The following is a 144,179-nucleotide window of genomic DNA, read 5'->3' as shown; positions in this document are numbered from 1 at the left end:
GCTACGGCAAATGTGTGTGGACGAACTGCAGCATTTACCAAACAAAAACTATCAAATGTTCAAAAGTATCACAGAGCCGTTCCCAGCTGGGTTTGCTAATGTCCAGGCATACGTTTAACTGAGTTTATATTTCGTGAAAAAGAGGGTCATGTTAAGTGTTTTGTTTACAAAAGCAGTAGCGTTCCTTGAGTAATCATAATTGTTGCAAGGAATTACTGAAAATTTGTTTTTCTCTGTTTATGCATTTCACGAAGATCGCAGTAGACTCCCCTGTATCGTTGGTCAGGTAAAAAAGGCACCCTGTTTATGTTTATTTATTAGGAGCAGCTTATAGGACTGTTTTTTTACAGCTCACTCAGCCGCCCACCTTACGTCACGCCATCATCTTCAGGCATGTCACAGAGTACAGGCGATCAACTCCAAGTTTTTCATCCTCGAACACCAAACTGTCACATTTCAACCTTCATTTTTTTTCCTAGAGCTGCCAAGGAGTGGAACGACCTACCCTTCAATGTCGCTGCGATCATATGTCATTTACAATTTCTAGGAACGGTTCAAACTTGTACTTCGATGTAACGCCTGCTTTTTCTTGTGTCCACATGTTAACCACCCTTTATGTTATACACCTATTGGCGTCTTTAAGGTAATAAAATGAAAATGAAATGAAATGTGCATATGAAGTTCAAAATGTGTGGCCTATTATACAGACTTTATAGTAAAGTAGTTATAGAAGTGGTGGGGAGCGTTGCATGTGTGTTTTCTGGACAACGCATAATTTACCCCGCTACCCTGGGAGGACTGTGAACGCAGCCGAAATCAAGTTTAGTGAAAATGAGGGAGCGAAAGGGGGGAAGGGTGGTAGACACAGACAACGTTCTAGTGAAGAAAATATTTTCGTGATTGAATTGCTGCCGCTGATAAAGTTTCCTAAGAACATCGATGTAGTGGTATATGCGGCCAACGTTTAAACCAAGCCAGTGATAAATTATATGGCGCAACATTCTGAAGTGTGTGATTTGCTTACAGACAGCTAATATTCTTTTGCCAACACTTCACAAAAACAGTTGCGCTGTAAATTGGGCCGTGATTCAAAAACATCGTAGAAGATTGTTCTATGTATTTTTTTTAGGTTTACGCCAGATATAACTAGTATACATAAAAACATTTATCTGTTACAGTGGCAATCCGCGCGGGCCCATTGAGACCTTGCTCTTAAGGTTCGAGAGTACTTGTGTCGCGGCGATTTGTCTAAAATTTCTTTTTTTTTACACTCGCAACTACACTGTTGAGTAAGTTGCCGCATGTACTGACTATATGGCATACAAGTTTTCTAATGTTTATTCAGTTCGGTACGTTATGGTATTTTTCTAGCATTGCAAGCGTGGGCCTACATGTCGTCTAATTTTGTTAGTTGATCTGTGTTTGCACATTTCTATGTTTTTATTCTGGCCTGTGATAAATCATACACTACATTTTCAGGCAAAGCATAGGGTTCCTCTGTTCATTGATTGATTATTTGTAATCCCTGTCCTGCAATATGGTTTTATGGTGCTGCAGGTTTTACGCAATAAATTGATAACGTATACTCCCAATTCGCCACTGATACTTTTCATCTTCCGTCACATCCACAGTGTCGCACTTTCTTCACCAAAATGACAAGCTAAGCAGAGAAACAATGAAAAGATCGAACTTTCTCCGGAAGAAACTCCGGTTTGCTACCTTGCACAGGGAAAAACGGAGGTTTACTCGTAATGTTGGCGGACGCTTTAACGCTCAACACGAAAGCCACTACGATATATCGTTTGCCCATGAAAGAGCAAAAAAAAATGACATAATGGAGTAAGAAACAGCAGGCAGTAACCGGAGTTCCGCGCGAAATCACAGCAAAGTGAATACCGTTTGTAAGCATGTAATGCTCGCTCCCAGTATCGAACCGGTGGTGCCATCTGGTGAAGCGGGAAAAAGGCAGTTTTCGCTATCACTCGAAAGATGGCAGGACAAGTCCACTCAGCAATGAATGTTCATTTAGCAGGAACTAAAAGCAGTACGAACAGGGTGTGTGGAATGTGTTGTCATTTGTCCTTACAAAATCAGATACCTTGGTTCCTGCTGTGCTGACGAGTCTCATGGTAATTTGTAGACAAACTTCCATTGATTAGCATCGGCCAATGTGGACAGAGCCTTCCGGCTTATTTTGCACGTCTCCTGAACTCTGAACTTTAAATAGCACACATTGTGAAGCATCCACTAGTAACAAATTCAATAGAATTAGTTTTGTAATTGAAGGAAAGAATCAGTAGTTAAAATGCCACGTTGTGGGCTTGCATGGAGCTGGAAACCGAATATTATTATTGTTAGTTAGGCTGAGTGCAGAGAGAAGAAAGAGGGATAACTGAATTTTATGAAATATAAAGGTTCTAAAACAAACTGCTAAAGTTTGAGAAGGCAAGTCTCATAGTCGAAACGTTGCCTTCGGAGTAAGGCTGCCTTCAGGCAATGGTCGTCTATTCCCAAAGTGTATTCATGGAAACAAAGAATTGTTTAAAGCTTTGCTAGCGCACAGTTTTCTTCGCAGTTAGTTTTCTGTATCGCTAATGTTTTCACAAGAGCAAAAAAAAAATTAGTGGGGATGATGACAGACAACTTTTTAAAACGACCGTCAGTATAGGTGAACAATGCATGGGGGGTTGCAGAAGATGCACTGAAATTGCCAAGACAGCTTCTTCGGTTATGTATGTTATGGTAGTAAAAATTTCTTGGAAAAAAAGGTAGAATTAATCGCTTATTATTGACTAAATCCGTGATTACTTTCGTGGAGTAGTAATTGAAAACTGCTCTCAATGAAAATTTTAACGAAGTAATTGTAATGATAATCAGTAGATGTTATTCTGTAATTAGTACAAATCCGATTCCGACACCGTTTGTCAGGTAGACAGCTTAGGAAATATTTATACTGCATAACGGTCCTTGTCGTGCGATGAGCTGCAGTCAGACTAGGTAACGAAAAGGACTGAGCGCGTACTTGGTTGGCATGGATATACCTCTCTATTGGCAGCTCAAGACCTAAAAATGAAAAACAATCAGGCGAACAGTGCCATCACATACTTTCAATGAGGGTGTTGTACATAAAACGACAGCACGTGACAACACGTGCGCATATACCGCACTGAATAAGCGTTGTCACCAGTTTTCCTTGAGCTTTCCCGCCTCTAGGAGGGCCAGTAAGAAGCTAAAATTGAGCGCAACACAGGGACAAGCTGACATTATATGTCCGTGGTGCGAGTGCACTCAGTTTTTCAACGTTAATCACAACTGTTAGACGATATTTTACTACAGAAGCGCTCCATAGTTCTTGGTGCTCCATAAGTTAGTCTGTGAAACGAACATCTACAGCGGTGAATATAAAGAAATGCCTCGTTTTGCACGTTGACAAGATGCACGGCACACCAGATAATGCCGATTTTCTGCAGCTGTCTACCTTTCATATACTTGACATTGCGTTTAGATGAGGAGCTAAATATACGGCCTTGAGTTATATAGTGAATATTCGTCGACATCAGAGCAAGAAAACAACAATTTATTCCTTCCCAGATGACCATTGTCTTCGTGATTTAATAAGGACACAGACATATCGAATTAACAAATCAGCAAAAAGCCTTGAAATATTTGAGACCTGAATATGAAGGTGATATCAGGCGCATGATTGCGCTGATGCATGACAGTGCTGACGCATTTTCTGATGAAGGCATGCGTAATTTTTCTTTCATTTGCTCTAAGAGTTTCCGTGCTTCGCCTTTCCTTTGTGCAAATCTGTTATGCTGTCTTGTATGTTCAAGTTAGCTGTATCTGATAATCGCATTTTTCACTTCCACCCCACCCCCACTCGTGTAAGGCCTCTTCGCGCATTGGGTGCACAATAATAAATATTTTCAAAGGTAAATACAAAAATACCAAAGTAAAATTCAGCCGATAAATATTCCTATTCGCTTCTGCACTAACACCATAACCTCCGAGGCACATCGCTCAAAGGACAACCGAAGCTGGACAGGAAATGGGCTACGAAACGCCACCTGAGATTTCTCGAGAACAAATGTCAGTTGATGCATTTCACATTGTTCCTTCCCAGAATAAAAAGAAAGAACAGACGCAGACCGGTGTGTTAAAGCGGTGCATTGTCGTATTTGAAAAAAAAAATAGCTCCTCCGTAGTTGAACGCACACATTCTGGATTTTATTCTTCGGCTAAAGAAAGCGATTACGGACCTTTATGAGCAAAATCTATTTGGTTTGACTTTAGGATTGCCTTCGCATTGCCTCAACAGGTGAAAACTTCAAACACTACCACTCGAGAAAACTGAAACTCAAGCTAGAGCAGACCTTCGTCAACGCTTCTTCCACGTTGGAGAAGTAACCCGCAAACAGAATTGAATCAAACACAGGTATGACGCATGAACTGGTCGATTTAGCCCCCAAAGTGTAGCCATGTTATGAGCAAAAATTGTATAGGTTCTTTTCTTCTACATGCAATAGGGAGAAGTGTTCTGAATAGATGCACGGAATATTTATGTTAGTAATTACAGGCGCTGCAGCAACATGATTATAGGTGACAATATCTTAATTCTTCTGCATTGAAGAAAACGGCGAATAGTGCTGCCGGCTGGGCTTGAGTCATACGAACAGAAGAGACTCTTGGACTTCGAAGTGACATTTAATTCCGATTTTGAATGTGCCGTTTTTGTGACCTCTTTGCCATTTCGGGGTGCTGGATTCACCTGCCTTCCCGATTACTTAACTTCGGCAACAGGGTATGTGGCACTTGGTAAGTTCTTGAATAGATAACTCGTTGATGGCGGCTTTCTTCACGAGAAGAAGACGTGGCCCGGTTGGTCTGGGCGACTGTGTATGTGCCATCGGTCTTATGCCAGAGAGGATATGTTAGCCCACTGTTTACCTGCAAATGTTTATTAGCCACTACGCATGCGTGTATTCCCGGCTAACTCGCTAAAGTGGGCATGTACGACTCGGACACAAAGGGGACGAAGTCCTAAATATATGTACGTCTGCGTTGTAGTTCTTTGTGCTTTCAGCTCTCACAAATAACCCGTTAAAACAGACGTTTGGGCGAGTTGGTAAGACATATCTGAAACAGAACAGTGCGGTATTCACGGGGATAAGCAGGGAGAAACGACACGGACAACGACACGGACAGCGCTCGTCCGTGTCGTTTCTCCCTGCTTGTCCCCGTGAACACCGTGCTGGTCTGTTTCAAATCAATAACCCTCCATCTGAAGCCGACATACACCTACGTCACCTTTTTCGTCGATAAACGCAACTACAGCTACAGGCGACGTGGCTGTGTTCGCGTCATCCGCTGCTGCTACCTTGCTAATTGCCGTTGGAGTGTGAGATCGATAAGTTTTAAAACGAAGCATTCTTCACTTGCCATCCTTTGGTTTCACCTGTGTCAGTCGGTCACTGGTCTGGTTATTTTCCCTCATGCTCGAAAATGAAAAAAAAAGGAAAGGGAGAGACGTGCGTACGGCGACGCGATTGGAATCTGATGCCGTCAGTGCAGTACCAGCATCCTCCGGGTATTGGGAAGACAAACGCAGGCTACTTTCTTTCGTGACAACACTAAATTTTTCTCATGGTTGCAAAGTGTTAATCATTATGATGTCATAGTATGTCACATATCCAAAACGTGGGATAGGCTAGGAAGTGAGCTGTACATATCATGCAACCAACTAGCTGTTTGAGATGGTCCCTGCATATTGATGGAGATGATTTTGGAGCTCCACCAAGAAGCGTGTCGACGCGTTGAATATGGCGATAATTGTTATACAGTTGAGCATGCTCACAACGGCACATTAACCGAGAAAAGAGCGATAGATTTCGCGCTGCCATCATGTAGGCTTTTTGTGATGAACACCGCATGATGTGGACGATCAGGATTTCCTCCATATTGTGGATACCTCCAATGGGGCATTGGCCAATAGGCATGTGATCATGTAGATAATGATGATGGTAATTTGCAAACAATGGCACATACACAAAATGGGATGAATACTTGGTGCAAGCCCACAACAGCGAATTGATGGCTCGTGCCGACGCCAACTACCCCTTTGAGATGACCGTCACATGTTCATTTTGATTTCGATCCTACGGCACATTCCCACAACGGAGGATTACCCAGGACGCCTGTCAGTGTGTCGATTGTGCCGATTATTTCGCCAACAACGCGGGAAGCGCTTAGAAGGGCGTCCGTGCTTCGGATATGGATATTATTTTCATACTATGGCACATGAAGCAATGAAGCGCGCCCGCATGTTGACTAGGATCACGATTTCCATGCTATGACACCTATCCATAAGGGATAATTAGCCAAGCCGCAGATGTTACATATATTCCTGCTAACTCGCTCTTTGATATGATTACTGCTCGTTGCTGAATATACTTACCGCAGTGTGGCATATGCCTACAATAGATTTTCGCAAATGCACGGTATGCGCGGTTGCTGATAACGATGAATATTGCCACATTATGATGCGTAACTACGATTAGGGATCGGTCCAAAAGAGAACGGTATTGTCGGGCCGCCAACTCGCTCTTTCATATAATTACCTCGTATTAAGTATGATGATGACTGTTATAATGCCACATGCACTCACGCTAGGCCATCGGTTGTGAGGAGGCCGGTACATTTCAAATGAATAAGAAATGGTGAAGCAGTACAAGTGAATATAGCATTTGTATCACTGCGTATCAGGAGTGCGACATTGCACATGATTGCGCAATCTTTCTTTACGCCAATGAGACATGAATAAAACGGGATTATTTATATTACTTATTTGCCCGCTTCAGGAATGCTTCAGTTCAAGTATATTCCAAGATGTGCTTTTGATCGGCGTAATTTTTTCATCTTTCAACTTTTCAACCTTTCAATCTTTCAACAATTTTTCAACTTTAGAAAATGTGTTGTTAGACAGCGTATCCGCCCTGCTGGTACAACTTTTTCCCCATTCACTTCCCCCTTCCTAATGTTCAACGACAACCAATTGACCAAGCGCAAAAGATCCGTTTGTTTAGTAAAAACGATGTTTGGTTTCTTTTGTTTTGTCGTGATGTATTTTTGCGGGTTGAGAAGCTTACAGGTTTCCTTTGCTTCAATTGGAGTGAGACTCTGAAAGCTGTTACAAATGAATAGAGATCACCGAAGTCATGGACATGTTTGCGCTTTAAAATTTTTCATAGGGTATCCATTATAGTTCAGTTGTCTATAGACAAAACACACCTGAGATGTGTTTGTCATTTTTGTTCTTACATTTTCAACAAATACACCTTTCTCCTCCCAGCTATTAGTTGATTAGTGTCTCATGCATAACTTTAGAAAATGTGTTGTTAGACAGCGTATCCGCCCTGCTGGTACAACTTTTTCCCCATTCACTTCCCCCTTCCTAATGTTCAACGACAACCAATTGACCAAGCGCAAAAGATCCGTTTGTTTAGTAAAAACGATGTTTGGTTTCTTTTGTTTTGTCGTGATGTATTTTTGCGGGTTGAGAAGCTTACAGGTTTCCTTTGCTTCAGTTGGAGTGAGACTCTGAAAGCTGTTACAAATGAATAGAGATCACCGAAGTCATGGACATGTTTGCGCTTTAAAATTTTTCATAGGGTATCCGTTATAGTTCAGTTGTCTATAGACAAAACACACCTGAGATGTGTTTGTCATTTTTGTTCTTACATTTTCAACAAATACACCTTTCTCCTCCCAGCTATTAGTTGATTACATTTCCAATTCAAGAGAAGCAAGGAGAATGGTATGGTACTGAGGTAAAACCAGAAATATGTAGATAGTAAAGAAAACACTAGGGCCACAAAATTTTTTCTCGTTTCTGAAAGTACAACCGCCACTATAACATTCATTGTTTAATCTTGTGCACAGTATTTGCAACCTTGAGAAAGAGTATCGGGAAACTTACACAGAAGTGCTCCAATGCATTTAATTAATTATTTTACATGCTACAGGGACCCTAGTTCCGACTTTTAAAAGCTCAAAGTTCAGAATTTAGCACATGCTTGGTGGTATGTGAAGCGGTTATTTATATGATGTATGCGTAAGCATTTTGATGAAATGCTAAATTTCAAGGTAGGTATATAGGCTGAAACGATAAGCTGTAAAATCTTTGCTGTATACCATGTTAGGAAGAAACTCAAGTCATCCTGCCTAAAATTAGGACAGTATGGCAACCTGTTATGTCATGGAAATTAGTAGTTGGTAGTGCTCCAACAGTATGACGTAAAACTCGTGCTCTTAAATACACGGTATTTCAGCGAACATTTAAAAAAAATCTTGAAAGTTGCCTGTGACAGCACAATTCTTGTTCATGAGGTGGCCCACTCGAAGCGGCGAACGCTACTTGTACTCAAAATTGAAATACATAATAAACTAATTACCAACAATTAACCTATTAACATTATAACTAATTACCGTATTGCCCATATGAGAACTTACGAAGTCTAGACTTTGAGTTTGCAAGACGGATCCACTTGGAACGATTCCTGAGGAATAAGCTAGTTTAGAGATATTTATTCCCGAAGTTTGCAGAGAAATCCATAACGTAGTTTTATGCTTCAGTGCATAAAACGACGTTTTCCTAGAAAAGTAAGTGGAGCAGCAGAGCGTTTCTCCGCAATCTTTCGTAATTAATCTAAAAAATGGTGTTGTCTTGAGAATTCGTTCAAAGTGCATCTGCGTTGCGAACTCCACGGCTAGAATTTGTAAATTCGAACATGAGCCATACGGAAATTAGTTGAAAACATCATTAGCAAATGTTGTTATTAGTCAATTAGGCATTTCACTTCTTTTTGCACAAGTAATGTCTGCCTCTTAGAGTAGACCAGTTCATGAACTAGGATTTTGCTATCTGGCAAAGGCAACCTTTAAAAATTTTTCAAAGTGTTTGCTGAAGCGCCCGGTATACTCCCTTGCTTTAATTCACCTTTTTGACTTCAGCGTTACCAGTGGCAGTATGCGAATAAGTGGTTCTCTTGTTCTTTGCAGAAAACAATGCCACGGAATGTATTGTTCTTATGTGTTGTGCTGCTTGGTTTTGTTACAAGTATTACAACTTATCAAAACAGTCAGAGGGGTATGTATTTGCAAAACATCTGCTTATTCTCCTTGCATGTACATGTGTTGGTGATACCTAGAAATGATGTGGATGGTGATATCTCCACATTAACATCTCCTAATTTTGCGGTTTATAGTGCAAGGCATCTGTACAGTTAGTAAGCTTCAGCGGCAAAATTAAAGTGGGGTGGTAACTGAAAATAATCATAAGGTAGAACACTGATCGAGTCCCCACGATTCAAGACTTCTAGGTTTCCAGCTATTATAGGCAAAATAAAAACAGAAATTGTAGGAGAGAATGCGTGAGCCATGTCAAATTACACTACAGCAGAAAAAAGAGAAAGATGTCAAAGGATATGTTTGTTTAGAGCAATACACACAAAGAAAGCAAAATAAATTTAATAAGTATAATCACCTTTGAAATGTACGAATGATGGTTAGGGATGGTTAGGAGCGTAGGGGGCTAGACTGCGCTTTTGTTTAAGCTAGTTGGTCAGACATGGTCGTTTAAAATAAAAGGGTCGATAAAAATGAAGATGACGGGAACTAGATAAACTTGACGAGCACCGAATGTTGAAGCTCGTCTTCTTTATTTGTGTATCTTGGAGTCCATTTTTTGCGCAGTAATAATTATACAATAAGAAACAGTAGCGCGGTGTAATACCACTAATGCAAAGACTGGTTAGGAGAGACCGAAATGATAAAAAATGGGGAATACATTGTATGAAAATGGTTCAGAAAACTGAGACAAGAAAGCAAAGCAGTAGCAGTGGATGCCCCAAAAAATAAGTGTTATGGTTTGCAAGCAATAACGTCGAACATGCGCTTGGGGCGCCAGAAATTGCGCCTTTGAAATTTAATGATCATATTTCTCGCATCTACAGAACCATGGAAAGAATACAGTTTCAGAAGGCATTGTTTCCTATAGTTTCTAGAAATTCTACTTGCCGTGAAACCACTCCAGAGCTTGTAATACGAGCGCACCAATACTGCGGCGTAAAGCTGTTCTCGAGCACTTTAGGAAAATAAATTAGAAATATAAAAATAAGAAATATAAGCAACGTCGAACAATATTTCATTGCCTAATTAACGTGCTGCATAAGAGAGAAAAACCTATTCCGTGACTACAATACTAAACCTTTTGCACAACAAGGTTATAAACAATTAAATGAGCTGGCACACTGTATGACCATATAGACTGATAGGAAAGCCCTTAAGTCTACCTTACAACTAGTTTTAAAGACACATTACAAATAATCACGCTTACTGCTCATATCAAGTGATAAGTGTTTCAGTCTAAGCTAGAGTTTAGAAATTTTATTTTAATTAGTCCATTTACATTTCATATAATTAAAGAGCTAATTAGCTTAATGGGTAACTAGCTAAATTGGATAGGCAATTTATAGCCTAACAGCTAAAGCTATAACAATGGTTCATGTATCACGTGAATGACATCTAATTTCATAGTCCTACCAGGAAGATACAGTTTGGGAGTAAGATGCGTTACAGAAGTGCAAAATTGTTACGAAAAAAATTTTATACAGCGAAAAAAAAGGTAGCGCTACTACTAAAAAACACAAATAAGAACTGATGCTTTCTTCAATAAACATTCATTAAATGTGAACTATCAATTCAATGGTGAAAATCGCACAGAAACTGAATCCAGGCCAAATGACGCATTACGCATAAAATTACTAAAAGATATTGATATTCAGGTAAATCAGTATTGTCAGCTCTATTCTGTCCCCACGCATGACCAAGTATACAGCAGAAGTTGCTATCGATGTCATCAGCATGGAACAGGTTACACAGCTTGTATTCGAATATTACTATCTTCGCACTTCATTCAAACATGTGTAATGCATAGGAATGCATGAGAAGTGACGGACTTCTCTCTCGAAACTAATAACTAGAGCTTTCTGTCATTTGGTCTTACGAAGAGCTTGCATTACTCTTCTCTGCTCGATGATGCTCATCGTACCAGTGCAAAGGACCTATAGGGGGCGATCATGTTTAAGTGTTACGAAATTTCAAAAACTACAATGGCAGATGGGATATTTCTTGTCCTTGATCCGAAAAGTTCAAAAACACGGATATTACTAGCACGATACGTGGAAGCACATACAAACTAAGTAACAAAAATTATCAAATGCATTTGTCTATGTTTACTTTATGTCTCATATTGCAATTTACATATTCTAGCCGGTGGATTCGCATGAAGTTTCCACTATAAATGGAGTTCCAGGATCACACTAGTTTCGAGATATTATGTCCCAAAGTCTGTGGCAAAACAAATCGGCGTTCCAGTTAAAAAGTGTTGCTTCAATGCATAAAAGAGCATTCTGTTGAAAAACTAAGTGGAAAAGTGCATTTTTATGGCGAGTATGATGGCGTATATTTCCCAAATAGCTACTTTTTAGGAAGCAGTTGCAAAAGTTTAAATCGTTGATTCCTCATAACCTTGTTGTTTGCCTTTATATTTTACCAGCTAGAAACCTTTAGTTAGGCTGACATCGCTTTTGACAAAAGGACCATTTCAGGGCTTTTCAATTACGCTTGAATTTCTATATGAACAATCTGTGCAATTTTTTAACGTATTCGTATTTTCCAGGACAGCCTACTTGTCATCCTAGGCCTTGTCGGAGTGCAGCAAAAGATGACATTTGCTGCCTCATACAGCAACATAAATGTGTTTGCGACTGTGGTAGGTGTTTAATAGATAATAAGACCCACTTTTCGAAAAAAATAAGAATTAGGATAAGTATAAAGCACGACGGCACATTGATCCTCAGTTTAGGGACAGTGACTTGACTCAGGAAGCTTGTGCTGAGTCTGTTCGATTGTCGTCCTAAACAAGAATGGCATGATGCCCACTGCTTGTCCTTGAAACACCTTGTGCCCATTGTCACGACTCTCCCAACTGCCATGATTTAAACTTTTTCATCATCGATGCAACAAGTTCTCTTACATACAGAGAAATCCAAACAAAGCCAGGACTCGCATGTGCGCGTGATTACTAAAAATTCCCAGTGTGGTATCATGACATGAATAAATAAAAAGCATTTCAATATCAACCGGAATGCACTCATATGAACTCGCCGCTGTGCAATATGGCTGGCGGTTCATTTCGCCTATAGCGTTTATTCGTCCCCATGCTGTTTGCAGAGATCGGCGCCAAATATTTCATAGAACCTTGTCTAAAGGTGTACAATATGACTTGCATGGCCCTCCTCTATTAGTTCACAATATATGTCTTCAGATTCCCAGCCTTTATATTCGGTGAAGTCTGGGTGGAGCTATTTTCTTTTCAAACTACCATGCAAACTCGCGTGCCAATACAAAGCCACAGCGTGTCAAAGGGTATATACAACTATTTCTGTGATTATGTTATCATAAACGTCTCGACAAAACAAGAATATGCATATTCAACGTGCATATTTGAATATAATCTGAAAGGATGCTTTAGTGAAAAGTTTATTAAAATGCTATGCAAGTAACGGCAATGTGTTCAGTTTTGTTGACTTTCAACCAATGTAAGGAGTGATTTCATGTAATGTTATGTTTGCACAGAGCATTGTTTTGGACCTACACCGCAATGCAAACTCTCATTTAGGCGGATGAATAGTGTGAAATATATACGTGGCTTTGCAAGAAGAATGAGGGCATCATATGGTGCTTGGTGAGGGAAAAAATGGTAGAGACAGGAGCATGCACAGTAATGCACGACACGTATGAAGCAACATTCAGTAAAACTCATGCTTCGGTATCAGACTAGGTAACGTGCATTTGGCAGAATTGACAAAGAACGAAGAAATTGCTGGAGGTATATACAGGAAATGGCTAGATAAATCTTCTAGGTAAATTATTCGGGCAGTATGAGTCATCATTCTATGACCAAACGTGTTTTTGCGTAAATTTGTCTGCCAACAATGAATGTTAAAGTTTTGTGTAGGAATCGTAGTGCAGCATGCCGATTCATGAGGATTGGCCAAGAGGCAGCATCGACCTATGGGCCATACAGAGTGACTAAATCGAAGAAAATAAAAGAAATCCACGAACTGGTTTAAAATATTTATTCAAAGCAGTAAAATATGGTTGTTTTCTAGAAATTTCTTTCAGCCGACAATAAATGTTCAGTATTTTACTGACAAGCCAATATAAAAACAATGTAAATTTTACATACCGACATATACAATCACTGTATGGTAATCAAGATACTTCGTTGAAAGTTACATACCTCCTTCGTATATATGTCAATATATATATCAGACGACAGCTGCGTAGTCGCATCAGCTTTGTAGCATCTCGTGAGCAGTATGTTCTCAGTGTATATAAGCGCACGTAACAGGGAGCCAAAACAGTTTATTAGTGTAGTCTTGTGCGTGCGGGCATTTGCACTTTGAAGAAAGCGTGGCTGTGCAGATTTAAGCGGAAGGCCATAAAGGGCCATGTACCCCTTGCTGTGGCTGCTACGCCTGCACGTGATTCAATATATGAACAGCCAACTTCCATATCTCGTGCAAGATTATTTTCCTCAACATTCGACAACACGCTTTGTGACAATTGGGAATAGTCATGTGATGTTAGATGCAGCTATACTTCTCCGACCGGTGCATTGCATGTCATTTTTTGTGTTTGCGGCACCTTTCTTTGTTAAGCGTCCTTGAATATTCTGTTCGTACATTTGGGAGTTTTATTTCTAGACTACCCCTCGAGCTGTTTTGTGCAACATGGACTATATGTAGTATGTTTCTTTCAAGAAACAGCTTTTCAGAACTATGTTCTCGCGTTGTTGACCATGCGTCTTTCGTAAATTAGTTCTGCCGATTCCGTGCGTTCTGTTAAGTTTATTAGGCTTCTCTTTCCAACCCAGCAGCTGGGCCGCCATGGGAAACGGGAGAAAGCAGTCAAAGAAAGCTTCCTTTAAAAGGAAATTCAAAATACAGCATGCTCCCATGGAAATAATGTGTTATACAATAAATACAGGCAATCTATTCATTCTGCCTTGCCTGGAGTTTATTTTTTCTCTGGATACTGCTACGATTAGGGCAGCCACTTTTCCTCTTATGCTTTCCTTTCCGTAGCTTTGTCTGGTTACTTCCCAAAAGCAATACCTTAAAAGTTTCATAAGCCATGTCACCAAACTGGTAACGGAAATGCCCATGTACGCGTTTGCCAAGCTTGTAGTAAAAATAGCGCTTCGTTTTCTATCAACCGGACCATAAACTGCTCGACCCTACAACGGCTAGCTTTGGAAAATCATTCAGATCCCATTTCTAAACACACGACTTACCATTGTAATACACTCTGCACTTGGGTCTGGTCGGACTAGAAAATATTATTCTGCCCGCTGCAGAATGGCATTGTATTCTTATTTGAATTGATGATTTTAGTTTTGCTCTGTTATAGAAGCACAAAACACCTTTCATCTATACATAGGTTGACTGCAGCTCATTTAAACTTGATGGTGATGACTATCGGTGTATATTGGTGCAAAGGCCAGAGGCCAGATGTAGTCAAAGAGCGCTAAGCGTTCGTACATTTCTAGGTTAGCCAGCCGGCGTATTTTATGGGGACAAAGCAAACTGAACACAATGCGTCGCCATTTAGAAATGTTATTTTTATCGTGATGCACTTCAGAGTCAAAGGCACTGCTCTGTTCAATCAACCCAGCGTTGTGGGCTGGAAGCTGTCGCTGTTTGCGGTCACAGATATGGCGCAACGACGTGCCGATGTGGTAAGTAAAAGTGATTCAAACTATCCGAGAAATTGTAATACATGATCTGCCTGTTGTCACCAGCTCCTTTTTGCGAAAGATATCCCATTGGACTTTTTAACATGAAACGTTTTCATTTACTATACGTTCTCTAAGAAATAAACCCGCAAATCGTTTAGTCGAGCCGCCTAAATGAGCTGGTAACTATTAGCGTAAATTATGCACACTATCTGTTCCTGCGACCCGCAGGACTTATTGCAGCAAGCGAGGGTGCGTGCTTAAACGTTCGTCATATGTAGCCCTAGGATGCCGTTAGAGAATGTGTCATAGAAATGTCTCACCAAAGGGCCATAAGAACAAGTAATGGCCATGTCTCGAGTATTTCTTTAGCTTCTGTCACCTTTGGCAGTCAGAATAACAATTCGAGGCAGTTCATATTTGTTTCTCTAAGTCATTGTAATGTGCAGCAATAGCATACTGTTAGCGCGACGATATGCCTGGTATTTATCTAGTAGTATAGAAGCTACTAGAAGGTAGTATTTATCAGAAATTAACTCAGTCAAAGGAACAATTCGCGTGCCTTTTTGAGTGGTGTGGTAACTTTTTGTAAAAAAGGTTTCTTATGGATGTTCTGCATTCATGAATTAATGCACCAGTGTTCACCAGTGTTCACCAGTGTTCACCAGTGTGCAATACCGGGCACCAGTGTGCCCGTTAATTTATGGGTTTTAGGAGGATTCGTGAGCGCACATTCTTCAGGCACTGAGATGACTAACAAGAATGCAATCATAACGTGCATTCATCAATAGAAAATTCAGGCTCGCAAAATTTCTTCTAATCAAGTGTTCATGCATCAGTTAGTTTCCCAGTTGCTTAATCAATCTGATAAATGCAAAATGTTCAGATACCAGAAATTTCTGAAAGAATGGCGTCTTCGGGATTTAGCGTCGCTGAAGTGCGTGAACTCGCGTCAGCAAGGTTTCATAGTTGAAGGTTTGTTTTGGTCAGTTAGTCGCTTGTAGGGAACAACCACAGGTGACGAAAAATGATTACATCGCGAAAGAAGAAAATAATGAACAGGAACAGGACTTCTGCTGGAAGCCTATGTCACTGGAACAAGAAACAATGCATATGTCAAGGCGAGAAAGAAAGTCAGTTGGTTCTTTTGAGATTAAGACATTGAAAATGTTACCATAATTTGTGAAATGACATTTATGACTTAAAATGGCCTGACAAGAGGAACATATTGGGCATATTGCGGAGAAAGTGCAAATGGACTACTTTATATGAAGAAAACACTCAATTCGAAAGGGCTGTTTGGTTAGTGGTCACGTTTAGAGTATTTGGCAGCTGAACAAAAGCAACCGATCTCTTATTTGACTCTATTCTGCTTCTTCTTCGCGAGATGAGTTGAAGAACAATAATATGCTTTGTATGGAAGTGAATTATTATTTTGGATAAATAATGCACTGTAAATGTTACGCAAGCTTCAAAATTATACATGGTTCGTTCTGTAGAAACACTAAAAGTTTTTTTTAAATATAGTTCATGGCATTTTGCAGACCTCTTTTAACATGGCATTATATAAGTAGGTCAATAGAACTGTCGGTACCGATTCTACTTGTCCGTGTGGATACCCTTTCTCCATTATATTTATTTGGCGCAGGGTCCTTTCTTATACGTATGGGCAACCATTTTCGTTAGGTAAACGTTGAAATGTGATCGAAGGCGCAATCATAAACGACTAATCATCAAACATCATATATATGCCTAATATGAACGATTTTTACCAGATTGGATGTTTAGGCATTTTATTTGCATAAAAATATGGGTTACTAAAATATATGGCAGCCTATGTTCACACAAAAGGTTGAAGTGGAATGCAAATTACGCTATAGCATTGTTCTTCAATAGTGAAAGGTTCTTTTTGCTGCGGTTGCGCCTCCCTGTCACTGATACCTAATAGCTGCAGGTTCACAGGTAGACTTTTTAGCCAGAAAAATGCATCATTTCCTTTGCGAACGCTGTTCTTGCTCAGAAGATGGCTGTAAGGTGCGCTGTGCTTCATTCGTACGGTTGGTATGTAATCACCTTCGAACAGCAATACATTTCTCATAAACTGTTTAGGGCATATGTAACCGACGTGGCTGAATAGCCAGATTATATTAGTACGGCTTGTATGTACAAGTGTGAATTAGCAGAAATTGCACGATCTCTAAAGACGTATCACAGCGCAGAAATATGCATATGGCTGTTGAGGGTGGTAATAAACATTTCTGGCGCACATTACAGGTCCTACTTTGTAATTACTACATTCCTAGCAATGGGTCAGGTAGCAATGTTACCTCTTCGTCAGTGCCTCTCCTGAATTATTTTACAGTCACTCGAAAGCCACAGACACCAATACTTCCTCCCAAGAAGCCAGAAATTCCAGGTAAGACAATGCGAGGATAGGATTTCTCCTTACATATTGCAGGGGCCCTTGGGCGTTCCAATATATTAGGCGGATATGTCTGCGTTCTAACAGGAGCAAAGCAGGTGTGCATTTTACATACATAATTTCTAATGCGTTCATGTCCTAATGACTTATATTGCGAAAAACTGGTTGACTTGAGTTCGGTTGTCCTCGCACATTGTGCAGAACATGTTGAAACACATGTACAAATTTATTAGGTGTGTTGTGTCCCAATCAATCTTCTTTAGTGTAACATCAGATACTAAAATATTGTTGACATTTACGTATTACTTTCATTATTTATATAAACAAAGTAAAAAGCTTATGTGGGATTTATCTGGATAAAACGTACATGCTGAAGTTCTCATCAGATGTTATGTGCGTTTTCATGGGCTCCCAGTTCGCAAGTCACCTATGTCATTCATACAAAATTGTTTGCGTCGTCTCTGTTTTGCCTTTCTGACCTCAGCTTGCGTTTTATCCAATGTAGAAGTATTGGCAATGCCACGTTTTCTGTGTGTGAGAGATAAATTAGCGCAAATGTCAAAAGCTGCACTGACACGTGTAATGAATGTTAACAAACAAGGTTCTCATGTTCTAATTTGTAGATAGATTCCGTTCCAGATGATCGATGTATGCAAGTGTCCTTTCTGGCGTCTTAATTGGGAAACGCGAATGACAATACTGAGCCACATTCTTGGAATGCAGTTTAGCTTATCATATTAATTTAAGATGCGTAGTAATTTGCCTGACATCATATTACAAAACGTTACACAATAGTTTACACGGCGGTAGTATAATTTATCTTCTTCGTAATATTTTTACAATCTTTTGCTCCGCTGTTTAACTAAAACCTTTTTTTTTAGTTTGAAATTGCGAAGTGGTCTACTACTAGTCTTACTTGTCTTTTTCATATACTTGATGAGCCGCGTACAGTCAATACGAAAGTCTTTCGGGCTTATGGTACCGTTTCTCGGAACATTTGACTCCTCCCTGGAACACACGAGCTTTGGTTGAAATTCAGCCTCGTCAATGAATAGAATATCTGTATTCAGCTTCAATTACTTTGGTTGTTCGGTAATTGTTCCAAGGTATTTCGTATAGGAGTTACAGTTGGCCACAGCCAACACTGATAAAACATATACAACTGTGCAGTCTTCCCATAGTGGCTCTGCTTAAAATGAGGTTAACACTACCTAAGGGCGTGTTTTGAAATGATTATTTAGTGTAACTTTACATAATGTTTTAGTTGCCGCAACTCAATTTAGCATATGCTACTTTTTGTTAGCTTAAAGTTATTGCATTCTATATTGGCTGAAAGCGAGAATTTTGTACCGCTTCAGCAGGTGGATTTGTAGGAGAGGCAGAAATCGCCAGCAAGAGAATTTGCAATGTTTATTTACGCTAAAAAACATAGAACAGATACTTTTATAATACATATGAGTTACGCATTCTGCAATTGCCATATGTAATTGAAGTAGAGGGAATTTATCTTTCTTTAGCCCTGAAATCCTAAGAATTTTCCCTCTTTTTAGAAAGTGGTCCCAAATGTCTACTACAAAACACAGCGGTCTTACTGTAATCAGCTTCCGAAAACCTCTTTTAACGAACTTCGGACAATATTGTGGGATCTTCGATGGCATTTTAGTATATTTGAACGGTAAAAGCGATATCTACAGAGATCTGTGATAGTCGGAGAACTGGCTCAACAAGCACCAAGTTTCATTTCGCAATAGCGACATGTGCTATAAATAGGTATTAAATATAAGCTATTTCATTCCTTTAAGTTATCCAGATATGAAAATTTACTAAGCCACTAATGCCGGGATCCTTAGGATCTCCTACTCCAAGAACCTAAATTGCATTGCAATCTCTCATGAACATCCAACAACACTTAAAGAAAGTCTTATGTTCACTGCTTTCGGCTTCTCAATTAACAGTAAAATATAGCGATGTGGTTTGTTTTAACTTTAAAATTTTCATGTCGTCATATACTGAAAATAGTTTTTTTAGTATCGCAGGGTAAATACGTACAACATCCCCAATTTGCTTTATTGCGTAAACACCTTTATCCCCATTCTTGCTTTGAAAGATCTGATTACGATACTTGACTCGCAAGTTTCAGGCATTATATGCAATATATTTTATTCCAGACCATTTGTCTTCTTTTTTCATGTCCCCTATAGTACGCTTACTTTAATCTTGCTGACCTGAGTAATATTATTGCCTTCATGAAGAGGAACTTTTCTCTATAGAAGCATTATTAAGTTGTAACAAGGCTGAGGCTTCCGTTTTGCTACTGTTTATCTACAGAGTGTTGCCTTCTAATAAAAAGCGGTAGTCTCTGTCAACCTAAGTATTTTTGGTATATTTGTTAGCACTTCGTGTCTTGTGTTTTTTTTATTTTCTTTGTCTCACCTTTTATACCCATCTCCTGTAGTAAAACCTAACGAAATAGAGATGTCATGTTGTTAACTCTTCTCTAATTGCTGGGATGCTATGTGTTTTCTTTATCTGTATCGTGTTTGTAACAACTATGACATAATATTTTGCTGTGAAAGTACTAGAAGAAGCAATACTTAAGCATGCTATGCTATTATATTCTATATAGTATATTTCAAGGTGTAACATATATGTATATGTTTATGAACATCGCCATCTTGTGGATGTCATTTCTTCATTTTTAGGCCAGCGTAAGTGTCCTGCAGTGCAGTGTCTGAATGCTCCAAGGGATGAAGTGTGCTGCGTCATCAAACATGATAAATGCCAATGCCACTGTGGTGAGTGTTTTGCGAACAATAACGCTAAGCTTTTGAAGAAACGTAACTCTAATAGTTCACTAAATAATGTCCGCACATATTCTGGGACTAGTAGTTGGGGACACAATCACGCTCGTGAGTTCAGGCGTCGTCGCCGAGTTCAAGCATCGTGTCAGAGTAATGCGAACAGCAGGCGTAGGCCCACTGGTCACCTACTATAATTTTGACTTCAACGCGAGCACTTCCTGCTTTCATCAAAAGCTGACCTAAAGATGTACTAAACAATCGCTGAAAAAAAAAACGCAAACCTAAACTTCGAATTGATATCCCCAGCCGCAGTGCCTGAGGCATCGTCGGTCTGCACAAACAGCCTCGCGTTCTAGTGGGTGCTCTATCCGCGCGTGCTCCTTATGCGGGAGACACATGGTGCGATTTTCCGTGCGATCGGTCGTACGACCATTCGCATCGGCTGCCGCACTCAACGGTTTCCCAACAGAATCCGCCGCATGCGGCGTCGGATCGCACGCCGCGCATGCGACCAACTTGCTGAATATTGTCGTGCGACTGCCGCATCGGTCGGCGACCGCAGCCAATGACAGCGCCGGTAGCGCGAACTTCACGGCCACGTCATAGACCCGACGGGGCGGAGCCGACGAGCGAGCGCCTCGCCGCTCCGATCATGTCTGTTTTTTTTTCTCCCTGGTCGAAACGAAGACCTCTTTCGCCGCTGACGGCGGTACATAAATAAGCTTCAATTTGTTTCTGACATGAAATAACTTATAGAATAAAGTGGCCTCGAAAGAGTGCATGTTATAAAACGTCGTGCGATATAGTAAATCGTTGGCGTGATTTCTAATCGGACGCGGTCAGCGCAGACGCGCCAGCAATCGTTCATACGAAGCGGCTCGCCTGACTGGCGTGTTTACTCATCGCTACTAACGGCACCGAGCAAAATAACCGTATTTTTACTTAGGAGAAACATAAATGTTCAGACATTGATTGTGCTGATGAATTTAGGCGCTTTAATACGAGCTGCGGACGCATCGGCATGGGCCCTCGGCCTCGGATAGACGGCCGCCGAGCTAGGCCTACACCGTCTCCCAGCGATCGCAATCTCGACTGGCATGCTCGTTCGCTTCTGTCGGCGCCAATGAAATGAAATGTGCTGCAATTTAAGCGTGAGATAACTGTGTACATGTTGTGCCGACTAACATAGGCGCTTCGTTATACGAGCTGCAAGCGATCGTGTCGCACGCGCCACCACGGTGTCGGATTCGTTGGCCGAGCGAGCTATGCCTGCCGGCTGCTCCTGTAGCCATCGGCCGCTGTAAGGAGCCGTTACTGCTAACGCGTTCTTGGGGAAACACGTCTACAGTGCTTCCATAGGCGTGTTTATATTGTCATCGTTTGTTTCAAACAAGAGAGCTGTGCAAATACGTTTGCTTTCACTTTCTGTTCGAAGTTATGAAGCATTCCGAACTTCCTCGCAGGGGCGCCGGTTCTGGGCGGAGCTACCCACCGCTCGCTCATTCGTACCATGTGTCCCCAATCGCCGCATGCGGCAAGTCGCACACGACGCGCCGTACGACAGATCGCACGGAAAATCGCACCATGTGTCTCCCGCATTATACTTCGCGCGCGATCCCGGATCGTTTACCGACCACCATAAGTTTTAGAAGAATGCTCACGATGACTCACCACCTTTGGATACCATTTTCCGGTGACCCCTACCACGTAGAAAGTTGACTATAGTTAATTCTCTATGTATCGCCGAACTCTTTATATTAGCGTCTATAATTACCAATTTTATTAGAATTTCGCACAATGAACAAATACGTGTGAATTAGTAACCGTAAGGGTAATATTCTTATCATCCCGTAGTTGAAGACCAAAGGCAGTGCTCAGCCGAATCAACTCAACATTGTGGATTGGCAAATATACCCATTTGCTCCAACAAGTATGGTAATACGACATGCCGTTGTGGTAAGTGAACATTTTCATCAATACGACAAAATTTTAATGCATAGGCCACTTATTCGTCACAAGGTGAACAGCTGTACTTTTTTGCATATTACCACTAAAAGTTTTTTGCATCATTATTTAAAATAAATAGACACCTTGCATTTAATTAGACGCCTCGATAGACTATGCAAGGTATTACCATAATTAAATGGTTCTTTTCAGTAGGCCACGTGACATCTGTAGCGATATTTATTAGTGTGCTGTGATCATCATCAAGGCCATATATTTCATAGGATATGCAAATCCCAAGACGGGAGCGACTATACTAAAGTGGCACTAACGATACGCAGAAAATACGCAGGAACACACCGCAAGAAAAGTAAGAAAATATGATACTGCAAATGTGATACTTTTTGCTTGTGCATCTCAATGTTTTCGATAAATGTGTCTCTACAATAACAAGGTGCAAGATGCATAAGTATATCTACATTCGTAGCCCCAAGCTCGGCATGAGCAAACCAATAATTTGGTGGTTCTGGAAAATACCGCTTCATTGTTCAGCGTTCAGGAAATATTTGATCATGGAACAAAAACAAATTTGACATTATTTCATTTGAAATGCAATCTCAAACAATCACAGGTAGAGGTCACGGCAAATGCAGGACTCCCTTGATAGTAAATAATCTTAGGCGCCAAACAATATACTCATCTTGAATTATAGATTGCTTTTGGCTAAGCTCTCACCGCAGCAGATACTTGAAGCTGAGTCTTAGGACCACAACTCACGCACTTCGGTAACACGCATAAGAGCGATACTTGATCTGCGTGTTATCGGAATTTTAAAGGCGGTTGCAAGAAGTATTACCAGATTTCTGCCTTCTTTTTGTACTGACGCCTCTTAACGTGATAAATGTATTTAGGAATGAGGAGCCGGCTTCTCTAGATATCGGATCGGATCGGAAAACATTTATTGGGCTCTAGAAAAGAGATCTTCGCGGCTTCAGACGGCGTCTTCCATCTTCTGATGGATTCTTCTGTCTGCAATCACAGGGTTGGTGCCCTAGTCCAAGGCTCCACTGAGTATGGCCAACCCGCGAGCTCGCTCTACTAGGCGCTTTTGGCCGTTCAAGCTTACGCTGGAAAGCATACTCTCCCACTGTTCCGCACTCGGGTTTTTAATTCTATAGATAGTTGGGGACTCAATATTTTGACAGGCCCATGATATGTGGTACAGGGGCCCTATAACGTAAAACTATTCCAATATGTTTCTATTCCAATCTCCTGACGTCAAATTTGCGTAGCCACCGACGCAAGCACCGGGCGGTCACCCGCAGGATTGTCTGAACAGACCAATCAAACGCTTTACTCGTTCATAGGAGGTCACTTTTGTTTGCTTGAAAAACGGATAACATTGCCTACACTGAGCGGCTTGTCGTATCTATTTGGCTGACAAGAGGCGAGGAGAACGCTCAAGTCGAGAGGGATTCACTGGGGCAGAGCCAGTGCACTGAAAATCGATAACCGGATGAAGAGGGCGGTGCCGGCGTCTGCGATTGGTCGGCTTTCCCTTACTTAGCTTGTGGTGACTGGTCGAAAATCACGGCGGCATGCAACGCAAGCTTAAGAATGACGCTAAAACTGACCTTCAACAAAGAAGAGTTGGCAGAATGAGGTCGTAAACGTGCCGAAAGGGCTCGGAAACGTTACACGGCCACGCAAGAAGTTTTATAATACGCAAATAAACCCATGCTCTCCGGCAGGTGCGAGTAGCCAGCGTCTCAGCGATCGGCGGCAGCCATCTTTTATTCCTTTCGGAACGGGGCAGCCTGCGGCTATTCCGAAGAAAATTCAGTTTTGTTCGGCATATTAATGCATCTTTATCGCGCACACGTCACTTTGACGCGGTGCGTGTGTGCGGTTTTGTGACGTCGCGTTACAGGCAGGTGAAGTGGGCGCAGCCCGAAAACTTTGTACCAATAGCCGAGGGCTAATTGCGAAAAGGGGTCCAATCAGAAATAAATGTTTTTCTTTTTTTCTGTCAAATCATGCATAATCAGTGTATACACATCATATCAGATGGGGAGGTATCGCGGTTTTCGTGACGTCGCGTGACAGTCAGGTGAAGTGGGCGTGGTCGAAAAAAGTTTTTCACCAATCGTGGAGGGCTGATAGCAGAATTAGGATAGAAAAGTTTGGAATAGTTTTACGTTATAGCGCCCCAGATCTGGTTTCTCTCCGCACCATGGGCACTTAGCCTCATATTGTGTAGGGAAAATTTTATTCAGAAGGTTTAGATTCGGGAAAGTACCCGTCTGCAGTTGTCGCCATGCAACAGCATCCTCTCTGCTTAGATCCTTATCCGGGGGTGGGTACTTCAGTCTGACCCCTTTATAATAATTTAGTATATCTGAGTAGCCCATGGGTACTGACTCGGGTTCCTCAAGGCTGGATGTGTCGGACGCCCGGTTGGTATGCCCTCGAGCTATCCTATCCGCCTCTTGGTTCCCTGTTATGCCAGTGTGCCCTGGTACCCAGATTATGGTATGGTGAACTTTGTTTCCCGGGTCGCATGAGCAGAGTATATGGCGTGCTTTGCGCCCAATTCTGCCGTTTGTATAATTACGGCATGCTGCTTGAGAGTCTGTTATTATTGTTAGGGACCTGCCAGATCGATAGCCCTCCAGTGCTGCCAGAGCCACAGCTGCCTCTTTGGCCTCGACTACCGTGCAGTCCTGTAGTGATACGCTGGTGATCTCCTTGAGGTCCGAATTAACCACCGACGCCACTGCTCTGCTGTTGTGTCTTCCGTCTTTGACGAACGTTGCCGCGTCCGTATACCTTGTGTTGTCCTTGTTCGCCAAGGTTCTCTGCACGTACTCTGCTCTTGCCTCTCTACGCGCCTTGTGCAGGTTCCGGTCCATATTCTTGGGTATCGGTGCGACTCGCAGTGTACTGCGATACTTGTCCGGAATGGCCTCGGTACGTTCGATCTCTTGGATCATGTTGCCGCCGCCATATCTTCGCAGGAGCACCCTTCCCGTGGGGGTCTGCATCAACCTACGTGCCTGAGAGCATAGTAGTGCTTCTCTTAGTTCACTGAAGGTATTGTGCAGTCCCAGGGCCAGCAGTTTCTCGGTTGATGTGCGCTGCGGCAGGTGTGCGGCAGGAAGCCAGTGTTCTGTTAAATCATCACGCGTCCATGGAACGGTGGAAATGTGTGTGAACTCGATCATCGATGAAAAGAAAGCGGGGTGTTCAAATACATTGCTCCACCTAATTGTGCACAATGAACTTTCATAAGAATATGTCCCCTACGCAGGGCTGAAGCAATTGCACAACTTTCTTTCCTCGTGATTTATTTTTTTGTAATTTTATGTAAGTGTAATTTTATGTAAGTTTTATGACGTGAAAAAGAATAGGGTCCGACAAAGTAACAATTCATTAGCTATCAGCTGGTCTGATGATACCTTGCATTAAATTTTATGAATATATCCGAATGGAGCCAACCATAGAAGTTTAATTATTGTACGATGTCAGTCGAAGCAGCATGAGAATGAGGTGCCTTCTCGCATCCTACTGGTTCCGAACTCAGGTTTCGGACTAAATGGCACGTAACTAGTACTGTGAGCTCTGCAGGGTATTTTCGGCACTTGTAGCACAATGCAGTGGGACCGTAGCTAATGAGCTGGATGTAGCCTTTCGTGATGTGTAACCTGAGGGTGCCGTTGGAAGCACGTGAACATCACCGATACGCCGAATGAGGAAGTGATAAAAAGTATTGAAAAAAAAAGCATTAAGGACACCATTGCGTTGCTACCCACCATGGCATCGGTATTCTTATTCGGTGGGCGTCGATTCGCTTTTCTCGAGGTCTTCGTAAATTACAGAGAAAACTAGCCGTTAGAACAACAATATGGTGTTCCGCCGTGGTTCCTCAATGGCTATGGTGCTGGGCCACTGAGCACGAGATCACGGAGTCGGATCCCTGCCACGGCGGCCGCATTTAGATGGGGGCGAAATGCGAAAACACACGTGTACTTAGATTTAGGTGTATGTTAAAGTACTCCAGATGGTCGAAATTTCTGGAGTCCTCCACTACGGCGTGCCTCATAATCATAAAGTGGTTTTGGCACGTAAAACCTCATAATTTATTTTGTTATTATGGTGTTATTTAGAGTAACAACTGGAATCATAAATACTTGGAAATATGTCCTCACACATCAACAACTAGCACGCAGCGCTGAGCAATGCCTGAAACTTCTCTATTTCCCAGAAGTATCTTCATTGTTATTTTTGTTGAAGAATATATCGACAAAGAATATGGGGCGAGTGGCCGTTATTATTCATTATATCAAGACTATATACAGGCGCTTCAATAATTCTTGATAAACGTTTTTCAGCCATGTAAACCACTAATGGAGCAGCCAGGCAATGTGGTAATTGCAATAATATAATAGTTTGAGCCTAGTCACTGTGAAACCAATTGCCGACACACCATGTACTTCATAAGATGTAGCAACACTTTGCTCACTGAAAGCATTGCCCCGCAGGAACCAAAGAAAAAAAAAGAATTCGTTGAGACCTACAACATCAAGATGGCCCCACGTAGCTCATGCGTAAGCGTACCGCCTATATCGCTCAGCAAGAGGAGCTGCTCAGCTTGATCACTTAAAGCAAAAGGCGCTAGCACCCAGAGAAGACCTTCTCTGTGCATGCGAGTGGACTATCTGCATGCATCGTTTTCTGAAAAATTAAACAAATATTAGTTTACGCTTGAGCCTCATGTCTTGTTTCATATATTTGTACTGTCTGACCAACTAACCCTATGCCAAACGTTCCTGAATTAGTCTGCAATGGTTGCCGATACAAAACACCTCACCAGATATGCTGCACGCAGGCTTCAACGCTAATGAGTATCGCTTGGTTAGGGTATTATAAGTGGTTTTTTATCCTATTCGAGGATGATGGCCTTCCAACATTGAAACTACAAAACAAACAGACATCACTGTTAATGCAAAATTTTTCCCTACCTCTGAACAAGAGAGCTGTTATTAAATTTATAGGCACGGTATTCGGCACCATAGAAATGTGGAACAAAATAGTGGCACGCGGAGAAGTGAGCAGAAAAAGCGTAACTTTGCAGATTTTTAAAGCAGGACATTGAAACGGGTATCAGAATATTCAGAAATGAAATATTGTGTCTATACATGCCATGCAACGGCATCTATTGACCATCATTCACAGAACAGTAGAAGGGCAAGAAGTGTAGTCTAGCTTATATAAAAGAACATACCAAATTTGAAACGACCTTCATCCTGACGCACTGATATCGAAAGAAGTGACTAAAATATATCAATCAGTGGCACACTGAACCAATATGTTTCTCTTTGTCGCATAGCGCCTTCATTTTCTTGTGAGAAATCGGTTGATTGATGATATAATTTACACCTTTGAATCGCGTGTTGAAGACCATATATCGAGGCAGTGTCGTCCACTATATTCATGGCCAAAAATCAAAAGTAAGCATATGTAAGCGAGGGCGAATTAGATCACGTGTGCGATATCTAGAGCTGCAAAGACTTGCTGTCTTTCTTCTACGAAAGCCTTCTGCGGTGTCGACTACGTAGCCTCCTCTTTCAATAAGAAGGTCCTCCATATCATGTTAACCGCATATAAAGAGGGGGCAACGGAAGAGAACACAAAAACAACACGGGCGGTATCACCCGTTTTGTTTTTGTGTTTTGTTCCGCTGTCCCCGCCTTTATTTGCGGTCAATATGATATGCAGTGAACGCTAACTAGGCCAAACTGCAGTTCTTCTGAAGAAGGCCCTCACCTTCGCTGGGCTCGAGTTGCAAAATTTATTATATCCGTGATAAGCATTAAGAGTATTTGGCTTGAAAAAAAAATCTATGGCAAATATATGACCGCCTAGCTTACTCAAAGTTGTTCTGTCTTTGGTAGAAGAAAGACTTTTCAAGAATACATATAATTGAGCGTCGCTGAAGTGATATCCCATCACAAAAGCCGATAAAGCATTAGTATCTTTGTTTTTAAAGCTCCTTCATTATTGAAATAAAAATCTGCAACTGTTTTTCATTTGATGTATCTGAATAAGTGAGCGCCGAGCTAAATACAAGGAGGCATTTTTGGGGGGGCAGAAGGACATTTTCGAACCTAAGAGTTTCGGTATGGCGAGTTCCACTGCATGCTCGGACATTCTAGAAGGGAATGACAAGCAATAAGATTCAGGCTATAGCGATGTCGGAATAAATGCAGGCTGCTGGTTGAAACTGCCCCTACTCCTTGTAACTCAATACAAATGGCCATAAATTGTACCAATTTGAACTCAGAAACAATGCTGTTCCCCTTACGACAGACCCTTTTCATGTATGTTGCCGACTTAGCTTAGCTAATGGGGCCATGTCTTCCACACACCTAGCTCAAATCCACCTATCAATAATTGCACGTTTCGGTAGCAGATTGAGAGTTTCCAAGTCGGAATAGACCTGTTCTCCAATCACGCCAAACAGTTCGGAGACCTATATGTGACGCTGGTGACATTTAATTAATAATTATTGTAAATTGCCCCGCCGTGAGTACCACATTGAGATGCAGAAACGGCACTAATTCCGTAGCGTGCTTTAGAGCACAAAGATAGTAGTACCCATCTTGGCGAAGGCAGTTTAGAAAAAGGGCATCATTGGCTAACTTCTATGAAAAATCTCGTAATAATCCTTTTGCTATAGGAGAGCCCCACTCTTCGTTTACATTTTTACCTACATCTCGCGCACGTTATCCTACAGCGACTCGAGGGCAGGGAAAGCCACAACAGTCTCCCGTGAAGCCGCAAACTTCAGGTAAGGAAAGAAATCAAGATTGTTTTTGTGGACATTCTATATGTGCCTTCGCTCGCGGGCAATATTTGGCTGAAGTAATGTTTGCGCTTCGGCAGTACTGTGAAAGAGGGCTACAAGGATAGCGCCTGCGACGAAGCTTAAGAAAGAGGCGAACATTTTCTTGCTTAAATGCATTTTCTGAAGCGTCGAAGTAGCAGAGAGCCACTTCGCGAGAAGGCTAAGTAACTTCTTGCACTCTACTGCGTTAACAACTTGCGCAGCTTGCACAGAACGCCAGCAGAGCTGCACATTTAACTAAATATAGAGTGTCATCCATGACGACTACTGCTTAAGGCTTCTATAGTAGGGAAGTATTTCACATTTGAAAGTATAATCAATATATTTTTTTCGTCATGTAGAAAGAAGAATGGGAACTATACTCCTGTTTTTGTGGCGCATATACTATATAATAAGCACACCAGCTTATTCGTTGCTTGGCCCATGGTCTTTTTTAATGAAGCAACTCAAGTTCACTATAAAAGCCAGGGCTAAGGAAAGCGACCTGCGCATGTTGCACTACTTCACTACAGCTGCCACTGAGTAACTAGAGCAGCGTGGACAAATCGATATACGGGCTAGAGGGTACGTGAGTAATTTCCATGAGTGTCATTGCGACGAAACTGTGTAAAAATTATTCTTCAACAATGTTCCAGGCTTTCGCTTGCGCTTCCAGAAATTTAAGGGCTCAGAAGTTCAATTCATTTGTATCTTATTTTGCGATTCGCCGCAGTGAATTGCGCAGCTCAGAACGAGTAGGCCCATTACTGCGAGAACAATATGGAGCACACGGTATACTTTGGTAATCGCCCAAATGAAGTACGAATTTCAGAATTGTAACTATATCTTCCTTTGCAGCAAGAAAGCTCGGCACGCTGCATGTTTCAGGAAGGCGTTCGTATCGACGACGATGTCACCGCGCCGAGAAAATGAATATTTTCAATATATACGGAATGTCAATTACGAGCGAAAGCTCACGGCATTAAATAAAGGATGCCGGCCTCAAAGCTCTTTAAGGCCCAGTATTATACAAAGGCGAAGCTTTGTTCGTGTACTCATAACAGGTTTGCTGCTGCTATTTTTGCGTAGGACCTGTTACGGGGGTAGATTGTCTGCGTGACCGCGTATATTATTTGAGATTTTTTTTTGTTGCGGTGCCTCATGGGCCTCGATAGTGTAATCCATTACACATTGTGGTTGTTAACTAAAAGACCACGTACTAACAGGTTGCGTCACAAAACAGCACTGGTCGGACGCACTGTCGAAGCAGACACTTCAGCTTTACTTTCTCTGGTACCAATATCTCCTAATTTCAGGGAATTTCTGATGTATTTTATAACATGGGCTGTCGATACTCAAGTGTACCGTGACTATTACCCGGGTACTTAACCGAGGTGTGCAAAATATTATAAACAACACTGAACATTTTTACAGCTACGAGTACCTGTGCGTAAGCTCAGACAAGGAATTTGTTTGAACATTGACCCGGGGTGTTTGGAGCGCATTCTTCTTTTTTTTTCTGCAGGAGCATTGTATTCATGCTGCCAGTCCGAAACCCTCTGACTCCATTTTGTGACTATTCCCTCATCGCGTTTGTACAAGTTTTGTCTGAAGCCTGCGCTGAGTTACGTAATTTTTGCCATACAAATGCGCTAACCATAGCCGTAGCTTATTATACGAAATTTCCAACGCAAATTCTAAAACACTCATTTCACTTCGTCATTTTGAGTCTATTTCCATTCATCCAAGATAACTAATACCGCATGACCAAACAGACTGGGAGCTATGTTACTTAAGTGAATCAGGAGCCCAGAGGCAATGTAATCGGGAAAGCATATTGGAAATAAACCATTACTTCCACTTGACAGTTCTAGAACAATAAAAGAAAAAAACCTGCGGATTCCAAGCACTGTGGCAATAACTGTAAGCGAAGCTTTGTATGTCATTTGTGTTTATTGACAGCAATCAGTGATGATGATGGCAGCGAAAGTGGAATTTATTCAGCGTTTAGCCCAATACGAGAGTGGCGAGTTGCTGGTAAACATTACCACCCGTGCAAAACTGCTCTTTGTCGGCGCAGTCCACACAACATACGGGGAGATTTGGTTGCTTGAGGCGTTGTTTGCGTCGTTGTTTATAATCTATGAGAGGTTTGCACGTTATCATTGCCTCACAAGGGACATCGCCTCGTGGAAGCGGAGGTCTGCCCCACATTTCGCTGCTTAGCGAAGACGCTCCCATTCCGAGCGACGCTCCTTTCCGGCCTGGGGCTCCTCGTGGCTGAGTGCACGATTTCAAGATATTTTGCTGGTGCCTATTTATGCACTTCTTCTGCATACACGACAAGTATGCTGTTGAGACACCACCTCAAAGTGCTCTTTTCAGGCTATGTACGGTTGTAATGTTTTCACTATCACACCCCAGCGCTGAACCTCCTAAGCACAGTACCTGCATTTTGGTCACATAGGAAGGCAAGCAGAAAGCGTGGCATGTGCACCAACTATGAAACGCTGCCGTGAAGGCGACGGCCATTTCGCGGTGTTAAAAAAAAAAAAAACAAGCGGCATGCGTGACCAGGACCACAGCAGCAGCGCCCGGAAATGCGGGACAAGCGTCAAAGAAAGCTTCTATCTAAACAACATACTTTAGACACTTAAACCATAATAACATCACGAGCCATTCCACTCTGGGAAGGTGGATGACCAGCCAGGCTATCTAGCACACGACAAAGAGGTAACACAGAATTGCGAACAAAGGTACGACCACATTCATTGTCTTGATCGGTGTTCATCATGACGAAAGGTACGCATGCACATTTATTTATTTACATCCGCTATCACACATGTTATACGATCGTTATGTACATTCGTGTCTTCATTCCGCGATGCATCGTGGCAAAGAATTTCAGACTGAAATCACCGCACCGACTGGCACTGGGCCAGTGCCAGTCGCAGAGGGAGGGTCAGTATGGGAGCGCTGGCATGATGAACGGCATCGTATCCAGCTGTGGAAGAAGATGACGAACGCGCGACCACTGACACGAGCCACTGCTCATGATGATAGGTTTCGGGCAGACAGATTGGTTGACGGATAGGAAGAATGTATGGAACTTAAGCCGTAAACAGCCTCGCTGTAATATTCCCCTTCATCGCTCATATGTGTTGGTATGCTACTGCCTAATACGCCTTCTTAAAACTCAACGACTCATGCGAGTTAAAAATCAAGCGACTATGGGATTAAAGAGGACCAACGCCATGCCGACAAAATAAATAAAAACTAGAAATATGAACGGCCATAAAATGCTGGTTATATTGTTTTCCTTTCGCTTCAACTGATGCTCCTTAGCCTGATTTTTTCGGGGACATTTGTACTACTGTTATTTAATAGTGCCAGTATTGTAATCTTATACCATATTTCGCTGTAGTTCACCTCTTCGTTTTTAACGGCATGAGCGCAAAAGAGCTTTTGTTATCACACGGTTGCAAATAGTTGCATCAAGTCCATGGATTTAAAAATACGTAACACAATACGTTGATGAGCACGTGCAATTAAGACATTTTTTAAAACAAATTCTTAGTCATGGTACTAAGACTTCAATTACTCTAGCTACAATACTACCTCTTTCTATACGAATAGCACCGCCGGTTCTGGGATATCCACTGCAAAATCTACCACCAAGTACTCCTTCCGGAGGGCCAGCAGGGGCAGCGAATTCACAGGGCAAGTACCACAATTTGTCTTATCCCGTTTTTTGGAGAACAAGTTGTTCAGCTTTGGAGAACAAGTTGTTCAGTTGTCTTAATTGAGGATGACAACTTATTGCGCGGTATTACAAAACGCTATGCGTCATAACCCATTCAGGTAAAAGGCTATGAAGACTTTGTGCCTGGTGATGATCATGTGCTGAAATATTTTGTAGAAGTTTCATTTTCAACTGGACGAACGGCATTAAAGGAAAAATAATTGCTATTTTTGCATATCTGCCCCAATGGCAATTATAGTGGGAACCAGTCGTCCATCATGTTCCTTGCCGCCAGCTCCATGCGACGTCAAGATAAGCAAATTGTGCTGCCTGGTGATGTACCCTGAGTGCCACTGCAAGTGCGGTAGGTGTTTCACGAGTCTTACAAGCCTGAAACTGTGGTTTATTTTGTAAACGCTCTCAACTGAAGCTTCTTGTGTCTGCCAAACAGGCATTGTACCTCGATAACACCATCCTCGCAAGGTAATCAATAACAAGAAAATTTGTAATAACAAAAGCCAAGCGGTAATAATTAGAGCACTTATTTCTAGAAAAATAAAGATCCGTATTTATTCTAAGGCAACTAAACGTTAGGCACTGTCTGCATCTTTCTCTAGCATCTCATAGCGGAGGGGTAATCTCAACTTAGAAAGTTCTTTGCTGGAGAGATCTGCCATATAAAATCCCGTAATTATAGGCTATTTAGATGGAATTAGGTTCTATAACAACTGTGCTCAGGTTAAAGACATTACCACCTTTTGCGCTGCAATATCTACAAGTCAGAACTGCGAAGGGCAAACTTGCGGATAACAGCTTGAAAACGGAAATTCTAAATATAATCTTACAAGCTTGCAATTGAACATCCGCTGTCCCATTTACAGAACTGGGACTTCTACAAATTGACGCTAGGTGCTCCCAATGCAGGAGCATGCACTAGGTGTATGAAAGTGATGCAGGGTTTCTGTAATGCACGCCACTGAAAATGCAAGGACATTTTCGGTCGTAGACCGCTGCCGACAATATGCACTTGGCCGCGAGCACATTGTCGAAGAGTAGACGTGTGCCATACAAGATCTATGACATGCCCCGGTAATTTTTTTTATTAATAGTAAACAAAGTTTTTCACATATATAGAGCTTCAGCTTAACGGAGTGCAAATGGTCACGGCGTCTGGCTATGATGCGCGATGAGTTTTCTTAGCTAAATCAGCCAACCGCGTTGTGCCACTCGAAGACTTTCCGGAATATAGGTCTAAAATTCACCTCAATTCTCAGCACGCGACGCTGCAGAGCAATGTGACAAATCGCCAGCTGACGCTTTGATTCGAGAGGGCGAATTCCTTCCTGGAAAGAGCTAGACCTTCAGATTTTTTTTGTCACACTTATGACAGCGCAAAGAGTGAGGGACAAGTATAAAATAGAGGACAAATCGCTTTTCGAGTGTTCTTTGGTCGCTGTTTAGTACTCATGATTTCTTTCTTTTGAATCCATACCAACTCGCCCAGTTCAGTATTATTTTAACGTCTTGTTTGCTTTACAGTTCCAAATGGTGGAGGACGCTATTACAGGAAATGTGTGCATTTAAGACATTTACATAATTTTACCGCCATATCCTCTAAGCTCTACAGCTTGAAATAATAGGCATAATTGCAAACGTTTTTATTGGGTTAGTAAAAAAATTATATTACAACATTTACCTGGACGAATAAGTGGGCCACTAGATAATGTTTAGCAATCTGACAGGACGCCAGAGCCTCTCTGTAGGCGAGTGCCCATTGTAATGTGCTGCTCAGCTCGACCTTGTCGGTAGGATTCCGGCCCCATCGGTCCCTTTTCGAAAGGCCGAAATGCAAAAGGTTCTTTTATTCATTTTTTAGATCGTCGTTAAAGCACCCATGGTTATCCAAATTATTCGGGAGCCACGTTGGCCCCTTTGCGGGTGGCCTCACACACACACACGCACACAGACACACACACACACACTATATATATATATATATATATATATATATATATATATATATATATATATATATATATATATATATATATATATATATATGACCGCTTTAGTACGTAATACTGGAGGATTTATTTTAATGCGATAGCTTCAATATAAGCCTGGAGACGGAGATGATCATGATGTACCGGTGAATTCAGGGTACGTTGATTATGGAGTTCAATGAGTTTGTGATGGCGAAAGCTTTCCTACATAGAAATATTTCTGGTTTCGCACCTAAGTACGAACCTATGAATTTCATCACAGATATATTCAGTTTTTTTTTATTCTTACAGTGTCTCATGATACAACCTGCTTAGCGTCCTGGGCTGGTAAATGTGCACTACCACGTGTCATCGACTGCGACAAGACAGCTGGGCAGCGAGTGTGCCGCTGTGGTAAGCGTAGTCCCAGCGGAACATATGCTGGCTCATTTTAATGGTAAAGAGACACTAATGAGATATAAGAAAATAGCTTCCATCGATAAAGTACTCCTTCAAAAAAAGATTGTTTTGCCTAGTTTGTCTATAACCGTTGGAATATTTGAAGCGTAAAACGAAGGTCGGAATCCCGTTGATTTGAATTTCGCGCAAAAAAACCTATTTCGCGCCAGTGTGAATTTCGAGATTGCAGTGCACTATGGAATGTTGGGCATTCTGGGGGCGCTAACATTAGCTAAAGCACTTAAACTGCATCTTTGGGTCGCTTACGATACAATGTAGATGGACAAATGGCAATCGACAAATGGTAATTAAACTTTAGCAGCTGCCATCAAAACTCTATAACGTGGTGGCTGGCTAGTGTGAAACCAGCAGAGCGACGTCGACACACTTCTTTTGTTTTGTAGCATTTTCTGGCATATCAAGCATCGCCTCTCAGTAAGATTGGCTCTTTCGGCATTGTAGAACAATGTTTGACTAATGCAGTGGGAATTGCTTTCACTTTAATTTTTCCTCACTAGAAGTAAAAAAAAAGCATTGCCTTTGCCGTCCACCATTAAATCTAATTAAGGGGTTGCATCACAGGAAGAGGTGAATATTACTATTACAAGAAGGATGCATGAGTTATCTTTAAAATATATCAGCAATAAATTCTGAATTATTTTAGTGCGCGCATTGCACTTTAAAAAATGAGCCAAGTGATTTCACCACGCACATCTACATGGATCAAATGATAAAAATAGCAAGTTTTAAAATGGGACGTTGAGATTTCATATGTGATAACTCAAATAAAACAAAGAGACAACAAAGCCTCGAATACCTTATACTTTAGAGGCGTTTCTGGGTGCTCCCTGTGGGGCCGCATATCTCTAAATCAGTGTCATTCTTGCAGTTTGTTTCAGTTGAATATGACGCGAATTGAACAGTTACTTTTCCTAAATAAAAACCATCAATCAAATCAATTTCGATGTTGTATAGAATAATTTGGTAATTACTCGTCTAAATATTATCCTGCGAATACCGTCCACGTTTCAGAGTATCAAGCGAAAGAATAAAATAAATTGACAGGTTGAAAACGCTTTAGATGTAGATTATAGTGTCTAAAACGCAATTTGTCTTACCATGCAATTAGTCATTAAACCTAGCAATAGAAGAAAAAATTGCGAAACCATCCAACTCTGGTGAATTCATGGTCACCTCACTGGCTGCAATCGCAAATACCACTCCTGTGAGATGTTGTATGTATTCTGCTTGCATTTCTACGAGCCAGTATTTCTTGGTCGTGTCACTTTATTCCGACAACAGTTGTAATTTTTCGACCTGGAATAGCAGGCATAGCAAACACGAGTAAGAGAGCTTTGCAGCTTGGAGTACCACGCAGAGGGGTAATAGAGATATCATATTTCTTTCCTATCATATTTCTTTCCAAGATGGTTGGATTTCAGTAACTACTATCAAAACGTTCAGTAACTACTATCAAGACACATGTACACTAACTACAGAAATAGCATAATACAGCTGAATTACAATGCATGAGGAATGCCGAGTACTACAGAGATTGTAATGTAAGCTATTATTATGTAATGTATTTCGATGTAGAAATAAGATCAAAGGAAACGAAGTGTCACGAGCCCGATCCGCCCTAGCATGTGGAGAAACCTATAGGTGATGTGGGACGATTTCCCTCAGTCGAAAAGCTGCACATGCCTTCTCTGCCAGCTCTTACTAGTGAAATGGTTTGTCACTGATACTGCAGATATTGGTGGGCTAGTCATCACTTTTCTGGTTGTTGTGTCGGCTACAATTTTTTTCCTTTCTGTCTTCTCTTTAAACCTTGAAACTATTTTGTAATTTAGCTGCGCCTCCTAGCTAAAGTGCTGTAGTTTGATTGTTATAGCAAGCTAGGCGTGTGCACTGCTGTGTAACTTCGGGCACTGTAATTACTTGCTGACCATGTGATAATGCAGGTTTAGGTGTTATGAACTATGAGTATTTTACAACAGCCGTTCTTGTAAATTTTGTCAAATTTTGTGGTGTTTTTCTCATTAGGCACAATCCACAAATGGAGTCATTGAGATCACAGGAAACCATTTGTCTTTGGTGCTTTCTTCTAATGGTCACTTCTACAGAAGAAACCAATAATGAACGCAAAAGTTTTTGTTAATGTTAATGTTATTGTCGCAGACGATTCGCTTGAAGCCGCGTGATAATATTCCTCGGTTAGTTTTGAAAATTTTGTGAATGAGGGAGTGAGAAAAAGAAAAAGAGGGTTTTCTATGTTGCTTCGTGGTCTATATGAGAGGTTAAAAAATTTGAATTTCATGAACCTTCATCCTTTTGGAGTCTTTCACAGGACTGGTTTGGCAAATTCAGAAGGATACTGATTCAGATTAGCTATACAGATCCAGAGGGAGTAGTCTCCCTGTATATAGAATTGAGGTTTATAGCTGCAAGGACTTGCGATCTTCCTAACCTCTTTTACTTTGCAATGCTACTGCCCTACGAAGGTGTTGGTCTTAGCTTGTATGTCTCAACCAGGACAATTTTTCGAAACGGTAGCGTTAAAGGCCCCGTGTAGCAGAAAATCCACTGTCGGCGATCGGTGTTTGGCGTCGGGTGTCCTGTGAGAGAAAATTGCCGTATATATTGTAGCGTTCCTATTTAAAGGACACAGTAGACGTAAAGCATTGCTGTGGAACTGGCGTCCATCTTGTCTACATTTTTATTCCCACTTCCTTCTTCTCTTCTCCTGTCTCCCGGTTCTCGCGCTTCTTCATCTTCTATTCGAAGGCTCATACCGCTTCACCCTTCCAGGTTTCTTTTGCTAACCCCTCCTGGGGTAATACTTGAAAACGTTTCCAATCGAAGCACATTCAACTGTGCCCCGTTCACCAATGTACCACACAGTCTTCAATATTCCTTTCTGAGTGGCTGTCTTTGTCACAGAGTAAGGACCATAAAATTTGGCACTGGATTCTCTTACTCCTTTCCTAACTAGAATGAGGTCGGTGACTTGAATGTCTGGGATATCTACGCAATGTCTCTTGTCAAAATTTTGTTTCATTCGTTTACGGTACCTCTCCTCCTGCGATTTTTGTTTCCTCTCCTCGACGATCTTGAGATTTTCTAACAGCCCCAATTCACGGTCCGCCTGAAGAATAGGGGTCTCTCCTGAAGACGCGAACTACGGGCTACATCCCAAGCCACTGGTGTAGGAGCGATTGTGATGTCGTACAGCTGCTTCTAAAGAGCATTTCCAACCACCAGGGAAACTATCGTACATCCTGATGTATTGTTTTACATCTCGTATAGCACGCTCTGCAAGCCCATTCGCTGCGGGATGGTATGGCGCACAGAATTTGATTGATATATTATGGTCTCGAGCCCATCTTGCAAGCTTTTCACTCTTGAACGCTGGACCGTTGTCACATACAATCGTCCTGGTTGTCCTAAACATTTCCCGTTCGAGAAGGGCGATGACACTATTCGCATCATCTTTTCCTGCCCGTGCCGCGACCATCCTGGTGCATTCATCTATGGCCAGAAGAAAAGCTTGCGTTTTTCGGACTCCTTCTCGTTTCTTATTCAGCTCGGCAAAATCAAGGTGTATAACTTCAAAAGGCACGTTCGAGTGGCAAGGTATTATCATGGCATCCGTAGGCTGCTTATATTTCACTTTGTTGACCGGACAAAGGTGGCATGAACGAACGTATTGCTTGACGTCTTCTTTCATGTGAGGCCACGTAAATCTCTTGACTAGCTTGTTGTAGGTGCGCCAAAATCCGTCGTGTCCTCCAGATTCTGGGCTATCGTGGTACAAATAAAGAACCTTTGAAATCAGCGTTGGCGGGACTTGATAGCGACCTTCCATAAACATCAATTGTTCAGTGCCTTCCCACAATTTTACTTCATTGATTTCTTCAGATTGTTCGACCTGTATCATCAGTCTAGACAATGCATCTGCATCAGTCAAAAGGGGTCCAGGTCTGTGGGAGATGGTGAAATCAAATTGCTGCAAATAGTTCACCCATCTGGCGATACGTCCCTTAGGTTGAGTCATATTCAAGAGATGAGTGAGGGCCTGGTGATCGGTGAACAAAGTAAACTTCGCACCTTCTAGGTACGTACGGAAGTACTGAATTGCTTTAAGGACTGCAAGCGCTTCCTTTTCAGTAGTGGTGTAGTTGACTTCAGGTGGCTTGAGGGTGTAGCTGTAGTAGCCTACTACGTGTCGCTTTTCTCGGCCGGATGCTTCTGGACATTTCTGGTACAAGACTGCACCTGTTCCATAATGTGAGGCGTCGGTATTCAGTTCAAAGGGTAAGGTGAAATCTGGTATGCGTAGAATAGGGTCAGCAGAGATTCTGTGCACCAGATCACGGTAGACTCTCTCACATTCCTCATCCCACTCAAATGGAACTGCTTTCTGCGTTAGGCGCGTGAGGCATCTTGTTTTTATGGCAAAGTCTTTTATGAAAGGTCTGAAATGTCCTGCTAATCCCAAAAACACACGCAATGAGTGGACGTCATATGGTTTTACCAGTTGGGATATCCTCTCAACGGACTCTTGTTTCGTGCTTTTGGTAGTCACATCAAAGACTCTTCCAAGAAACACAACTTTTCTTTGAAAGAACGCACTTTTCTTAAAATTAACCTTGAGGTGTGCCAAGCTCAAGGCATTTAATACCTGGGACAGGTGTTCCTGATGCTCTGCCTCTGTTTTGGAGAAGACGATAATATCGTCGATGTACACGTTACAAAAGACACCTAGGAAAGGCTTCAGGACTTCGTTCATTATCTTCTGGAACCATGCTGGTGAGTTTTTCCAGCCGAAAGGAAGCCGGTTATACTCGTACAGGTCGAAGGGCGTGATAAAAGCAGTGTACATTTTTGTTTCTTCGGTTAGCGGGATCTGCCAGAAACCTTTGCACAAGTCAATACGTGAAAAACATCGGCAACCACCTGTCTCATCTATAATCGTGTCTATCTTCGGCATGGGAAATGGTATAAGCTCTGTCTGGCGGTTGAGAACCCTGTAATCTGTGCACAGTCTGAAAGTTCCATCTTCTTTCGGCGCAATAGTTATGGGAGAGGCGAAGGGTGACACCGAAGGCCGGATTATATTCGCGTCTAGCATCTCCTGCAATTCCTTCTTCAACCAAATCTTGCGCTCTCTTGACATGTTATAAGGCGATTTTCGGATGACAGTCTTGTCGGTTAGTTCGAAAGGCACCTTGTGTGACGTCATCGCTGGTGGGTAGCTTCCTATGCATACCAGTTCAGGATAGGTCGTTGCAATATCCCTCGCGCACTTGACAACTCGCAGGTTATCTTTTCTATCAGGCTGTGTCTCTTGCCTTGATAGTCCTTCCACTAAAACAGCATCGTCCCAGTAAACGTTGATTTTTAGTTTCTTTATATCTGGTCTGGATAGCAGAAAGTCATACGTCACCCCCTCAATCACCAGTACTTCACTCTCTATTTGATGACCTTGGAACTCGATGTTTACTGAGGCCCATTAATTATGCATTGTCACTTTTCCGTCGTAGCCTTGCACCCGTAGTACTCTTCCACTATGCAGGTGACTTGCATCTACCAGCTTGGCATTAATTATAGACACAGAGGCACCGCTGTCAACCAAAGCCATCATATGTCTGTTTCCCACTTTGACAGGGATGTGAAGTAGGCTAGAGCAAGTTAAATAAACAGTCTCAGTTGTGGTCATCGGGTCGGACTGATCACCCTTGTTTATCAGTTTTGTTGTCGTCGGAGCCTCTTCAGCGTCCGAAAGGAGGGGAACGGGGTCGCTGTCGACGTTATGCACCCGACCTCTGGGAGCGCGCCAACCCAAGTTCTCTGTGCCGCCTGCAAGGCGGCGCGGTTCTCGCTGATTACGGCTTGACCAATCCGCGCCGGACCGTGTGAAGCGACCGCTTGAGCTAGCGTTTATATTTTCTTCTGAAGTAAATGATATGTCGTGAAGGCACTCCAGGAGCCCGTCCATAGTTTTAGGTGACCGTATTTGCACTTGCTTCAGGACTTGCGCGTGCAGTCCGTGCATTATTAGTGCTACTACGGCAGATGGAGGAAGCAGAGGCTCGGCCAGCTTTAAAAGGCGGCATTTGTCAAAGAAATACTCGACGAGGGAGCCTTGCTTGAATTTGAAATTAAGCGCGGCGTCCCACCTTTGCACTGGGTTGCTTCGGAATGTCGTCAAGAATTTTTCTTTCCACTGATTCCAAGAGTTGCCAGCCTCTTCAATAACGTGCAAATCATACCACTTCCGTGCAACACCGCTTAAGTAACTACGCATGTTAGTAATCTTGTCCTCATTAGAGTGCCAGTTGTTCTTCCCAGCAGCATAGTCATAGAATTCAAGCCAACCTTCTGGACTTGATGACATGCCGTCGAATGCATCGGGTTCTACAAATTTAGTCACTGGCTTCTCAGCGTTTAAAGAGCTTATAAGCGATGTCACCAGCTGGTTTTGTTGCGAAATCTGTTCTTGTTGTAGCCGAAGTGCTTTCAAAACGAGGCTCACCTCTTCCGTCGACGACTGTGATCCAGAGTCCTGTCGACGCATCGGTTGAAGAACTAATTCGTCGAAGATCACCAGAGGCAAGTTCACGTTCACAGCACCCTTCCGACGTAGTTCATCAGGGTCCATGGAAGCCTTCTCTAAAACCAGGTTCATGAGTTCTGCCGAGTTGAGTTCGCGAGGTAGTTCCACCGCTGGTTCATCTTCAGCTTGGTATCTCGAAAAGATGATCTTGTCCGCGGAGGTCTCCTCAAGGAAAAATCTCACCCACATGTTGGAGTTCGCTGTCGGCTGCGCCAAAATAATGTAGCGTTCCTATTTAAAGGACACAGTAGACGTAAAGCATTGCTGTGGAACTGGCGTCCATCTTGTCTACATTTTTATTCCCACTTCCTTCTTCTCTTCTCCTGTCTCCCGGTTCTCGCGCTTCTTCATCTTCTATTCGAAGGCTCATACCGCTTCATATATATATATATATATATATATATATATATATATATATATATATATATATATATATATATATATATATATATATATATATATATATATATATATATATGCGGCGAGCTTTCTGGCAGAAACGTAGCCTCTTGCGTGGGTTTAGCGTGAGCTATTGTTTCGCGCTTTAGTCTGAGAACATTAAACATAAAACGTCTGCGCTGTCGGTGTTTCGTTTCATGACATCTGTTTTTTAGTTGTGATCCTCAAGATGCTGAGCAATCACTTCGTAAATAATGTACCACTAGGCATAAGATAAGCAACTTTACTGAGTGAAGAAGAAATTCAGTGTCGTAGATATATATATATATATATATATCACTTCGTAAATAATGTAACACTAGGCATAAGATAAGCAACTTTACTGAGTGAAGAAGAAATTCAGTGTCGTAGATTTATATATATATATATATATATATATATATATATATATATATATATATATATATATATATATATATATATATATGTATATATATATCTACGACACTGAATTTCTTCTTCACTCAGTAAAGTTGCTTATCTTATGCCTAGTGTTCCATTATTTACGAAGTGATTGCTCAGAATCTTGAGGATCACAACTAAAAAACAGATGTGATGAAACAAAACACCGACAGCGCAGACGTTTTATGTTTAATGTTCTCAGACTAAAGCGCGAAACAATAGCTCACGCTAAACCCACGCAAGAGGCTACGTTTCTGCCAGAAAGCTCGCCGTAATGCATTGTGTTCGCCACCAGTAGTTTCCCATAAGACATGGTTGCACCAGCTGTAGTTTCCATGAAGCACGATAAACAGCCAGGGATCTTTAAATGGCATCGCGTTCCACTCCTAAAGGCGAAGTCTAAGGGTCTTTCAAAAATGTTTTTTCAACTGCGATAAAAAACAGGGAGGGAAACATTTGTCGGAACAGTTCTGTCAAGTTTACGATTGGGCTACTTACTAACTACAGGGCTACAGCTTCACGACTACGTTTAATAACACTGAATCATCGAATGTATACAGAAATCACATTGCTAAAACTGCGTTTTGGCAATGTTACTATTATATTCGAGGCTACACCTACGAATGTAACCTTGCCTCACCAATTTATACAGCAGTTCAACGACCACAAGTGGAAGGCTTGCCGCCGACCACTAGTTCCGGAGGACAAACAGGAACAGAGATTGCAGCGGGCAAGTGCCGTTATCTTTTTCCCCAGTGTTTTGTGACAGACAGATTTTCAGTAGTATGTTCTTATACCATCTCATCCTTTGGCTCTTTCTCCCGTTGTCTTTTCTAGTATGCCTCCTGTTTCTCGGCGGCTTAAAGTAGTGGTACCATCTCAGTTTGCTGCACTTTAATTATGGTATATTTTCTAAAATTTTATCGCAAAACACAGAGAGATAATGGAAGGAAGCCTTTTAGGTGTCGACCTAAGTCAACGGGTAAAAATTTTCACTGGTGTTTGTGCCGGCTTGGAGGGTGCAGAGGCAGACAAATTTATTCTTCCTACGCTTCCCTGTTATGCGCACAAAAATAGTGGGGAAGATTATTTGAGATTCTGGCATTTGCACCACCATTTCAACCAGGAGGAATGAGTGGTCATTCGTGTTCCTTGCCATCAACTCCATGCGAAGTCAGGACTACCAAGTTGTGCTGCCTGGTGATGTACCCTGAGTGCCTGTGCAAGTGTGGTAAGCATTTCAGAGCACTTAGGAGGCTCAAGCTGTACATACTTTAGTAAATCTGCGGTATGAAATTGTCTCGTATTAGCAAGTGTAAATCTCGTATCTAAATAGGAGCATTACTAAAAGGGTACCAAGTCATAAATAAATTGTTTTAGAACCACGTTAAGTTGGACACATTTGGAATGCTTGCAATTTTGCCAAATAAAAAACAATAAATAATAATGGCGAGTGTTTGTAAGGGAAAATGCCCTCAAGTACTCTATGACGCTAGAGGTAAGCACTACCATTTATTGCATTGTGTATGTATTCATATACTGGAAATAACTTGAGTCTTCTTCCAATTTGGACACCAGAAATTGTTGCGCTTCAAGTATTGTGGTTCTCCTGGTAAATCGCAGGACACTAGCGTTCCTGGTATGGCGACGCGTATGCGTGGCAGGGGGGTCCTGATACTTTGAGACCTTGAGAAGCCTACGAGACCTTGAAAATTGAAGTTCTCACACGGGCATTCTCAGGAAGTGGCACCCTGGTACCCATGTCTTCTCTATAGAACTAGACAATCTTCCAGACTTCACACTGTGTATTCGCACTCACGCAGCATGTACTAGATTTACCAAATTATCATTCTCATTGCTACGTTTATCTCGGAAATAGAGAATATTGGTATATCAGGTAAAAAAAAATGTGATGATTCTTAAAAAGAGCCGGTACAATGATTGAACAACAATGTAAAGGAAGGTTAAAGCTCTGGCAGTTCGATTTATTTGATTGCAGGAGTGCTCTTATTTCCTGTTGCTAATGATAGGAGCTTACAGAAGGTTGTTTATCGAAACCACCTTTTCTGAAAACATTAGAGAACTTCAGAAAATCATTATGATGACTGGTAAACGTCTACACATCCCAATTTGTTTGGCAGAGTGTTTTTGTTTACTTTCGTACAGTGCCACATCAGACAGGGTGCTCAATGTCGTGGGGAGAGAAGTGCAAAGCGCCACGTATTATGAATTGCGACAAGGATGCTGGACAACGAGTGTGTCGTTGTGGTAAGCATATAACTTTCGGTGCTTGAAGTTGTATAGACAGATTTTCAACGCATCACTAACAGACCAGAACGCAAAATTCTTTAATCTAGAATATTTCATATTCACTGCAACATGTGCGCTTGCAAAAGCTGCTGCAAGATATGCTGCGCGTTTATGATTTATCCATTCGCGATGTATTTCTCCGTTGCTAAGCTCAAAACCCTAATAAATTCTTTATGTTAAATATGACTAAGAGTAAACAGAGACAAACGAACTATGTTGTCTGTTCAAAGAGCCATTGAGAGTGATTATGTTCTTTTTTTGAGGAGACTGGTTCAGGGAAAGCATCCCTCACATTATAGGAAACAATTCTCCAAGATGTTTGCATGCTTGCTATGGAAAACAGTTGGTGGCCTGGCGTAGAAAACTCCCCCTTGTCGAAATGTTGACTCCAGCGACATTTTTTAAAATTAATTTAGCCCTCATAACTTCATATGTGCACTTCTCATATATGTCACTATTGCCAGCCTCAAGGATGATAGTCAGTACTGAAAATACTGACATAACTGATGAGCAGCGGTCGAATGGCGCGCTACAATACGACGCATCACACATTATTCCGCATGCCACCGTTTCCAGAGTGACCCTTCCACGCACTCTACGGCATATTTCACACCCAATTATCCTTCCACTCCGCGAACATTGTGATATACACACATGCATGCTTCATGACAAAGGGGGACGAAAAGTGGTTCCATTCAGTTACTGATACTGATAGTCACATTCACACATATTATGGAAATACACCAGATATATTGCTCCATGAATCTGACATGCGTTTTTTCAGTCTCTGCAGGTTCATCGCCCTCCGGATGACTGACTGGCTGACAGAGAAAGTTCACGCTGCGCACAAGGCTGGTGCTGCACACAATCACTGAAAATACACACCTAAATTGCAAATGAATGGTATTTCTCGTAACTTATTTGCATTTCTACACGATACTAGTGAAACAAGATTTTTGAGTCCCTGTCAATGTAAAATTATGTTGGTGCACAATATATGTGCACCCTCTCTCGAACACTAAAGCTAACTTCGCGCTTGGGCGTCTTCGCGAAAAATTTTGCTAAATGAACTTTTTAGTCAAATGTTTGTATTATTTCATATTTGTTGCTTGGACGGATTGATTATTTGCAATTCTTTTCACTCCATTTTTCTCCACTCCTCCTTAAATGCTCATTTTTAAGGTGGAATGAATCATATATTTATGCAAATTACTCCTTAATAGGGGTGCTTCAATTGCTGTCAGGTCACTAGTGTTGCGTATCAGGCTGACGTAACATTTGAAGTTTTCACAAACTCATTTCGTTTTGCGATTACGTAGACTGTCTGATTAAAATCAGGCTCCTCTGCCTTTCTCTCGAGGGTTTCCATATTATATCCCTGTCACACGGGCACTCGAAAGTTTTTGGACAAAAAGACTTTCCCGAAAATTAGCTTCGCCCGTCGGCACACCACAGGTTGCGATCTCTTTTTGAGAAGCGGTCTTTTCTGGAAACGGAGTTTATCGATCTCCTTTACGGCTGAAAAGGAGAAGCCTCGAAACCAGCGGGTGCCAGGAATTATTAGGTATTAAAAAAAGGCAAATGTGTATTTTTCTGTCGCCTAAGCTGATCGTAAAAAATATTTTATGTCTCGCAAAAGTGGCAGTTAACCCAGTAATGCTCATTTTATTCATTACTCTGGTAAGCAGGTCAAACGGGTCGTCTTGAGCGTCTGAGACGCACTGCCAGAGATGGCCCACGCAAGGTAAGAGTACTGCTAAGGTTAGCTGTGATACGTTCGCTGGAGGATTTGAATTGAAGGAAGCAGACACAAAAGAAGCTTGAAGACAATTTGTATTTCCCGAGATATTTTGCAAGGAATAATGTATATCATCCAAGGACAGCCCTGTCATGGAAGAGCTGCCGGTGCATAAGACCTCAAGTTTAATCAAGAACAATAGGGCGGGACGGTGGGGCTATCTTTTCTATCCCTCGGTGCCTCGCGCCAAACATTTACAGTCGCGTTACTATTGAGTGGTTTTGAGGACGGTCCGCCGTCACACCGATCAGCATACCCGTACAAGGAACGTCGTTTGAGTTACCCACTGGCTATTAAACCATCTAGCTCACTTTCTTCCATAACGGCAGAATGTATGTACTCCTCTTCCTGAATAAACACGTAAAAAATGCGTAAGTACATGTAAAAAAAACTTAGAGTAACCGTATGTTGCGCAAAATGCCATAGGAACGGAGCGCAAAGCTTCGAATCGCCAACGCAGCAGGAGCAATAAAACGCTGACAAGCTAGAAACACTTGTAAACTGAGGCAGCCGGATGAAATAAATTATGTGTCACCCCGTCTCAAGAACGTGCACAGGCAAGACCATCGGATCATCCGCAGGTGCTACGATTGCTAGTCATGCGTCCCCGAATGCTGCTGCCAGTGGAGCCCATTACGTTACGCGTGTATATCGCGTGTCGGAATGGTGAGTAAACCACTTCCTGGCGGACCACATCTCCTCGGCTCCTCTTAGTTCCCAAAGGGGTTCCCCATAGGCCCCACGTTCTGGGGCCGATCGCAACGACACGCTCCCGCAGAACTGATAGTTGGGCTAGTTGTTGTCGACCACACTTGTTGCACAAGCTCAGCGCTGATAGCTGGGGTATATATGTTCTGTATCTTTCCGAAAATAAAATAGTTTTGAGTAGCGCTCGTGTGTCCCCCTTCACTCTGTCCTTGTGAATTGTGCGCACTAATAATTTTACTATGAACACGCTCCCCCCTTCCCCAGCCCGCGCATACACGGCGCAAGCTGGTTCGCAGGCGCCTCTGGCCACCGGTGATGCGTTTGACCCCCTCGATAATTCCTGAATACGTGCCGCTGAAAGGTTTTTGGAACCGTGGGTCGCGGACGACCACGGCGTAAACGCCGTACTTGTTGCGGGCCCCGACTGCCGGTCCTCGTGGCGGGTAGAATCGGCCACTGTCGTCAGCGGTTCGCCTTTATCATCTCGGGTTGGTACTGTACACTGCAGTAGGCACGAGCCAGTGAAAACTGATTATGCAAAGGTATTTCGCTTGTCAAGCAAGGAACCCCGTCAACATGCGGCCAGCCTTCCCTTTACCCTTATTTACAACCATTCCGCTCGCCTGGGCCACACGCTACAGTAGCAGAAATGTACCAATACTCGTTATAAATAAATGCAGCTGTTCATTCTTGCCAATTATTCTAGCACCACCAGTAATAGGGGAATAAAAATTTATCTTTACCTTCCTAACCTTTCTATCAGAAGGAAGCAGGCCCGCCTACGTCTCTTTTATAAAATATTCTTCACGAATTCTGAATTGAAACGCACATTGTTCTCGCCCCTTTGTTACTTTTCATCACGCGTTGACCATAACTTTAAAGTTCAAGTGCCGTTCTCCCTGTCCGGCATGTACTTCCACTACTGCGTGCCGAAGACATCATCCGAAAGCAATTGTCTCCCCACCTCCTTCCCCAGCAACCTTGAGTATGCGTCATTCAAGAATGCCATTTTGAACTTTTAACACCACTTTTCTCTGTAACGCCACAATGGCATTGGGTATAAATAAATAAACAAACAAACAAACAAACAAATAAATAAATAAATAAATAAATCTGAAAGTCCATGTGATTAGCTACTGCACACATCAATGCGCAAATTCCTTCATGCCGAAGACAGCCTCTGACTGCAACCACCTCACAACCTCCAATTCCGACGAACTTCATTCATGTTCACCATTTCCAAGTTTATTGAAGTGCTAACCGCTCCTCTCTATAACGTTCTAGTGGCCCTGAGAGTACTTAAGTAAACAAAATACAATAAATAAAGTGATACAAGTACCAAGGAACGACGCAAGCAATCAAGAACGCAGTGAGCTTCCTTGCTTATTTTAGTGCGGAAGCGCTACTAGCCTATCAACCTGGATTCGGCATCTGTCTGGATGAAGACTCTCCATACATTCCTGCGCAAACGGAAAATAATGTGTGACCCACAGTGGAATCGAACATTGGCCGTCGAGCACAGCAGTCCGGTGCTGTAACAACCACAGGCCATAATTTCGTGCATACTTTTCTCCTTGAAAAGCAAGCAAGCTCTCTGAAATGCTGGGCATGCGCACCCATATCACTTCCTCGTCTTTCTTTGTGACAGCTCGAGCGCGACGTCATGAAACTCACCCGTGCTCCTACAAAATGTCCGTGCGTGCCATGCCGTTTAGTCGCTCCTTCCTTACGCCTCGCATCGCCTTGCTTTGCCTTGCGCTCAACGACGCCCGTAGGCGTATGGCATGAAAAAAAAATTATCACATTAAACAAAAGCAAACAAACAAGATGTCTGACTCGTACTGGCTGACGCGTGACATATAGTGGTGTTTTTGCTGAAGTAGCGCACTGTTACCCGCGCCTCGTTCGCAGCCAGCGTTGAAAACGATGTGCGAAGCCCCGACAAAAGATAATCGTGATCTGATAAGCGCAGCTGACTTGCGACTTTTTTTTTTTTTGCAGCATTAGTCGAACGCGTCCTGAGTAGCGGTGCGGTGCGTAGTCTGACGCCAGTGCAAGGCGCTAGTGGCACGAGTGGCATCTGTGGCCTCGCTTTTGCGCGTCGTTATTAGCAGTTGTGAGGCATATGCAGGAGACATGAGCAGGCCGCCAATGCCGAAAGAAACTCATGCAGCGATACACTGTGAAAACCACCACCGCACAGGCAAACCAACTAGATATGTCGGCTCTGTGAGCGCCAAGACGTAGTGACAAGCAAGTACCGGCCGACGAACCGGCGACACATTTTATATCCTCAGGGGCGATAGAGCAATCTACGCCGCTCAAGTACATGTCCAGAAAAAATGGCGACAGCTGAACGTCACAAGAGGTATCGCATGAGGCCTAGAATAATCACCTATAGCAAGGAAGGGGGTCACATAGAAAGGCAGGCGCACGGCCAGGTGGCGGATCGTTGATTCGCAGATGAACAGTTTTCTGACTCAACAAACAATTCAAGTTCATTCAAACTCGCCATGCAATCCTTTGGCAGGAGCCACAGAATCCACAACGCTGCACGGTTTCACCTTTTGGCAGCTAAAACCTCGGAAACTGATGAAACCTGGGACGAAGCTACCGTTACTCGCCCATGCGAAGCCATCGCAGTATGCAGGTCTACGTGTGCCTCGCAGTGTTCTTCGGCGTGGTGGCATGTTCTCAGGCTCAGGTCGCGCTACTTCCTAGCAAAAAAAAAAGAAAGTTCTTTCGATTGAAGTTTTAATGCTCCATTAGCTAAGCAAATATAGGGTGTGCTTCCTGGCACTTGAAGACAATGACGGTACTCGCCACATCAGTCACACTAAACATAACTCTTTATGATACCCCAAAATAACATTCAATTGTGAAACGGGTACGGAGCCGTTGAAGCCCCTTACAGGACGCGGCAGCGACGGCGTTCGTTCTGCTGCGGTCTCCTAGCATGCTCCTGCAATTTTACGGTCTTTTTACAAGAGCATAGACTTTACTGACAAAGAAATGTCGTTCACTATTGATAGCTGTAATCACCGCCCAGATTGGAACGCGCGGCGGCCCCACTTGGTTGGATACTCGGATTACGCCTGTAATGCACTCGTGCTCCTATACCTACTATAAAATTTTGTTTCGCTGGCCGACGAGCAGTGTTATCTTTTACCACCCCTCTTATTCTATCTCTACTGTGATTACTTTGCATTTGGGTTTCGTGTGTAACACTGCGTGGTTTCTGGTGAATGAAGAGTTCGAAGTTGGCGCCCGTATGTGTCGTTTTTGTCTCGCTTCGTCCTCGTCTGCTTAGCGCCGTAACCGTTGCCTGTAAGCTTTTGTTTTACTATTGTGTTTGTGTAAACTCACTATGTACATGTGTGACATGAGTACAGTGAACTAGAATTAACGCAAGTGCATGTGTGTGACGACAGCAGCAAGATTAGACGGCGATAGTAACGACTATTACAAATAATCAAATTCGTGTGATCGAGCGGCCCGAAGATGCGAGATTGGTAAGAAACTAAGAAGCTAAATGCTGGCTCACAGAACCACGTGGTATCACTTGGAGGACACAAGCGGGTGACATGACAGCAATACTGTAGCACAACTCGAAGCCTGTGTCCTTTTATCGCCAGTAGCGTTGGTGGCGTGGTGGAATCTAGGCTTCACATTCGCAGCCTTCGCCCCCTAGAGTGGCGAGATGTATCCAGGGGAGTATGCGGCCTGTAAGTTGGGCAACACAGCCACAAAGAACGCCAAGAGGAATGTCAGAGAGGCTGAAATAATCTCCTGGATGGCGGCAATGGAAAAGAAACCTTCCATGAGTAACTAATTATGAGTTAAAAACGAAATCAGGAAATAAACAATTTATGATAATTCAAAGGGAAGCTCAGTGCTTTTCGAGGCGAGTTTGGGATGCCTTGGAAGACGCACCTGTAAAGCAAGATATAAGAAGGAAGAAGAAGATTGTGCTTGCTTCGGTAAAGCTAGGGAAACGATGGAGCATGTTTTATTAGAGTGTGAAGACGTCTGCCCAGCAGTCGATTTAGGCATCACTGGCCTCCTTGAAGCCCTTGGCTTCAGAGAGAGCAGTGGATAAGTAAACATGTCCATAATAGAGATTATTAAGAGGTGATTGGGTGATTGGTGGAAGAAAAGTAGGGAAACGACAAAAAGCGGAGACGTACAAAAACAAAGTTCGCAAATAGAGGGTCAGAAAATTTGGTTGTGGCAGTTCGTAGTGTTCTTTTTCTTTCTTTTTTTTCTTTTTAACGTAGGTAGGACATTGTGCAGTATAATAGCAAGAGCTTGGTGGCGCACCCCACCTCCCCGTTCCAAAGGGGACGCTCATAACATCCATCCATTCATATTGGTGGTTCAATCGTACTGACTGGTTCACAGAAGCAGCTGTATTTATGAGGTCAGGTTACACACAGCTTTTGCTTGTTGTAAACAAATATGATACAGCTAGGCAGACCCTGCCCGCTTGTGCCATCGTTTTCCCACACGTGATGCCTGTCGTTACGAGGTGTCCGAAGGGAAGTACCACTTCCATAGCTTCGCACTGGCATGCTTTGGCGCTCCTCGCATTATCTTTAAACGAAGAGTGACGCGATAAAATGAGGTGCGCTGTCACTTCATCCCTATCTCACCCCTAAATCCTTTAGGAAGACTCTTGATTGATCGACTTTATAGGGGGGGGGGGGCGCACACGCCTCCCAACTTTTCAATGCAAGTCATAAGACCTTTCGAAGTGGTCCGGAAAGCCTAGACTCCAGGACTTGTTAAGGCATTTATACGGAAAGGGTTTTCTGTGGTTTCCAACTTTGAGCGTATTAAAATGGCCTAATGGGCTTGTCCCATGGTTCACATCGTCAAGATGTGATCGACGAGGAAGTCTTGAGGTCTTGGAGCCTCATTCATTTATTATCATGAATTTCTTGTTGGTAGGGGGGGGGGGGGGGGCTGGCAGTTTTGCACCTATGCGATAATGTTTCAAGAAGTGCGATACGTCGCGTCCAAGAATTTTTTATTTGGTTTTCAGTATGACTAGACTAGAAAGTCATCTACATACAGCAGGGAGCTGCAATGCAAGTGCTTACGCAAGCACCTCTGATTTTGATAAATACATACCCATTCCATGGGCAGAGGTGTAGAGCAAATAGGAGGAACAGTTTTTGTAGTAAGTTAGCGACAGACACTGACTAAGTGAGTCGATAAAGTCCTGTACTAACCGCAATCTTTCATCATGGGGCAAAAAATAGTCCTATCACTTATGTCTTTGAGTATCTTTCAATGCCTACTTGAAAAAAATTGTAGAAATTATCAATAATTTCCTTAGTTTTTGTAAGTGAAGCGTGTTTATGTCTACCAAAGTTCCTTGTCACGTTTTCGCGTGTTATCTACTGTTACGCACGGGTCACAATAATGCAGACCGAACCTCTCACCACAACCAAAGTCGAATTGATGGGGAGATTGTAAGCCTCACAATTCAGGTCAATATTCACATTAAATACTCATAAATAAATCAAGACAAATTGTCTTGGCGTTAATATAACAAAAATTATGAACATAAGTTACAAATAATGAAAAATATGAAAATAAACATTACGTTATGCAAACGGCTTTGCAGGCGTCACCATTGACTTGTGTGGGAGATGCCGAGAATAAAGGAAAACTGTACGTATTTTTCAGCGGCAAAATAGAAAAATACATAGGTCTAGCTCGACATCTGCTGTCGGTTCCACTAAGGCCCGTGTATCTACCGCGCACTCGTGCAAGCAGTTGTAGCAGGAATAGCGCCCCTGGGCAGATTCAGCCGATTCAGCGGATTATGACGGTGCATCTTCTTGGCTTCGTCGGCTTTGTATACAAACACCAAGTACGTCTGTGGGCGTGCCGTCGAGACCCTTCGCACATAGAATAGCAGAACAGTGCCGAAAATAGCAGAATAGCACGACGGTGCTGACATTGGCACCAGTGGCAATGACACAAATGCGCGTCGAGCATCGTTTTAAATGAAATTAAAGAAAAGCTATATTGGTCACTGGTCCTGATGGTGGTGCTTGGCTTGTGGAAAAATGCCTTAGGTATGCGTAGGTGAGGTAACATCAACTACAATATAGGCACGAACGAAGCAAACACAAAAAACAGAAAAAGCAGGCCGCTGTCACGGAAAGCACTGTCGGTAAGACAAAAGTAATAAGCAAGTCGCAAGCAAACGCAGATCTAGTAGCAGGGTAGTAAAGCTGGCAATGTGCACGGTAACACCGAATCCCCCTACCAAAATCGGTGTGGTTACGTAATAATTGGCCTTTAGGACATGCTTGGGCCCCTCGCGCTATTGTCTGTGTGGAACAAAAGAAGTACAATATATTTGTGTCGTTAACCCATTGCTACCAGCTTTTCTGCGACGACATCCGCTCGTCAAACTCCGCTCTCATCAGTATACGAAGAAAAAAAGGCATCGTACTCAATAGATCCTGAAGAAAAGGGAAGATGGATGTCCAGAAATGTCGAGAACAAAGAAAACATACCCTGAACACCTGAATTTCTGGCAAGGTCACAAAGTGCGTCTGGACAAACACGCGCGATCTTCTGTTCTTGGCTGAAAGCACAATGAACATGTAAACGAGTGTCTTTCTCCTATGACATATTTTAACTGAATTTGAAAGAAAGACCACCTGGCTTGACTGCCTCGAGTACGTGTTTCAGAATTTTAGTTACTCCGACGATATCTGAGGTAAGAATTAGATTTTAGTTGTATAGCCTGCCGATGGTGGTGAATTTGTTGCCGTGACATTTATTGAAAGCGTTTAAGACATATGGGACGGAAAAGTGGATGGCGTTGACATTCCACAAACAGGAAAGAGCCGCGGCCACGTTTCAAGCATATTTAACACGGAAATGTTCAATCTAGTACTGAACAGGCTATAATCACTGAAGAGCAGAACCATGCATGATGAGAAGGCTTGAACTTTTATTATGGACCTGCTCTTTCTAACAGGCACATATGCACTGAGACTCATGCTAAGCATGAAGCCAGATATCTTGCAGCGACCGACATGTGCCACACTATTCTCTAACGTCTTAGTAAAGCAGGAAAGAGAATACCGGATGCGATTTCGAACTTCTCGCCCTCAAAAGAAACAGTTAAAAAATGATTAGTTTTTCATTATTTATACTCATGCTATTTCGGAAATTTACTCGTTTACGCAGAAGCCTAATATTTTGTCAGGTATCTTTAGTTTAGATCGCACAGTATTCATTAAAAGATAACAATGTTCTGGGTCTTTGCGCAGGTACGCAGCAATGACTTTGAGTTACATTTTCATCGTGCTTCTTGGATATTTTGCCGGTACGGCCACGTTTCAGAAACGACACCATGGTAAGCAAGCAATACATTTCTAGTGATGTATAGAAATGGGGTTACAATATATTTATGAGAAAAGATATTTGAGGCAACACAAAATTAAGAAATATTTCCCCGCACTGTATTGTGCAAGTTCAGAGAGAGAATTCGTGAGACATCTTAACGAAAACACAAACGACAAGAGTAACGGGTATGAAAACGATTATCTTTTGTTTAACTAAGCCTGCGCCCTAAAAAATAAAGATAGCGTGACTTCAGCAAATATTTGTTTACATAGTATAAAACATGCCACTGTTCAACGTGATTCTTCAACATCGCATTGGCTATACACGAAAAGTCCCAATCCTCCTGAAAATTTTTGACATATGTATAAGGGGTCGCCAGGAATTTGAGTATGGTTTAAGCTGACGGATGTATTTTCGTGAGTAAAGTCCGTAATACGCTAATCGTTCTGTCAACGCCACGAGGCCGTATAGATCTCAGCCATAGAATATATATAGGGCATTAAATATACATATATTGCCATATATATATATATATATATATATATATATATATATATATATATAGTACCAGATGCTTACACCAAGTTTCGCGCATCCGGTTAGACCGTCAATTGCTTCTAGGCTTTGGTAATAAGAAATTCATATTTCGTATTTTTTAATGTGTTTAGTGTATTTAAACGAGCAAATTTCTTAGATAACATGAACGTAAATAATGAAGAACAAATATTTTTTCGAACTGTCTTTTCCAAGCGCAAGAAGATCGAAAACACTTCCTGTATTTTTGTTTGTTTACAAAATACATGTGTAAGCTAGTAATTTAGCGTAATAAAACTACAGACTCAAAAAAGGTGGGCAAAGCCAAGCGCTTGTCTATGTCCACCTTTCTTGCATCTCTGGTTTTTATAGGGCTAAGTTAGTTTGTTCCATTACGAAAAACCAACTAGCCCAACATTCACCTCTTCTAGAATGTAAAAATAATTCATGCCCCATAGGCATTTACTAATTCTGACTTCTTTGCGCATGGTCAATGCGTATATTCTACAGTGCCAGCCTTTCCTCCTTTCGTGGGCCATCCTCTTCAACATGGCATGCCCACGCACCTTCCAGACTACCCTTTCCACCCTTTATTCCACCACGCCTGTCAATCATCTGAGTGTCCGGTAGGGTACAAGATATGCTGCCTCTTAATCGGGGGCAGTTGCGGGTGCAAATGTGGTAAGTACATCGTAGTTTTTTAAATGTACCTTATTATTGTTTATAACGTTTGACATAAGTAGATTTTGACGCACCAACAGATGTGTTTAAACAATATCAACACTTCAATCTTCATTGAGAGCGAAGTTGTGGGTACAAAACGACGCTCAAATGGGGAACTATTACAGCCAGTTATTGACTCAAGCTTTCTCAGTGGAGGTTTCTATGCTTCCGGCGGTATTGTGTACCAATTTCTTACGTTTGTTATGGTAGGGAAGTGCTAGCTTTTCAAGCAATGGTTGCCTGCTGGCACCATTGTCAAATCTGCAAGTGTGTGGAAGGGAGTGGAAATTCTAGCAACACCTCGTTCATTTCACTCATCAATGACTGTATACGACAAGGAATAATTTAAAAGCTGAAGTCATAGCACAAAAATGTCTGACTAGAAAAGGTGATATTTTATTACTCAGTGCATTTCTTATGAAAAAGAAAATATATATGTGCACTCGTGTTATTCTTTAAGACAACTGGAATTTCCATGCATCGAAAAAGAAATTACATTTAACAGCGCATGCAATATTGTTTAAAAGGACCAGAAAAAATTCACAATAGACACCAACGTGCAGTCACGCCAACGCGGAAGCTGCAAGCGTTAGCCGAGCTACAATTTGTCTGCCCGCATGGCAAGCTATTCTTGGTATCGTCGTCACATATTGGGCACAAAAATTTAGATGCCGGAAACAAGCAATACAAAAATATTTCTCACATGTTACATTCCCAAACGAGAAGTCGCGCACCTTCCCCCCATTGAACTCGCAATGCGCAATATGTCGCGTTGGTAACTTCCAATGGGATATTGTTAGAGGCAGACATCGACCGTGTTGGAAGTATGAAACATCTCTTCGACAATGTGGGAATGTTGGCCAACTTCCAAACACGTTCCGTAAGAATAAGTGAATAATGCTAAGTGGAAGCAGATCAGAACAAAAACCACGCTTGCGCGCCCACGATGCGCTACGTTCAACAAAATATTCTCGCGAAAATTCATATGTGAAGTCACAATAAACTAACATAAAATAAAGCTGAGGAGAGAACTGGAAAATTTACTTGTAATTTTTGAAATGTAGAATTGATAACGAAAAGGAAAATGAAGGACGCTTTATTAATTACTTGGCGCACTGAATATGCATTCCAGTAATGATGTTGATGACAAATATACTTATTAAGGGATGGCTCGACGGCCTGTAATGGGGAATAGGAAGAGCAAGGGGGAGGCGTATTTAGAGCCGTCCTGGAAGCTGGCCGTCCTTGGCGAAAGCCAAGAGCGAGTCGAGAATGACCCTGTCGGAATCCATTGAGCCAGGTGCCGGTCTAATCCACTCCTCGTAGAACGACACTCGCACCGCTCTCAGGTGGTGGTCCCGCTGCTGAGCGTGTCGCTGGCACTCCCAAAACAGATGGGCTCGAATGGCCGCGTGGCCATGTTGCAGTCAGGCCACCTGTGTAGCGCCTGGAGTGCTTCTTGGTGCGCAGAGACTGTGGGAGGGCCGTGTTCCTAAGTAGGGAAGGGAGTTGGGAGAGGTAGATGGAGAGTGTCTTTCTCGGCGTGGCCGGTACTGCCGCCACCGCTTCAGCACATCCGGTGTGAGGACAAAGCCAGAACGGAGCCTGTGCAGCAGCACCTGCCCCGACCTGGGAAGACCCTCGGGAAGTGAGTCTGTGTTTGAGGGCACACCCGCACGGAGTTCCCTCTTGCGTCGGTTGGCTGCTGCTTTCATAGCTCTGTCTGGCTCATAGGGGGCTCCATTTGTCGTGCTGCTTGTTCTGGTTGTGAGGGTTTCTGAAGGATCTCGGGAGACCACGTGGTTGGAAAGAAGGGCGCGGGCCGCCTTGTGGGCTCTCTGATTTCCGTCGATGCCCTGGTGACCAGGGATCCAATGAAGTGTTGCAGTGACCCTGTGGGCCTCGGCACGACTGAAGCCCTGCTTGACTAGAAGTACTTCCGAGGATGCTGTGTGGCGCGACTTGCAGACATGCAGCGCATACTTAGAGTCGGTGTATATATCTATGTGTTTTGCTTGCGTGGTGCTTGAAACTCGATCTAATGCCCAAACTATTATGCGGAGTTCAAGTTCCGTTGGGTCGTGGGCATCAGCAGTTTTAAAGGTAGAATGTGTCTCACAAGAACCCGCTACGTGGTAGGCGACTGCTCCCTCACTGGTGCGTGGGTCGAAAGCTGCGTCAGTGTACACTTGTTCATGGCTTGGCGGTGCGTCTGCCAACCCCTGCACATGACGCGCAGTGAATGCTGCCCGGCGGTGCGCATTTTGGGCGCCCATGTTTCGGCGCGTTCGTGTAGTGTCGACGACAGCAATGCCATCCCACGGTGAGATGTTGGATGGCAGTTGTGGCAAAGTTGATATATCCTTTCCCATGTAGGCCAGTAGAGCCCCGCCTTGTCTGGTGAGCTTCAGGCGTTCCTCGTGTCCTGCCTTCGACGCTTCGACGGCTGCACGGAATGTAGGCAATCTAGGTAGCACTTATCTAGGACCCAATAACATTGATGCCGTCGGTTTACGTAGAAGGCCGGCGTAAAAATCATCCCATTGCCGTCATACGATCGTTTACAACGAGCTTCTGGTCGTGCTGGTGCCGTCACAAACACACATACGCTTGTGACCGACACAAGAAACTACTCAATTCACAGGAACACGTTGACCCACCTGGTTTTGTTTGAAGAACTCCAAACAATGCTGGATGGCCAGGCACTTCCTAAATACTAAGCACAACATAGGTTACAAGGGCGCGAGGAATGTGCACAATGTTTAACGCGATAGCGTTGAGAGCCCCGTGTTGCGGAACATACGGTGCCGGCGTCGGGTGTTGTCCGTTAGAGAAAAATAATCGCGAACCATGGATCTCGAACCAGATAGGCCCTGCTGGTGGCGCAGAGGCGTTACTAAACTAATTAATCTGCTCAAATTAAAATGCGTTAGAAAATTTGTTTAATACGACTTTATGTACATAAATTACAGGCATGATGCTGTCGGTTTGTAATTTAAATATATGAAAGAACATAAATCTTTGACGCGGAAACTCAAACGCAAACCACTTTTCGAGCTGCCGTTCGGGGCCTGTTTTAGCAGGAGTGGCGCCCCTCGCTCGGTTCCTAGTAGTAGAAGAAAGAATCACAAAGCTCGCCTAGGTGCATAGCGTTCACCACCAGCGTCTCAAAGAAAACATTATGTTCACTTAAACTTCAGTTGCCGGGAAGCGTTAGAAGCAGTCTTTGAATAGTATCGCGTTCCACTCGTAAATGCGAAGCTTAGGCGTCCTGCAAGTTTTAGATAACCAAATCTTTATGAATTGTCATAGAGCCCTGATATTCGTCTAGACTTGTGTGACATCGCCTCATTTCATGGTAAACGATGCGCTTGTTTGGCATGGAAATATATCTCCAGTTAGCCTACTCTTAAACCCCTGATGCAAGTAGATGTAAGTAAATTCCCTGGAGTCTTAGATTTATGGAAATGAGCGCAAGTATGTATACACAATGGCGAAATGAAGCCTAAATGCGTTCGTGTAAGGCACAGAGCCTTGACCGTGGTAGGTGAATGGATAACGTCTATGCGATAAAGGTACTGAAGCTGTGATTTCAAGAATGCGGCTTGGAGAATAAAACTCCAAAAATCTAACGTCCACGTTGGCCGCACAGCCTCATTACATTTGTCCTCGTTTCTCCTAACGAGTCAATGCAGCACGGAAGCTTGACCGGCGGAACTTAAACGCCGCAGTCAGCGCTTTGTTTCCTTCGTATACCGAAATGACGGTGCGCAGGCTCAGCAAGCGTGACGTCCAAAAATTTGTTTATTACGCGCAACTTTGTCTTCCATGTCTTAATACGGTAATCATATTTGTACGATGCTTCAGGATGCAAAATAGGAGAGATACATACGCTTCAGTACCAGATATCACACCACGTATTTCAGAAATTTCTACACAGAAGATGTGAGATATTGCCTTGCATAACAGTTATTTTTATTAACTGATGCCATCCTTGTTAACTTGAGGAACCTAACGTTCCTAATGACGCGTTAAGTAATAAAGCATGTCTGTCTTTTTTCAAAGAGTTGTTTGGATACTCAAGCGCCTATGTGATTTCGTTTTTGTTTTTAATTTCAGTGCCAATGCTCCACCACTGCAGCTACGCATGGGAAGATGAATGCCCGTTGCCACATCGCCCTAACTGTGCGCATACAGACGCAGAAGACCTCTGCCACTGCGGTGAGCACACGCTGGATTGTGCAAGATATGAGGGACCTCTTGCGATCACGGAACAGCTTGGTGCGAATACTTGGTGTGTGAGCTGTACAACTTATATGAAGGCGATCTCGGGGCGACAATATATATATGTATGTATATATATATATATATATATATATATATAAACGAGAAGAATGGGGGTTAACCGAGGTGCCCGATATTTATTAGTCATATAATGAGAAGCCAACAAACACTGACACCAAGTACAACATAGGGGAAATTGCATGTGCTTAACAAATGAAATAAAGTAATGATAAATTAATGGAAATTAAAGTGGATGAAAAAACAACTTGCCGCAGGTGGGAACCGAACCCACAACCTTCGCATGTCGCGTGCGATGCTCTACCAATTGAGCTACCGCGGCGGCGTTTCCCCATCCACTTTCTTGGGTTTCCCCATCCACTTTCTTGAACCCTGGGAGCTAACACTCCCAGGGTTCTACTAGTACACATAAATACCCAAGAAAGTGGATGGGGAAACGCCGCCGCGGTAGCTCAATTGGTAGAGCATCGCACGCGACATGCGAAGGTTGTGGGTTCGGTTCCCACCTGCGGCAAGTTGTTTTTTCATCCACTTTAATTTCCATTAATTTATCATTACTTTATTTCATTTATTAAGCACATGCAATTTCCCCTATGTTGTACTTGGTGTCAGTGTTTGTTGGCTTCTCATTATATGACTAATAAATATCGGGCACCTCGGTTAACCCCCATTCTTCTCGTTTATTACATAACGAGGGTCTCGAATCCGGCAACATTGATGCCTTCAGGTAGCATATGTGGGTTTATTGACCAGTTGCCTTCACCCGAAAAGATCACGTTCTCGTGATGCCTGCGGCAAAAAAGACGTTCCACGTCCGCCGCCAAGGTCTATGAGTGGGGGCGCTGGCTAACACTCCCAGGGTTCTACTAGTACACATAAATACCCAAGAAAGTGGATGGGGAAACGCCGCCGCGGTAGCTCAATTGGTAGAGCATCGCACGCGACATGCGAAGGTTGTGGGTTCGGTTCCCACCTGCGGCAAGTTGTTTTTTCATCCACTTTAATTTCCATTAATTTATCATTACTTTATTTCATTTATTAAGCACATGCAATTTCCCCTATGTTGTACTTGGTGTCAGTGTTTGTTGGCTTCTCATTATATGACTAATATATATATATATATATATATATATTGGCGGTTGACGCATCCCGTCTGCCGAAATGCTTTCCCGTTCAGAAATGACAGCGCTGCGCTGTTAGTTCTGACTTTTAGCTTGAAACTACTAGCTTTAAACTACATAGAATTGAGTGAAACTTCTAGCTGAATCTACGTAGAAAACAGCGGATTGCCATATTTCTTATTCTCAGAGATTCTGTGTCACGAGCTACAAGCAGGTCTCGAGTGTGTGTTGCCTCGATTTTCCTGTTGAGGTAATACAGACTACTATTTCCATTTCATGCAGCACGTCTTAGGGAATGTTGCGTATTTTACCAATGTATGCAAAATGCACAAGAACGGTTCTCGTCGTGTGAAGCTTTAGACTTAGGCATCATTCACAGAAGACTACTGAGTAAAATTTTGTCAGACCTTCCATTATGTCTGAGTACGTTGTATGATATTTTGCTTATTCACTGCATATGGTAAGTGTCTTTTGTTTTATTAGGGATACCGGAAAAAACATTCCTTGAACTTTACATGTGCTCAAGCTTCGTGGAATGGCAGGCTGGCTCTCTATAAAAGCCTCAGCGGCCAGGTTGATTCGGTTTTTGAATACCTTTTTGTTGGCTTTTTAAATCGTGTAGCTGTAAGGTGCATGATCACGGCAACCTTACGAACGTTTCCCCACTTCCCGCGTCTTCCCTAAACGTTGGTGATATCTGCGTTAGGACATGCGCAGTGTTCAAAAATATAATCTCTAATTATACTCACGCTCCTTAACTTGGAAGCCTTGCGAAGCATGAGCACTTAATTTATGATAAGGATACAAAAACTGGCAGCTTTATGAGTTATGTGTTCCATCTACCTTACTTTGGCTGCATTGGCTCTTATCTTTGTAACTTTATTACAACTGGAAAACTGCAGTGCACATGATAAAACTGCATAATTATTCAGTAAAGCACTGGGCGGTGTGTGGCAAGCACCTGCACAGCGCGGTCCCAAGAATGTAATTTGCGGCCATAGTTGGTGACCCCTGAGGTACACTATAATAGCGATTACATCATCATGTCGCCTAGAATCGCACATACAAATTATACGCGACAAAACTGTAATGGTATTTAGTGCACTTAACAAGCGGAAAGTCATGTGCACGCATTTTGCCTTTGTATATTTATTTCGTCATTAATGTGCTTTCTTCCCCTTTAAATTTGCAGACTTTGCTGGATTCTATGCAGTGCTGGGCTTATCCAAGTAGAACGACGCGTCTATGCGGTTGAATCAACATGACAACATTCCATTAGGTTTGAATGGATGCACAAAGGCTGATAAAATGCTAAATAAACCTCTGGCTTTTGGCTTTGTCGTGTTTTCTGTAACTCGGTGAAATATTTTTATTTATTTAGGAGTAGCTCGACAATAGCAAAAGTAAAACCTGAAACATTCTTTTTGTTCTCAAAGGGTTGTATCAAACGATATTATATATTCCTGTGGGAATGTTTCGAGCCGTTATTTACACTTGTGTATCAATTTGATAAATCAAAGCAATAGCCCGTTGAACATCTATGTTATCTTTTCAGCGTTGCAATACCCTATGGATTAGCATTCCTATACCTCCATATTGCCGATTGTACTGCAGATTTATGCCCTAGTACGAATATACCAACACATTAATTTCAAAATGCACCAAGAGGCCTTCTTACTGAACCGCAAACAAAAGTGCTTCTTTTATTGTTGCTCTACAAGAACTATAAAAAAATTAATCTGCAACAGATATAACATGAAATATCTTGGGCACACAATTTGTTTAAATCATTTCCCTTTCAGAAAAGCGAGGACAAGGTAAAAGCAGGAGGCAACGCTACGACAAGTCCACTCGCCGAAATGTTGGCTGCCGCCTGTAGCTTGTTTTCGTTTTGCTCATCGTCTTCAATTTAAATCTCTCGCCTTTCCCCTGCTTTCCCTGGATTTCTCTTTGAGACGAGAGACAGCGCGAAACCCTCATTGGCGTAGCAGATTGCGCTGTTTAACCTTTGGCTGACCCGAATAACAATAACAGTTTGCGCATATATAAATATAAAGCGGCCAATACGTATCAACAAAATCATCTAGAAAATCCACCAAATATTTTGATGTAGTTATTCTGCGCAAGTAAAAAAGTCATTAAGGTACAGCGGAAGGGAAAAAAAGGTTCAGGTGGGGTCTCTCGTTCCGCGACGTTTGTTGCTGCTTCCCTGCGTTTTACTTGAATGTATGTACCGGATGTTTCAGCGAACACTTTCAAAAATACTTAAAATTGCCTGTGGCGTTCTAGCCCATGAAATAGTCTACTTGACTAGGCGTACATTAATTGCAGAAGAAGTTCAAATGCATATTTGAATATTTAGCATAATGCATTGTTTTTAACTAATTGCCTTATGTCACTTATTTTAATTTAAAAATTCTAGCCTGGGCATTCATAAGGTGGATCCACTTGGAAATAATTTCCAGAATGAGGTCAAGTTCGAGACATTAATTCTCGTACTTTGCGGAGAAATGCTTTCGCGCTCCATTTACTTTTGCACTCCAATATATAAAGCACCATTTTGCTAAGAAAGTAAGTGGAACGACAGGTGCATTTTTACCGCAAGTTTGACGACACATATCTCCTAAATCCTGTCGTCCACGCAGTTATTTTCAAAAGCATATGCCTTGTATATATGTAATTGGTACATTGCAATATGTGCCATAATGGAATTTGTTACAACTTATTTAGTGAATCTTTGGTAATTAATCGACTACACATTTCCATTTCTTGAGCAATTATTGTCCGCCTCTGCGTGTAGACCAGGTCACAACCTTCAATTGTGCTATCTGCTATAAGCAATATAAAAAAATTCAATGTGTTCCCTGAAATGCCTTTTGTGGTAAGTAAATAGCTTCGCCAAAATTCTCCTATAACAACTTTGTGTAGGCATGGATACTCAAGTTACACGAGTACACAATGAACTCAACAACGGATATCTGGTGAAAATTTTGACGGTGTAGACTGAAAACCCATCGTTCAGCTTGGGTTACCCTAAGACCGGTTATGTTGGCCCAACTCCAAGATTATGGCACTTTTTCAGGCACCATTGCTGGGGCCTTCAAGGACTGGATATTTCAGTAAGAGCAAACTAGCAAGAACAACCCTTATGACAATGCTGTTCGCTGATGTCTTCATTTATCGTGAGAGTATCATGCGTTTCATTTCACATACGTATTTTGCCTCGGGATAGGGTATTGCTTTAGGCGAGTTAGAATACGTATTGTATGTGGCCAACTTCGGAGCACAAAACAGTGGACACGATAGATGACGAAACCTACGCAAGTGCGAACTTGAAAGTGAATTTCATTGCTGGGCAGGGGGGAGTTACACAGACATAAAAAGCCGTAGGCCCGGTTAGTGACATGAAAATATAGATTGCGTGTGTCGGTAAGATTCTCATATTTAAAAAAAAAGCCTTGCCGTGCCCAACATGAATGGCAGAGAGAAGCTAGTATGGCCACGGATCTGGCGATGGATCGACTAACACTTCTTTTGTGAACCCAACTGAGGCAGTACTGATGTAGTTCATCACCAGGCGAAGAAGCTCTGCAGCCTCAAGTATTCCTTTTGTAGCCTGGATGGCGTTCTTGGTCATCGTCGCGCAATCTTAAAAAGCAGGTTTACACACCACAATGCCAGCAATGAATTGCCTTGGGCCGTTCCATTGTCCTATGAATCTCATAACCACGCTGCCGAAGCCTATTTTTTAGATGTCTTTTCCCTGTCTGACGCATGCACCTTTTGCCCCACAATAAGAATTTAAACTTTTATAAAGAGAAAACCAACCCAAATATAGCTAAGTGCTACAAAGGACACCCATGCGGCTTCATCGAAAGAGAAACCTCGTCCAGGACTCGAACCCGGGACCACCGCCTTTGCGGGGCAGCCGCTCTGCCATCTCAGCTACCAGGCGACTATCAGACGGCAGGGTGAAGTCGAATTTATCAACAAGTCGAAGCAAAGGTAAAAGTTTGACGTAGTAGTTCTGCGGAATCCAGCAAGGTGGAGAGAAGTAATCAATAAAGGGAAAATGAGATGTCCACCCAAACGCAGCTAAGTGCTACAAAGGAATCCTATATGGGTTCCTCGAAAGAAAAGCCTCACAGTTGAAAAAAATTTTGTGCTGGTCAAGCACTCAAGCCCGGGACCACCGCCTTTCCGGGGCAGCCGCTCTGCCATCTCAGTAGAACCTGGGCACTTCTTGAAAGAAAAATTGCGCATTCCTTGTATAATAAAGGAAGGGCTAAATTTTGTTGTGTATCTTAAATTATTACATGAAAAAGAAAGACTGCGTTATTTAGAGCAAAAGGTTGTACGATATGGCATGTTTTATGCGAAGCATATTACTAGAGCCAGAGTCCTTCCATGTTTTTCTGGTCACGAAACTCCGCCGTCACGCTATGGGAGAGGTTCATATGCTGCCTAAAGGTGTCGCGACGCGGCGCCACTGTGCCATAGAGGGCATCGTTCGCGTACCGAAATGTGTGCGCAGTGCGAGGTGAGCTGACTTTTCGGGTGCGTTCTGTGCATGTGCTGTGCTATTTTTCGAGTGTTGGGCTGTTTGGTTGAAGTGGTGGGGTGGGACAACGATTCCGAACACGTGTTGCGTGCCTGGGTGCCGTTCCGGCTACAAGGGCACGACCGAAAAGGTGTCGTTGTTCTGTTTACCTAATAACAAGGAGCAGCGCGAGAAATGGAAGCGGGCCATACCGCGGCAGGAAAGTGGCGGTTTTAATTTCGAATCGAAGTATACACGTGTGTGCGCGAAACACTTTGACGCCTCGGACTTCGTCACTGCGTACAATTTCAACATCAACGGCGACGACGTGTCCCTGGAGCGTGAGAAGCCGACGCTGAACACATTTGATTTATGCTTTGTTGCAACCTCAATTTGTGTTATACCAGGATAGAGTAGTTCACAGCAATAGCGCCCTTACCCCGACCATCTATGAAAGGTATAGCATTAGAATTCATTTAAATGCAAGTGTTAAAACAGAATAATATGCATTGTTTTATTTTCATTGTCCTTTAGTCTTGGCTAATGATGGGCTACAATTCTTCAATTGCACGTACTTTTAAGTCTATAAGCTGCTATGAGTACGAAGGTTATTAGCACACTGTTAGCTACATTTGTATTGTGATTTGCTGAGCAAGTTTTGTCTGCATGTTTAAGTAACAGCTGAAGAAGTAGAAAGGTGGTATCTCTAACAAGCCATTTAAAACAAATTGCTGTATTTGTGATGTGGCTACTTGTGTTCGTTTGAGAGTTCTTTAGCCGTGTGTTATGAAATGCTTATGCTTTACACTTTTTTGTTTGTAGAAACAATCGACTATGCATTCTGTACTTATTGCCATTCGTTTGCTGGTGTTTGTTTCCTGCCTCCCAATGCATACCTCTCACGTTTGATCTTATTTCTTTATGCGTATTATATCAGTGTCATGCTTTTAACAAACTTCTTGCATTGTGAATGGTGGACCATTTGTGACCGCACGCCTCCGTGCTATCTGTATTTCGCTCCGCTTATTTTACATGATAAATAAATGATCGTGCTTGTATTTTGTTTTTGCACCGACACGTTTTATTTATTTTCTTAATCGAATTATAAAGTTTCTTTTTTCATTTTTCGACCATGATAAGAATATCAGGACCGGTGATTGCAACATTTTAACATATTGTTGCAGGAAGAAAGCCGTACCACCGTAACCGTAACAATATTCACCGTAACAATATTGTAAATAGTTGCGAATTAAGAACCAAAATACCTAGTCTCGTCGTTTCTGCGTCAAAACCACGAGCAGTGTGAATAAGTTCTGGGCTTACTGACGCTTCTAAACGACTGCTTGCTAAGGCAATTGCCTAATTACAGCTAGTTTAAACTGTGCAAGTCTTAACACTTCAGGTTCGCCTTAATCCGTTGTTAAAAGCCGCACCGAAGGCATTTAGCAGTATGCGTTGTTGGGCAAGTTGGTTCATTGTAATAGGAAACATTGGTTGCGCTTTCTAGACAATCACATGTAAGAAGACAGGACAGGTCTGTCTGTCTGTCCTGTCTTCTTACATGTGATTGTCTAGGAAGACATTTAGTAGCGAAGTTCGTCTTGCATTAATTCTACCTAAATCTTATTCAGAAATGACATCGCTTTGCAAGAAATCTTAAGCGCATGGAGCAGCTCAGTTCCCTTTTCTTTGTCATTAAGTATTCTACGGTAGCAGCCCTTTGCAAAAGCAATTTCATTCTTCTGATCTGGTTATAAGATACTGCCCACAGAGTCCTTCTATGCCACAGTTTAACAGAAACTGAACAGCTGTGCTTGGCGAACAATCTGGTGCTATGCGCAACGGAGAATTGGCGCTTACTCCTCTGGTGATAAGTGGGACCACTGGCGTTTTGTTGCGAATGCGCGGTGCTTAATTTAAGGCAAATATTAAAAGCGGAGCCCACCGAAGCGTTGAGGCGAACGGCGATGACGAAGAAATCCGGACCGGGACCGCCCGGCCGTGTACAGCGGACGCACTTCGACGGGGGCGAAATGCAAAACACCCGTTTATTTAAATTTAGGTGCATTTTAAAGGATCCCAGGTGGTCAAAACTAATCCCGAGTCCCCCACTACGGCGTGCCTCATAATCGTATCGCGGTTCTGGCTCTTAAAATTCCAGATCTTTCTGCTTTTTGGTCTGAGACCGCCGCAAGCTCCATGTTATGACCGGCTTTTTTTTTCGTCCCGTGCGCTCCTATCATCGCAGAAGACACGCTCAGGCAGTAATTTAATTATATTCAATGTTGAAAATAGTTACGTGAAACTAAAGCGATCGTTAAGGAAGTTGAGAAAGCTAGAATACCGAGGCTGCCCCACACACAACCACAGCGGTAGCGGCGTTCGCATGCCCTCTCATGCACGGTTGCGCCTCTAGCGGCGGGCGCTGGCGCTATATGAAACTGAGGCGGCAGTTTCGTGACCAGAAAAAACATGGAAGGACTCTGCTAGAGCTCAACCCAGCTCCTCAGGCGCGGCGGTGTCGCCTCCAATACCACGTGACACCGTGACGTCACGACAGAGGAGAAACGGGGCTCCAACTCACGCCGTCGCTCGCGGCGTCGCCTTTAAGGCTGACCACGTGACACCATGACGTCACGACAGAGGAGAAACGGGGCTCCAACTCGCGCCGTCGCTCGCGGCGTCACGGCGGTATATAAGCAGCTGCGCTTGCCTCTGCTAGACACTCACGAGGTGAGATGCCTCCTGGAGACAGAGCTGCTCGATTGAATGAGAAGCGAAGGTTGCGGCGTGCTACGGAGACTGTTTCTAGGTGGCTTTGCTACGGTGCAGCGACTACGCGCCCCGCATCGGACGCGGTGAGCGTCGAGCAACGCAGCGTTCGGCGCGACAACGAAATGTGCGCCTGAGCAAGCGCCGCACGCCTGAGCCGACGCCGACGACACCGGCTTTTCTGCGACACGAGCTCCTTAACGCTGTCGCGTTAAAATAAAGGCTAGTATGCTTCGCATCCTGGGCTTAACCTTAGCTAAGCCACAGCCAGTTTTTTTTTTCTTCCTTTCAAAAACTCTCAAGAACACACATGCACACAAGCACTGAAATGTGGGAGAGTGACGTGCACAGGTGGAGGTGATTTAGAATTTCCCGTTGACGTTACCTTCACCAATTTGACTGTGCGTTTCGGAGTAAAAGGAGCGAAGATATTACTGGAAAAATACTAGTTGCAGATCCTCATGTAGGTGGAGCGCAAATACATTGTGCGTTTATCATCCCTTACAAGAATGCCCATTAACGCTCTTTAGAACTCCTACCTACTTTCTATTTACATTACTGAGAGTCTATTTACATTTAGATTCTACTAACATTTATTTATACACTTTCAAAGTACTTCTTTCTTACTTTTGTATAAAGAATATTTTCAATACACCGTTAACAGGCTTTCTTCTTACTTTTGTGTAAAGAATGTTTTAAATATACCGTTAAAAGACGTCCTTCTTACTTTTTGCTAAAGCATTCATTAAGTACACCGTTAAAAAACTTTCTTCTCACTTTTGTATAAAGAATATTTTAAATGCACCGTAAAAAGACTTCCTTCTTACTTTTGTGCATACAATATTTTAAAAGGCCCGTTAACATATCTTCTTAGCTTTTGTGTAAAGTACTCTAGAACTCAGTACTAGTACTTAGTGTAAAGTACTTTAGTACTCCGTCAAAATGCTCGTTGCTTTTGTGTGAAGAATACTTTACTATACATCTATATAACCTATGCACAGTGGCGCCGCCTTATCCAAATCGTACTCATCCAAAAAAGCCGTCTCTTTATCTAACAAGTCCACTGAAGGGGCACTAACACACGTGTTACTATTGCGCCAGATAGCCTGAGCCTCAATAATCTCTGAAGTTAGCGCATTTTGGTGTCGTCTCCGTTTCGTCCTTGCTTGCTAGCGCTAAATATGCTTTCAGTTTACCAACACGCCCAACAAATGGCAATGCTGAAGTTTTCATTTATTGGGAAATAAATGTTTTTTCCAGTTCTTCGCAAGCCACTGTGAATAAACGTGCGAGGGTTTGACTATCTCGAGAAATTTTTATACATTGCCGCATTGTAGGTGGGAATTTAGGCGGAAATGTTTGTTCAAATACTAGAATAAAAATCATTTTTACGAAGCTAGAGAGAAAGGATCTGCACAAATTTTTATTTGTGAAGCTCTCACTCCACGAAAGGGGAATGGCTTTAAAAGTACAATATATCGAAGCGGGACAAAGATATTCCGAAAGATTAGGTTTAGCTTATAAGGATTGCTCAGAAAACAATTTATAAGAATGGTGTTTTAGTTGCATAAAAGAACGGTTCCCTAATTTAGTCGATGGAACGCGGAAGCTGAATACTTGCGAAATATTCCTTCCTAAACGATTCGACTGCCTAATAAAGTGCGCCAAAAGCTTCGTCTTTGGAATTCGTAGGTGCAAGTGGTGCCGAATTACAACTAGACTCGATCTTTAGAATGTTTTGTAACAGTTTCCTAGCAGAACTGTCGTTACACCTTCTCTGGCGCTATAAAGCCTAGCGCCCTAAGTATTGCAGCTCTTTGTCTAAAAGGAAAAAATCTAGACACGTTGTTTTCCATTTTAAATGCAGAACAGCTGCTTTATGAGCAACGACAACATCTGCGTTCATTCTTCTCGTTTCATTCGAATGTGATAGCTCCAGAGAGGAGTGTTTCTTTTTCTGCTGTGGTCGTAAGCCCTCTGATGTCTTGCACCAGCGGTTAAACAAAGTTGGTTTATATATATATATATATATATATATATATATATATATATATATATATATATATATATATATATATATATATATATATATATATATATATATATATATATGCTTAATATCGCCTTCGTAGTAAGAAAGAGGCTGTAATTTATTGACTCGCTGCAAACAACTGGACGGCTTTTATAGCAGGATAAATATGTGTCCTCATATGAGGCCCGTATGCATGAGAGGGTTCATATTTACGCGGAGAGGTAACTCAATATGAAAACTACATGTGTGGCTGTGCTTTAGCTCTACCTAAATATTCGTTATTTATTTAATACATTGTTTTTACCATTTTTCAGGTTATCTAGTATTTCAGACTGCTTTATTGACATAAACGAAAAGTGCAGTCACATTCCTCTCAATACCAGAACCACGTGATGAGGCGTTCTAGATATATCAGGTATTTGGCAGGTTTCTGCAAGCATGCTCTTCTTCCCAGAAAAAGGCTAACGTCTGAATAATCTAGTTTTGCGTTCGGATCGTTTAACTAAGCTTTCAGCTTTAAGCCTTGAATAAAAATTGTCCGACATATTCGGCTAAGTGACTTCCCGAAAATACGTATGTCGAAGAGTTATCTGGTATGCGGACATTTGCATTAGTAATGACCGAATATGGTGGGGAGGGTAAATATGTAGTAGTATAACTACACGTGTGCCCAAGAGCTTTCGTTTGCATAAGTATGCACAATCGTAATGTAGCGAATTCAATCCATGACATATTAAAAATTGCTTTTAAATGAAAGCTCAGTTCATTTTAGTTATAGAAGCATTTCACAGGTTGATATGAGAGGAATTCACATTCCTTGCGCCGGTATCCTGTTTGCCTCGCTTTATTGCGTATACGGATCACCGTTTTCAAAATGTATGTATACATTTATTTCTTTGTGATTGTCTATTTGTTTTGTTCGTTTTCGTTCAAATTACATATTATCAAATATCAGGTGCTGCAATTCATAGTTGCCGAGAGTGGAAATTTTTAAAGTGTGTATACCTCCGTTGACGATGTGAAACTGAAAGCACCGTGCATGCAAACACCAGCGTTCCCGCTGAGCTGCTGCGTGTAAACCCTGTTCTGAGTGGGACATGCAGCACACGTCAAGCTTACGTTATGTAGTAATTTATGGGGCGCTCACTAAGGCTGATGGTTTCTGAGAAAGTTTTGACGCATGTTATTTCCCAGCTTAAGGATTGAAATGTCTGTCCCTGATCGTGATAAGGAATAACGAATGTCGGCCACATATAATAGCTCACGCAGTAGTGACCATTGTGACCAAATCTGAAATAGGTTACTCTGCAGCGCGCTTCATTAGGCTCCAGTGAAAGCAGTGAGCATGGCCATTGTGGGAAATTTTTGGCGTTTTTTTTTTATTGATATGATATAAGGAGATGTTGGCGCGCAATTTAAGGCGCCGGCTACTCCTTATCTCTTGGGTGGTTCCGTCATACATCATTCAGGGTTCACGGTTACATATCAAATAATCATTTCACACAAGCACCAGGAATTATAAAGCAACGTTTCCACAGGAAGACTATGGCAAATGTCTCCACACCTATGTAGTCGAAAGTCTCAAAAGTAGAAACGATACTGTCGCCTAATAACACATTTTCTAGTCAGCGGATCAGCGGGTACATACAGTATACATGGCAAATGTCTCCACACTTATGTAGTCGAAAGTATCAAAAGTACAAACGATACTGTTGCCTAATAGCACATTGTCTAGTCAGCGGGTGGTATATACATCGTGTAAACAATCATTCACAGTCACAACAAAGCAGTCAACATAACAAAATTCCCAAACAGATGGATATATAGAGTCACATTGAAATGAACAGAGCAATGAAAGCACTAATAGCGTCCAGCGATGCCGCTGTCTTCAAAGAAAGTCTTTAGTGCTTTTAAAGCGCTCTTCTGCAAGGCCGTTGTTGGCCAAGGGCCCAAAAGTTTCCTTAAACTGAAAGGTCTGCGGTCTAATTTACTTAGCGCTGATTTAAGTCGGCATCTTGGTGTGTCGTGATGTGGGCAATCTAGAAGGAGGTGATATATATCTTCATCTACAAATCCGCAATCACATTCGGGGGTTTCCGCTCGGCCAATTCTGTGTAAGAAATGTTTTGTGTAGGCAGTGCCTAGCCTTAATCGATGAATAAGCGTTTCCATAGTTCTATCTAATGACAATGAAAATTTGAATTCAATAAATGGATCAATATGATATAAGTCAGAGCTCTTAGAATTCTGGTCAAACCAAGTGTTTCTAGACATGTTGAAAGACGTTGTCCTTATAATGCAGCGTAATTCATTCTTTGATATTGGGAGCGGAGCCGTATCATCTTTCAGGTGCGCTTGTCGTGCTGCTTCAACAGCTGCTGTGTTGCCAGGAATGTTGCAATGCCCTGGTATCCACTGGAATGCTATTGCATGTTTTGCTTCGCTTGCCTTTGTGAGGTATTTAAGTGTTTCATATATTACACTGTCGCTGAATGTTTTCCCCTTTGTGCTGCAGAGTGATGTTAGTGCCCCCTGTGAATCGCTGAAAGTTACCCATTTTTGCGCTTCTGCTACTGACAATATAAATTTTACCGCACATAGGATTGCGAACAGTTCAGCCGTTGTGGACGAAGTCGCACGAGATAACTTAAATGATTCTTGTTTGTTGAGGTGCGGTATAATGAATGATGAAGTTGAAGAGGTTGCTGTACTGGAGCCGTCTGTATAGACGTGTGTGTATCCTGAATACCGCATATATATCTGGTATAGTGCTAGTTGTTGAGCAGCTTGAATGAACATGTCTCTTTTGCTGAATATCCCTTCTACTGATAATTCAATTTTTGGAACTGCAGGCAGCCATGGAGGATATTCGATGTCTGAGTTCCAAAATTCATTTTCTGGCAATATGTGAAGATTTTCTTGAATTTCTATATGAACATAACTTCTATCTCGATTCATTATGTCTAAAGCCAATGGGTGGTTTTTATGCTGGGTTTGAAGGCGGAAATAATGCCGGCATGTTTCTGTAGTTCGCATAACTGGAAATGGTGATTGGCGAGCCTCAGCTATTACAAGAGAACTCGAAGTCGCTCGTGGAACTCCTAGACACAGGCGTAGTCCTCTAGCTAAAAGTCTTTGAAGTCTCTCTTCTGACGTGTGGGAAAGTCCGTGTAAGATGGGCGCGGAATATGCAATTTTTTGTCGTATTAATGCATTGTAAACAGTCAGCATGGACGATACTGATCCGCCCCATGATGTGCCTGCAAGTCTGCGAAGTACAGTCACTATGGCATTGACCTCGTTTTCGAGTTTTTTTAAGTGGGGTGCCCAGGATAGCTGCCTATCAAGTATTATGCCAAGAAATCGATGCTGTGTGACAATCGTTAGAGGGTGTCCTTCCAGATTAAGAGTGAAATTTTTTAACACCTTCCGAGTGAAGGGCAATACAGCAGTCTTTGCATGTGATAGTACCATTCCTCTTTCTCTCAAAAATTGGTTGATGATATTTATGCCGTCTTGCAATGCCATCTGGAGTAGTTGAGCTTTAGACCCAGATGTCCAAATACACACATCATCTGCATACAGTGAAAACTTTAACTGTGATGGCAGTCTTCGCGTTAAATCAGCCCTGACGCAGTTAAAAAGGAAGGGGCTGAGTACGCTTCCCTGTGGTACTCCCTATTTGACAATATGTTCAGAACTCTTTCCTTCACCCGTCTGAACAAATATTTTGCGACCTGATAAAAATTCAGAAATCCACCGCAAGGACCGGCCAGACAGACCAAGTTCCAACATGCTTAGCAGAACATGAACGTGACTAACGGTGTCAAATGCCCTCTTGATGTCTAGGAATACTGCTATCGTCATGTTTCCACGTGCACGCTCGTGCTCCACACAGGTTACTATATCTAATATTGCATCCATTGTGCATCTATGTTTTCTAAAACCTACTAAGTAGTTGGACAACACCTTCGTTTCATTACACCACCATTGAAGTCGCGCGTCAATCATTTTCTCCATTACTTTGCATAAACAACTTGTCAAACTAACGGCGCGGAAGGATTCAAGGCACAAGGGCGTCTTACCAGGTTTTAAAATTGGTATGATTCGAGCGACTTTCCAAGAGTCAGGTACAGTTTCCTCTATCCATAAGTTATTATAGATGTCTAAGAGCGCATTTGTACCTGTCGGTCCGAGGTTTCTTAGCATATTGTACGTAATGCCGTCCGGCCCAGCAGCGGACTTTTGGCGACATGATGCAATTGCACATTGGAGCTCGTTTAATGTGAAAGTGTGATCTAACTGAGGATGTTGGGCCCAGTAGCAAGCAGTAATTTTTCGCTTAGCCAACTCTACTGAAATATCAAATTCTGCACATTGTGATGAAAAGGCAGATCTGGAAATTAGCTCACAAAATTCATCTGCAACTAATATTTCACACGTGTCCCTGGCTACAGCGAGAGCACGAAATGGGAAGCTTTGTGTTACAGGTCCGCTTAAAGAACGAATTACTAGAAAAATTCGTGGGACAGCCGTGTGAGGAGACAGCGTGCCGCAGAAATCGCGCCAGCGCCGTTTGCCTAAGCTTTCCATTCGTCTGCGCATTACATTGTGTATTTTCTGAGCGTTTCTGTATGCTTCTAAACTTCCGCTCCGTCGGTAAGCTCTTTCGGATCGGCGTCGGATGGCTCTTAGGTGTTCATATTCTCCGTCAACTGCAGCATAGTCTTTTGGTATTGGGACCTTCTTTGTGCATATGTTCATATTATCCTGCAAAAATTCTGTAAATTTTTCCACTGTTGCATGTTGGTTAATTTGATCCGTTAGGCGGTATCGAAAAGCTTGCCAGTTGGTTAGTCTGCTGTAACGCCTGATATCATAGCGCATGCTAGGGTGGTTAAAAAGAATGGGAAAATGATCACTTCCGCGCGTTTCCATATCTGTTGTCCATCCCACACCATTCACTAGATCATGTGAACACAGGGTAACATCTATGCAGCTTGAGTAATTATATTCACGAAGGAATGTTGGCGACCCATCGTTTAAAACAGTCAAGTTGCATTTATCTATGGCGCATTCAATAACATTACCCCGTGCATCACAGTGATCACTGCCCCAGATGATGTTGTGTGCGTTGAAGTCGCCACATATAAATACATTAGAATGAGCTATTTTGAATATATCCACTAGCGCTTCTACTGAAATCCGGTTTGAAGGTTGTAGATATAGATTAATCACTGTTATACAGAGCTTGCCAAAGGATACTTTACATGCGATGAATTCCGGGAAGTCTGAATCACTGGACTGAATTTGATAAGATGGTAGGTCCTTTCTGACGCACAGGAGCACTCTGCTAACAGCACCTTGACGAGAAGTCTTATATATCACATAATTCGAGAGGCGAAAGTCGTCAGTGGTTCCCGCCTCTTGAATGCAAAGTATTGGGAAGTTGTATTGCACAAGCAGTTTACGAAAGTCAGCGCACTTTCTTCGAAGACTGTTGGCATTCCACTGAAATATGGAGACATTTTTGTAGCGGTTATTCATGTAGTGCCTGCCGCAGTTTCGGCCCGGATTGTTGACACAACAGTGCTTCTAGAGGCAACAAGGCTTTTACTTCTGGTAGGTTGTTTGCTTCCGGCAAAGCAGATAGGATTGCCTTAAGAGCTGCGAAAAGCATTGGCAAAATCAGTTGTGTCACCGATGCTGTAGTATGTTCGCTATTAGCTGGTGTCACTTCTGCAGTGGATGCGTAAGGTCGCTGAGAGAAATGTGTGGGAGTACAGGAGCTTTCTTGTGTATTACTTTCTGCCTGTTGTCCTCTGGGTTTCCGTAGTACTGATGCATAGGACTGGGCTCTTGACTGTGATCCTCTTGATTGGTCGCTTGATTGCACTGTTGGTTGTTCTCTAGAGGAGGGATATCTTGTTGGTGCTCTTGGCTGTGGTGGTTCCGGTGCCCGCTGAGGTGGGTGATCTGGCACTGGATGAACAATCTCGAGGTTTGGTGCGGGTTCATTGCGTCGCGGTTGTCTTCCATGAATTAGTTCATGTCTACGCATTTGCGCCGCTGCTTTGTTCTGTGGGCAGCCTGAGAAGGAGGCGGCATGGTTCCCCGCACAGTTCGCACATTTAGGTTGAAGAAGTGACTTGCACTGCTTGTGGTCATGGTCTTCTGAGCATATTTTGCATCTACGTGTGCTACGGCAGGTTTTCGCCATGTGCCCGAATCTCTGGCAATTATAGCAGCGAAGTGCGGGTCCTAGGTATTCCTCGACAGGGTGGCTGGTGAAACCCAAGTAAATTCTTCCAGGAATAGGGCGGTCGTCTCTGAAAGTCAAGATTACCGTGTGAAGTGGATATGACTTCACTGCTCCATCTTCTTGGCGGGAATACCTTATCTGTCTGCGTGCCGATATAACTCCTGCGTCTTTCAAGAATTCTAGGAGTTGATCGTCTGTGTACTGCAGAGGCACATGTTTTATTTTCCCAACGTTTCGCGTGTACGACTCTGGGATGAATGGCTTGACTTCCAGGCCACCTACACTTGAGAGCATCAAAAGGCGTTTCGCCGATGCTAAGGAAGCAACGCTAACACTGAAACTTCCATCTCTGGTCGTCCTGAAAGACTGTACTTTCTCTTTGGCAGCAGAAACTATTTCGGCAGACACTCGGTTTGGATTTACTTGCCAAAAAGTAGTACCTTCATTTGTTGGGCGAAAGACAACCGGAATGCCTTCGGCTCGCTTTTTCTTATACGTGACCACAGTAAATGGCGCATCTTCACCCATATCTTCATCATCACTTAGCTCATAAGTCGATGTTCTATCATCGTCCTTGCCGTCTTCTAGGCGAGGTTTCTTGGTCTCGGCTTCACCATCAGCCATCATTCCTGAGTTCGCTGAAGTTGATTCTGAGTTGGGGAGAACCAAACGTGCCGGCTTTATGAAGTTTTGTGACGCTTGCAAGGCTCCAGGCTTTTCAATACGGCCCGTAGCGTCATTCATATGGCTTGTTAGGTTTGGACGAGCATAAGGCTCGTGACGATGTTCTCGGCTTCCGACCACCGTAGCGGCGGGGTAATAGACAGGTCTTCAAAAAAGAAATGTCGTACCTGTAAGGCGCCTGGCTCGTCGAATCTTCACCCGAACTTCACCCGATCTTCAATCGTCGTCAAAGGTAACCGTAACTATCCAAAAAACCAGAAAACTCAGAGCACCACATAAAAACAGCGACCGAACAGATACACTTCTTCTTCCTTTTTACTCTTAAAACAAACATTTACTCTTAAAACAAACATTTAAAAAAACAATGGAGGACATATTGCCACGAGAAATAAATCCATGAGGGGCCCTCTCGGATGGTCGGAAACAAGCGGTGCAAATGCAGTTAGCTACAATATCTACTCTGCCTCCCCATCTCCTCTCCAGTGAGGAGGCGACCGTAATTTCTTCGTGTGGCACGATGAAAGCTCCCTTAGTTATAGCAACGCATTTTTCTACCCATTGGTGAGCTAGTCTGCTCTTAGAATGAAACTAATTTGGCGTTAATAACGAATTACAAATATTGTTTTGGTTACAGGAGAGAAGTTTGTAAACACCGGCCTAAAAGAGAAGAGAGCCTTATATTACTACAAACATTTCGAAAGTCTTGCAGTACTGATTTCCAACACTTCGAAAATTTTAGTCAGTATAAAAAAAATTACGTATATCTTAGTTCATGAAATCTCGAGAAAAAATTTGTTTTTCCTTGTTCAATTATGAAATCTGCACAAAATATAGCTTTCTGTGAGAATAAGTGACTTATAAATTCAACTTGGTGTTTCAGTTGCCAACGAGTGCCAACCTATGCATTGCTTACGAGGATATATGGTTTGCTGTTTCCAAAGCCACACACACTGCTCCTGTGGTTGTGGTAAGAGCAAGAGCGCTATGCAAGAACTAAATTTAACAAAAAGTGTAGTTTGCATTGATTTGTCGAACTTCATCGTTCATTAGGCATGGTGCAGTGGTGTCTTTCAGCGTAGCCGTTAGTAGGGCTGAAAGTGCTGGAAAATTTTATATGCGTGTTTGACGGCTTCCTGGCAGAGCAAGGTGATTGATGAAGTTTATAGTTTAACTGTGGGCTATGTTTGGGGCTATGCGCCTGAAACTTCTTAATATTGCTTAAGAAGTGGCTATATAAAAACGCTAAGCCATGCTTTTTATCCGCTTAGAGATGTTACATGAAACTTACAAAAATTTGCCGCGGGTCTTCTGGACGCAAACGCAGCCGCAATTTTTTTTATTGCATAGAACCGTTGCTACGTTACGGGTAACGAGCGCCCAAGGCTAGATGTGTGTAGGGTAAATAAAGTCTTTGCAGAAACACTTACACACGTTCAACAGCTTTGCAAAGTTATTTTACGTATCTAGCGCAAGCTTTGTCCAATGCCCTCAATGAGCAGTACACTCTAGAAAAGTGAAATTTTACAAGGAGAATGGAAATATTACGCGTAATAGGAGTGTGAGAAAATTACAGTTTAGGAAAAATATTCCTCGAAGAGACAATAAAGCAATACACTAAATCAGTTCAGAGGGATAATGCGTTATTTGAAATCGCTGTTTTCTTTTATTTCGAAATAACGGGTTTAATGTTAGATGCTAAATGAAAGTCAACGTTTCACTTTCTGAATTGCGCGTCGAATCCTCAAACCCGGTAAATTACTGTGACGTCACTTATTTTTAAGAATTCGTTTTTCGTATTTCGTATTTTTCGTACTTCGCACTGTCTCGACAAACGTTTCCCAAAGTTCTCGTGTTCAATGTTAGACTCTTTTGTAACGCAGTGCTGACTATGTTTACCGCTAAAGAATTAGCAAGGCCCTAAACGATGCTGTCAAAATCAATCACGTCACAGCAACTAGGCGCGAGAACTTCAAAGAGGCGCCACCACCCGTTTCTTGTTATTGAGCTGTTTTGGCTACGTTATTATTTCATTTATTTTCATTTTAATACCCTAAAGGCTCCAATAAATGGAGCGTTACATAAGGGGTGGCAAGAATAAAAATACATAGTCACAGTAATAGGAAGTTTTTCTACATTTTCGATGAACTTGGATGGTCACATATTGACAGCAACGTCGTTAGGAAGGCCGTTCCAGTCTGCAGTAGTGGGAAGAAAAAAGAATTTGAAAACGTGACAGTGCGTGAGCGTGGACGGGCAACCTGTAGCTGATGGCTGGTGCGGTGAGATATGCGTGTAGGAGGAAGGATATAAGGTGCGATGCGCATAGGGCTATGAAAGAATTTGTGAAATAAAGATAGGCTGGCAATGCGACGACGGAGCGATAACGGGGATAATGCGGATGCAGTTTTTAAGGAGGAAACGCTGATGTCAATAGAATATGACGAATGGATGAAACGAGCGGCGTGATTTTGTACGGATTCAAGATCATTAATTAGGTATGCCTGATGAGGATTCCAAATAGGCGATGCAAATTCTAGTTTTGACCTGACAAATGATTTGTAGGCTAACAATTTTACATGTTGAGGAGCATGATGTAGATGGCGTTTTAGAAATCCTAACATCCTGTTCGCGGATGATATTAGGTTAGTAATATGAGGATTCCAGGAAAGATCGCTCGAAAGTGTTACTCCTAAATACTTGTACGAATGAATTAGTTCTACCGGAATTTCAGATATTACGTAAGGAAATAGGAGACAATTACGGCGACGGTGAATGGACCAATATTTACACTTACACGGGTTAAGTTCCATTAGCCACTCGTTACACCAGTCTTGGACTGCATTAAGATCACTTTGAAGAGAACATTGGTCAGCGGTGGAAGTAATAGCACGATATATCACACAGTCATCCGCGAACATACGTATGCTAGATGTTACGTTTAATGGTAAATCATTTATGTATATTAGGAAAAGTAGCGGGCCGAGCACGGACCCTTGTGGGACGCCTGATGTTACAGAGACTGAATTAGAATTCATATTAAATAATGGTGACGAATTGTGAACGATTAGTCAAGAATTCTTCAATCCACTTCAGTATATTAGGGTGAAAATTTAAGCGGGAAAGCTTGATAAGAAGGCGTTTATGGGGCACTTTGTCAAAGGCTTTAGCAAAATCTAAAAATATTACGTCAGACTGAAGATTACAATCAAGGTTAAAGTGCAGATCATGTAAGAAAGAGGCAAGCTGAGTCTCGCAGGAGTAACCACGGCGAAATCCGTGCTGGGCAGGATTGAAAAAGTTATTCGAGTCGAGAAATGCCATGATGTGAGTATAGATGACGTGTTCCATGATTTTGCAGGGAATACTAGTAATAGAAATTGGACGGTAATTTAGAGGCGAGTTCTTGTTACCTGATTTGTGGACTGGAACGACCTTCCCATGTTTCCATTCTTTGGGCAGTTGGCCTGTGAGGAGTGACTGAGTGAATAACATGCACAACAGAGATGAACATGTATCTTTGGTGTTCTGCAGGATCTTAGCGTTGATGTTGTCAATGCCAGCAGAGGATGAAAGCTTTAAGTTTTTTATTAGGGAAAAAATCCCTTCTGAAGAAAATACAAGTGAATGCATTGTCTCCTGAATAATTGCGGGGGTTTGGAGAAACAACCGGATCGGTTTCATTAGTAAACGCGGATGAAAAAGCTGCGTTAAATATGTTGGCGCATTCGGATTCACAGATAGTTTCACCTGATACATCGGTGAGGGAAATTGTGCGTGTATTCTGGGGATTAATGACTTGCCAGAACCTACGGGGGTTAGTAGACAACATATTTGGCAGGTCATAATGAAAGAAAGAGTGCTTGGCTTCTCGCACATTTTGTAGGTAAATTTTTTCAGCTGCATAATACTTGTCACAAGCGTTCTGACTAGGCCGCAACTTGGCTGAACGAAAAAGACGCTTCTTTTTGTTTTCAAGGCGTTTGAGTGTGTTTGTGAACCAAGGGTTTAGGGGGTTAGTTCTCATAATTATGCTCGGAATAAACCTGTCAACCAAACCTTCAATCTTTGTCCTAAACAAGTACCAGTTATCGTGGATAGTTCTTTGATTAAAGTCAGACTGAAAACGGAGTAAGAATGTGGGAAGTTCATTATTTATGGCAGTATAGTTTCCTTTATCATAAAGCCGGATGGTACGTTTACTAGTTGTCCGTGAAAATGGCTTGAAGTCGGCTTGTATAACGTGGTGATCGCTGACGCCTGGTCGATGCGTGATGGAATGAACGTATTCCGGATTATCCGTTAATATTTGGTTGAGAGTATTAGCGCTGTCCTCAGTTACACGGGTTGGCTTCGATATACTTTGAACAAGATTCATCAAGATCATCATCAACAAGATTCAACATCAAGAAATTCGTTACACCTCGGTTACATGTGGTAGTTAGATTATGCCAATCAATACTCCGGAAATTGAAGTCTCCATATAAAAGAGTACAGGTGTTTGGATGCTTCGTTTTAATTTCATTTATTGCATTATTCAGTTTTGTCAGGAAATCCGGACTGTTAGGAGGCCTGTAGCAAACGCCAATCAAAACGGACTGAGGAGAAGCGTGACATAAGACCCATAACATTTCTGTGTCTGATGAAATATTAATGGTCGTATATGATAGTTCCTGACTGGTTGCAATCAGTACCCCCCCCTCCCCTCCTATCTGGGTGATCCTTGCAGAAGACAAGGAAATTAGGCAAGTCGGCAAGGACTTCACTGTCACAGATGTGGCTGTTTAGCCACGTTTCCGTCAAGATTAGTAGGTTGCTGGCGGAAGATGAGACGATATTTGAAATAATGTCGCGTTTTGAAATGAAGCTGCGCACGTTAGAAAAAATAGCTGACAATGAAAGTGCTTGTTGTTTAACATGCTTAGAATGGCCTGCCGATTGACGGTGAGATGATTGCTATTTCACTTCTTTTATTGTTTGTGAAGCTTCATCGAATGTGTAGCGTTTCGAACCAATGTGCAAAGTTTTGAAGCGCAGGGAGCACTTATCGGATACCGATCTGGCATAGGCTACAAGAATTTTGCGAGTGTTACGGACAGAAGTGGCAAAGTCTTCGTCAAGATAGGCCCGGTACGATTAGGTGAGTGATGCCCGAGACGGTGAGCACGCTCTATTAAATGAGGGTCGATGGCCTAGTTGTTGAGAGCAATTGCGAATGACAGTTTGTTCTGAGTCTGCAAAGGTTTCAGCGGGGTCAGTGTCCGGAACATTGTAAAAAATGAGATTGTTACGACGGGAGCGATTTTCTGGGTCGTCCACTCGTGCTTCCAGTTTGTCGACCTTGCAGGTAAGTTCGGTTGCTAAAGTTTTCAGGGTGCCTATTTCAGAGTGGAGAGCAGCAAGGGCAGTGTAGTTGGATTCCAAAGCGTCCATGCGTTTGTTTAGGTCGACTAATGTTGTGTCAGTAGTTTTCAGCTGTTGTTTAATGTCTTGTAAATCAGACAACAACGCGGTTTGCCCGGCAGTTAATTTCTGGAGCTCAGCAAGTACGGTGTCGAAACGGTCGGGGCCTGGGTTAGTTTCTACGTCACCAGACAATAGCAAGAGAATACAAAAGACATGCGAACATTCGGCAACAACACAGGCACAGCACTGAGTGCTCGGTAGGTGCATCAGGAAAAGGTTACTACTTTTTTCAGCGAACAGAGAAAATTTATTACCAACCTGCATCGTGAAAAGCAGCGGATTAGTAGACTGCACTGTCGTGCAGCTACCGGGCCCGCAGAGCGGTGGCGATGAGCGCGCGGGTTTCTTAGCAGCAGCGGATGATGTTCCTGGCGATGGGGTTGTCCACTGATGATCCAAGATGCGGTAGACTGATGGCAGTGATGGCAGATTGAGCACTCATGACGTTGCGGGTTGATCCGAGATGTGTTGATTGTGGTAGGGCAGGCTCACGGAAGGCACAGATCCACGGGAGGCAGACGGTGGAACGGTTAGAAGTAGGCGGACGGTGAGAGCAAACACCTGCAACATGAAAAGCAGTGGATTAGTAGACTGCACTGTAGCGCAGCTACCGAGCCCACCAGTAGCACCAGTGCTAGAAAGCGTTATATGGTAAATTATCGTCATTATCAGCCTGGTTACGCCCACTACAGGGCAAAGGCCTCTCCCATACTTCTCCAACTTCGCCGCTTATGTACAAATTGTGACCGTGTTGTCCCTGAAAACTTCTGGCAGTCGCATTGGGCGAGTTGGTGTTCCATGGTAAAAATAAAATTCAAGCAGCGCACGACGACAGGACCAGAAAGAGGAGGAGGGCCGTGTTTGTCTCCTCCACTTTCTGGTCCTGTCGTCTAGCGCGGTTTGAATTTTATTCTTAATCTCATCCACCCAGATAACTTTCTGCCGCCCTCTCCTACGCTTTCCTTCCCTTGGAATCCAGTCTGTAACCCTTAATGAACATTGGTTTTCTTCCCTCCTCATTACAAGTCCTGCACCATGCCCTTTTCTTTATCCTGATTTCAACTAGGATGTCATTATCTGGCGTTTGTTCCCTCACCCAATCTGCTCTTTTGTTATCCCTTAACGTTATGCCTATCATTCCTCTTTCCATAGCTCGTTGCGTCGTCCTCAACTTAAGTAGAACCGTTTTCGTAAGCCTCCAGGTTTCTGCCCCGTACGTGAGCACTGGTAAGACACAGCTGTTATACACTTTTCTCTTGAGGGGTAATGGCAACCTGCTGTACCTGATCTGAGAATGCCTGCCAAACGCACCCCAGCCCATTCTTATTCTTCTGATTATTTCAGTCTCATGATCCGGATCTGCGGTCACTACCTGTCCTGAGTAGATCAATTCCCTTAACACTTCCAGTGCCTCGCTACCTATCGTAAACTGCTGTTCTCTTCCCGAGGTTGTAAAGCATTTGTTTTCTGGAGATTAATTTTTAGACCCACCCTTCTGCTTTGCCTCTCCAGGTCAGTGAGCATGCATTGCAGTTGATCCCTTGAGTTACTAAGCAAGACAATATCATCAGCGAATCGCAAGTTACTAAGGTATTCTCCATTAACTCTTATCCCCAGTTCTTCCCAATCCAGGTCTCTGAATACTTTCTGTAAACACGCTGTGAATAGCATTGGAGAGATCGTATCTCCGGGCCTGACGCATTTTTTATTGGGGTTTTGTTGCTTTCCTTATGAAGTACTACGGTGGCTGTGGAGCCACTATATATATATTTCAGGATTTTTAAATACGGCTTGTCTACATCTTAAATCCGTAATGCCTCCACGACTGATGAGGTTTCGACTGAATCAAACCCTTTCTCGTAATCAATGAAAGCTACGTATAAGGGCTGTTTATTCCGCCCATTTTTCTATCACCTGATTGATAGTGTGAATATGGTCTATTGTTGAGCAGCCTTTACGGAATCCTGCCTGGTCCTTTGGTTGACTGAATTCTAAGGTGTTCCTGATTCTATTTGCAATTACCTTCGTAAATACTTTGTAGGCAACAGACAGTAAGCTTATTGGTCTATAATTTTTCAAGTCTTTGGCGTCTCCTTTCTTATGGATTAGGATTATGTTAGCGTTCTTCCAAGATTCCAGTGCGCTCGAAGTCATGAGGCATGGCGTATACAGGGTGGCCAGTTTTTCTAGAACAATCTGCCCACCATCCGTCAAGAAATCTGCTCTTATCTGATCCTCCCCAGCTGCCTTCCCCATTTGCATATCTCTCAAGGCGTACTTTACTTCTTCTGGCCTTACTTGTGGAATTTCAAATTCCTCTAGACTATTCTCTATTCTCTTGAACGATCTCATCCATATTAGTAATGATATTGCCGGCTTTGTCTCTTAACGCATACATCCAATTCTTTCCTGTTCCTCCACTGCTTTTAGTCTTCCTCCGTTTCTGGGAGTGTGTTCAATTCTATCCATATTATACTTCCTTGTGTCAGCTGTCTTACGCTTGTTGATTAACTTCGAGTGTTCCGCCAGTTCTATTCTAACTGTAGGGTTAGAGCCTTTCATACATTGGCGTATCTTGATCAGATCTTTCGTCTCCTGTGATAGCATACAGGCATTCTGTCTAATGGAGTTATCGCCGACTTCTATTGCAGGATCCTTAATGATGCCCATAAGATTGTCGTTCATATCTTCAACACTAAGGTCCTCTTCCTGAGCTAAGGCCGAATACCTGTTCTGTAGCTTGATCCGGAATGCCTCTAGTTTCCCTCTTACCGCTAACTCATCGATTGGCTTCTTATGTAACTGTTTCTTCCGTTGCCTTCTCAAGTCTAGGCTAATTCGAGTTCTCACCAACCTATGGTCACTGCAGCGCACCTTGCCGAGCTCGTCCCCATATTGTATGATGCCAGGGTTAGCGCAGAGTATAAAGTCAATTTCACATCTATTCTCGCCGTTCGGGCTCCTCCACGTCGTTTGTAGTTTGTATTCGGCATCGTGGGAACGTTGTTCGCGGGTGGTCGTTTCGCGCCGGCACCGTTTACATCCCCGTTGCTGTTCCCTCCAGCGCTCCTCGTACGGATGTTGTTCTTCGGGTGTATCAACTTTACGTGTCCGCCCCATCGATAACGCAGCTGTTTTTAGCGCCCATACCTGTCCGGTTTATATACTGTGATAACCTTGGTGTCAAGCTATTGTTCACGGCGAGCGTTCTAATCTGTACTGTATCTTGGCATCTCCGCCGCAGCTATGGGTTTGCTTGAAATCGCTAAGTCTGTTTCTACTACCAGACGCCAAAAAATTACGGAAGGCTAGTCACCTACAGCTTTCGCTGTATGTGACTAGCCTGTGACTATGTGATGTAAGATAAATTTCTTGTACCCAGGAAAGAAATGTAATCAGGGAGAAAGAAGTAATCAGGGCAGAGATGTACAATAGCACAATATTCAGTGCATAGGTCTTTCACACCGGATTCGACGGCTTTAGGACCAGCACATACAAGAGTAAATACGTGGAACAGGATGACACATGTGTCCGTTGCTGAAAAAAATAACGTCTGGAGATAGCCCAGCACATTTTGATGGAAAGCTAAATATTCGCGCAGCCACGACAGAAGGAAACGTCCACCATCAGCTACAATTTGAGATCAATTCAGACAGCAGTGTAAGTGGTCAGCGATCAACAAGAGCAAGAGGGTGCCAATCTCATTATTGGCATATGTAACAATCCAACACAGACATATAAGTTCTAATCAAGAGAAAACCTACTACGCAGCAACTGCTCTGGTAGTTGTCTAAGAACTCGTAAGCATTGCTCCACTTGCTAATCTCCACGCAATCCGGTGTGATCATCAGTGTTTTAAAACTCAATCCAACGAGTACAAACGATGGCGCAGCGGCGACATGAACTGGTGCCAACGGCGGCGCACAGTTAATTGAGGATGAGAGCAAAGTACTGCAGGTGGTGGCGCCATCTGCGCCGATGACGTTGCGAGAATGATAAGCCGTTATCGGTGTATAGCGCCTGACGGATCCGCGTCGTTCACTTGTGAACTGTGATCAACCGCACTCCGGTGGTGGCTGCGTCTGGCGTAACCGCGAGGGCCGCGTCATGAAACCTTAACTGCTGACAGCCTCGTGTACTCTGTGTTCTCGCCACATAGTTCGCGGTGATAGCAGACGTGCCGACCCGCCTCTGGAAAGAGATCTGTGATGGTGGCTCAGTGCGGCGAGTGCTGACAGTTTCGTTGTGCTCTGCGTGCTCGCCGAGTAGCTGGCGTTGAAGCGAGAGCCAGCGCGAAGGTGGATTTACTAGCTGCTGTTGTCGCCGCCTCGAAAGCGATCGTTTTACGGGACGGATGGATGGCGTTTCTCATTGGGCAAGCGTGAGAATGGTGTAGGACACTGTGAAACAATCAACGCAAGAATGGGAGCAGATTTTTAGACAATGCTGCGCCCTCAGGCGAAGCTAACTTGAATCCGATGGTGGGATTTTTTTTAAACACCGCAAGCTTGGTAGTCGTAGGAAGAAGTGGCACTGCTTGAGTTCATCATCTAATTTGGGATAAATGCTTGTGAATGCTAATGCTGTTAGTTGTACTCAAGTGTATTCGACTTTGCGCTAAAGTGTTTGCTTCAAGCATAATATAGCCCGACGATGCGGTAACATACTCTAGCGAATACGGCACTCAAGAGATGAAAATGTGATATGTGATGGCCACGTCTGGCACAGCAGTGAGAACGGGATGACTGTTTCAGAACAGCATGCGCAGTGTCTGTAGCAGCTTACAGCGCATTCCTGAAGAACAGGAGTATATTTTTTTTTCTGATGACCACGCGAGATAAAACTCTTGCAATGCAAAAGTGCTGCTCAATAAACCATTCGACTATGGCTCATTTAGCAAAAAAAATTTGTATGTCAACCTATAACACTTTATGCAAGGCACTACTCGTCAAGTTAATAGTTACATTTAGATTTTGTGCACCCAAAACACACTGCCGTGTTCGCGTTCGCTTATAGACCATCCTGTTTTCCTTTGTAAACCCGGTGGTCTGCGTCCACAAATTTTGGGCAGCAAGATATAAAAACACTTACGCTTCTGTCTTACAGGATGCCACACTTGCTGTTTACGCTCTGAATGAAGTTACTGTACTATAAAGTATACTCTGTAAAAGCATAAAATAGGTGTCTTAGCTGAAAACACGAAACACTGGGATAGAAATAGAGTAAATATTACAAAAATATCTGCGAACTTTCATACCGCCATTATGATGTATGAAACAACATCCTTGCCTATTTTTGTGCGATAAACTCGCTCTTACTGACTGTAGAAGGCGCCATCTTGCTTGTTATCTGTTTAAAATTGGTCAGATGTACCAACCTGCACACTTCACGCATTTCGCCCCGCATTTTTTTCATTTTAGACAGGCACATATATATATATATATATATATATATATATATATATATATATATATATATATATATATATATATATATATATATATATATATATATGTATATGTTAGATATTATGCTCCGTAAATAAAAAATGGCTGTGGCTTAGGTAAGGTTAAGCCCAGGATGCGAAGCATACTAGCCTTTATTTTAGTTGTTGAACCACTGTTTAGCCTGGTGAACTGCTGTTGCTTGGCTATATTTGGTTCGACTAGACGAAGAAACAACTCATGCATTACTGCTTCGCCTTCAAGAGTGGAACGCGACAGCGTTCCCGTCCACCCGCCAAGGGGTGTAAGACAATGGGCTACAGGGCAGTGACTACGCGCCCCGCCTTGGACGCGGTGAGCGTCGAGCAAAGCAGCGTTCGGCGCGGCAACGAAATGTGCGCCTGAGCAAGAGACGCACGCCTTAGAAACAGCTCGTTTCTAAGGCAACACCGCATTCACTAGAGGCGCTTTTGTACCGCTTTGAAGCATCGTACTCGTGACTCAGCGGTCGCGTCTCCGTCCCACACTCCGGAGACCCTGGTTCGATTCCCACTCAGCCCGTCTTGCAAGAGTTGAGCCAAAGCCACTTCTCCTCTGTCGTGACGTCACGGTGTCACGTGGTTTCATGGCGACACCGCCGCGCCTGAGGAGCTGGGTTGAGCTCTCGTAATATGCTTCGCATAAAAGATTACTATATATGTATGCCATGGAAGTCAATACGTGGACGCGGATGTACGAACTCAGCATTTCAACGAAGCCTACTATTGGGTTACTTGGTATGGCATGTTGACGGGGTTTTGTGCTCGCGCTTGGATACAACAGGGGTTGCAAAAGCATTCAGGTAAATGGATGACTATTTGGTGATAATAAAACGCGACAGGGCTTGCACGGCTGTTGCCACATCGACAATCCACTGGGTTTTCCGTAAATGCCTAAAACCACTCACCTTAACACATGAAGTGTATCTTGACCGACACATTAGGTTACCTCACCCTTCATGTTTCAAGCACTCATGCATGTTGGTGTTATGAGACAAGAGGAAAGAAGCTTCTTCTTTCATGTGCACCTGCTCGATCGAAATTGGTTAAAAGCAGCATCATTACGCATATTTTAAAAATGCATGTCTTAAATCCTGCCAGCATCTTGTGCAAAATAGTTTCGATAACCAGGTTAGCGACTCTGCGCTGCTGGCTACAATTTGCAGCTGCTAATTGCGATGGCTAGTAGTATGTTAAGAAAAAGCACAACTAATAGTTCTGGTGCCGCCTTGTAGCCATGCAGAAGTAAATGTGTGATCATGGTGCCATGCCCACAAAAAGTCGTCGACAATTTCAATATCGCGGTAGGAGCTGCAGTGAAGGTTGTTTCCCACCAAGAGAATCTTCCCAGCTTGTGCGCGAAATTTAATAATCCTAAGCAGAAACGCAATGCTTGCGATACACATAATCGCGAGCAGTTTGTTAACCCATGTATGGAAAGTGTAGTTTACTGCGTTACATTGTCATGCGGGAAAGAATATTTCGCACCAAGTGGCAGATGTTTCAATGATGGCTTACTCGAACACTCCAACAGTGATCATAAACAGGCAGTAACCGGTCATCTTGCTGTTCCCTACACGCGCTGTAGCTGCAGACAATTCTTTAAAAAAGACTAGAGTGACGCCCAGATATTCTGATCAACTGATATCGTAGAGGTGTTTGAAATGAACAAAAGCAAAGATTGCGTACGTCATTGTCAGAGAAGGAGATACTGTTCTTCTAACGGTAGCGGTGACTTGTCACGCTGGTAGGCGAGCTGGGCTGCTGTGGTAACATCACAATCCCTTTCCGTCTTTTATTTTACGGCGCTATATATATATATATATATATATATATATATATATATATATATATATATATATATATATATATATATATATATATATATATATATATATATATATATATATATATATATATATATATATATATATATATATAGGTGTGTATATATGTGTGTGTGTGTGTGTGTGTGTGTGTACTCTGACCAAACGAAATAGAGAATCAGTGCTTATTAGCACTGTGTCCTTTGTGCCTCCTCTCGTTCGTGCGTTTATTTTTGCTAGAAACTGTTACCACCAATTCGTATAAAAAGGAATTTTAGGCAAATCATCTCTGGATATTGAGGTAATCATCTTAACACTCGCAAAAAATCAGACAGTAAACACATATACCTCGTTGGCAGGTGCACTGTCGTCTCAATGTTGACGCGGAAATATTTGGTTTATTATGTCGTAGGTGGCTCTTGAATTACTTCTAGTTTCCTGTTTTTTTCTGCCGATGCAAACGTAGTCACACTAAAGCAGCGAAGCATTAGCACCAATGTGAGAATGTAATTTTTTTCTGGGTTTCAGCGCCGAGTACAACATCATGTGAAACTCTTTTTTCAAAAGAGTGCCCCTTACCTGAAGCGATCTTGTGTACTGGCATAAAGTCAACCTGCTATTGTAGTAAGTAATGACATCCAGTGTACTACAGAAAAACGAATTAAGACAACGGCTTATGTGTATTTCACCGATTTTCCGGGAACAAAATGTGTGTATATTTTTTATAGTGCAATGTAAGCGCAAAAGTGATTCGGGTAAAGCTGATTCGGCAGGAGTGTTTATTATCGCGTTTATAAAGTGGGGGCACACGTGTAATTTGGTAGTTTAAGATTCATTGCTGAGAGGATGTGTGAAATATTCGTTTATTGGTATTTACTTATGTAACTACGACTTCATCTTGTTACAGCGTGTTTAAAGGTCGCTAGAGAGGACTGTAATAGCCGTGTAAGAGCCGAAGCCCAAACACGTCACGGATGATTTGGTTACGGCAGCTGGGCGCTACTCTCACGCTTTCTTCTGGACACGCAGCCACGTGACATCCACACGTGACCTCCACTATCACAGCTGCGGTGCTCCGGTGCACGTTACAAACACTGGCAAATAATCCCTCGTTGCGCAATAAGCAGTCGCTGCAAACGAATACAGAATCGGGGTGAGGGGATCGGAGACCCAGGTTCGATTCCCATCAGTACCGAAGCTTTTCGTGTCTTTCTTCTTGTTATTAAGACCACAGGAGTAAAGAGGCCACAATCACTATAGAAACAACAAAATGTGGGGGTCAGCTAATAATGGTAATCATAATAAAATATAGAAAATTGAAGCATAGTACACCTCAGGAATCGGTTGATTACTTCGCAAAACTAAACCATCCCAGCCAACTGGATAATAACCGTCTAATGGCAGATATATTCGCCATTGTTTCAGGGGTCTCTGATAATTACGCTAAATAGCAGTACGAGAAGTAGCCAGGAAAAAGCTAATAAATTAATAGCATGGTTTGCAGATGACTCATTGATGCCGTCAAAAACAAGCAGCTGATTTTTAGCTGCCAAACAATTTGCGATGCCCACTACATTACTGCTGTTCACATTTCACAAAATATTTCTTATTGCTTTTCATTCAAACAGTAAAGCTGACGTTCCGATCATTTGTGACTTACGTCTGGTTAAGGAACATGATGAACATGTTCCTAAATCACAGGACAATATCAAAGATCCCTAATCAGCTATTTAGAACAAGAAAATTATAGCTAACCACTCACGGTACATGCTATGATAGACATGCTTATCGCATTTTAGGTCCCTCAGCATTGTAGTCATTCCTTTAGGGTTTAGACACAAGGCTTAATGGGCAAGTAATATTTTACAAGGTTTACCTGACGAACAGGTCTTGTTTCGCAGTCTTGATCAGTAAATGAGCCTTCTTTTTCTTTTGGCATGCTGGGGTCAGCGTGACGAAACCGCCGGATTATCTCGTCAAAAAAAGATAGCTAGGTTTTCTTTGGGAAGCTGCGCATGACAACAGCAGCCCTTTCTTGCCGAACGATGCTCGTAAAAGCTTCAAGGGAGCTTTTGCGAAACAGGTTCCATGATGTTATGGTAGCTTCTCAATTCTCGAACCATGTGTAAGCAGCATGCTGGTGCTGCACAACCGCATAAAGAAATTGTCGGTGGCGTGCTCTTTCGGAGAGCAGACTTCAATATGTCAACATCCAGGGAGCAAATTCCTCGAGGAAAGCCTGCAACAGCTGTGAATTGATGCGGCTGCTATGCCAGCCATTGTGCCTTGCAAAACCGCACGTACTAGTGTTCTAGGTGCCGCACAACAACACTGTGGATCTCGCGAGATATTATATTCACTGCCGGACCAATAGCGCCAAAAATATTGTTCACGGTTCTGTCTTCAGCGGATGTTAGCCAGCCTGTACAACGCAGTCGCCACGCGCTTCTCTATAGAGGTGGCTCTGCGCAGGTTCGTGTCCTGTCATGCTATGGGTTTGGACGCACGTGCAATATATCATAACGTACACCTACTCAGTCAGACGTTTTCCTTGAACTCAGATTCGCGAAATTGAGGCAGCATTTCTTACTACCATGATTGCGCCCGCGGGTGCGACCGCACATGCCAGAACAAGGAGAACAGCCTTGGCCATGAGTCGATCACACGGCCTTTCCACGTTCCATCTTTTCTGTTCGAGTACCTCAATGTCTTCCAGCACGGCGGTTACTTCCAGCTGCTTAACGTGCGGCGCTGCTCGAAAAAAATGAGGAAGTCGCCGAGCGCTTCGTCCCCGTCGCAAGATGCAGTCTTCCTAAACTACATTGCACAGATCTGATCACCTGATAAAAGCTGGTAGTACGCAAAAAAAGCAATAGCGCACACAGGGCCTTATAACGTAAAAATATTCAATATGTTTTTATTCCAATCTCTTGACGGGAAATTTGCGTAACCACCGACGAAAGCATCGGGCGGTGACCCGCAGGGTTGTCTGGAGAGACCAACCAAACGCTCTCCTCGTTATAGACGGTCACTTTTGCTTGCATTAAAAACAAATAACATTGCCTACAGTGAGTGGATTGTCTTATCTTATTGGTTGACAAGAGGCGAGGAGCACGCTCAAGTGGAGAGGGATTCGATAGGTCCGAGCCAGTGCACTGAAAATCGATAACCGGAAGCGGAGGGTGCTACCGGTGTCTACGATTGGTCCGCTTTCGCTTACTTAGCTTGAGGTGACTGGTGTATGATCGCGGTGGCACACAACGGAAAGGTAGGAATGCCGCTGAAACAGCAAAGAAGAGTTGGCAAAGTGACATCGTAAACGTGCCGAAAGTGCTCGAAAACGTTTCACAGGCACGCAAAACGTTTTATTGTACGCAAAAGAACCATAATCTCCGGCATGTGCGAGCAGCCAGAGCATTAGCGATCGGTGGAAGCCATCTTTTATTCCTTTCGAAACGGGGCAGCCTGCGGCTGTTAAAAAAAATCATTGGCAAAATCAATTTCTTGGCCGTAGAAATGCATCTTCCATGCGTAAACGTAACTTCAGCGCAGTAATTTTTCACGGTTTTTCGACGTCCCATGACAGGCAGGTGAAGTATGTGCAGCCCGAAAAATTTGCACCAATATCCGAGAGCTAATGCCGAAAAGGAGCCTAATCAGAAATAACTATTTTATTTTTGTTCGGTCCAATCATGCATAATCAATGTGTACGCGTCATATCAGATGAGGAGCCATCGCGGTTTTCTTGACGTCGCGTGATAGATTGGCGAAGTGGGCGTATTTCAACAAAGCTTTTGACTAATCGAGGAGGGCTGATCACAGAATTGGAAAAGTTTGGAATAGCTTTACGTTATAGGCACCCTTAGTCCCGCAAAACACACCAGAAACGAAGAAATAACAGGGATCATCGCTAATCAACAGCGCACACGCTCAATTAAACATTCCAATCCAGGCATGGATTGTCTTGGCTTTCGTACCAATGTAATATGGACTTAGGCCAGGAATCGGCAGACTGGCTCTTACTACTGCCAAATGCAGCCAAAGCAATTGAATTCGTATGCTCAGAATGTTCCGACGGTAACACGGCGGATATTTCCTGGAGAAATTGCAATATTTATGTCAATATAAGTGGGAAGAACAGTTAAACAATTACATTTTCATTCGCAGTACTGAGTATCACGTGACCTGATTAACAGCTCCAGAGAGGCACTAACTGAGCAGTGGTTTTCCCATGTAACACATGTCCATCTGTAGTTCGCGGTAACCACAGTTCAGTCCGGTAACTAAAGTGCGTCTTAAATTTGGTTAACAGGCTCGTGTAACTAAAATGTAAGAGCTGCTATAAAAAAAAACATACAGCAGGTGCGAAGGGCCAGTGTACGAATAGGCGACAGCGGTGGTGACTTCAACAGCAGAATAATTCACGGTTATCATGCAGGAACCTGTGAGGCCTGACAAGCTCGATAAACATTTCGGCGTTGAAATTTACTTCGGTGCTATCCATGTCACCACATTTCAACGCCACCAAAACACACAGCTGAGTAATCAATGGGTCAGACGTGGAATTCAGGTGTAAACAAAGTTGCAGCCGTTGCAGCCGCTGCTGTTGCGAGCGTCACCTATGTAAAATAGCTGTATTTAGCAACGCCTTCTTTATTTCTGATTGGTCCATTTTGCTGCGGCGGGGCTTTGTCACCGTGCTGGAGACGGAAACGTAGAAGGCCGCTCTATGTCACCGGCGACCCGTTTTCAAGGAAAAAACGACTCGGACAGCCTCTCCCTTGAAAAAATGTAGTGCCCTGATGGTGACGCGTTGTAATGTGTGACAGCTGTGTGAATGAGGCCTGAGAATGAGCACTCATTAAAACGTTTCAAAACGTTACTTGTGAGTGTCCACTGTGGTTTTTACAGGAAAACTATATTGTTTGTCACGTTTATATTTGGAGTAAATAGGTGGGCGCTCTCGGTCATCTGTTAGTAAAAGGTTATTTATTTTTGTCTATCGAGGGCTAAATAGTAATTGGTCTATCTATCTTGTGTGGAGGTGTTATATAACGCTACCTAAAGGTTTCCTCGCCTTCCACGGAGAAGCAAACGAGTGAACAGTTACATATTCTCTCGGAGAAGCAAACATGTCAACAACTATATATTTCGAGACATTACGAGGCATACAGAGCGTGTCAGTTCACTTCCTTCGCAAGCTACAATAATCCTCGTCTGCACTAATGGAATGCAACTATTTTTGTACGCTTCTCTGTCTTCCACTGCAAGACAAATTAGATTTACTATGAGTGCAGGTCAATTCTTATCAATAATTGTTGAATCAGCTCAGAAAATATTGCGCTAGATGATAAATTTTCAATAGAGAATTAGTATAACCTATTGAGCAATTGTCAAGTGATTTCTTCTTGCAAGGATTCTCGTTCTGGTTGCGCTCGATTATTTTAAAATCATGAGTAACCAACTAATCTAAGCTCTACTGAAATTCATCCCCAATCTCAAACAAACAAGCCAAAAATATGGCGTGCCGATCGCGTTTTCAGACCATTACGAAAATTCTTGTCTGTTTGTGCGTAAATGTTTAAACGAATATTGGCAACCGACTAGAAGTACCATGCCACACTTTTTGTCCCCTGCGGTGTGAGCATTGCACATAAAATTCCGCTATATTATGGCAAGAAATTATCCGACATACAAGTATATTCGTGACTAATACGCCGCGAAGACATAGTTAAGCCGTAAAAAATAGGACCCTTCCTCACGTGCTTGCACGTTGCAAGGAGTACCCGTGCAAGTCATTGTGCGCGTTTACTAGGGTGTTCGAAAAGTACGTGCACAGCTAGAAGCGTACTTTTTTCGCCGGTTTGGTGACAGGCGTATGAGTGCCACTTCTCTCTTCTTTCAGAAAACGAAATTTCATTTTCAGTTTAACTAATTAGCTTATTTGAGTGCATTTCATTGATTCTTCTGTTAAGTGTGATTCTATCTGATAACGAGAAAGAAGTTTTTCTTCTTGATCGGCTCCATTCATTGCGCATAAACCATATGTTAACACCCTTTCTGTGTCCTCCTTCGTCTTTGTAAAATTTGGCGCTCGTTCCTTCCCTGTAAGTACGTTGCGACTGACATTACAACGCGCATGCTATTTATGTGAGAAGTAACCGTTTCCTTCACAGATCTTTATGGGCGCTTCGTGTTTTTATTTTCCTCTGAATATTACTTGAAAGTCTCGGTCTTCCGAAATGTCAACAAAACTACTGGATACAAAGTATATTACCTGCAGGCAGGGAGGGAGTGCAAGTGCTCCAAATGCCTACACCAGAAGAACCTGCTAAATAATTAGAAAAGTGTTGAATCCTATTTGTACAGTAAATATTTGCTTATACATAGAAAGGCGCAACATCTCTGGTGATCCTGGAATCCGTGACAAACTGCATATTTTCGCCCTCTGAAGAAGGAAGCGCCTAGTGCCGAGAGAGAGTGAGAGACAGAGAGAGAAAGAAAACGTTTATTGCTATCGAGATGGGGAGACTTTCTCCTAAGGTGGACCCTTTAATGCTGGGCCATTTAAGCTGAGGTGCCTATCAATGCGGAATCCTAAGCACTTGCTTTCTCTGAGAACTAGTATGTATTTTTTTGACTGGCCGCTTGCAGATCCCGCAAAATTTTTGTACTGCCATTACGTTTTCAGTTCATTAGTTTACAAGTTTATAATTACAGCAGTTTTTGTACAGCAAATATAAAGCAAGTGTTATCTTGATTATTTCCAGTTTCACCCTCTCCGCCATAGAGATTCCAGAATGACCACTCATTTATGGCTCTCCAATGGTCACTGACTATTAGCAACGGTATTCGATGGAAATACTTCGTTAAATTATGTAATAAACTTGTTTTCTGAACAGATTCTATTTCTTGCCCCAACATTGTATCGAGTAAAAACATTTGATTGTGTTTGATAGATTCTGCTTGTTTTTGATACATTTGCTTTGCAGCATTCCGCGTCAAAAAATGGCTCTGGCTTAGCTAAGGTTAAGCCCAGGATGCGAAGCATACTAGCCTTTATTTTAACGCGACAGCGTTAAGGAGCTCGTGTCGCAGAAAAGCCGGCGTCGTCGGCGTCGGCTCAGGCGTGCGTCGCTTGCTCAGGCGCACATTTCGTTGTCGCGCCGAACGCTGCGTTGCTCGACGCTCACCGCGTCCGATGCGGGGCGCGTAGTCACTGCGCCGTAGCCCATTGTCTTACACCCCTTGGCGGGTCGACGGGAACGCTGTCGCGTTCCACTCTTGAAGGCGAAGCTTAAACGTCCTCTTTGCAGCTGTTATGACGTCATATGGTAGCTATGCGGCCGCGCGCGGTGCAGCAAGGAAGAGCGTGGTTGTTCGGCTAGAATGCTTCGCATAAAAATTAAGGGTAAGTACAGGTATGCTAATGAACTGTACGCTAATAATACGCCTGTTGAGTGGTTACCTACCAGATCGAGACGACTGACCATACACTCGTACATTATTTCGAATAATTGAAGATAGAATGATCTCACCAGTGCAAGTGAGATGTTACCAGTGCCTAAAAGTGAGATAGGTAAGGCACAAGCAGGCAGCAGCGGTATTCAGAGTTTGTCATCAGCCTTCCCATCATTCCACATATGTATCAATAAAAATATCAATGAAAACGTTCAGCGCATTTTACTGTCCGCTTCAGGGCAAAGGGTATTCCCAATGATAAATACAGGAACCCTCACCCATAAGATGTAAATTTTCAAGGAAGACAAATGAATGGAATGCTTAAGTGGTGATTCAAGCCTTGTTTTTGATTGGATCGGTAATTGCCTATCAGTAAATGGCTGTGGCGGGTAGGAGCAAGAGACGAATAAATTATTTTCACAGCAGTCATCAATCCCCAAATAAGGTCACTTCTCAAGAAAATTATGCAGCAACGGAAACTTCAGCAAGGCTGTCGAAGCTAAGGTACTGCACAATTACAAGACGGAACTGATCAAATTTGCACCTAAGCTGCCCTTCTTTCATGTTTTGTTTGACACGTTGTACCAGGAAATAGCCATAATTACTTCTGAAATACACTATTACACCGACAGATAAACATCACGTCTTTGGGAAGCCTCTCCTCTATGATTTGGGCACTCAAAGAAAGATGCTAGTAATCATGACGTTAGTACAGGCTAGATGAGAAGAAATTGAAAGGACAATTTGTGGTCAATACACTGTTGAATGCGAAAGCATTGCTATCAGCGCGTGATGGCTCTGCTCGTTCAGTAGTTGGGTAACTAGTTTGTGGGAAACCCAGTTCTTGGAAAGACTCCAACCTAAGCTCTAGGGGTGACTCCCGACAAATGTCTTGGGTTGGAGTACCTAATAAAACTATAGTTTAGTTACCTTTACTTTAAATATCTTCGCCTTAATTAACACTATAGGTTGTGAGTTCAACTCGCACCGAAGGCCATGCGTTCGAGTGTCTCAATTAACCATATTTGAATTAAATCTGCCTTTAATGACGTCATTTTATTTAACAATAAAATTTCTTGTTTGAGTGCCATAATCAACTCTTTAATAATTATACATCCGCCTTAATTACATCTACCTCAATAAACTTTGCCTTGCTTATGACCAATAGCTGCCAGTTCGCCTCCCACCAAAGCTTGTTTTCGGTGCCCTAATTTACTGTTACGTAATTCGCTGTCATAATTGACTTCACACCATATAATAGTTAACATCGCGGGTTCAACTTCCCCTACAAGTCGAGGGTTGTAAGCCTTTTTGGACCATCGTGTGGTCACGCCAGCGCCGACAACGAAATATTTTCCGCCTCAGGAGTCATAGAATGATTTTGCTGTAAAAATCTTTTTGGAAGGAAGCAGCGCGCGAGACAAACACACCAAATATAATTTTTGCGCATTGGTTCAGAAAGAGCAAAGGAGATAAATCGCTTCCTGATACCTTTGACACGCGATAATAGAAAGCACTCATGTATCTTTTTCGGGAACTTTACTCACATTGTATTGAGAATGCAGGGAACACCAGTACCTTCGGTATGGATATATGATTGCAACGCAAGCTCGACTGCAACGAAATACACTGTTTGCAGAATAAGACCTCCCGCCGTGGTGGCTTAGTGGCTGTGGTGTTGGGCTGCTAAGCATGAGGTCGCGGGATCAAATGCAGGCCATGGCGGCCGCATTTTGATGGTGGCGAAATGCGGAAACACCTTTGGGGTACTTGGGTTTAGGTGCACGTGACAGAATCCCAGGTGGTACAAATTTCTGGAGTCCCCTACTATGACATTCCTCATAATCAGAAAGTGATTTTAGCGCGTAAAACGCCGTAATATTTTTCAGAATGAGACGGACAAAATTAGATTAGCACAGAGGAATTTCCGCATTGAATAATGCTTTCACATGCGACGCACACAGCCATTTTCGTGCTCATTATATCCCTTACACTGCGAAGGCAATATTCTTGCCTAATAAGCATGCTATCAGAAAGCAATGGTACAAAGGTTATATGTATTTATGTACTATTTTATATATATACTTCAATTATTCGTATATGTATACATTCTGAACGAACGACAAACAATTTAATTGGTGATTAGGGCGAGAAGAAAGCAAATATGCATGAAATAACATTGTGTGGTTGACTATGTTTCGGGATGCCAATACTCAAAACCGTAATGCACACCGTAAACAAGTTTGACCCTTTTAGGGAGTTTTGGCCTCGTTGCATACCTCAAGCTTTTAAGGGAGGACAATTAATATCCTCCATTCAAACGTAGTTTTTTTTTCACACCCTTGTGTTTTGTGGTATTATAGGAAATTATGGGAGTTTCTTAATTGCCCTTTGAACACCAACCACTGAGTGGTTGCAGGAGCTTTAATGGGGAACGTTGGGAGTTTTTTATTCCTCTTTTGAACACCAGCACTATGGAAGCTTTTATGATGAGCTTTGGGAGCTTTTTCAAGTTGACATGGGTATTTTAGTTTGCTTCTTATGGGAATTTACACGAGAGGCGATGAGAGGTCATAAGCGCATATTTTCGGAAACGCTTGGCTTCTTAAAGGAGTTTTGAAGCAGACCTTTCAAAAATTATTTTGCTTCCTTGTAGGAGTGCTTAGTTGTAAACTTGGGAGCAACTGTTCCCATATTTTGGGAGCTCTGCTTAAAGGAGCCCTTATGGATAGTTTTGAGAGTTCTATTTTTGCTTTTTGTGGGAATATATAGGAGAATATTTGGGAGTGACATTTTACAGTTTTAGGGAGCTGTTTTACTAAGGGAGTTTTAAACAGATGTTTTCAGAATTCATTTGAGCTCTTTATTACAGATTTTATAGGTAGGTCTGGGTGTTTATTTTGCGTCTTTTGGGATATTTACGAGGTTGAAGGCAGTTCTTGTTGTGTGTGTTTAGTAGATTGTGCCTAACGAGGAGCAAAAACCATGACAAAGCCATAAAATGTCTGGAATTTTTTTGCAGTTCCAGAATCAAATATGCCAGCATGACAGTACAACCAATGACTATTATCATAATGAAAGTGAAATAATTCAATAAATTGAATAGAAACAAGCAAACCGGTTTGACAGGAAATTCAAGCATTTTGCAAGCTTCAGTACAGTTGAAAATCTACAAGTGCAGCCATGACTGAAATCGAGTGGCACAAAACATGAGCTATTAGGCAGTCCTCGCACGCAGGCCACATTTGTTTTCGCATGTAAGCGAGCATGCTACAAAGAACCATGCAAAGGAGACCAGACAGCACCAATGACCTAGATCATCATGAAAGCACCTTTGAATACCTATGCTATTTCTAATCCAGATCGACGTAGAACTTATTTTCTCATTTAATACGCAGCTGCGAAGAAAAAGAAGCAGAAGTAGAACTACCCACTCTGAATCAATTTCCTTAGCACTGTGCAGTACCTTCACAGTGCTTCACAAGTTCACAGCAAAATGGGCATAGTGTGATAACAGTAGTGGTTGCGCTCAGTGTCAGGCTTACAAACACTTAACTACCATGTCAGCAGGAGTTTTACAACTATTGAGTTCTCCTACCTCTCATTTGGACAAGGTACAATTGAAATCATGGGTCCCTTTCCCCGCTCATCGTAGAGAGACTGTTGGATCATTGCAGCTGCCGATCCTCTGACCCGATACTGCAAGACGGCAGCCTTACGATCTGCCACTGCCAGCCAGGTTTCCCTTTTTCTTCTGCACTCGATCATTCTCCGTCACGGCTTTGCTTCAGTAATCATCATCATTGAACACCACCACCAGTTTACTGTAGATGTCGTAGAAGAGATTCTTCGATTGTCCGCTTCCACTCTTCGCCATTCGACACCGTACCATCAAAGAAATGGGCTGACCGAGCGTACCAACAGCATACTGGCGAACACGTTGTCCATGCACGTCACATCGGACCATAAAGACTGGGATGAAATTTTGCCCTTAAATACATACGCCCTCAACACTGCAAATCCCGAAGATACTGGCTACAGCCCGTTTTTCCTCATCTACGCTCGTCCGCCGCGCCACACACTGGACACCATATTTCCTTTCTCAAGACACGACGCTGCCTCCATGGGCGAGAATTTGTCTTGCTGAAGAAGCTCGACAACAGGCACCATCGGGATGTCACCTATTCTCCAGGGGACCTTGTCCTGTCGTGGTGTCCGGTGCGCATAGCTAGCCTGTGTCAGAAACTTCTCCCCTGCTAAAGAGGCCCATACATTGTTTTTGACAAGGTCAATGAGGTGAACTATCGATTGGCGCGTCTCACTCCAACTGCACGATGTGCTGCCGAGACTGAGGTTGTACATGTCGGTCACCTGAAGCCCTTCACTAACCTAACTCACATGCTAACTAGCTAACTCGCCTCGAACCTACCTCGAACCTAACTCGCCCAGCGGCCCTTCTGTAGCAGGACAGAGATATGGTAAATATAGCACATCAGTGGAAGAAGCGTGGACGCGAACACGAGGAAGAGGAGAAGAACGTTTTCCCCCGTCTAAGGCTCGCCTTCATTCCTTTTAAATAAACCTCGTTTCCTTTGTGACGTAACAATATGTATACGTGTCCTACTATATATTACCCTACTATACGTGTCCTACTATATATTACAGAACGGTTCCCTAATTAGGACGAAGGAACATGGAAGCTGAATAACTGAAATATTCCTTCCTAATGGATTCCAGTATTTTATGAAGAGCGCCGAAAGCCTCGTTTTTAGAATTCCTAGGTCCAAGCGGTGGCGAACTACAACTAGACTCTCTATATACAATATTTAGTTATAATTTTCCAACAGAACTGTCGTTACTTCCTCGCTTGAGCTATGAAGCGTAGCGCTCTCATCATTGCAGCTGCTTCTATAAAAGGAGAAAATCAAGACAGTTCGCTGTCAATTCTTCAATGCAGAACAGCTGCTTTAGTGAACAACGGAAACATCTGTCTGCATTCTTCTCGTTATATTCGAATTTGTTAGCTCCAGAGAGGAGTCTTTCTTTTTCTGCTGTGGTGGTGAGCCCCCTGATGTCTTGCACTAGCGGTTAAACAAATGTGTTTTTTATATGCCTAATGTTAAACTCGTAGTTGGGAACACGTTGGAATTTATTCATTTACACCATCTATATTTTGGGGAAAGACAGGGAAAGCAGGAGATGAAAATTCAAGACGATGAGCAAAAGGAGAACCAGGTAAAATCAGGAGCCAAAGTTTCAGCAACTGTACCTGTCCTATAAAACGCTTTTTTTTTTCAAAAGCACATGCAGCATTAAAAAAAGTAGTCCACTTGTCGAAAAATTGGCTCCCGTTTTTACTTTGTTATCCTTTTGCTCATCGTCTTCAATGTGGTAAGGTATTTACTAAGTATTGATTTTATATATATCTATATATGCAGGTGGCCTACAGAAAACTGCGGAAAGGTATCTACGAGCTGTTAAACAGTGTCGGGAAGTGTAACAATTACGTTTTTACGCAGGTAAATCGTCACCCAAATTTTTAAGATTTCTTGTAAGGTTAACGTGTGAAAGAAGGGTTTAATATTCACGAGGAAAGGTGATTAAATATGCGGACAACATGTCTGAGTGTGCTTTAGCTCGACCTAAATATTCCTTATAAATTTAAGACGTCGTTTTTACCATTGTTCCAGTTCTATAATGTTTCATACTGCTTTATTAACATAGGCAAAAAGTGCAGTCACATTCCCCTCAATACCTCAACCACGCAATCAGGCGTTGTATATGCGTGAAGTATTTTGCAGGTTGCTGCAAGCTGTTCTTCTTCCCAGGAAAAGAATAACTGATGTATAAGGTAGTATTGCGTTCGGATGGTCCTAACGACGTTTTCAGCTTTCAGCCTTGAAGAAAAATGGTCCGACAGAGTTGGGTAAGTACCGTCCCCAAAATATGTACCTCCAAGAGGCATCTGGCATGCCGACATTTGCATTAGTAACGACCGAATATGATGCGGAGTGTAAATCTGTAGTAGGATAGGTACACGTGCTTGCATAAAACTTTCGTACGCATAAGTATGCACAATTGTAACGTTGCAAATTCAATCCAGGACCCATAAACAATTTCCGGTAAATGAAAGATGAGCTCATTTAACTTACAAAAGCATTTCACAGGTTGATATGACAGGAATTCACATACCTTTGGCTGGTATCCTGCTTGCCTCGCTCTTTTGTGTATACGGAACAGCGCTTTCAACAGGTAAGTACACAACTTAATACAGGTTACATTGAAACATTTATTTCTTTGTTTTTGTTTAAATGTTTGGTTAATTATGGCGGAAATTACATATTATCGAATATCTGGTGCTGCAATTCATTGTTGCCGAGAGTGTAATTTTCGAAAATATATTGTTACGTGTTAATGGCGGTTAAGAAAGCAGCCAAACTAGGAAAGACGAAATGAGCGTTTAATTCGGCGAACTTGTTCCCTCAAAAACAGGCTAGACGCAATGAACGGCGACAGCGACGAACACAATCGGCGACCGTCGAAAATCTGATCTATGCGACCGCTTTTATACACCAATCGCTGAATATTCCAGATAAATCGCTGGGGCCCCCGAGTATTGCACAAAGTTCTACACTACTCTCGTCGGGCATACATGCAATCAGACTACCCAACATTTTCAAGACAGACAGCGGATGGAACAATAGATAACATTGCAGAACCTTCCGATACATGCAGGCACGCCCTGCGCTGTGAGAAAACATTTGTGAGGCGGTCGTACATGTCGCCCGATAAAGACAAACTAGTACACGTGTTAATATCCCCCCCCCCCCTTAAAAAGCGCGACGCGATGCTGCATACAAACGAAAGTAATAAAGAAAGACACCCGCAGCAAAGAAAACAACAAAATAAGGAAGTTCATCAGCGTCCTTAAAAGGGTTTCAGACGCACCACGTGGACAACTTCAGATCGTGCGCGGCGCCGCTGTGAATGCGAAATCCCGTCTGGCACGACCTCATAGTCCAGGGCGCCAATATTTCGAATCACCTTGAAGGGTCCGAAATAGCGTCGGAGTAGTTTCTCACTGAGTCCTCGTCGGCGTATCGGGGTCCAAACCCAAACACTGTTGCCGGGCTGGTACTCAACAAAGCGTCGCCGAAGGTTGTAGCGTCGGCTGTCGGTCCTCTGTTGGTTCTTGATCCGTAGGCGGGCGAGCTGTCGGGCTTCTTCGGCGTTGGAGATAGCTAGCGACGTCAACATTCTCTTCATCAGTGACGTGGGGCAGCATGGCGTTAAGCGTCGTCGCCGAGTTCCTGCCGCAAACCAGCCTAAATGGCATGACCTGTGTGGTTTCTTGCACCGCCGTGTTGTAAGCAAAGGTTACTTACGGCAGGACCGCGTCCCACGTCTTGTGCTCGACGTCGACGTGCATTGATAGCATGTCAGCGAGGGTCTTGTTCAGGTGCTCCGTGAGACCATTTGTCTGCGGATGGTATGCAGTTGCCCTGCTGTGGCTTGTCTGGCTGTATTGCAGAATCGCTTGGGTGAGCTCTGCTATAAATGCCGTTCCTCTGTTGGTGATGAGGACTTCTGGAGCCCCACGTCGCAGCAGGACGTTCTCGACGAAAAATTTCGCCACTTCGTCTGTGCTGCCTTTCGGTAGAGCTTTAGTTTCAGCGAAGCGGGTGAGATAGTCTGTCGCCACAACAATCCACTTATTTCCGGAAGTTGATGTCGGAAACGGTCCCAACAAGTCCATCCCGATCTGCTTGATCGGCTTGTAGTAATCCAGCTGGCCTTGTCGGTGGTGTCTTGCGCCGCTGACAGTCTCGGCATGTATTGACGTAACGGGCGACATCGCTGGTTAGGCGCGGCCAGTAATATCTTTTTTGTATCCTCGATAGCGTCCGCGAGAAACCGAGGTGCCCAGCGGTCAGATCGTATTGTAGGGCATGCAGTACTTCTGGACGCAGTGCCGATGGAGCAACAAGGAGGTAGTTGACGTGGACTGGTAAGAAGTTCTTCATCACGAGTAGGCTGTTTTGAAGCGTGAACGAAGACAATCCATGCTTAAATGCCTTAGAGACAATGTCGGTGTGCCCTTCCAAATACTCGACGAGGCTTGTTAGCTCCAGGTCTGCTCGTTGTTGTTCAGCGAAGTCTTCCGCGCTTATTATTCGAAGGAGGGCGTCGTCATCCTCGACATCTTGCGGCGGCGGTTCAATGGGGGCGCGTGATAGGCAATCGGCACCTGAGTGTTTTCGTCCTCACTTGTAGGTTATAGTGATATCGTATTCTTATAGTCTGAGGCTCCACCGCGCCAGTCGTCCTGAAGGGTTCTTTAAGTTAACTAGCCAACACAACGCGTGATGGCCGCTGAGCACTTTGAATGGCCTCCCATATAGGTAAGGGCGGAATTTTGCGATAGTCCCAATGATGGCGAGACATTCCTTTTCGGCTGTAGAATAATTGCCTTCCGCTTTTGACAGCGACCGGCTAGCATAAGATATCACCCGTTCGTGTCCGTCTTTCTTCTGGACTAGCACGGCACTGAGGCCTAGGCTACTGGCGTCCGTGTGGATATCTATATCGGCGTTTTCGTCGAAATGTGCAAGTACCGGTGGCGACTGCATGCGTCGTTTCTTTCTTAAACTGCGTCGGCCTGCGGCGTTTGCCACTTTAACTCGATATCAGATTTCGTTAGATGCGTTAGCGGCTCAACAATGCGTGAAAAGTCCTTGACAAAGCGCCTGTAGTAGGCACACATGCCAAGGAATCTACGCACCGCCTCCTTGTCGATGGACTGCGGGAACTTTGCGATGGCAGCTGTTTGCTGCGGGTGGGAGCGTACTCCAGATTTGCTGATGAAGTGGCCTAGGAACAGAAGCTCATCGTAAGCAAAGTGGCACTTTTCCTGCTTCAGAGTGAGCTCTGAGGACTTGCATGCCCCTAGTACCGTTGCGAGCCGCGTAACGTGATCGTCATAATTTACGGCGAACACAACGACGTCATCCAAGTAAATGAGACAGGTCTGCGACTTCAATCCTGCCGAAACCGTGTCCATCACGCGCTGGAACATTGCAGGCACCCAGCAGAGTCCAAATGGCATAACCTTGAACTCGTAGAGCCCATCTGGGGTGATGAAGGCGATCTTTTCGCGATCTCTTTCGTCGACTTCTGTTTGCCAATAGCCAGACTTGAGGCCCATCGACGAGAAGTAGTTAGCGTTGCAGAGTCGATCCAGTGCGTCGTCTATCCATGGCAGGGGGTACACGCCGTTCTTCGTGATCTTGTTTAGACGATGTTATTCGACACAGAAACGTAGGCTTCTGGCCTTTTTCTTCACCAGGACTACCGGAGATGCCCACAGGCTTTTCGATGGCAGGATGATGTCGTCGCGCAGCATTTTGTCCACTTGTCTTATCGATTCGCGTTCTCGCGTCGAAACTCGGTAAGGACTCTGGCGGAGTGGTCGAGCGCGCTCTCCGGTTATTATGCGATGTTTTGCAACCGGTGTCTATCGAATTCTTGATGACGTCGAAAGGCAGTCTTTGTATTGTTGAAGCAGGCTTCTAGCTGTTGCTGCTTAATCACGGGGAGACTTGGATTTATGTCGAAGTCTTGCTCGGGAGCTACGGTCATCGGGGAAGATGCGGCACAATCCGAGAGGACAAACGCATTGCTGGTCTCATGAATTTCGTCGATGTATGCGATCGCCATGCCGTTGTTGATATGCTTGAAATCCTGGCTGAAATTTCTCAGCAACACTTTCATGTTTCCTCCGCGCAGTCGGGCGATCGCTCTTGCGACACAAATTTCAAGGTCTACCAATAGACCTTGGTCACCATCGATGAAGGATGCCTTTTATGTCAGCAGGTGTTTTGGTGCTGACGGAAATGACAATGCTGGAGTGGGCGGGATGCCGACTTGACTTTCAAGCGTGCTTAAGGCGTGGTGATTACGAGAGCTCTCCGGTGGTATCGCTTGATCGATTTCGACTTCAGGTCAATGATTGCGCCCTGTTGATTCAGAAAGTCCATGCCGAGAATGACGTCTCATGAACAGTGTTGGAGGATAACGAAGGTGGCAGGATAAATCCGGTCATGAACGGTAATTCTTGACGTGCTGATTCCAGTCGGCGTAATGAGGTGTCCTCCAGCGGTCCGATTTTGAAGGCCTTCCCATGCAGTCTTAACTTTCTTGAATTGAGCGGCGATGGGTCCACTCATCACGGAGTAATCGGCTCCTGTGTTTACTAAAGCGGTAACTGCATGGAAGTCGAAAAGCATTTCGAGGTCGGTGGTTCTTTTTCTGGTGTTGTAGCTAAGTCTTCGCGTCGCATCATGGCTGCGTCATGTTGAACTGAAGCTGAAACATCACGTCGTCGTCTTTCATTGGTGTAGTCTTGACTTCGTGACTTCGTCTGGACAGCGGCATTTCGTTATTATGCCGTCCAGATGGTCCCTTCGTCGTCTTCGTCAGCGGCGGAGGATCTTCGTCAGTTCGACGAACAGAAACTGCACCTCCATTGTTGCTGCTTTTAGTTTTCCGGATATGGGCTTGCAGAGTGGCCCCGGGCTGGGCTGGTGTATGGTCGGCGCTGCCGCGACAGGTAGCGGCCTCGTGACGGAGAACGGGACGGTCGTCGAGGGCTTCACTGAGTGGCGGCGAGGTAGTCGACTATATCACGAGGTCGTTCGCCAATCTGCGGGCGCGGCGCGTTTACAGCAAAACCTCGCAGTCCCATCTCCCGGTATGGGCATCGGCGGTACACATGGCCGATATCTCCACAGTGATAGCTGAGCGGGCGCAGGACGGGGCTCGCCAGATGTCTGTCTTTCTCGCGTAGGTTCGCTGGGCGACGTGTAGGCGTGCTGGCGGCAGCGGCGGACGACGGAATTGCGGCTTTGCAGGGCCCTGGCACGGTCGCGGAGGGGCACCTTGACGGCGTCCGACGGCGGCGTGTGTCATCGCTTCCGGCTGCGGTGATCCAGGTTACACCTCAGCAACTCCAAGGGGTCGCCCCAGGCTGCGACCTGGGGTACAACTTCGGCAGCTCTTCCCGTACGACCGCTCTGACAGTCTAGAGCAGACCGTCGGTGGCCAGTGATTGAATTCCTGTGTAGTTGGTAGAGTTCGTGCGGCGGTTGAATTGCCGGTTCCACATTTCGAGGGTCTTCTCGATGCTCGTGGCCTCCCGAAGGAACTCTTCTACGGTCTTCGGTCGACTTCGTATCATTGCGCCGAAAATTTCTTCCTTCACACCACGCATGAGAATGCGGACTTTCTTCTCCTCGGGTATATCTGGGTCGGCGTTGCGGAACAGACGGTTCATTTTTTCCGTGAAGATGGCAAAGTTCTCGTTAGGCAGCTGCACTCGGGCGTCCAGCATGGCTTCGGCCCTTTCCTTGCGCACGACGCTCGTAAATGTGCGCAGGAAGCCGCGACAGAACAGGTTCCGTGTTGTCGAGGTCGACCTCCGGTTCTCAAACCACGTTCTGGCGGCGTCCTCCAAGGCAAAGTATACATGCCGCAGCTTGTCGTCGGTGTCCCAGTTTTTGAAAGTCACGATTGGTTCGTAGGTCTCCAGTCAGGATTCCGGATTTTCAGTAGCTGCTCCATGGAAGATCAGTGGGTCCCGAGGATGTTGCAGGATAACGGGGGATGCTGGGGTAGCCACTGGGGTTGTCTCGGCCACGATCTCCTTTGTCGTCTCAGGTTGAAGTCTGTGCTCTGGGGTCAGCCATTGCAGTCTGCGGCTAGCACGCTGGTCTTGGACGATGCTGGTTTTGTCCTGGTGCTTCGGGCTTGGATCATGGCTTTGCGGGGGCGTTCAGTACATGAACGCACAAGCACCTCCACCTGATGTAACGTGGTAGTGGCGGTTAGGAAAGCAGCCAAACTGGGAAGACGAAATTAGCGTGTTATTGGGAAAACTTGTGCCCTCAAAAACAGGCTACACTCAAAGAACGGCGACAACGGCCAACGCAGTCGGCGATCGTTGAAAATTGGATCTACGGGTCAAGCGCGTCGGCTTTTATACATCAATCGTCGAATGTTCCAGACTATTCACTGGGACCCGCGTGTCTTCCACAAAGTTCTACACTGTTCACGTCGCACATACATGCAATCAGATTACACAATGTTTGGTGACAGACGGCGGATGGAACTATCGATAACATTCCAAAAACTTCCGATACATGCAGACGCGTCCTGCGCTGTGCGATAACATTTGTTAGATGGTCGTACATGTCGCCCGATAAAGACAAAGAAGTACACGTGTCAATATGTATCTCCGTGGACGATGTGAAACTTACAGCACCGTGTATGAAAACACCAGCGTTCCTGCTGAGCTGCTGCGTGTAAACACTGCTCTGAGCGAGACGGGCAATACACGTCAAGCTTACGTTATGTAGTAAGTTATGGGGTGCTGTCTAAGGCTGAACGTTTCTTGGAGCTCGAGGCACGACGCCTGCAGCACCAGTGACGCTCCTCATAAAGCGAGCGTCGTGAGACGCCTGGCAGCGGCCAGGGCGCAACCCTCGCAACCATGCTCATTTAAAACACCCGTCAGAAGAGCCAGGGACCACCATAAACCTTGTTATCACTGTCAATACTTCGCTTTTCAGGCAATACTGCCAATGTGTTTAACTGAAAATGTAAAAAAAAAATGGCTGTGGCTTAGGTAAAGTTAAGCCCAGGATGCGAAACATACTAGCCTTTATTTTAGTTGTTGAACCACTGGTTAGCTTGGTGAACTGCTGTTGCTTGGCTATATTTGGTTCGGCTAGACGAAGAAACAACTCATGCGTTACTCTGCTTAGCCTTGGACGCCCGTATTGGACGCGGTGAACGTCGAGCAACGCAGCGTTCGGCGCGGCAACGAAATGTGCGCCTGAGCAAGCGACGCACGCCTGAGCCTTAGAAACAGCTCGTTTCTAAGGCAACACCGCATTCACTAGAGGCGCTTTTGTACCGCTTTGAAGCATCGTACTCGTGGCTCAGTGGTAGCATTGTATATTCCTTTCTCTATGGTGGTAGCGTGATTCCTTCGTCGGCTCTCGTGCGCGTCGGACGCTGGGATCATGTGCTCTCTCCGAGCGGTGTCAGCGGGTACAGGCCGTGGTTCTACTGTATCTGCTGAGGATTACAAGGTTATTCTGCCCCAACTGCCAGCTGGAAACGCTTCCCTGAACACTGTATTGCTTCATTGCGATGTGTCTGCCAGGCCCTACAGAATCAACGATTTCGAAGAAGAAATTGAGCGCCTACAAGTAGTCAAGGATGTAGCATCAATCGGTGCCTACCAGATGAATCACGTCTGGGCGCTAACGACATATTCCATGGCCGCAAAACAAGTGCTCGTAGATGCAAAGGAACTGCGCATCAAGGGTAAAAGATGCCTTGTCATCGACCCCAACGACAGTCAGGTGAGAGTCAAACTTCACTGGCTTCCTTACCATATCAGTGACGACGCCGTGCGAAAAGCGTTGGAACCATATGGGAAAATTGAAGAAATGAGTAGAGAAACGTGGCTGACTGGAAAATTCAAGGGAGCGCAAACCTCATCTAGGTCGGTGACTTTGAGACTGAAACACGGATTTACTGTCGAATCGCTTCCGCATCAGATTCGTATCCAGGGCAGCAACACTCTTGTAATTGTGCCTGGACGACCACCCCTGTTTCTGCGATGTAAAAAATCGGGCCATATAAGAAAGGATTGTCGTCTCCCGCGGTGTTCTGCATGCCGCAAATTTGGTCACGAAGCTGACGACTGCAGGAGAACTTACGCTGCCATGACACGGGAAGACGGCGAGAACGACGACACAGATGCGCTCATGGACGAGGATGAAGCTGTAGAAACTTTACAGCCTCGTAACATTAATCTTTCCTCGTGGGTGCCTGAGCCTGCAACACCAACCACGAAAAAAGAAGCTGAGGCCGACTCTCCAGTGAAGCCTGTATCACCTGTTGTCGCTGTAACAACGGATAAAATCTCGGGGGAGCCCGAAGAAAAGTGCAGTGTAGTGCTTCAAGTTCCGTGCCCTTCAGTGCCTGTGGAGACGCCGACGGCGTCTAAAGTGAGCTACCCAGCAGAACTAGAACGCCTCGAGACGCCCGTGGCGTCTGACGACGCAATATCTGCGACAGAAGCAGGGATTGCGGACTTAGGAGCGGAATGTCCCAAGACGCCAGCGGCGTCTGAAGCCCCGTACCTTCCAATGGAAGCGGAGACGCCAGAGGTGTACCATTCCCTGGAGTCTGAGCCGGAGGACGCAAGCAATAGGGCCACAAGGGTGCCTGAGTTTGGTTCGGACGAGGATGAAGGCACATCAGGGAGCATTACAGAGATGAGAAGCATGGTGCAAAAAGTAAAATCGAAAGCGGCCATGAAGAGGAACCGTGTTACCACGGCTCCTCGGATACCGCCCGTGGAAAAACGTCACAAGCGCTCCTTGTGAACCGGAAAGACCACGCCTCAAAGGTATGCATCATTGGCCGGAGTATCGGCAGTTTTATCACTATGGCTTACTTAAAGCTAGCAACCTTTAACTGCGTGAGCTTGGTCGCACGCAGGAGGAAGCAGTGGTTTCTCGATCTTCTACTGCAAGAAAATGTTGACATTGCGTTTATTCAGGAGACAAAACTTTCATCAAGTGTGCAGTTGGAAGAGATGGACCACTTTGTTCGTAACCATTACTCGTTTTATTTTTCGCCTGCTTGTGGTTACAGCGGAGGGACGGCAGTTTTGGTAAAGAAACACTCAGCCGTACTAGTGTACCCCGAGTGGGACAAGGACCGAAACGGCCGTGTATGTAGTGTGGATTTGATATACCGGAATGAACCATACAAGCTTGTTTCCATTCATGCTCCGAATGACGCACCGCTACGAAAAGAATTCTTTTCAGGCCTGAGGCAGTATCTTGACTCACCATGCCGTACCATATTTGCCGGAGTCTTTAATTGTGTTTTACGTGCTTCAGACTGTTCGAAAAAGCGATCTCCAGATACCTACCTAGCAGAGCTCAGGAAGCTTTTGAGAGACTATGACTTGCAAGATGTTACCGAGATTGCGCCAGGAGATAATGATGGTTTTACACATTGGCAAGGGGACTGTCATTCAAGGCTTGATCGGTTTTACGTGTCTAGTGACCTCTCATCGTACAATGTGCGTTATAAAGTGCAACCTGTTGCATTCTCAGATCATGCATTTGTCACTGCCGTATTTGAAGAAAAGAAAATAACAAGAAAGAGGCACAAAGAGTGGCAGTTGTGGAAGCTGAATGAGAGTCTGCTGGATGACAAAGAAATATTCGGCAGCATTAAGAATCTAATCAAGGAAAAACGAAAGGAGGACAGGTAGATGCGATATTGTGGGAAGAGATAAAGGAAGAATGTAAGATGTTTCTACTTGCAAAAGGACAGGAAAAATCAGCACTGAAGAAGAGCGAAAAGCTGAGCTTGCTACGAACTCTCAAAAATCTAATCGAAGCCGAAAACTGTCACCCGGGTACCCTCACAGAGGATATCAAAGAGTGCAAAGGCCAGCTGCTGTCAATCTTGGAGAAAGAATATAAAGGCGCTATGATCAGGTCTAGGACGGAATCACAGCAGAGAGATGAGGAACCGCTCAAGATTTTCAAGACAAAAGAAAGACAGCGCGGCATGAAAAACAGAATAGAAGCAATACAGAGCGGGGACAGTATTCTCAAATCACAAAATGACATCGAGACTGCCTTCACTCAAGCATACAAAGGCCTCTTCGAATACGGAAGTTACACATGCGACCGTGAACTCTTGCAAAAGTATGCCTCAACGTTAAACTGCATAGATGACGAGACAAAACAGCAAACAGATGAGTGTATATCAGAAAGCGAAATAGAATGGGCCATACAAAAGCTAAAACCAAGAAAATCGCCAGGAGTAGATGGACTCAGCACTGCCTTTTACAAGAAATTTTCACCGGAATTAGTCCCAATATTACGAGATGTGTACGATGACATTTTGAAACGAGGATTACTGCCGCCATCTATGCGACGAGGTCTTACTGTCTTACTGCCAAAGAAGCATTCAAGGCAAGTGCCGACAGTGAGCGATTTCCGCCCCATTAGTCTTTTAACGACTGATTACAAAATACTTGCTAAAATTATAGCTAGACGGCTGGACTTTGCCCTCGGAGCAGTTATAGGCAACCATCAATCTTATGGCATCAAAGGCCGTCGCATCAGTGATAACCTGCACGCTATGAGGATACTGTGCGAAGCTACCTCCGTTGGTGGATCCAGGGCAGCGGTTTTGCAAGTGGATCTGAGCAAGGCTTTCGATAGAGTAACACATGACTTTCTCTTCAACTTGCTTAAGGCCTGCAACATTGGGGACCGACTCCTAAAATATATTGGTGTCTGCTACAGACAAGTGACGACGCGACTGGTAATCAACGGACAAACAACTCCCACCATACAGCTCAACAGATCCGTTAGGCAAGGATGCCCCATGTCACCAGTTCTTTTTGCTCTGTACTTAGAACCCTTGTGCCGAACAATTCTGAACGACAGCAACATAACAGGCTTCAGTTTCGCAGATACTTCTCTGAACGTCCTCGCCTACGCCGACGACCTTACGCTTGTGGGTGCCTCCAGAGAGGAAATCCGCCAAGGTGTGCAGCATGTCATGGACTTTTGTAAAGTTTCTGGTGCTAAAGTGAATCGAGAAAAGTGCGCAGGTGCATGGCTAGGTGCCTGGGACTTAAAACCAACCACCTTCCTAGAGGTGAAGTGGACGTCTGAAATCATCAGCTACCTCGGTGTGTGTTTTAATACTGCCAACCTACAGAATGGACAAAATACAATTCGAAGTGGTACCCTCGCGGCAAAAGTGCAACAGTGGCATGGGAGAACGGTCCCGCTTATGAACAGAGCTTTTGTGTGTAACACTGTGTTCTTTCCAGCTATATGGTACTCAGCGCAGGTGATGCCCTGTTTGCCGGCTCAGGTGAATCGAGTGCATAGATTTTGCGCAACATATATTTGGGAGTCGCGGTTTGAGCGCATGAGGCGCAGTAACTTATTCTTAAGTAAGGCAAAAGGAGGCCTAGGGCTGGTAAACGTAGAGGTAAAACTCAAAGCTCACAGGTACCTTTTTTTCAAAAACCAAACCCATCATATTATACGTCACTCTTTCAAACAATTAGGAGGGGGGTACTTAAGCGAGTGGATCGAAGGTGCCCAAGGAGTCCCACGAGCCCGCACGCTAAAATTCTACAGGGAGGTGGAGCAGGCAGCTCGCTTCTTCGAGCAGCGTTTTTCTCAAGAGTATCTAAAAAATGTAAAACGGAAGAGTCTGTACTGGAACACTATAGATATGCTATTCCCACCACCCCTATATCGGTCTCGAGTTGGAAGCCAGCTGGAGTCTGACGTTTTCAAGCGTCTACCAAAATATCCTGTAAAAACAGCGATTAAGGATTTCTTTCTTAGGTTACATGTCGAAGTTCTACCTGTAAAAACATGGCTACGTAACAAGGGTTTCTTCGTGCCGTGGTCAACGGACTGCCCTCTCTGTCCCTATCCAGAATCGTTGCAGCACGTATTTTTGTTTTGTACAAATGCAGTACTATTTTGGCACAACATACGAATTGTGTTTGACGTGCAGATATACCCAAATTGGGATAACGTTAAATATCTGACACTGGAAGATGACAAAAATAACAACAGTGCTGAAACCTTGTTATTGCTAGGTTTGTATGCAATTTGGAGATCCCGAACTGATTACGTCCTAGCACTAGAAAACGCAAAACCTGCGTGGACGCACTTTTGTTATGCTTTTGCGTATACAAGTTCGCTGCTGGGCGGCGAAGATGAGTTTAGCAAGCGATGGCAGGTGTGGCAGAAGCGCCTGCAGCAAAGATGAATACTCATATAGATGTGCGATTCGCAGTGTATGTGTGTGTGTGTGTTAGAAAAGCTGTGAAGAAAGAACGCTTCCGTGCATGGTACCTGCTATGAAAAAAAAAGAAATAAAAAAGGTTTAAAATAAAAAAAAAAGACTCAGTGGTAGCGTCTCCGTCTCACACTCCGGAGACCCTGGTTCGATTCCCACCCAGCCCATCTTGCAAGAGTTGAGCCAAAGCCACTTCTCCTCTGTCGTGACGTCACGGTGTCACGTGGTTTCAAGGCGACACCGCCGCGCCTGAGGAGCTGGGTTGAGCCCTCGTAATATGCTTCGCATAAAAGCAGCAGTTAGATTCTGATTATACGCCGGCATATGTGTGTAGCTGCTATAATGAGGCTCTATTCGTGGTCAATTGTAATAGAATAGTGAATTCATACTACTACCAGGAAGATGAAGTAGCCCTGCACTAGACTCTGCAGTAACCCGGGCGTTCTTTCCCGCATACAATTTTTTGGGCGAGGTGAGGTGGCGGCCAAGGGCAACGTTGATGAGAAAGTTTTGACGCATATTTTTCTCAGCTTAAGGATTCAAATATCTGTCCCTGATCTTGATAAGGAATAACGAATGTCTGCCACATATAAAAGCTCATGCGGTAGTGAGCATTGTGACCAAATCTGAAATAGCTTACTCTGCAGCGCCCTTCAACAGGCTCCAGGGAAAGCCGTCAGCATGGGTTATTGTGGGAAATTTGTGGCGCTCTCTAATGATTTACTCTGAAAAAAAAACATTAAAGAAACAACGGAGGACATATTGCTACAAGAAATAAATCCATGAGGGGCCCTCTCCAATGGTCTGAAACAAGCGATGCAAACTCAGTTAGGTACAACATCTACTCTGCCTCCCCATCTCGTCTCCAATGAGGATGCGACAGTAATTTCGTTGTGTGACATAATGAGAGCTTCCTTAGTGACTGCAACGCATTCTTGTACCCGTTGGTGAGCTAGTGCGTTTTTAGAATGAAACTAAATTGGCGCTAATAACCAATTGCATGTATTGCTTCGGTTTCAGAACAGGAGTTTGCAAACTCGAGATTTAAAAAAAGAGAGCATTTAAATTGCCATAGAACTTTCCACGCCCTTACAGTACTTATATGCAACATTTCGAATATTTTAGTCAATATAAATATTTACGCACATCTTAGTTCAAGAAATCTTGTGAAACAATTTGATTTCCTTTGTTAACTTGCTCAAATCTGCACAAAAACAGATTTCTCTAAGAATTAGCGACTCATCAATTTAAATTTTGTATTTCAGATCAAGATCAGTGCGTATATCCGGAGTGCGATCTACAAGATAAAATGTGCTGTTTCAAAAATGGCACAAACTGCGACTGTTATTGCAGTAAGAGCAAGATCATTATTGATGTTCGAACGCTAACGAAAAGTGTAATTAGCATTGGTGTGTCATACATACTGATTTTTCATGAGGCATGGTGCAGTGATGTCTTACAGCAGAGCCGTTAGTAGGGTTATTAGCACTGGAAAATGTTATATGTATGTTTGACGGCCTCCTAAGAGAACAAGGTGATTGGCGGAGTGTATATTTATCCTTTGGGCTATATTTGGGGCTATGCGCCTGAAAATTCTGAAATGTATTGCGCAAGCAGTACCTAAGTATATATAGCTAAGCAATGCCTTTTTTTTCCATTTAGAGGCGATACATGAAACGCTTACGAACATTTACCGCTACCCTTCTGGAAACAAACGCAGCAGCAATTCTTTATCGCAGAGAACCATTGCTTCGTTACAGATTACGAGCACCCAGAACTACAATCCTGTAGGGTAAATAAAGCGTACAACTTACACTTACACGCGTCGAACAGCTTTTCAAAGGTATTTTACTAGCCTAGCGTAAGCGTTGTCCAATGTACTCAACGAGCTCTACATTCGAGAAAAATAAAATTTTGCATAAAGATTGGAACTCTTACGCGTACTTTGTGCAGGAGCATCAGATAATTACAGTTTTTGCTAAATATTCCTTGAAGGGACACCAAAGCAATACACTAGATCAATTTAGAGGGATAATGCATCCTTTCAGAAAGCTATTGGCGTTTATTTCGAAATGATGGGTTCAATATTAAAAGAGAAAATGAAGGTCAACGTTAAAGTTTCTGATTTGCACGTTGAATCCTACACCCCAGTAAACGACTGAGAGGTCACGTATTTCTAAATATTCCCCCTTTTTTCCATATTCCTTATTTCTCGTATTTCACGCTGTCTCGACGAACGTTCAACAGTGTCCTCGTGTTCAATGTTAGGCTCCTTAATACCGCAATGCTGACTATGTTTACCGCAAAAAAATTAACAAGGCACTAAACCATGCTGCCAGAATCAATTACGTCCCCTCAAGTAGGCGCGAGACCTTCAAAGAGGCATCGCCCTCCGTTTCTTGTTATTGAGCTGTTTCTGGCTACGTTATATTGTGCTGGAACGCCTTATATGATAAATATGTGCACTTAAGTCATGTTCAAATTTGGTGTATACAAGAGAAATGATGTGTGGAGTAAAATATCAGGTTAAATGCGATGGCTACAAATATTCAAAAAAGTTAAATTTTTTCTAAATAATTGTTATGCTGTCTTCGGTGATCTAACCTGGTCACGGAGTTTACACCTAATAGAAATTTCGCGCCCAGCAAAATGCGGTCGCAGTGGCTCAGAATTCTACCTACAATCTTGTGCTCATAAGCATTGTGCTCTGCCGTTGTCAAATTGTGTTGGGCGTTGAAATGCAAAACTACTTCCTATATTAGGCATAGTAAGCAAGTGTTTCATTTTTGGCAATGAGTACGTACACGAATAAGCTACATGCACCATAGCCTCCGAAATTACGAGCACATGCGGAATTCGGTCAAGCTGTCCCAACCGGGCAAAGGAAACGTAAGTTCTGCAGTAGACGTGACCGGCTTCCTCTAATCAACACGGCGCTCACACAGGTAATGGTTGTGAAGCGTTCCACGATGGTCGCGGCAGCTTGGATGGATGCGAGAATAGTTATTTGACGCTAGTATCTGATTCTTTGCGAAGTCGCAATTGACGGCTGAACGCGCGCAAGGGACAAAGTGTGCGCTGATGCCAATACATACTTAAAGGTGTCTATTCGTTATGTGCACCACTACCTTTTGTTGAAGTGGAGATCCTAAAGATATCACTTTTTGCTTATATATGTGCCAAAAATATGCTTGCGTATAACCTTCCAAGACCATATTGCCGTGTCTTGCGCAATCACTCGCGTCTGCTCGCACGTGAACGTACTTAAAAGTTGTGCCAAAGAAAAACAAAACGTTGCATGTTTGTAACCTATTAATAGAGCAAAATAACATTGCTATTTGGAGGAATAAACGATTGGCAGCGTGCCATTGCCTGCTGTGTACAACAGCGCCAAGTCTAGATGGAACAGGAATGTATGCACAATGTGCGACGTTATAAATCATATAGCTAATTTTTTATGAGTATACAAGCTTACCGCCCAAATGGGAGTTATTGTGAAGGAAATAACCTTTAAGCAAAATAAAATTCAAAATTTATTGACACAGTATAAGAATTACTCACCGATTTTTCATACTTTTAATGTCATGTCGAGGACATGACAACACATTTCCAAGACAGCAGGAGGTACATTTCACACAATAAGCTAGAGGGGCTTACCAGATGTGCAGTGTATGCTTGTGAGTGTCAGTCAAATTTATGCAAATGAATTATTCACCAACACAAAATTCAAGTTGTCTTAGAACTTGTTACAACGTCAGCTTTGACGCCTCGCATATTTCAAAACTAATTCAAGATAATACCGCAATATTTCACATCGTTTTGTGCATGGGTTGAACTGGTGCACAAAATTTATTCTCGTTTTGTTCATTCACAAATATTTGCCGACAGAATATGTGTGGATTATCCGGTAGTGGACCTGCCGAAGTCAACTGCTCACGAAGCTCTATGCAGTGCCGAAGCTTCGGTTGCAGTTTTATGGCGGGAGGCTTTTCTGCCTGCCGTAGATCTGCCGATCTTTGGTGCATGTAACCATTTACGCTTGTCATTTACTTAGACGCTGGACTTCGTGCATAGCCACCCATCGCTGGGTACAAAAGTAAGGAACATTTTTTCTAAATAGAGCGAAATGAAGTTCGTATGTTCCTAGCAATCATATTGTTTCCAAAGTATGTCAGAATAATATCCACATCTTTGTTTCGCGGATGCTGACTCCACAACAAAAGCGACCTTGAGGAATTGCAGGCCTTCCCGTCTGGCGAGGTTAATCTGCCCCACAAGCCAATGACCGAGGTTTTTGCCTTGTACCGGACCTGGCAAAAACTAAGCATCGTCTGTTCTCCGGCAGCCATTTCCATGAGGGTAGTGATGTATGCGAGGGTCGTACTTGTCGTGATCGAGAAAAGATCGAGTTTCGTTGAATCGAATACGTGATGTCAACAATACCATGAACTATTGCTACATAAAGCCGTTTTTAATAGACTAAATACTATGGCATAAGCAAGAATGTTCACTAACGAGACATTGTAAGTTGGACTTCGGCACACTCCAAAAAGCCACGAGAATGCATTTACTGCGTGCAAAAACTTACTGCCAAAGTGTCACTTTTACCACATAAGCATATTTTGCCCTGAAATGAAGCAGGCTGTCAAAATTAAACACAATACTAACAAGGCCGAAAATCTGTCCCGACACCAAGCAGCCTTTGGAAATCTGAGAATATGACTGTGCCCTCCATAAGTTCAGCCAAAATAAGCGCTCTGACAGAAATCAGACTTTACCTTAAGTGCATTCTCAGGACCTCGCCAATTATTTTGTTAAGTATTCCGCGGCACATCAGAAGGCAGGCAAAGGGGACGTGGATACATCACGCAATTTGCCTGCTATGGCTGCTATGAAGACACGAGTATCTTCGGCTGACAGCGCCAATTAGAAGCAGACACACGTGCGCCGCATTGGACCTTTTGCTGTGACGTGCGGAGCAAAAGCTGCACGCTGCTAATATTGGAGGTCGTATGTGTACAATGCAGGTAACGAAAATGAACGGAAAACCTTTGGTGACCCTTCAATCTTTCCTGAACAGGACGACACAATTCGCAAGATTTTCGGGTGAAGGGTAACGCTGTTGAAAAACACGCGCTGCACTCATTTGTTCTAGCTTCACGCTCATTCTATAAAACACAGTTGGTGCTCCGCCATACAAGTGAAGAATAATTGAAGATTGCGAAGCGTTTGTCTTTCAGAGCGCTAGCCAGCCATTACGAACAGATGTCCCCTACTCGCACGGATGTAAAGCTATGAAGTGACATATCTAGGCCTCTATTTTAGCATATATAATAAGAGAATTATTGTCTTTATAGAATATACGGCTAATGATGGTATCAATTTATGAGCACGTCTTCATACTATAGTCAAGTAATTTTAATACATCGGATATACAAAAAAGACGGAAGCACAAACAGAAACGTCTATCGACATAATCTGAGAATAATGTGGAAGCGGAACCTGGCTATAGTGAAAGCGACCACTTCCGGGCTACGATAAATAGTAGTTAATGTCAGGGATTTCGAAAGAAGTAACGGCGCCAGTGCTTCTGCGTATATACCTGGGGACTTCGCCAATTTCTTTGCCTAAAATGCGCTACTTCAGTGTATGAAGTTCACCGAACATTGGTTGCCCGATATATATCAGGGCCGCCAATAAAATTACAAGCAATGTGGTGAAACTTTTCAAAGTTTAGCTGCATTTGAAATGGCACAAGGCGAGATTATCACTTGTTTTGAACAAGGACTCAGGAACAAGAATGAAAAAAAAAATGACGGATAAAGTAGACAAATATCCGCACTTCGAAAGCACGAACACGAATTGAGAAAATAACAACAGTGTTGGCAACGAAGTGCAGTGTAATTGGTAATGCAAATATATACTCATCAAATCTTACCTTAACATGTCAAGAGTATCTTGAGAGACATATTAGGTCCTTAGACCTCACCCATCATGTTTTGAGCACCCGTACATTATGGTGTTATGAGCCAAGTTGAGAAAGATGCTTCTTCTTCCATGCACATCTGCACACTCGAAATTAGGTAAAGCGGGCATTTTTAACCAATATTTTAAAAATTAACTTGTGAACTTCTCCAGCATATTGTGCAAAATAGTTTCGATAACCAGGCTTCGCGACTCTGCGCCATTTGCAGTTGCTGATTGCGATGGCTAGCTGCATGTTAAGAAAAAGCTAAACTAATAGCCCTGGTACCGCCTTGCAACCATGCAGAAGTAAGAATGTGGTCGTGGTGCCGTATCTACGAAAGTTGACGACAACCTAAAGATTGAAGGAAGAGTTGCACTGAGCGTTGTTTTTTCTACCCCAAAAAGCTTTCTAGCTTTTGCGGGTTAGTTAATAATGCCAAGCAGCGACTCACTGCATATGATATAAATCATCTCGAGCGGTTTGTTGTCCTATGTATGGAAGGTGTGGCTTACTACCTTAGGTTGTCATATATATATATATATATATATATATATATATATATATATACTGTGACCAAGGGCAATACAGAATCAGCTGTTAGTAGCTCTGTATGTTGCGCCCCTATGTTTTTCCGTACCTTTCTTTTTGCTAAAGATTTGTAAAGGGAAGTCATATAAAAGCGGGTTTTAGAAAATCATTTCTGGATATTGGGGTAATAATCTGACCATTCAGAAAACTCTCACAGTAAAAATATATACCTCGTAAGCAGGTGCACTTTAGTTCTAATAATGGGGCGAAAATGTTTATTTTATTATACAGTAGGTAGCTCTTGAATCACTTCTAGTTTCCTGTTGTGTTCTGCAGGTGCAAACGTAGTCGCACTAAAACTGCGCATCATTAACACGAATGTGAGAATGTTACCTTTTCTGGCTTTCAGAAGAGGGTACAGCAGTATGTGAAACTTTTTTTCAAGCAAACTGCCCTTCTCCTAAAATGATCATCTGTAATAAAAGAACTGCAATCTGCATTTGTGGTAAGTAATGAGACCCTGTGTATTACTGAAAAACAAATTAAGACAACGGCTCTTCTGCAACTCCCTTATTTTCCGGGAACAAAATGTGTGTATATTTGTTAGAGTGCCATGTAAGAGCAAAAACGACTCGGGGAAAGACAACTCCGCGGGATGGTTTGTTATCGCGTTTGAAAGTGGTGGCGCACGTGTAATTTGGTAGTGTGAGATTCATTACTGAGAGGATGGGTGAAATATTTGTTTATTGGTATTTACTTATGTAACTACGATTTCATCTTGTTATAGCGTGATGCGGTTTAAAGGTCGCTAGAGAGGACTGTAATAGCCGTGTAAGAGCAGAAGCCGAAACACGTCACGAATGATTTGGTTACGGCAGCTGGGCTCTACTCTCACGCTTTCGTCTGGACACGCAGCCACGTGACCTCCACATGTGACCTCCAATATCCCAGCTGCGGTGCTCCGGTGCACATTACTAACAGTGACAAATAATCCCGCGTTGCGCAGTCAGCGGTCGTGGCAAACGAATAAAGAATCGGAGTGAGGGGATCGGAGACCCAGGTTCGATTCCCATCAGTACCGAAGCTTTTCGTGTCTTTCTTCTTGTTATTAAGACCACAAGAGTAAAGAGGCCACAATCACCATAGAAACAACAAAATTCGGGGAAGTCAGCTAATAATGTTAATCATAGTAAAACACAGAAAAATGAAGCATAGAAAACCTCAGGAACCGGTTTAATAGTTCGCAGAACTAAACCTCTCCTGGCAGCTGGATATTAAAAGTCTGAGGGCAGATATATTCGCCATTGTTTCAGAGGTTACTGATAATTACGCTAAAGTAGCAGGACAAGAAATAGTCAAGGAAAAGATAATATATTTATAGCATGGTTCGTAGAGAACTCAGTGATGCCGTCAAAAACAAGCAGCTGATTTTTAACTGCCATACAATTTGTGATGCCCGCTACATTACTGCTGTTCAGAAAACTTCACAGAATCTTTCTTATTGCTTTTCATTCAAACAGCTTACGTCTTAGTGAGGAACATGATGAACATGTTCCTAAATCAAAATACAATATCGAAGATCCCTAATCCGCTATTTGGTATAAGAAAATTATAGCTAACTACTCATGGTGCGTGCTATCATAGACATGTCTATCGCATTGTAGGTCCCTCATCAATGTAGTCGTTCCCTTTAGTATTTAGAAACAAGGCTTAATTGGCAAGCAATAATGTACAAGACTTACCCGAGGAACAGGTCTTGGTTTACAGTCTTCATCAGTATATAAACCTTTTTTTGTTTTGGCATGACGGGGTCAGCATAACGAAACCGGTGGACTATCTGGTCAGTGAACACAGCTGCATGTTCTTCGGCATGCTGTGCACCACCGCTTGAGCCCTTTCTCGCCGAAGGATGCTCGTAAAAGGCTCAATGCATGTTTTGCTAAACAGGCCCTATGACATTATGTTTGCCTCTCAATTCTCGAACCATGTGCAAGCAGCATGCTGGTTCTGTACCGCTCCTTATACAAATACTCAGCGGCGTGCTCTTTCGGACGGCAGACTTCAATATGACAGAATACAGGGCGCCGATTCCTCGCGGAAACCCTGCAACAGCGGTGAATTGACGCCGCTGGTATGCCAGTCCTTGTGCCGAACGGAACCACACGCACTACTGTTCTATGCGCCTCAAAAGAACACTGCACAACTCGCCCGATATTATATTCACCGGCGAACGAATGGCGCCAAAAAGATCGTCCATGGTTCTGGCTTCAGCGGATGCTACCCAGCCGACACAACGCAGTGGCCACGCCCTTCTCCAGCGCGATGGCTCTGCGCATGTTCGTGTCCTGCCATGCTATGGGTTTGGACGCACGCACAGCATATCATAACGTACACCTACTCAGTCAGACGTTTTCCTTGAATTCTGATTCGGGAGATTGAGGCAGCATTTCTTAATACCATGGTTGCGCCCGCGGGTGTGACCACACATGCAATTTGCGGGAACAAAGCAGAGCAGCCGTGGCCATGAGTCGATCCCACTGCCTCTCAAGGTTCTCTCTTTTATGTTCGAGTACATCAATGTCTTGTAGCACACCGGGTACTTCCATGGGCTCACCGTGCGGCGCCGTTTGTTTAGCAGCAAACATAAGGAGGAAGTCATCGAGAGCTTTGGTCTCATCGCAACATGGAGTCTACCTCAATGCCCTCACACAGTTCACATCATCTGATGAAAGCTGCCAGTACGCAAAAAAAAGCAATAATACACCCTAGTACTGCCAAAACACACCAGCAACGAACAAATAACAGGGATCACCGCTAATCAACAGCGCACACGCTCATGAAGAGATACCAATCCAGACATGGATTATCTTGGCTTTCGTACCAACCGTAAACTGGACTTTGGCCAGGAGTCGGAAAACTAGCCCTAACTACCGCCAAACGCCGCCATAGCAATTGAATCAGTACGCTCAGAAAGTTCTGATGGTAACCAAGCGGATACATTATAGAGAAATTGTAGTATTTATGTCAATGTAATTAGGACGAACATTTACACAATTATATTTTCGTTCGCTGTACTGCGTATCACGTGACCTGCTTAACTGCTCCAGAGCGGAACCAACTGAGCAGCGATTTCCCCATGTAACACATGTCCATCTGTAGTCGGCGTTAACTGTACTTCATTCCGGCAAATAAAGTTCGTCTTAACTGTGGTTAGCACACCTGCGTAACTAGGATGACAGTGCTGTACCCGAAACAAACATACCGCAGGTGCGATGGAGCAGCGTAATAACATGCGACAGCAGTGGTGACGTCGACAGCAGCATAATTATCTCTTATCATGCAGGAACCTGTGAGGCCTGACTAAATCGGTTAACAATTCGGCGTCGAAACTTCCTTTGGTGCTGTCCATGTCGCACTCATTTCAACACCACCAAAACACAAAGCTGAGCATTAAATGGGTCAGACTTGGAACGCAGGTGTAAAGTAGCAGCCGCTCGTGTTGCTAGCTTCAGCTATGTAAAATGGCTCAATTTAGCGACGTCTTCTTGATTTCTGATTGGTCCATGTTGCAGTGGCGGGGCTCTGTCACCGTGCTGGTGGCGGAAACGTATAACGACGCTCAGTGTCAGCGGCGCCCCGTTTTCGAAGAGAAAATGGCTCGAAGAGCCTCTCCCTTGAAAAAAAGCAATGTCCTGTCGGTCACGCGATGGAACGTGTGAGGGCTGTGTGAATGAGGCCTAAGAACGTTTCAAAACGTTACATGTGAATTGTCGCCGCGTTTCTAGCAGGACAGACAACTACATTTGTCACGCTTATACTTCGAGTAAATAAGGGCATGCTATTAGTAAATAACAAATATTAGTAAATGTTAGTAAATAGAGGCATGCCATGACTTCGTTTTTCAGTGGCAAAAAACAAATGTTCTGTCTTTCTCCTTGTGCGAATGTGCTATATAATACTATTTAAAGGATTCCTCGCATCCATTGGAGAAGCAAACGTGTAAGCAATTATATAATTTGAGATATTAGGAGCCATACAGAGCGTCTCAGTTAAATCCCTTCGCAAGCTACAAGAATCCTCGCCTGCCCTACGGGGATTGAAATATTTTTGTAGGGTTGACTGTCTTCTTGCGCAACCTGAACTATCTCTACTATTAGTGTATATCAATACTAATCTATAATTATTGTGTTAACTCTGAAACTTTTGCACTAAATGATAAATTTTCAATGGAGAATTTGGAAAGCCTATTGAGAAATTTTCAACTGATTTCTTTTCACCAGGATAATTGTTCTGGTTGCTCTCGGTTATTTGAAAATCATGAGCAACCAATTAGCCGGAATCTCAGCTCTGGTGAACTTCATGAAGCGTGACCCAATCTCAAACAAGCAAGCCGAAAATATTGAGTGCCCAGTGTGATTTTAGACCGTTACGAACATTCTTGTCTGTATGTGCGTATATTATTTTAATTCAAAATTAACCCCCAACTAGAAGTACCATGTCACGCCTTTTGTTCCCTGTGGTGTGATTATTTATACATGAAAATCGTCCATTGGCTGGTTAGAAATTATTTGGCAGACAAGTATATTCATGACTCATACGCCACGAAGGCATGGTTAAGCCGTAAAAAAACAGGACACTTCCTCGCGTACTTGAACGTTGCAATGAGTACCCGTGCAAGCCCTTATTCGCGCTTACTAGGGGGCTCGGAAAGTACGTGGGCAGCTATAAGCGGACTTCTTTAGCTGGGTTGGTGAGAGTTGTACAAGTGACCCCTCTGTTTTCTTTGAGAAAATGAAATTTTAATTTCAGTTTGAATAATTAGCTTCTTTGAACGCATTTCTTGGATTCTTCTACTAAGTGTGTGCATCACCGTTAACCAGATAGAACCCTTAGCTCGATTCGTCGTTCATCAGTTTTATGTGAACACCTTTCCTTTGTCCTCCCTCGTCCTTCTAAAATTTGGTGCTAGTTCCTGCCCTGTAAGTATGTACCGACTGGCCTAACAACGCACATGCTGTGAAACTATTTATGTGAGCAGTAACCGTTTCATTCCACATCTTCATGGGTGCTTCTAGTTTTTATCTTGCTCTGCATATTACTTGAAAGTCTCTGTCTCCCGAAATTTCAACTAATATCATTGGATACGAAGTATATTACCTGACACGTAGGGAGTGTAAGTGTTCTAAATGCCTGCACCACAAGAACCTCCTCAATAATTGAATCTTATTTGTAAAATAACTCTTTGCATATATACAAAAAAGCGCAACATATTTGGTGATATTGCAGCGCGTGAAAAACTGCATACTTTGCGCGCTCCGATGACGGAAGCGCCTGGTGTCGAGAGAGAGGAAGAGAAAGAAAACATTTATTTCTATCGAGATGGGGTGACTTCTTCCTAAGGTGGAACCTTTAGTGCAGGGTCATTTACGCTCAGATGCCTGCAAATGCGCGGTGCTAAACGCTTGCGTTCTCAGAGCATGTTAAGGAACAAAACATGTTAAGGTTTAAAGAACTCATGGAACAACAGAAATGGGATAGTGTCATGAAAGAAAACGATCCAAATGTTGCTTATAATGTTTTTCTGAAGTGTTTTACTTCTGCCTACAATGCCTCCTTTCCGCTAAAAGCCCCTAAAAAACACAAAAAAACAAGAAAACCTTGGATATCACATGAATTATACACCAGAATTAAACAAAGGCAGAGATTTTTCCAGAAGTTTTTAGACAGGAGATGTGAAGGTGATCTTCAAATATTTAAGAAAGTGAGGAACAAATTAAGTGCTGATATCAAAAAAGCAAAACGAGAATTCTACATGAAAAAATTTTCTGAAATTGTGGGAAATTCTCGTCTTGTATGGAAAGCGATCCGGGATATTATAGGAAAGACAAGTTCGCCAAAACGTGTTTTGTATGAAAGTGGGTCCATGAGTGACATTGAGGTCGCAAACTTGTTTAACGAACATTTTATTAATGTGGGTGCTTCGGCAGATGACCGCGCCAAAATGCCTTGTGAACATTTTGTGAAAACACATTGTCAAAATACTATATTTATGTCACCCACTGATCAATATGAGATAACTGATATCATATTGGCTTTGAAAAACGATTGTGCCGCTGGAGCTGACGATATTAAAGCTAGACCACTGAAAGCTGTCGCGCCGATGGTAAGCATCCCGCTTATGCACATTCTCAACCTTATTCTTTCAACCGCAGTGTTCCCAGACGCAATGAAGCTAGCCCGTGTTGTCGTAATACATAAAGGTGGTTCCGTTAAAGACAAGAACAATTACAGACCAATATCAGTGCTTCCTATCTTTGCAAAGATAGCGGAGAACATTATACATAAAAGACTTTCTGGCTTTCTGACGGAAAACAATATAATAGTAAGCGAACAATTCGGGTTTAGAAAAAAAACAAGTCGTCTGAAAGTGCCCTTCTTGAAATAAAGGAGCACATACTAGACAACATCGAAAAGAAAATAGTTACCCTGGGAATATTTCTAGATTTTAGACAAGCTTTTGACTGTGTCCAACACGATGTGCTCTTAAAGAAATTGCCATTGTATGGAATACGGGGTAAAGCTTGGTCTTTGATAAAAAGCTACTTAACTTCGAGAGCTCAATTCACATGCATAAATGGCGTAAATTCGGACTTAAAATTTGTAAAATTTGGCGTACCACAGGGATCATTACTAGGACCAACGTTATTTTTATTATACATTAACGATATTGTAAACATTAACAAAAATACAAAGTTAATTTTATACGCAGACGATACGAATGTATTCTTCACAGGTGCTCATGAAAGAGAGGTATTTCATCGAGCTAACGAATGACTAACAGGTCTGGATTTGTGGCTTCAATCTAACAGACTTCAATTAAACATCAGCAAAACGAAATACTTACTCTTCCGGCCGCGAGGACACCACCCGACTATAAACTTGGATTTAAAATTTCAAAACGTTACCAACGAACAATCTGTATCAGTTAGATTTTTGGGGGTGACATTTCAAGAAAACCTCTCATGGACGCCTCACGTTGACGTTGACGCCTCACGTTGAGCTAGGGCGAGCTGTTGGAATCCTAAATAAAGTGAGATATTATATCCCATCTGCGGTGAAAAGGCAGATATACTACGCGCTATTTCATTCCCGGTTATGTTACTGTTTCTTAGTATGGTCAACAACGACTAAGACCAACCTAGACAGTCTTTTTTGTTTGCAAAAGCTAGCGGTGCGTGCAATCGGAAATTTAGAACTTTCTGAAGACACTACACCCTTTTTTAAATCTAATAAAATACTGCCTATTCATAAATTGTATAAATGCAACTTGGCCCTGGAAATATTGCATCAGCACCAAACAACACCTATTCAAACCAAATATCAAGTGAAACCTGGTCCGTACAGCCTACGAAAGAATTTAATACCCAGGCCACGTTCTTGTACAAAATATGGCGATCAAAAACTAAGCTTTACGATACCAGACCTTCTCAACGAATATCCGGAAATTGCTGAAGCGCTCGTTACAGCTACCTCAGTGCACATTTTCAGAAAAATGCTCAAAAATTTTTTCCTTAACACAGACTAAAAATCCTGCGGGTCTGATCCCAGTTGGTTTCCTCTTACTCTGTGTCTTGGCTTTTTATTGTTAAAGTCCGATATATTTTCTGTACTAGGACGATAGTTGCGACACACCTGTACAATGTATCTAATTATATGTGTATTTATGTTATTGATGTGTATGTGTATTTATGTTATTATGTTACTGATTTATGTTATTGATGAGGAACACTTATTGATGTTTAAGTTCTACCGTGTTCCAAATTGAGCGTATTGTAGTGAATACTTTTGTTATTATTGTTCTTGTGTGACTGCTGCTGCCAAGGGTGGCGAGGCCCAGTCAGGCACGTTCAGTGCCTTTTGTCGCGTCCCCCAAGGCATTTCTGTAAGGAATGTCTTAAATAAATGAATAAAGAAAGAAAGAAAGAACTAATATATATTCTTTGGCTGGCCGCTTGCAGATCCCATAAAATTTTTGCCCTGCCATTACATTTTCAGTAAATTAATATACAAGTTTTTAATTATTGCAGTTTTTGTACAGTATATATAAAGCAAGTGTTGTGTTGATTATTTTCAGGTTCAACCCCTGCACGATAGAGATTCCAGGTTCACCAGTTATTTATGGCTCCCCGATGGTCTCTGATTATTACCAACGGTGTGCCACGAAAATACTTCGTAAAATTATGTAATAAACTTGTTTTCTGAACAGATCTTATTACTTGCCCAACGTTGAGTCCAGTAAAATTTTGGATTGGTGTGTGATAGATTTTGCGTTTTTGATACAGTTGCTTTGCAGCATTCCGCTCCTGGAGAGTCAAAAATTAACGTTAAGTACAGTTATGCTAATGGACTCTACCCTAATAATATTTCTTGGGCCTGTTGAGCGGTTATCTACCAGATCGCGATGATTTACTCTGCACACGTACAATATTCCGAATAATTGAAAAAGCGAAATGTATTTACTACTGCAAGTACACAGAACAGAGGGCCTAAAGAAGAGATAGGTGACGCACAAGTAGGCATCATCAGTATTTAAATTTTTTCATGGGCCTGCGCCTCATTTCCCATATGTTTCAATACAAATATTCATAAAAACCTTCAGCCTATTTTATTGTCCGCTTAAGGGCAAAGGGATTTCTAAGGGATAAACACAGGAGCACTGACCCTCAAGACGTCAATCTTCAATGAAGATAAATGAGTAAAAGGCTTAGGTGTTTATTCCAGCCTTCTCTATGATTGGATTGGTGATTGCCTATCAGTAAATGTCTGTCATGCTAGGAGCATTCAAACCCTCGAAAGAGTAGTAGTCCTCAGACCCCAATTAATGGCACTTCTCATGTAAATAATACAGCAACGGAAACCTTCAAGGCTGTCAGAGGTAAGGTACGGCACAAATCGAAGAGGGAACTGATCATGTTTACATCTAAGCTGCCATTCTTTCATGTTTGGCTTGACACGTTGTACCAGAAAATAGCCACAATTTCTTCTGAAATACCGAGTTACAACGACAGATAAACATCACGTCTTCAGGAAACCTCTCCCGTATGATTTAGGCATTAAAAGTAATGTAGACGCCAGTAATCATGAGATTTGCGCAATTTAAATGGGAACAAATTTAAAGAACACTTTGTGGTCCCTACGTTGATGAATGCGAACGCATTGCGATCACCACCTGGTGCCTCTGCTCTTTCAGTACTTGAGTAACTAGTTTGTGGGACACCTAGTTGTTGGAAAGACCTCAACCAAAGGTCGAGGGCATGAATCCGACAAATGTCATGCGTTCAAGTACCTAAAAGAAACCCTAGTTTAATTACCCGTGACTTAAATAATTTCATCTTAATTCACACCATAGGCTGTGAGTTCGACTCGCACCAATGTTTGGGGGTTCGAGTGCCTTAATTAACTACATCGGAATCAAGTGCAGCCTAATTAACTTCCATTTATTTACATTAACGCTTGTTGTTCGAGTGCCGTAATGAGCTCTATAATATTTCAACATAGGCCTTAATTAACTCTACCTTAGTTACCTTCGTCCTACTTAACACCAATGGCTGTGGATTCGGCTCCCACCAATGGTTGGTTCGGGTGCCTAAACTAAGTGTAACTTAATTAGATGCCTTAATCAACTTCGCCTTAATTAGGACTAAAGATCATGGGTTCGACTCCAACAAAAAGTCGAGGGTTCCTAGCTTTCTTGGACTATCTTATGGTCACGCCGGCAATGACAACGCGAGATTTTTTGCCTCAGTAGCCATAGCATGCTTTTGCTATAAAAGAATTATTTGGAAGTAACCAGTTCGTGAGACGAACGCAGCAAATATAGTTCTGGCGCATTGGTTTAGAAAAGAATAAAGAGATAAATCGCTTCCTCATACCTTTTACCCACGATAATATAAAGCACTCATGTATGTTTGTAGGGAAGCCTACTCACCTTGTACTGGCTTTTGTGGGAAAATTGGTGCAGCTATACGAAACACCTGTACCGTCGGTATGCAGGTATCATGGCTGTGCAAGTTCGACTCTGAAGAAATGTACTGATTGGAGAATGAGACCATCCGCCGAAGTGCCTTAGGGGCTATGGTCTTGGGCTGCTAAGCATGAGGTCGCGGGATTAAATGCCGCTCATGGCAGCCACATTTCTATGGGGACGAAATGCGTGTACTTAGATTCAGGTGCCCATGAAAGAACCTTAAGGTCGTTCCAATTGCCGGAGTCCGCCACTATGGTGTGCCTCATAATAAGAAAATTCTTTTGGCACGTAAAAGCCTGTAATATTTTTTAAGAATTAGGCCCACAAAATGAGATAACTGCAAATGGTTTTCCTGACTGATTAATGCTTACACAAGTGACCCACGCAACAAGTGTAGTGCTCAATATATTCGTTACACTGCGAAGGCAATATTGTAAGCTAATAAGCATGCTATAAAAATGTTGTATATATATATATATATATATATATATATATATATATATATATATATATATATATATACGTAAAGAACTGGAGCGGTGCTACAAGGTAAACAGAACCAGTATGTAATTTCAACACTTTCGATCGGTGCACCGGTCTTCATCAGTGTTTAAAAAACAATGGCAGTTCGGCACTGGTAGTGAAGAAACCAGAACGACCAGCCGGCTACCCGGTCGTTTAGTGAAGCGAGAAGAAAGTAAATATACGTGAATGAACATTGTGCGTTTGACTGTGTTTCGGGACGCCATACTCAAAATTGTAACGTATGGTAGATTTTGGCCTTTAAAGTAATCAGGACGAATATATTGTTACATGAAGAAGAGAGCTTTAATCATACCAGGGACGCTGCGAAAGGAAGTTTCGTCATTTTTTCACATGAAAAGTTTACGGCCAGAAACAAACATACCATGACATCATGCACTAAATACCTTGCTCGATTTTTCCACATTGTCACAAGCGACCTCTAAGCATTTCTCATAGCATGCAATCAGTTTGCTGAAACCACTCCGGCAAAACTCGGTGCCCTGCGACGCAAGGTCTGAGACATGACTTCTTCACCATGCACAATATGTAGGCGTTCATGCATAACGTACACACTATTCCCACCAGCCTATTATTAACTGATCACAGCATGCACTTTCATTGCTGACCCCGTTGCCAGCACACGTGTGTCTGCTACAACGACTTGTACTCGAATAACGTCGGCCCAAGCCGGTCTATTGCTACTCTCTTCTTCGGCGCTCCGCGAATGCGTCATTCCCCAATACCTGATGCTCCTTACGTCGTTCAACCAGCAATGGGCGCGGATTCTGATGGCGATTGTTTGCTTCCCCTGCTGTGTCATCTTCTTTTTCAATAAAATGACGAAACGTACTTTCCGAATGTCCCTCCTATTTACAGCTATTTACAACTCATTCAGTGGCATACAAGTTGAAAGACAGTTTCCGCGACACCAGTGAGCCTCGTCGTCTTTTTTTCTGTTGTCCTCAGCTTCGTCTCTGGCTGTGCTTGGTAACGCGACTCCCGGTGGTGAAGATGTCGTCTCTTTGCTCGCTAGATCGTCCCAGTTGTATCCGTTATGGCCGGTGACGTTCAGGACATCGGTGGAATGTCAAGATTGGAGGAATCTAGAGGCGTGATTTTATATGTGAGACGTCGGGAACTAGGCACAAGACACGGGACGGGCCAGCGTAATGCGAAATTAAGCTTTCGCAAAGGCCCACTCGCCGTGAAGATGTTCGAAGAAGGGACATATCACCAGGGCTGAAGTGGGCATCACAGTGGCGGGCATCATAGAAGCCAGTTGCTTCTTCAAGGATTAAGAGTATTTCAGGATTGTCAGTGTGCATGTCGTAACGCTACAAGAAGCGATCCCACAGCGCAGACATGCGCAGAGAAGGGAAAGGTGTCTCAGAAGTCACCAGGAGAATGACGCCTCGCAAGAGGGGTCACGGCATTGCTCATCTTCGATGTTCTGAAACGCAGTAAGCGACAACACGTAGGTATACTCGCTGCTGCGGGGAAGCTCCGGAGCGTCTAGTGGAGGCCGCGACAAGCCGTCAGCGTCTTCATGTGATCGGACGCTATTATAAACAGCTGCGTAGGAGTACCTCTGGAGCTGTAGAGCCCACCGACAGAGACTTCTAGTAGGATCCTTGAGGGATGAAAGTAAGCAAACGGGAGAGCATGAACGCTCTTTTGATTGAAGGCATGATGGTGGGTGATAACTTGGAATGCCCTGCCGTACAAGAAAGGGTGAAATTTATCGTCCGCGCAAACGTGGTAAAGGCGCTCACGTTCAGTAATGGAACAATTAAGCTCCGCTTCGGACAGAAAACTGCTAGCGTACGCAATAACATCCTGGCAACTTTGCTGGCTCTGAGCCACAACAGCGCCGATTTCACTACCGCTGGCATCGGTTCAAACTTCCCTGGGAGCGGTCATGTCACAATTGGCGAGAATTGTTGAAGGTGTGCACGGTAAGCTCAGCGAGTGCAGTTGCTTGTTCCGGAGCCGAGGCAGAAGCCGCGTCCTTCTTGAGAAGTTCTGTGAGAGAGCGTGTAACGCTAGCGAAACTGCGTACCAGCCGGTGGAAGTATGAGCAGCAGCTCACAAAGGCGTAGAAAGTCGTTGGCACAACTCGGCACTGGTAAATTCTTGATGGCGAAAGATTTCTCCGGATCTGGACGGAGGCCGGAAAAATCGACGAGGTGTCCACGCATAGTAAGTAGCCGGTGACCTAAGTGACATTTTGATGTATTTAGCTGAATTACAGCCTTGGAAAGAACCGAACGAATTGCCGAAAGGCGATCAAGCTGCTATAGGCAAAATTTGTTCAAAATACGGTAATGTCATCTAGATAACACAGGCAGATTGCCCACTTAAAACCATGAAGGAGAGAGCCCATCATACGTTCGCATGTTGCCGGGGCATTACATAACCCGAATGGCATCACTTTAAACTGATAGAGGCCATCAGGTGTAATAAAGGCTGTCTCTTCACGTACCATGTCGACAACTGCAATCTGCCAGTACCCAGAGCGAAGGTTTATTGATGAAAAATATCAGAATAAAGATGCATATGGCTAGCCGATTCGTACGTCCGTCTGCCCGTCTGTCACGTGGACACTGAAAACCCGTCCTACGCATCCCCATGTGCATGCATGGGGTTGCGCTGGATGTGTTTGCTAAAGCAACGGTGTTCTTGAAGAACTTTATTGTTTGTCAAGTTTATATTTGGAGGAACGCGGGACACGCTGAAGTGACCTATTTGGGAATAAACGATAATTAGTATCTTTCTCTTTGTTTGGCGGTGCTATAAAAATGATTTCAAAATTTCCTCGCGTCCCTCGGAGAAGCAAACGTGTGAACCATTATGTGTTTGGAGATTTCGAGATATTGGATTGCTAAAAGTTTTAAATTCTCAACTGGCCTCAAACCACGTGAACCTTAAGGTCGCAGACAACACGCACGCCTTCCAGCGCTTACTTACTCTTGACCGCTCTTGCTCAGACGCCTTTGCAGACTTCGCTTCGTGTTGAGCTATTGATAGCGTTTGAAAATTCGCGTCTGCTATCGCTGTACTATCCGTTAGTCAAGCTGGTACAGGACAAAGCCGGTCCGCACCACCTAGTGTGGTCAAGCTGAAACATATGAGCGCGAGCATGCAATCAAGGGCAGTGATGCACAAATCAAACGCTGCGCATACGTACGCACTGCAGTTGCATGAAGCCGCGGTCTGCTGCGTAACGTAGCTACCATGGCCAACGTAGCATACCGCGACGCGTCTGCTGGCTGAGCGCACTGCGGCTCCTTGAGGACGAAATCGGCGATAGTGGCGTCTACGTGCACATTCTAAATCAAATTCGAGCTGTGCGCCACGGTGACATACTGTAGGCAAAACGTTATGGGCATTCCCCGCTCCGCTGTAGCCTTCACAGTGCAAGTCGCTGAAGAAGGAGCGGAAGCACCGCGACCGGGATGTTTCATTGTCAATGAGTTAGTTTGTGGTGAACACACTGGGGTACTTTCTTGCAATATAATGTTTGGAAAAAGTTTCTGAAATAGTCTAACTTCAAATGCATTTGTTGACTTCGATAACAAGTGGTTCATGTCTCCTTTAGGATAAATAGGAGGTGATTAGTTGCCCTATGACGGTTATCTAGACGTTTTATCGAGAAGTTTATCATATGCGCTGATCGCAAGAAATGTTTCTGTTAGATCGTCTGGAATTTCGAGCCTAAATTTGAGGTCACATAAAAGCTGAAGTGAATACGTCAACTGTTAATATTATTTGGCGTTTTACGTGTCAAAACCACTTTCTGATTATGAGGCACGCCGTAGTGGAGGACTCTGGAAATTTTGACCACCTGGGTTTCTTTAACGTGCACCAAAATCTAAGCACACGGATGTTTTCGCATTTCGCCCCCATCGAAATGCGGCCGCCGTGGCCGGGATTCGATCCCGCGACCTCGTGCTCAGCAGCCCAACACCATAGCCGCTGAGCAACCACGGCGGGTATACGTCAACTGTTCTTGCCACACTAATATTGTAACGATTCAGCAAAACTAATAATTCAGCCATGCCTTGCAGAGGGGCAGAAAAGCATTCTTGCGCTTTCAATCGCAGTTTGAAAAACGAGTGGCTCTTCCACTGAACAACTAAGTGCGTCGTAGTGTCACTCACTAACGCTATATTACATGTCGCCTTCAGCGCAGTGCCCAGAATGTAATGCGCTTACTTCAGCGATGCTATTTGCAAAAGCTTCCTTACCATGCCAATGCGATCCAGTGCAGCTGTAGTGTCAGTCTATTATATACCGATACCATCCTTGACCTGTTAACTCGAACAAGATTACAGTTAGCTTTTTTTTACACTAGCAGTAGCAATGGGCCTGATGGGCTCCCTAGGCGGTGTTGCGGAAACGCCGATCAACTAAGCCGCGTCCATAGGTTTTGGACAGTACAAAACGCGATGACAAGCTTTGAATGCACGTTGTCGTGGTATGTCTGCTCGTCTCACCTGCGCTGTGGTGGGAATTTTGGAGAATTCCGTGCATGGGAGGCATTTTAACACGCCTTCCGTCGCGAAGGAAGGAAAACGGCGTGCCGAATGCGTCCCCTGCGCACGAGAAGTTTCAGACGCCGTATCAGTGCGTGGACGACTTCAGTGCCTGTGCAGCTCAAGTAACATGACACCAAGTCGCAACAGCAGACTGCTGAAATACGTGTGTATTCGCTTAAGCACGCGCACCAACTCATAGCCGCGGCCCAACAACAGTGAATTAGTTAACTGATGAAACTAATATAATGACCTGCTGGCGTTAGCACCTCATTCAGCGTGAGTGACTCTGGTATGTCTTGACGCTGAGACTGCCGGCCACATGCATGCTTATGCCGGAAAAGCACATTTCAACACATGGCAATCTGTAAATACTGTGATTGAGTGTCTGTATCGATAGCGCTGGATTACGCGCTGTGGCTCTATTTTTTTTTACCGGGTGAAGAACGACCCAGCCGCAGGAACCAAGAATTGGCTATTTCACCTTTAAATATTTAATTTAAGCCATATAGTTCAATTTGCGTATTGCATCGAGCAAGTTTGCAAGGAATATGCACTCAGAACCAATTCTAAGCGTCACACGAGTCAATTAAGGGGAAAATGAGACATGCACGTAATCGTAGCAACTGCAACAAAGGAAACACAAACGGGTTTCTCCAAAGAAAAAGCCTCGCAGTTGAAGAAAAATTGGTCCTGTTCTGTGACTCAAACCCGGGACCGCTACCCTTCCGGGGCAGCCGCTTTACCATCTGAGCTAACCAGGCCACTAGGAAGTGGCAGGGCGAAGTCAAATTTGTAAACTCGAAGCAAAGGCAAGACTTTTACATAATACTTATCCGGGAAGTTATTAATTAAGGAAAAAAGGAGACATCCAACAAATCGTAGCAATTGCTACCAAGGAAACCCAAACGAATTCCCGAAAAAAAAAAGCCTCGCAGTTGACGAAAACAAGTTACTGAGGTATACGCACGAAACAAGGCAAAAATTCACTATGACTCCACCTGCAAAAACAACTGGACCGCCCACGTGTTTCGTTGCACACTTTTCGATTTATTTATTCATTTCGATTACTTTCCTGACTGGAAGGCATTACAGAAAGAAGTAGTAAGTACAAAAAGAACAGTTCCTAATTATAATATATTTGGTTTTAGAAAAAGGCTGACAATACAGTATTCCTGAAATTGCTAACGTCAGAAATGGCAGCAATGCAGGAAGGAAGGTCATTCCAGTTGGCACTGCTCTTGAGAACAGAAGAACGATTACATATTTACCCCGTAAATTACTGAACACCAACTTTAAACAAATGATTGGAGCGGGATGAAATGTGTGAAGGGCGAGCAATAAGATGATCCTTTATTAATGGGTTATGGCGATACATTTTGTGGGAAAGACAGCCTGAAACATTGACGGCGCATTGAAAGGTCCGGTAAGGTAAGTTTTTTTTTTTGCACGGAAATTATGCTGGCATAATCAGAACAGTTAAATAAGATGAAACATGCTGCGCGATTTTGGATGGATCCTAGTATGTTTATCTGTGTGATTTGATGGGGATCACGTACTGTGGATCCATATTCTAGCTTTCGCCGCACTAATGGTTTATAGTGGATTAGCTTTATTGGCAGACGCGCAGCAAAGAAATTTCTATACAAGTATCCAAGAACCCGGTTAGCGTTATTAGGGACGTGTTCGATATGCGTATGTCACGAGAAGTTACGTGAAATATGAACGCATAGGTATTTGTACGAGTTGCCAGGTCCAAGGGAGTTGGCGTGAAGTTTGCGTGGTGGTAATGTTGTTTGGGCGATGCGATACATGCATTGTTATCTATTCATTAACTTTTAGTCGTATCATCACTTATCTCACCAGTCAGATGTGCTTTTGAGATCGTCTTGAAGTTTATCAGAATCAGCGTTGTTAGTTTTTTGAGAGAAATAACCCAGTAATTTGTGAAAAGCCTGATACTTGATTGGAAAATGCATTTAGGAAGGTCGTTAATGCAAATCGGGAAGAGCAGATGTCTCAGTACGGATTCCTGGGGCACACCCGATGTTACAGATGTGTAAGAGGATGAATAGTTAGCAGAAACATACTAGGTTTGACTAGATAGAAAGCTTTTTATCCGGTTTAGTACCTTAGGGTCGACGTTAGGCTTGTTAAGTTTAAAAATGAGGAGATTATGTGCAACAGTGTCGCAAGCTTTCGCATAGTCCAAGAACACGCAGTCAACATTGAAGCGCACGTCAGTAATGGTAAATAGCTCATTAGTAAAACGCGTCAGTTGAGTTTAGCTCGAAAATGGTTCCGTGCAACCGTGTTATTCAGACCAAAAGAAGACATTCGGCTCAAGGAAACATATCACATGAGGATGTACAATATGCTCCAATATTTCACGTGGTATACTTATGAGTGATATAGAACGATAGCTATGGGGGGAATGAATGCTAGCTGATTAAGGGACTGGAACTGGCCAACCCTCCAATCGCATGGAAGTACCGGGGAATCTAGAGACTGGGATAACAGCATTAAAAGCATGATGGAACAATACAGTTGAGTAATTTAGCAAATTTTACTGTTGATTCAATCGTCGCCTGATAAAGAAGATATTTTCCAGTTTTCAATCAGCTTTTGTACGCCGACCAAATCTATAGTAATGGAATTCACTTTGGGGATGAATATGTCGAAAAAGGCTTCATCCTAAAAATTGCTTGCAGCTCATGCCCGGACACATCATGTGTAATTTGTACGCTAGGGTTGAGGAGTGGACGAGTTGGTATTGCATTGCAAAACTGGTACAGCGCAACATACAAAGGAAGAAACAAACCAAGCGGGCCAGTTTAACCTTGGATGACAGAATTGCGCCTTCGGTGACTCATGATGGTGTAGTCGGTGTGAAGTTTTGTCAAATGATGTGATGACGTGTCCTGATGCTTTCTTGCAGGTATATATTTCGCGCAACATGCCAATAAACCAGTTGGAAGTCAGCGCTCTGTTCCTTTATCTGGCCGGCTTGGCATGTTCCTTCTTTTGTATGTTGCGCTGTACCAGTTTTAGAGTGTAATTTGTAGCAGTCTCTGGCACACTGTATTAATAAAGAAGTTCCCTAAGTGGTGTTTGTTAATCAATAAATTCTTCATTTCCATTTATCGCGCAAGTATTGTTCACGTCTTTAGGTTTTTTCAGCAAAATCACTAGAAATATCTGCCACAGGCGAATTTCAACATTCTGTATGCTCTAAAAAACATCCGGTATACTCTTGCCAACCGGCTTTAACTCATCGGCCTTCAAACAGCAAGAGCCTTGGAAGTTCTGCTAAGAAAAGCAGCTGTTCTATAGAGAAAGAGATGTAAATTTGTTGCAATAGCGGTTTCAGGCTGCGGCATCTCTTGCTCATCGGCTTGACGTAGACATAACGCTTTTTTCTGAAGAACAGCTGTTCTTTTTATAGCCTTCATTCAGTGCTAATAATTCCGTCTTTTGCCCGTTTCGCGCTCGCTCAGCTTATTTCGCGACGAAGCGCTAAAGCTAAGGAAAAGATGAATAAATTATTTTTGCGTCTGTGTATTTATTCGCTGCCACTTTTAAGATGCCATTCAATATTTCTTCCACAGGCAAGCCTTCATGTCCCCCTACAAAGTGCCTCCAGGCTGCGGCACCGCAAATCTGTTGCTTCATAGGTGCAAAGAAATGCGCCTGCCACTGTGGTCAGTAGTTCAGGACTAAAACAAAGTTGAGCTACGTACTAACGCACGCAATAAATGATCCTAAAGTGTGTTATTTAGTATTTATGTTAGTTGTGCTGGGCTCTGTGTAAGTCTGGTAGACGCGTGCACGATCGCAACATAAACCAATGAAGGAAACATCGGCAAGAATTACGGCAGATTTCTTGATCGGTAATGCCGTATGCCGCGTTTGTAAGCAAACTTTGAAGACCATCTTTGCCTCGCAAAAAAGTTGTGGCAAACTACTAAATTTATTTACTGCCGCGTAATTCATAGGCTTGGTGACCTGTCGACGCTCATGCCTTCAATTGCGCCATCAAGGGAAGCTACAGTTTTTTATTAACTTCACGTTTGAACACCTGGAGGAGGTACGTGCAATCGTGTATAAGAACTGTGCAACGTGTGCTATAGCATACTTATATTGTGATGAGTATAACGTCACGCCAGCGGGGCGTGCATGCGTCGCGGGCGACCTTGCGCATTCTCATTTATCAGTGTGACGTTTCCTAACTACTCGCGCATTTTGTTTTACACTTCGCGCGCGCTGTGATGCCCATTTCTGCACACTCCAACGACTTCAATTTTTATGTTGAAATGTCTTCCAAATGCTTGAATACAGTCTGATTGAACCTGCGTTCCTGTGCAGCGGCTCGCTGGTCCTAACTGTAAACCACTATTGCTCGCACACTTCTCTCGCGTGTGTAGCTCATGTGTCACGGGTAAGTTTCTTGAATTCCTCCCTTGTGACAGCTATAGGTTTGTGAAGCTTTGTTAGGTTCAACTGCCTTCGGGATGGGCCTCCATTTACAGAACACTGGATTCTCTGCCGGACTAAATTTTTCGCCCGGCCTACAAAGTTTGCGAGGTCGATTGATATTGCTATCGCTGTAATAAAAAAACGAAATTGTAGGGTAGCTACCGCGTGTCTCTAGAATTTGGTTTTCTGCTTTTTTATCGCCAGAGTTAAACCGAACAGTTAACTACTATTGCTCCTATTTCTACGGGGAATGAACTGATGGACAGAAGGTGGCATGTTATTGATCCTGGATAGAGATGCTCTGGCACAGGTCTTCCAAGTCAGTAGCGTCATGCTAAACCAGCTGAGAGAACGATGCAGCAACGTGTATCTAGGCTGCGGAGGGAAATTTTTCCTGTTCGCAGAGCCATCAATAAAAATGAGAAAGCCCCACAAAGCTTGTGAGAGTGCTGTTCAGATAAGGGATAACATATTAAACAAAGCAAGCATAACTTATCAATTTCCAGCCCGAGCAGTTATAATAAAGCGTTTACATTACGTGAATGTGAACGTCTGACAAAATTGAAAAAGAAGGGTCCACAGGTTTGCTCGGCAATAAATCAAAAGTTTTAGTCACGAACTGACAAGAAATCAATGTGTTGTACCTGTGCCGTTGTTTTTCAGACTTCCTAATTCGTAATTAGGACGGTGTTAAATAAATCTACATGTTGTTTCAAGACGACCTTTCAGCCACCGAAGGCGGTTTAAACGCATCTGGCTACAGGCTTAAAAACCTGTTCGCAGAGGCCCATTCTCAGCAGAACGCGACACATTGAGATTTTTAAATTTGCAGCTATAGCAACATTTGTCGGTCGCCGAAATCAAGACAACATATAATTAGGATTGCTCGCATTCAGATTTATGATAGACGTGTTCTTTGTTTTTTCGGTGTAAGTTATTTTAGCCAATACATTACGACTGCTCTTGAAATTATTGAACCGGAAAGGATTAGCCCTAAACTGATGTGATCATCTCCATGGCTTTTTTGTTTACGTGTTTCCTATGACATTGTTGAATAGAGAAAGAATCCTGTGATAAAGATGTGCTCTTAGAACAATACGGTTTTCATGCCCCAAATATTATCTAGCCTGTTTTTCGTTTCATTTTGTCGCAACCCAACAAATGGATCGCTCGTTTTATTTTTAGACCTCGCAACAAATTTAGAGCCCTCAAATAATAATTTTCGTATTTGATTACCAATTACGTAATAACAATATGAGAACACATGTTCTTTATTCATCGAAAAGTACAGCTTTGCGAAAGAAAGATTGTTATTTGTAATACAGTGTAATAGAATGTAATAATAGTAATACTAATATAAATGGAAAGTAATATTAGGTAATAGAAGGATTGTCAATAGGAGGACTATAATTGCGAGAAGGAGAGGTTGGTATCCCCAATTTGCTCTTAGAAGCATATAAAAATATAGACGCAATAAAAAGATATGAGGATGATATGCTGGCGTGCACTTCATATATTCATATATTCTTTAAAGACTCTTTCGTCGTTGTAGTGTAGTCACGAATGGTTACAGGTATTTTCTGGGGATGTACCAGAACATAGAGGCTCATTTGGCTTTGCGCTGTACTCTCTACGCTGCACCAAAAATTTGTGACTTGCCGTGCCTGGTGAGCGAAGTGTGATTATTGCGCCCATTAGTTCGTCCCATTCAGTCACATTTTATTGCTGCATTGTGATTCCGAAAACAATTGTAGGAAAAGAAATGGAGTGGTCGAATGGTTACCTAAACGCAGTGATTGAATTCCTTATGTATACTATGCGCATGCAATTATCTGTATTTTTACTAATAAATAAATAAGTTGTGAAATTGTGAAATTTGTTCAAGGAGAATAAAATTCAATTCAATTCAATTCAATTTAGCAATTCTCTGTAGTTACGTGTTGATGCCGGTGCAATGCTCGCCATAGCACGAAACATCAACGAGGTGCCGTCAGACCACTTGGCAGTACGAACAAAAAATATTAGGCGCTTATGTCCTCGCTGGATAGAGTTCATCTCAGGCGTAGAAGTGCATGTCTGTCATGGTTACGTTACATTCCTTAGCTGTTCCTCAGGTGTTCTTTTTTATTTGGGTATCCCACTACGGAAAAAATCATTTTGCTTCGTGAATTTTCTCGCTTTGGTAGATTGATTATCTGATGCAAAAAAG

At 43.3% G+C, this 144,179-nt stretch overlaps 2 protein-coding genes and 2 long non-coding RNA genes across 5 annotated transcripts; all 4 read left to right on the top strand.

The window, feature by feature from the left end:
• The first annotated feature begins 54,008 nt into the window (after nt 1-54,008).
• LOC135897181 (uncharacterized) lies at nt 54,009-62,787 on the top strand. 2 transcript variants are annotated; one of them, XM_065425763.2, is made up of 5 exons: nt 54,009-54,137; nt 54,697-54,782; nt 55,817-55,987; nt 60,149-60,250; nt 62,645-62,787. In XM_065425763.2, exons 2-5 carry the CDS (start codon nt 54,707-54,709, stop codon nt 62,683-62,685), a joined length of 390 nt encoding a protein of 129 aa, XP_065281835.2. In that variant the 5' UTR covers nt 54,009-54,137; nt 54,697-54,706; the 3' UTR covers nt 62,686-62,787. The 2 variants fall into 2 exon arrangements, with proteins under 2 accessions (XP_065281835.2, XP_070377359.1); XM_070521258.1 differs by having other exon boundaries at nt 54,045-54,096.
• An 8,786-nt stretch (nt 62,788-71,573) lies between these two features.
• On the top strand, nt 71,574-97,402 carry LOC135897193 (uncharacterized). The gene is made up of 4 exons (XR_011507153.1): nt 71,574-71,672; nt 78,623-78,709; nt 91,042-91,137; nt 97,284-97,402. It is a non-coding gene; the product is annotated as an uncharacterized lncRNA (long non-coding RNA).
• A 5,986-nt stretch (nt 97,403-103,388) lies between these two features.
• LOC135897185 (uncharacterized) lies at nt 103,389-122,914 on the top strand. Its single transcript, XR_010562953.2, has 5 exons — nt 103,389-103,493; nt 103,864-103,900; nt 104,142-104,226; nt 117,177-117,263; nt 122,817-122,914. It is a non-coding gene; the product is annotated as an uncharacterized lncRNA (long non-coding RNA).
• On the top strand, nt 114,704-115,881 carry LOC139047413 (uncharacterized). The gene has a single exon (XM_070521239.1). The coding sequence runs from the start codon at nt 114,880-114,882 to the stop codon at nt 115,879-115,881; it is 1,002 nt and encodes a 333-aa protein (XP_070377340.1). The 5' UTR covers nt 114,704-114,879.
• Nucleotides 122,915-144,179: the final 21,265 nt, after the last annotated feature.

Source organism: Dermacentor albipictus, chromosome 7 (assembly GCF_038994185.2).
Source record: "Dermacentor albipictus isolate Rhodes 1998 colony chromosome 7, USDA_Dalb.pri_finalv2, whole genome shotgun sequence".
Classification (NCBI taxonomy): Eukaryota; Metazoa; Arthropoda; class Arachnida; order Ixodida; family Ixodidae; genus Dermacentor; species Dermacentor albipictus.
This window is presented reverse-complemented; position numbering and strand designations above follow the sequence as displayed.

Coding starts and splice junctions, on each gene's coding strand:
- LOC135897181 (XM_065425763.2), top strand. CDS start 54,707: ATGACTTTGAGTTACATTTTCATCGTGCTTCTTGGATATTTTGCCGGT. Junction 54,783..55,816: donor GTTTCAGAAACGACACCATG/GTAAGCAAGCAA, acceptor TATATTCTACAG/TGCCAGCCTTTCCTCCTTTC. Junction 55,988..60,148: donor CAGTTGCGGGTGCAAATGTG/GTAAGTACATCG, acceptor TTTTAATTTCAG/TGCCAATGCTCCACCACTGC.
- LOC139047413 (XM_070521239.1), top strand. CDS start 114,880: ATGAACAGAGCTTTTGTGTGTAACACTGTGTTCTTTCCAGCTATATGG.